Source organism: Drosophila gunungcola, chromosome 3R, assembly GCF_025200985.1.
Source record: "Drosophila gunungcola strain Sukarami chromosome 3R, Dgunungcola_SK_2, whole genome shotgun sequence".
Lineage (NCBI taxonomy): Eukaryota > Metazoa > Arthropoda > Insecta > Diptera > Drosophilidae > Drosophila > Drosophila gunungcola.
In genome coordinates, this window is record NC_069139.1 from 25987616 (window position 1) to 26097914 (window position 110299).

The 110299-nt window shown below is 39.4% G+C and overlaps 12 protein-coding genes and 1 long non-coding RNA gene across 20 annotated transcripts; 7 read left to right on the top strand and 6 right to left on the bottom strand.

Moving 5' to 3' along the window:
• Nucleotides 1-7000: 7000 nt before the first annotated feature.
• Nucleotides 7001-66340, top strand: LOC128251944 (calaxin-like). The gene is made up of 4 exons (XM_052979229.1): nucleotides 7001-7010; nucleotides 65435-65874; nucleotides 65927-66034; nucleotides 66137-66340. Exons 2-4 carry the CDS (start codon nucleotides 65515-65517, stop codon nucleotides 66320-66322), a joined length of 654 nt encoding a protein of 217 aa, XP_052835189.1. The 5' UTR covers nucleotides 7001-7010; nucleotides 65435-65514; the 3' UTR covers nucleotides 66323-66340.
• Nucleotides 7793-26764, top strand: LOC128251939 (homeotic protein labial). Its single transcript, XM_052979221.1, has 3 exons — nucleotides 7793-9296; nucleotides 24827-25251; nucleotides 25861-26764. Exons 1-3 carry the CDS (start codon nucleotides 8051-8053, stop codon nucleotides 26140-26142), a joined length of 1953 nt encoding a protein of 650 aa, XP_052835181.1. The 5' UTR covers nucleotides 7793-8050; the 3' UTR covers nucleotides 26143-26764.
• LOC128251946 (methylated-DNA--protein-cysteine methyltransferase, inducible) lies at nucleotides 28386-29079 on the top strand. Its single transcript, XM_052979232.1, has one exon. The coding sequence runs from the start codon at nucleotides 28470-28472 to the stop codon at nucleotides 29046-29048; it is 579 nt and encodes a 192-aa protein (XP_052835192.1). The 5' UTR covers nucleotides 28386-28469; the 3' UTR covers nucleotides 29049-29079.
• LOC128251949 (signal peptidase complex catalytic subunit SEC11A) lies at nucleotides 29045-30867 on the bottom strand. The gene is made up of 4 exons (XM_052979235.1): nucleotides 30661-30867; nucleotides 30308-30567; nucleotides 29310-29487; nucleotides 29045-29244 (listed from the first exon to the last, which is right to left on the bottom strand). Exons 1-4 carry the CDS (start codon nucleotides 30727-30729, stop codon nucleotides 29194-29196), a joined length of 558 nt encoding a protein of 185 aa, XP_052835195.1. The 5' UTR covers nucleotides 30730-30867; the 3' UTR covers nucleotides 29045-29193.
• Nucleotides 31548-33354, top strand: LOC128251947 (probable peptidyl-tRNA hydrolase 2). The gene is made up of 2 exons (XM_052979233.1): nucleotides 31548-31846; nucleotides 32713-33354. The coding sequence occupies exons 1-2, from the start codon at nucleotides 31649-31651 to the stop codon at nucleotides 33082-33084; spliced, it is 570 nt and encodes a 189-aa protein (XP_052835193.1). The 5' UTR covers nucleotides 31548-31648; the 3' UTR covers nucleotides 33085-33354.
• LOC128251938 (transcription initiation factor TFIID subunit 1) lies at nucleotides 33662-45024 on the bottom strand. Of its 4 annotated transcripts, XM_052979217.1 has the most exons (16): nucleotides 44743-45024; nucleotides 44207-44508; nucleotides 43669-43803; nucleotides 43402-43613; nucleotides 42710-43341; nucleotides 42270-42650; nucleotides 41497-42214; nucleotides 41166-41438; nucleotides 40410-40631; nucleotides 38456-40343; nucleotides 37907-38049; nucleotides 37516-37846; nucleotides 36588-36686; nucleotides 36039-36233; nucleotides 34903-35004; nucleotides 33662-34762 (listed from the first exon to the last, which is right to left on the bottom strand). In XM_052979217.1, exons 1-16 carry the CDS (start codon nucleotides 44928-44930, stop codon nucleotides 34116-34118), a joined length of 6468 nt encoding a protein of 2155 aa, XP_052835177.1. In that variant the 5' UTR covers nucleotides 44931-45024; the 3' UTR covers nucleotides 33662-34115. The 4 variants fall into 4 exon arrangements, with proteins under 4 accessions (XP_052835177.1, XP_052835178.1, XP_052835179.1 ...); XM_052979218.1 differs by lacking the exon at nucleotides 36588-36686; XM_052979219.1 differs by lacking the exon at nucleotides 34903-35004 and having other exon boundaries at nucleotides 33663-34762.
• LOC128251940 (argininosuccinate synthase) lies at nucleotides 45281-48797 on the top strand. Of its 3 annotated transcripts, none has more exons than XM_052979223.1 (3): nucleotides 45281-45357; nucleotides 47116-47361; nucleotides 47847-48793. In XM_052979223.1, the coding sequence occupies exons 2-3, from the start codon at nucleotides 47176-47178 to the stop codon at nucleotides 48687-48689; spliced, it is 1029 nt and encodes a 342-aa protein (XP_052835183.1). In that variant the 5' UTR covers nucleotides 45281-45357; nucleotides 47116-47175; the 3' UTR covers nucleotides 48690-48793. The 3 variants fall into 3 exon arrangements, with proteins under 3 accessions (XP_052835183.1, XP_052835184.1, XP_052835182.1); XM_052979222.1 differs by lacking the exon at nucleotides 45281-45357 and adding an exon at nucleotides 46564-46862 and having other exon boundaries at nucleotides 47847-48792; XM_052979224.1 differs by lacking the exons at nucleotides 45281-45357; nucleotides 47116-47361 and adding an exon at nucleotides 46546-46862 and having other exon boundaries at nucleotides 47847-48797.
• Nucleotides 49715-50791, bottom strand: LOC128251945 (Golgi-associated plant pathogenesis-related protein 1). Its single transcript, XM_052979230.1, has 5 exons — nucleotides 50591-50791; nucleotides 50400-50534; nucleotides 50124-50344; nucleotides 49922-50050; nucleotides 49715-49863 (listed from the first exon to the last, which is right to left on the bottom strand). The coding sequence occupies exons 1-5, from the start codon at nucleotides 50636-50638 to the stop codon at nucleotides 49770-49772; spliced, it is 627 nt and encodes a 208-aa protein (XP_052835190.1). The 5' UTR covers nucleotides 50639-50791; the 3' UTR covers nucleotides 49715-49769.
• Nucleotides 61882-63311, bottom strand: LOC128251943 (uncharacterized). 2 transcript variants are annotated; one of them, XM_052979227.1, is made up of 3 exons: nucleotides 62838-63311; nucleotides 62163-62270; nucleotides 61882-62109 (listed from the first exon to the last, which is right to left on the bottom strand). In XM_052979227.1, the coding sequence occupies exons 1-3, from the start codon at nucleotides 63189-63191 to the stop codon at nucleotides 61909-61911; spliced, it is 663 nt and encodes a 220-aa protein (XP_052835187.1). In that variant the 5' UTR covers nucleotides 63192-63311; the 3' UTR covers nucleotides 61882-61908. The 2 variants fall into 2 exon arrangements, with proteins under 2 accessions (XP_052835187.1, XP_052835188.1); XM_052979228.1 differs by having other exon boundaries at nucleotides 62009-62120.
• LOC128251942 (calaxin-like) lies at nucleotides 64072-65059 on the top strand. Its single transcript, XM_052979225.1, has 3 exons — nucleotides 64072-64590; nucleotides 64649-64759; nucleotides 64841-65059. Exons 1-3 carry the CDS (start codon nucleotides 64231-64233, stop codon nucleotides 65045-65047), a joined length of 678 nt encoding a protein of 225 aa, XP_052835185.1. The 5' UTR covers nucleotides 64072-64230; the 3' UTR covers nucleotides 65048-65059.
• A 10971-nt stretch (nucleotides 66341-77311) lies between the features above and the next one.
• Nucleotides 77312-78066, bottom strand: LOC128266353 (uncharacterized). Of its 2 annotated transcripts, none has more exons than XR_008269052.1 (3): nucleotides 77902-78066; nucleotides 77496-77683; nucleotides 77312-77434 (listed from the first exon to the last, which is right to left on the bottom strand). It is a non-coding gene; the product is annotated as an uncharacterized LOC128266353 (long non-coding RNA). The 2 variants fall into 2 exon arrangements; XR_008269051.1 differs by having other exon boundaries at nucleotides 77496-77841.
• Nucleotides 78067-81924: 3858 nt separating this feature from the next.
• Nucleotides 81925-98107, bottom strand: LOC128252468 (uncharacterized). The gene is made up of 8 exons (XM_052980206.1): nucleotides 97971-98107; nucleotides 97778-97906; nucleotides 97401-97714; nucleotides 97301-97346; nucleotides 96414-96551; nucleotides 95253-95576; nucleotides 82353-82555; nucleotides 81925-82213 (listed from the first exon to the last, which is right to left on the bottom strand). Exons 1-8 carry the CDS (start codon nucleotides 98010-98012, stop codon nucleotides 81925-81927), a joined length of 1485 nt encoding a protein of 494 aa, XP_052836166.1. The 5' UTR covers nucleotides 98013-98107.
• Nucleotides 98108-103669: 5562 nt separating this feature from the next.
• Nucleotides 103670-105061, top strand: LOC128252476 (uncharacterized). Its single transcript, XM_052980220.1, has 3 exons — nucleotides 103670-103747; nucleotides 104102-104209; nucleotides 104281-105061. The coding sequence occupies exons 1-3, from the start codon at nucleotides 103670-103672 to the stop codon at nucleotides 105016-105018; spliced, it is 924 nt and encodes a 307-aa protein (XP_052836180.1). The 3' UTR covers nucleotides 105019-105061.
• Nucleotides 105062-110299: the final 5238 nt, after the last annotated feature.

Sequence of the window (110299 nt, forward strand, 5' to 3'; positions counted from 1 at the left end):
TTTCATTTATTTTTCCGATTGTTCCTATGGGAGCTATATGCTATAGTCGTCCGATTTTGATGAAATTTAAACCGTAAATCGGAAATATTTTACCATTACTATATGTCGAAGAACTAAACAAAAATTAAAAAAAAGCAAAGTTATAATTTTTTTTCATTTATTTTTCCAATTGTTCCTATGGGAGCTATATGCTATAGTCGTCCGATCCGGCTCGTTCCGACTTATATACTACCTGCAATAGAAAGACAACTTTTGGGAAAGTTTCATGCAGATAGCTTTAAAACTGAGAGACTAGTTTGCATATAAACGGACGGACAGACGGACAGACGGACAGACGGACAGACGGACAGACGGACATGGCTAGATCGACTCTCCTAGTGATGCTGATCAAGAATATATATACTTTATAGGGTCGGAAACGTCTCCTTCACTGCGTTGCAAACTTCTGACTGAAATTATAATACCCTCTGCAAGGGTATAAAAAGCTTTACCTGTGCCCCAAAGTCGTAAAAGTTGTTACCGTCGTAAGATTATCCATAAAGTTAAATATTTTTTCTACCAATACTTCGAATTCTAATTCAGTAACTTAGTTTACTTTTTAATTTTTCATTGAGTTTAATAAGTTTAACTTAGATCTGTTTCAGCGTTTTTGAAAATTCTTTAGCTAATTTTTCGCTTTAGTCTTCAACTTCATTCTTTTAACCATATTTTTGTCTGTACGGGATAAAAGAGTTATAAGTAATGTGTCTGACGCATAAAGCTCCTCACATTTTCGCCAAGTCGCCAAGCACAATGTTCTATTTGCCATATGGCAAACTTTTTGACATTTAGAATTGCAACGTTTGAAGGATATAACGCAGTGATATTTTTTGAAATCCCGCCATAAATGCGTTGGTTAAATATTCATGCAACATAAATTGCGATAAAGTGCGCCGAAAAGTATGCAAGTGTTTTTTGTGGCGTGAACTTGAACTATAGGTGGTGCTAGGTGCATAAATTTCATTTTCAGATAAAAAGGCTTTTTATATTTAACTCAGTTTCCAATATTTTGATGGAGTGACACACTTATTTCAATAAGATTAATATATTTCGTATAACTATAGGGGTGAGGAACAATTACTACATGGATTTGGAAATAATACAAAGGTTTAGAATATAAAATCGTCCGAAATTTACACAAGACTCATTAAATTCTCAAATTACGAGAAATTATGTAACTGACACAATTCAGGTGTGTTGGGTATCTAGCATTAACAAATGCTTTATCATACAACTTACCTAAACTGCGAGTCCTCCTTTCCCACAAAGCCTGCCAATCAACAATAAAAACCGATGCCTAACCATTACATCTATTATCCTGTATTTCGCAAAAGGAAACAAGGGTAGACTGTTATTTTAGAAAGAATATTCGAGTAGGGGGCTGTTCCATAGAAGTCTGCTCCGATTGGCCGCCTCACTTGCGAAGCGGATAAAGACAGCGTGCAGACGGTTGTCTCGCTTTAACTTTATCCGATTCAAAAATGAAAGACTCTTGAATTGGATTTGGTTTAATGCCGGGTGGCTTTATTGTCTTTGCCATGCCGTTTTTGCATAAATTTCAATCTTAAACAGTCAAGGTCATTCTCATTCACGAGTCCTTCGGCATGTTTACGTTGTTCAAATAACATGAACGATTAAAGTTAAGTGAACAAAATGGTTATATTGTTTAAGGGCAATGCGCTGTGTAAGAATAGTGTTTTTTTTTAATGCAACCAGACAGTTTTAAAAGTAAATTTTTTAAATGATTTTGTTCCAATATTATTATCGTAAGTCATAGAATCTAACTTGTTAAAGATGTTTTATTAATTTAGTTAAGAAAACTGAATTTTATTAATAAACCTTTTTTATTCTTTGTTGTATTGGTATTTTACTAAACAATCATACATGTTCACAATAAAAGTTTTAAGCAAAGAACATGGCCGTATTTCTTAGAAAATCAAAGTAGTTTCTTGTAACTTTGTAATTTTCATTTTATTTGCAAAATCCATTACAATTATGTCTCCAGGTGGGTTCAGTCTCTGATTGTGAACAAACCTTTTCAAAAGGGCTACATGGGTTTCGGAATTTTAAATATTTTTAATAAATTAATTTAACAAATTATATTGCATAAAGGTTTAATTTTGTTTTTCTCGAAACTAAGTTTGTACTACAATATTATTTTATTAATGTTTGCATATTATATTTAATATTATATAACTCCTATAATAAAGAACAAAAACTAAACGGCAAATATACACATCCATTTTTTTCAAATATATACGCATAAAACTCGAAATATAGTTGTTGTATAGAATATTTTGTTTTTATTTATATAGATGCAAGGGTGCATAACCTACGTCTTGCCAAAGCTTGATTTCTTTTCTGTTAATTTTCATCTACTGGCAAAACGATGAATTTTGAAATCTACTATTTAAAATTAGTTAAATGAATGTTATTTTGATAAGCCCTAGCACACGTTGCGTAAAAATTACATATTTTACAGTAATGTGCATTTATACCCTTGCAGAAGGTCTTTTAGTTTCAGTCAGAAGCTCCGACCCTACAAAGTTTATGTATACTTGATCAGCATCACTATGAGAGTCGATCTAGCCTGTCCGTCTATCTAGTCTGGCTCTCCGTTTTAAAGCTATCTGTATGAAACTTTTCTAAACGATAGTATTTAAGTCGGATGACTTTATCACAATGCGCACATTTGAACAATCGGAAAGTCGAATATAAACTGCCTTCCTATGGCATCTATATGATATAACTTTGTCCTATTTCAATCATATTAAGCCCGTTTTTCTGAAATACTAAATCTTTTAGTATTCATTATAGCTTCACTGTCTTTGAACATATACGCAAAAAAAAAATCGATATATTCTTTATAATATTATTTTTACCCTTGCTTTTTAAGACACTTGCAACGCAGTGCATAAAAGACCAACAAACTTGTAAAATGTACATGACCCTGAACAAGATTTTCACGATTGTCCTTTTGTCTCTCAATATAAATGCTGTGTTGATGAATTTTAAAATTGTCTCCTGTCTTTGGAGGTAGTATAAATATACCTATATCAAACATTTCCCGATGTTTTAAGATGCGTTAAACATTTTGTTAATTAATTGTGAAAACAATTATAAACTGAATAAAAAGAAAAAAAACTGATTTCAAAGACACCGACATATGTAGATTGAGGAATTTTCATAAAATTTTTTTAAATACTGGGCGTTGGCAATTACAGGTATCAATCAAGAAAATGCTGGACGAGATCCCCGTAAGGGTGTTTTGGAATTAGCTGAAAAATAGACATGTGATGAATTCAGCAACTAATTGTGGTAGGAAGCTTAAAATCCTATTCATAAACGTAATGAGCTTGTCTGGGCTGATTTCATATTCAATTAAGTAGGCGACGGACCAGTTAGCACAGCTCTTGGCCACCATGCAACAGGCATCCGTCGCCGTCTTACCAGAGTTTGATAAGTACATTTGATTAATTAATCATTACAGGAGTGAACAAAACGCAAGAGTCAAAAGCTGCACAAAAGCGAAAGCCCAGAAAGAAAAGAATAATAAAAATGGCACAAATATCGATTTACCCAAAAATTACAAAGGGAACCCGAAAAGTACCGCCAAGTTTTGTTCTTGGAGCGGTGACAGTCGGCGCCGGGCAATCCATCAATTTGGTGCAGTTGCCAATTACGCCAGTTACTCGTCACGTCACGTCTCGAACACCGGCGGACAGCAGACGGCGGACAATGGACATCGGACAACGGACACCAAAATACCGGACAGATACGGGCTGCCGTGGGGAGACACCAAAGCTGTTTAACAAAAATCGAATCGAATCAGCGTAAATCGAACGACGGCAGTTCAAGTTTTCGGAATTTTGGAGCTGTAGAAGCGGCGCCCCCATCAACTTGGCGTCAGCTTGTGGTCAGTTTTCGACCATTCCGGTCGATTGTAAAGGTTTGACGCCTTCCAGGGCTGTTCGGGACGTCAACTAGCCCATATATCTTACTTCCGACGCTTTTCATGGCGCTAAACAGACGTTAATGGCGCGACTAACAAATCCCCTGAAAGTCAAAAAGTGCATCAGGCACTTGACTAGACATGCATATGCACTTATAATTGGGTGTGTAAAAAGCCTTTATTGTCGATTATGATTTGATAAATTATGGAAATATTCCGAAAATGTATTGTTAAGCTAGAGAGGGAAATAATCAGTTAATTATACTGCACATATCTCAGATTATGATCGGAAAAACTTCAAAATGTTTAAAAATTAATGGACAAAGGCAAACAAACAAGTATTATTTACAAATTAATAAAACACATATATATTAAAAAAAAAAACAAAGTTAAACCAGAGGTAAAGAAGATATTTCTAACATAGAAAACATTTAAAAAATATATGAAAAACAAAAAAAAACGACATGGTCGAGTAACTATTGCATACCCGTTACTGAGCTAAACAATTTCTGGGAAGAAAACAATAGATTTTTAGGTGTCGCAATCTGGTAAACTGCAAGTTCACTTCTAGAAGCTTAAAGTGAGCAGCACATTGAATGTTTTAAAATTCCAAAAATTTACACTTAAGCGAATAACTTCTTTAAAAAAACTTGTTTAAAAAAAAACAAAGGACGATGCCAAAGGAACTAAACCAAAAATATATTAACAAATCGACATAGCTTAATTGTTTTTAAACTATACGCATAAAAATCAATATAAAGTAGTTTTAGAATTACCTTGTAGTAGTATAAAGAATAACTTGTCGAAGTTTGCTTTCTTTCTTGCTTGGCTAAGTTTAGCTAAGTCTTCAGGTTACTGCGACAATTTTCCACGTAGATGTAACCATTAAACGAGAGCATTTTGCGAACGTGCAATCTCATAAATATTTTCATGCTACCAATCTTATTTATTTTATTATTTAACTCAAGTTTTCCAACTCAATTATAATGGTTTGTTTATAAAACACTTATAACTTGTTATATAACTTATATTCATACATTAAAACTATGGATGCCACATAATTGAGCAAGGGGCATGTCACTAAGAAATGTCTCTTTATTGTAGTTTGGCAATAATTATTAAAGAAAATATGATGCGATCACAAGCCATTCCATTACTTAGATACGACAAACAATAAATAAACAAATTTTGTGGATGCGGAAGAGAGCACGGCTGAAGTAAAGAAATAAGTTGCATGTTCACAAAAGTCATAATAGTATACCATATATTTTAAATTAATATGATTGTTGTAACCTTGATCTTCTAAATTCATGACGAAAATATGTAGACTAAAAGTACTTTTATTAACTCTTTGACCCTTATTTATATTTATTCAGACCATTAGTGTTTTAAGCGTTAAAACTTTTTCACTATTTTAAGCGCAGTATTGACCACTGGCTATGGTTTAAAAAATGCCAAAATGCATTACCATTGTATTAGAAAAGTAAAAAAAAATACCTTAATATTATATGTTTTAAATTAAATATTTTTCGAATAAATAACAACTACTAATGATTTTGTTATATATAATAACATATGAATTCTTGAAACGTCTAAGCCAAAATGTATTTTGTTTCCCACATATCAAATTCTTTAACAACTACATTATGGTAACAAACATTTGCAAAATGTGGAAATATCACTTTACTCCCCAGCAATCCTAGTCCCAACCCCAACCCAATGCTAAAACACGGCTACCTTAGCCCCTTATTCATATAAGTCCTTGCTTCAGCCATGTGGGACAGTTTCAGTTTTGGGATTGGGATTGGGCCGAGTTATGTTGGTTGTGTACATATGTGTGTATATTGAAAGACACTCGCACACATCCTGTTACTATTAATTGCTGCTGTCCGAAAAATATAACAAATCACCTTGGAGCGTTGGGCAGGAAAGACCGAAAGGACGAAACGAATGGCCACTCCAGTATCCCTCCCCCTCCGAATTCGTGCGAGTGCGAGTGTAGAGACAAAAACTTGTGAAAATGTCAATCAAATTGTACAAAAAACGAAAAATTCCCAATCCGAAAGAGGAAGGAGCGGACAACGAAGTTTTCCAGCCAGAGACAGCCAAAGATGATGCATTGTGCGTGAAAGGTGCATGAAGATATCTGACGGTTGTATCTCTATCCCTGCCAAGTGACAGACCCATACACCGGATAACTCTAAGGGGCGCCTACGAATTGCATCCCACTGAGTCAGACCAGGGCCGGAGTCGAGGCCCGGAGATAATGCCTGGAGTCGGGGCAGGGGGAAGTCGTTCGACGACGATTTAAATTCCACAGCGCTGCCATAGATGAGCTGTCATATGTGCAAATGACGATTGACAGCTGCCACAGTCAGCATCCGTATGCAGCTCCTCCTGGACGCTGTCGCAAACCAAGTCCCAAAACCCATTTATAGTTCCCATTTTCAGTACCCGGCCAAGCTCCTCTTCGTTACCTGCCCGTCAAATCATTTGGGAATTTCGTGCGAGGTGCTAAAACGTGCCAAAACCACAAAACAAATACACAACATTGGGTTTCCAGTTAAAACAAGACGTCGACATGAGCATGGACAGGGGCGTAACTTTTAATGCTATCAGCGGGCGGCAGGGGCGGATTAACCGGGAAACGATCTGGGCCCAAAACAGAAGAGCTGCGCGTTGTAATATTTATTTTGTGCAGAACTTGTAGGTGGATCGTTATCCACACTTTCTTTTAATTATTAAGAGGAAATAACTAAATTTGAATTCAATCTCAAAGATTTTAATTTTTTTAAACGCTATGTTGTTTTACATTTTGGTTATAATGGATCGAATTTGTAAGTTAATTAAAATTTAAATGCGTTGATTCCGTGTGTTGATAGAAGGATTAGATTTGAGTACATGTGCTCTGTGTTTCCTCCAAGAGTACATTGCTATAGGTATTGTCCAGTCATTCTAGTTACATAAACCTAAAAAAATAATTTATGCCATTATTTAGGATATTACAAAAACATTTAAAGTATTTTTTAAAAATAAGTCCTGAATGTTACAATTTTATTGCTTAAAATCAAGAATTTTAAAGTCTTTTGACCTAAATTGACGCTTAGGGAATTGGTTACCTTAATTTTAGGTAGTAAAGTTTAAGGCCTAAAATTGCAAACAAAAATATTTTTATGCGACAGAAGTGGCCTTGAAGTTTAGGCAACTTATGACCTAAAATAACACTTTTTTTAAAATGAAAGTAAAAGTCATATCAGACTTTTATTTGTGTAGGTTTTAAAATTTAATTTTAAATTTTAAATTATTACAGAAACACGTAAAGATTCCAGCTCATTAACACATAAACACATAAACACGAGTGAAGTTTATTCAACAATAAGTGATCAACGTGTACAGCATTCTAGGGCTATCTGAACGGCACAAAATTCCAGCCTGATTCACGCCAGCTAATTGCTTAGTTTCGACTCCCTTTCCATAGATCTCCCATCATGAGTCGCCCGAAATGGCAATCCGCTCCTGCCATGGCGACTAGCAAAAAAAAGACAGGGGCAAACGGAGAACGAGAAAATCTAAATGGAAACGGCAACTGCCAAAAACCGGTAGTGGATATTCGCTATATATGACTAACCCCCGAACCACTGCCACTGATAAGGGCAGTCATGCGGCGAATCCGGCAGAGCGAGCGAGACGACAGTCGCACTACTCAAGCAGCAGCCATGAGTGGAGGCGGGACAACAGGCTGTCTGCAGGGGGGCGTGGCCTGGGTCGAGCGGTTGGATGTGGTCTGAAAGAAATCGGTTTCGGGCCAGTAATCAGTCACGACTTGGTAAGCGCGCAGGCAGCACGTCGTCGTCGTCATCGTCATCGTCATAACCATCGGGTCTCGTGTTTGCAGTTCGATAAAGATAATACCAATACCAAACCCTCGTCGAACGTCGCGTAATATTCCCGAGAAGCAGACATATTTCAAGAACTGTGCGAGTGCGGCAAAGTGAAGTGAAGTTAGTGATATACCGGTTACACCGAGGCTGCGAGATAGTGCGGTTCCGGCTGGACAATATGATGGACGTAAGCAGCATGTACGGCAACCACCCGCACCACCACCACCCACATGCCAATGCCTACGACGGCTACAGCACCACTGCCGCGGCCACTGCCAATGCCAGCGGCTACTTTGCCCCGCAGCAGCACCACCTGCAGCAGCAGCAGCAGCAGCAACATCAGCAGCTGCAGCAGCAACACCAGCAGCATCTCAGTTACAATGGTTATGAGAGCAGCTCGCCTGGCAACTACTATCCTCAGCAGCAGGCGCAACTGACACCGCCGCCCACCGGCAGCCACCAGGTGGTGCAGCAGCAGCAGCAGCAACAGCAGCAACAGGCCCAGGCACAGCAGCAACAGCTTTATCCGCACTCGCATCTCTTTAGTCCAAGTGCGGCGGAGTACGGCATTACCACGAGCACGGGGGCCACGGGAAATCCGGGCACCCCACTCCACCCCAGCAGCCACTCGCCGGCGGATTCCTACTACGAGAGCGACTCCGTGCATTCCTACTACGCCACCGCCGCCGTGGCCACAGTGGCTCCACCCAGCAACAGCTCGCCGGTGACCGCCGCCAATGCAAGTGCCAGCGGCAACACCCAGCAGCAGCAGCAGCAACAGGCAGCAATCATCAGTTCCGAGAACGGAATGATGTACACCAACCTGGACTGCATGTATCCGACGACCCAGGCTCAGGCTGCGGTGCACGGGTATGCCGGTCAGATCGAGGAGAAGTACGCTGCCGTGCTGCATGCCAGCTATGCGCCCGGACTGGTACTGGAGGAGCAGGACCCCATGATGCAGCAGGCCACGCAGTCGCAGATGTGGCACCACCAGCAACATCTGGCGGGGGGCTACGCCCTGGACGCCATGGACTCGCTGGGAATGCACGCGCACATGCATCACGGCCTGGCCCACGGACACCTGGCTAACTTGGCCAGCAACTCGCACCAGCAACACTCACAGCTCCAGCAGCAGCAGCAACAGCAGGCCCAGCAGCAGCAGCAGCAGCAGCAACACCCGCAGAACCAATCGCCAGCGGCACAGCAGCAGCAACACCAGATCTCCGTGTCGCCCAACGGCGGATTGGGTCGCCAGCAACGCGGAGGAGTGATCTCCCCCGGCAGCTCCACTTCCTCCTCCACCGCCTCCGCCTCGAATGGCGCGCATCCTGCGAGCACACAATCAAAATCGCCAAATCATTCCAGCAGCATTCCCACCTACAAGTGGATGCAGCTCAAGAGGAATGTACCAAAGCCTCAAGGTAAGTGAAAGCTACGAATTTACGTAATGCAAATGTTTAAGGACACTCAAACACTTTTAACGTCAAGAAGCGAACTAAAGTATTGACTATTCTTGTACTTTGGGGACATTCATCTAAAGAAAATCAGATACCTATTTAAACATAGGTTTAAAATTGTTAAGACTTTGTTTAAAGGAATAGTAACAAAGTACTACTTTTACTTTCAATTATTTAAGGCCTGTTAATCACAAAACTATAATGTTTGGCAAGAATCGTTCTTACGGATTCACGAAAAAAACGTTTTTGAAAAACTTTGAAACTATTTAGAAAACAAACCAATTGTTGTTTTTAATTAAATATGATACATTTTTATTTACTTTTATTACACAAGGCTTAAACACGGTTAAGCCGATTTTCTGTTAGTTGAACTTGAGTTGTAAGCGAGAAGTTGTTTTCAGAAAATTTTAAAGTAACTTTTTTTTACATTTTTTGTAAAACCGTTATTATTTCTAAACACTATAAATAGTAAACTTACGACCGGGACTCATTATGCAAAGAAAATGGCATTTAAAAACCACATATTTCGCTAGTTGCCGCATTTCAGCTTTTCACCTGCCAGACTGTAAAAATAGTGTCAACTCAAATGGTTCGCTCAATAGATCACATAAAGCTTAAGGAATATATTAAGCTAATCAGACAGCAATTATGCAAACAAATAAACATTCTTTCGTATACGTACAAAAGATTTTTTTTTAAGAATGATCTTACAAAAGAAAACTGAGTTAATTTAATAAATTATCAAGCGATGACTTTTAAAACTGATTGACAGGCCAAGATACAAGAATCAGTCAACCAGTGAAACAAAAAGGAGACGAATAAGAACGGAGGAAAAGATTCAACAATAAAATAATAGTTACACAAATAAAATAAAGAATGTGAATTAACATAAAATATCAACAATGTTTATATGAACAATTAGCACTGAAGAAAACTTAGCAAATTTAAAGCAGCTTGATGCGTCAGACGAAATGTCAAGACAGACGTCCAACCGAGGGCATGTCACCTAAAAATAAGAATGTCTCTTCAAATGCCAAAGATTTTGCCCACTTCGCCCCTCCGTTCTACAGCCCCCGGCTACAGAATCTCGATTCTCCCCGATCTCCACGCCCCACCTCACCTCTCATAATTTTCGCCGTTCTCTTGGACCCTCCTTTTGGCATATTTCTGCATATTTCAGATAATTTTGTCAATGCCTGTGCAGTCAGTCAGGTTGTCACTTGTCACTTTGCCGACTGGAGTTTTGTATCTCGGAATTAGCCAGCTAAGAAAATGTATTTGCTTTGATAAAAAAAATATTCAAAAACGTAAAATACATTCGCATGATTAATAAAATGTTGACTATCCAAATGAAGCAGCTGCCACTGAAAAACGAGTATTTTTACTGATATTTCATGAGTTGCAAAATGTACGAGGGTTAGCTTTTAATTGCTCTTTTAAGAGTTTGAGGTCAACCAAACAATAAATGACTACTGATACTGAATGTTTCAGGCTCACCCTGAGTTTAACATAAATGTTAGAGCTGAGTAGAGAAAAGTAAGGCCTAATTGTATGCTCCTAAAACTTTCTCAAGTAGTTTTAAGTAACAACTTTTATTTACGCAAGTTTTTAAAATTCGGGTGACTTATTTTTTTAAGTACTTTGTATCAGTTTATTTGATTGAGGCTTAAAAGCTTGCTTAAGACCACAAAAGAAATTGTTAACATAATATTTATTTATTTGAATTATCATCGCTTGAAAAATTTTATTATTTTCTTCAAAATGAATTGTCAATCCTGCAGGGATTAACTTTACAGGTATAACACAGGATTTTGCTACCCACTTTTCAATATTCCACCGATCCATTCTCAAAACCTGTTGACCAATTTCAGTTAGTTTCTGGGCCTCTTGGTAATGCACTTAACCTGTTCGTGATTCGAGTTGCACAACTGACGCTGATCGCTGATATCGGAGTATCGAGCGTCGGACCACTTACAGTTCAAACGTTAATCCCTTGGCTACACCAATAATCATACAAATATTTGCTTATTAATGCTGAAAAGTGTCATTTACATGCATCGTTTTCAATTAAACGACGCCACAGAGACCCGGGTCGAAGCCACAGCAACCGATCTGAGATCCCAGATCGCCGATCCGAGATCCCCACGCGCCGCGCCCAAAACCCAACCAATTCGAGACCCAAATACGATCCCAAAAGCCCCTCGAATGACGCGTGCAAGTGGAACCAGGCGCTAAGATGGGGAGTTGGGCGGGGCAGAAAGATGTCGATTGCACAGGGAAAAAATTAATTGTTTTATGTTTAATTGTATTTTTTTTTTTTTGTAAATTACTTAATACTGTCATCCCTTCACCCGATTTCCTGACTTACTATTATCCAAAACGGCTCTTTATAATATTGAATGCGTTCGGCAAATGTATTATTGCAATCACATCTCGAAAGATCTTGTCTGAATTTATTTGGGCTTAAAATCTTTGACTAAAAATAAAATTCTAATTCTTATGAAATAAAATTAGATTCAAATCAATGCTACGCTACGTTAAATATATATTTTATAAGAATGACGTATGCCTAAATAAAACCACTTTAAATTACCAATCAGAAAAACTCAAAAAGAACTTTAAATAATTTCTGGAACATTTATTGTACAATATTTAATTTAAACACTCAGAAAAGCGAGTTGGAACATTGTGTTTTCTCGATGTGCTGCAGGGGCGACCGCCAGTCAAACAAACAATTAAAGCGTGCAGCCAGCGGTCGGGAGATGCAGCTCGAATCCAGAATGAAACTGGCTGCCAGGGGCGGGGGGAGGATTTGGGGGCAGGGGCTACTCCTCGGCATGCCGAACTGGAACTGGAAGTCAAGTTGGCTGTCAGAAAAAATGATTATTTAAATAAGAGTCTCTCGTTTGAGCCTCACTGCAACCGAACTGTCACTGAGCAATGATCTGCTGCCTCGTGGCTCCCCTGGAATCCCTGGGTGCTGGATCTTGGATCTGGGATGTTGGATGCTGGATACTGAACACTGAATACTGAACACTGAATACTGGATGCCGGGAGATGCTGCTCGCTGTGAGCTCCGCGCACATGCTTGGGTCCATCTGTCATGTCATCCATTTTCAGGCAGGGAAACAGCATAATCAGCAATCATGGTTATAAATGGTAGCATTCGACATATTGGCATTCACGCACAAACGCAGACGCGAACACAGACTGGATGTACGCTGACCAGTCTTCGATTCAAAGAGTTCTCTAATGTGTTAATCAGCATTTTTCAGTAACCAGACCACATTCGCCAGTTGGAGTAGGAAGGAAAAATGAGCTCGCTCGCATTAAGATTAATGGACATTTTTACAGGGATTTGTCACTGACTAGGATTTGGTTTAAAACACACAAGCACACACATAAAACTTTCTACTTTTTCACTAACCAATATCAATCAATGTGCAAAATCTCGAAAATACTTTTGACAAGATTATGATGACACCTAGATAAAACTAAAATTAGCTAAGGCTGAACAAAATAAGCCAAGCGAGGAAACGAAAAACTTATCCATCATTCAAATGTCAGGGTTAAAGTATTTAGAACTCTTAGGAACTCAACGTTTGCGTACGAATTATGCGAGGTTGGAGTCAAATAAACAGACACTTAGTATGCAAAAGGAAATCACTTAAAATATTCATTCTTTGTTTTTAAAACAGTTTTAATATCTATTGAAAATAATCTGCACCAAATTATTTAAATGAGGGAGAGGCTCTTTCATTTTTTGCTCTTTATCTCTAATAAATCTATCCCTTATTAGCACCCAGCCAAAGTTTTTACGACCTGATATAGTGATAATTTTGTTTACTTTTATTAGCCTTTTGATGGGGCCCTAACTTAATTGAAAAGTTCCCATCGAGGCGGACCAGCCTTGTTGTGGTTGAACAGTTTAATTAATGCCTGGCAACTGGAAGTTCGCTGCTGTTTCTGTTCGTGTTTTATTGTTTTTTAAACGATCTACCACTTTGTTCGGGAATTTCGCCCACTCCCCCGAGAGGCGGGTGGGAATTTCCACACGCAAAGCTAGGGCTCAGAAAATATGAAATATGAAAATAGCTTACAAAAGTGAAGGAAACTCGAATTAACATAAATGTTGGTAGAAAAACGAAACAACAGAAAACTTTTGGCCAATAGGTTGCAAAAGGTGTTAGTTCTATGGGCCACTGCAGGTTCGGTTCAGGGGAGTGGGTCCTTCGCTTGGGTATTCAACATTTATTTGATGTGATGTTTTGATATTTCTTGACACCAACACGCGACGCGACCCGAAGAGCGACGAATGTGCCACAATGAAAACGAAATGAATTAATTACGTGCATTTCAAAACAAAAATTGGTAAGATATATAAGCCAGCGCGCGGCGAGCGAGAACCCCGAAACAAAAACCCTTGGACAAAAAATGAGGCAGACTATTTAAATATTGTGGATAGAAAAGTGACCACCAGGAATGCGAGATAACATCAAACGCTTGTCCAAGTCCAGCCGAACCGAACTGAACCAAACCGAACAGAACTGAGAGCTCAACCGGGAGCCCCGCCCGCCTGTCTGTCACCGACATCGTCATCGTCACTGGCTCTGGCTGTGGATGTGGCTGTGCCTTTGACTGGGGTCCGTCACAGAGGCTAGTTAGCCCGCTGGCCTAGAGATCGCAGCGTGAGCGAGCTGGAATCCAAGAATAAATAGAATAAAATGAAAACACCTCGAGTCGAGGTAATAACTTCGTGACACCCGAAATTTCTACTGTCAAATTTGGTGACGAAAGCGTGAGCAATTACAACATCACTACAATTGACTCGTTTATTACCTATTTATAAACATTAGCAAAATCTGGTATTCGGAGCTCAGTGGACCTTTACAATAATATCTCCCTTAGATGCAATGATATACGCAGAAACTTGTTTATTACTTTTGTGTCGAATCTTTTATTATTATTTTGTTTATTTTCCGATTAACCTTAGTACAAATTGAGCAATAAAAAATTATTAGACTTTGTTATTTAGTAGGGGTTCAATTCCGCGACTATGTCACTTTAAATGTGTGTATATTTTTTTTCAGCAGTTTAAAAAATAAAAAATTAAACCAATTTGTTAAAGTAAAGCTTTAGCTTTAAAAATTAATGCTCTGTTTTAAAAAAAAATAATTTCTCGGTCTCAGCAGTTTTCTTCTTATTTTATAAACAGACCATACTCTTTTCGCTACTTTATCACGTTCCCACCTCTAACTAGGGTATTTCATATACCTCCTTCAACCTCAACCGAAAAAAAACAAACCGGGGCCAAAAAATGTATGGCATGTGTCGTGACAAATTTTGTTCGCTGGCGCGCGCTGAGTTAACATTTTTGAAAGCGTATTATTAAATTTCTTTACCCTCCACACACCTCCATCGGGGTTAAGGGGTCCAATGGAAATACCAGAACCCAAAGTAGCCTAGTCTTGGCCTTTGACTTTTATTCGGCCGATCAACGAATCGATTTGTTAGGTGATAAGCCCTGGGCAGTACTTACAATAATTACCACTTAAGTGGGATAGGAAAGGGTCAGCAATCTTGGAGCCCAATCCCTATCGCACTCCATATTACCTCTGCCGCTAACCGAACGCCGTCTGCACTGCCTCAGTGACATTTACACACCTAAAATGTCAGTTTTCATAAAGTTTGACTCGATTCCACGCGAGTTTCTGGAGACAACATGAGAAGCACATTAGTCCAGTCCGTGTGACAGCCAAAGGGGATTGAAAAGGGAAAAGCCGGGAGAGCTGCTCCCAAATTTAAAGGAAACAGAACGAACTACGAGTTACCCGGTACAAATTAACAGATGAAATGGTGTATCTTTTATATAAACCCCAAAAGTAATTATTTTCATAAGAAACAAAAAAGCAGAATAGGCTTAGGCAACTTTTAAAAACTTAAACAAATCAACGTACTCTTTTTTGATAAGCTAACATATGTAGCTTATAACTTTTCCATATTATTAAAAGTAATTTCTACCACTACCTGTCAGTTTCATCTAACATTACAAAAATTATTAACATTCCTTAGCAAGCAACTTAGAACCTCAAACATACGGAAGCAAAGTTTAAATAGTTTCAACGTGATTAAAAAAGCTTCTTATTTTCCCAAGCTCATCATACCCTTGAGTTCCGCAAGCAAAGAAAAATACCGAGCAAAACCAAATTCACGTTTCGGAAAAGTGTGGCTACCCAACCACCGCTGCATTAAAGGATATCCCTTCAGGGGTGCGCTTTCTCGATGTCCTTCCTTGCGCTGTGTTATGTAATATTAAGCACAAATATACACACTGTGATGTGGGTATCTGCGTGGAGTTGTTTGCCTTGAACGGACATTTGGTGCAAACAGTGCGCCAAAAGCGGAGGATACGGATATCTTATCTGCTGTTTGCATTCGGTTGGCGTTGGCCCAAGGCTCTCTCCATATCCATGGCGCCCCGTATTCCGTTTCCTTCGGCGTCGTTTCGCTGGCCGCCTTAATACTTTTCAAGTGTATAATTTAGTAAATTATATAAGTATCGCGTTACGTGGCCTGACACAAGCCCAAACACACTCAGCCCCCTCCACGTCGATATCAACGATAAATGTGGCTCAATATCATTTGGCTTTGCCTTTTGTTTTCCCTCTTTTTCGCTTGCAAAATTGCACAATGTCATCATAGTCTTTCGACTTTCCAGACAACTTTTGTTTCCCCGGTTTTTGCACTGATAGGGTTATCAGAACCCAGCTAATTGATTGTGATTTATTTGTGGCTTTGGGGAGTTCTGGGGTTCACGTCTGTCCCTTCCAACCTAAACGTTATTTTTAAGTTGATTGTACTAAAAATAAATATCTAATGAAGTGGTTCGTCTAGAATGTATGGTTGGATTAGCGTGTGTTGAATAGTGTGCGAAATAATAATCACTGACCAATAGAATATGTAATAATTTTTATTAATTAAATCTCTGTAATGGCTGAATATCTCAAAAAGATCAGAAATAAGAATTAAGAAATAGAAAAACTTAACAGAAAACGGAAATTCCGCTCAAATTCAAGTACCCTATTATTTTGGGTGGAAAACCCCATTCCACTCAAATGGAGTTTCGTTGTAAGCAGCGGCAGTAAACAAAATACTTTGCGACCTAATGAATCATTTGACGAGACAAACAGTAGTCGGCCAACAATTTAAGCTGTTCCCCAACTGATTTGCGCCCAAAAAAAACGGCCAAAACAATGAGACAAATGGTTCGGGCAATGAAAACTTTTGCTCTGCGGTGCGCTTTGAATGGTTGGTAAAAAAGCTCGAGCATTTAGCAATTGATCTGCGAATCAAAGGGACCGCCCTGAGCCCCTGAGCTCTACAATTGTCTCGATTTCTCAGGTTGCCGGGTTGCGAAGGTGATTTCATTCCCAAAATTCTCTCCGTACCCTCGAACAGTAGATAAAATGGTAAACGAAAGCTGTCAATTTGAAGTCCCATTGTTGATTTCGATTATTGTTTCCAATTTTACTGCTCTCGCTTTGGATTTCGTTCGACGATAGCAGGGCACATTAGGAAAGGTGTCCACCACTACCACTCCCAGCCGATCCAACTGATCCACCCGATCCGTCCCACCTCCCCGGAGATAACAACAATGGACAGCGGCAATGGGCGGCTTTAAAGTGGACATTCTAGTGGCCAGAAGGGTATTAGCCGTGAACGCTTGAACTTCAACTTGGCCGGCGACACGCGCAGCTCTGATTTGATTTATTTAATTTTCATTTCGGCCGCGAGCGAGGCCAACTGATGGATGTATCCTATCTATCTTTAGGCCCGGCCACTAGGGACAGAAGGGTGGTATTATGGCATTAGCTGTACGACCCCATACGGGCTTAGTTTAGATTGAAACGATTTGATTCGATGGTGATTGAGAGTTGATGGGAAGTAAATTAGAGCCGGTAGGGAAGCTAAGTGCGGGTTTTGTTTAAATCGTTGATGGTTTTAGTATGTCATCACTAGATCTGCAAAGAGAAAAATTACATTTTAAAAGAAGTAAAGATTTAACTATAAATGTGTGCACTTCTATGAAACATTCTTAATTAAAGCAATAAGTCGCTCTCTGTCGAATATAAATATTTTTTTTATTAAAATCTAACATTCTTAGAAAAACCACTATTAGCATTTTATAACTTTTCTTTCCTCAGATCAAAAATGATATAAAATAAAGAGCTGCTCGATTAAATAGAGGACATTGAACCACATGATTCATGATTTCATGCCCAAATAATTCCTAAGCCTCGTAACACTTGTGTATGACAGTCCAAATCCAAGGACAAGCAAAAAATGAGCCTCAAATATAAACAACAAAATTAAAATCTCAATTTTGTAAGAACAGCTAAGCAAAAAATACACAGAGTATTGAAAAAATGATTTATTATATAGAAATTATCTCATGTAAACAAGTCAAGTCAGTTGCCAGTTTGGCTAATGCCACTTGTCTCAGGCGAGGCCCCATAAACACCCAGCACCCAACACCCCTTCGCAGCAGTCAGTAGAATTTTGTTAATTTGTCTAATGAAAATTCCATATACTTTTTGTGGGAGCTCGGGAAAACCCAAAGTAAACCTGAGGCCTATGAGCCGACTCGCAGATATAGATATACGGGTAGCATTGAAGGCGACAGTCTGAGGCTCGGCGTCTTGTCTGCACGAATTTCCACGGCAGGCACGAAGATTGATGATGACATTAGCATCATTGTCGAAAAATATTTCTTTTAAAGCCAGCCAAAGGACCAAAAGCAGCAACCTTTTTGCTTGCCATCCACTTGAGAGGCAGAATGTTTTGAAATTTGTTTCGTTGACATTTTAATTTGCAAATACTTGGTGTGTGCGAATATAGACATGGCAGTGTGTGTGTGAACGAATGAAGCATTAATTGAATTAAATCATCAAAAAGTGAAAGACGGGACGGGGGGCCATAGGTTCTGGGATGGGGAAGGGCCATGTCAAGTGGAGCCACTCAAAGTGCTGACTGTCAGCCACACGCACTCCCAACTGGAGTATATATAAATATATATATCTCTGTGCTTCTATGTGCGCCAGCCCACATTTCTTTTTTTTTGGCATTTGGCAGCCATTTTATTTGAGTATTTTTTTCTTCCTTCTTTTTCTTAGACCCTATCGAACACCCTTATTTCAACAGCTCTTCAGCAAATGTCCGTACGCGTATATACTTCGAACTTATGTACGAATACAAAAGGGAAACTATGAACATCCACACATCTGCACATGTGTGCGTGCATTTTCGTTTGGTGATCCGTCATCTTGTCAGAATGTATTATTCGAATTAAGATTTTACTTTTTTTTGCTGCTGCCATTGAATTGAATTAACACAAGACCGAAAGAGCAGCTGTAACTCACACAAATGAAAAACCAACCCCCTTCCATTTTCACCCACCCCCTGGAAACAGTAACTTCACTTACTCACGTTTATTTATAAGTGCAAATCAAAGCACTTTAGCCTAAGTTTAAAAATAAATATCCACTAACCATTTAGCTTTTAGTCGGAAATGTGGAGTTGTGAATGCTTTCGGTTGGAAAATAAGAAAGCCACTTGAGCCAATTATCGCCAAAGCTGGGAGAGATAATCTACCTAATAATTGTCAAACTCAACTAAATTTCCTTAACACACTTCAAAGCATTATCAGTGCAGACCTAATGAGAGCTAAAATTAGTTAAACCACATTCTTTGAATAGCTACCAGAGAATTGGAAGCTTATAAACATAAACGGTCTATGATAAATATGTCTGTTTTTCATATCAATTGTTATTTAACAAAATTAATGTTTGACTACTTTATACCAAACGCCTTAAAATGTTATTAACAGGGCGTTAGAATTACTTTTTTTATAAGTAAATTGCTCTTATATTTCCGCAAACGTTCCTAAACTTGTTATTTAAATGAATTAAGAAGATGTTCATTAACATTGCCAATCTCTTGTAATTTATCAAAAACCTTAAACACCTATTTCAGATACTACATAACTGTGTGTTGGAATTAAATCCCCATTTAAAATAACAACGACCAAGTCACAATAACTTCTGTACAACATGCTTAATTTAATTTTTTCCCCCGAAAACACTTCATGTCGCTATGTTGGGCAATTTCTTATCGCCAAAAAATATGTAGTACAAATAATGTCGACAATTTTGATTTTCGGGCCTATCAGATGGCTACCGGAATTCGTAAAGCGTAATCTATGGAATAGAAAATAAAAGTAAAATAAACAGAAAACAGTAGCCAAAACGTTGCTATTAAGATAACACAAATATGTGCATTCGAGTATCTGTGTAAATATTTAAATCGAGTTTGGCGTTGTGTTGTGTGTGACGGCGACATAATTTTCCGAAAGGTAAACAATCCGATTGGGAGACAGACACACGAACAGCTCAAACACATCGAAGATGTTTGATAAGGAAAACTGAAAACTTCTTCCGAGGAGACAGAAGAGCAGACAGTTAACAAGATTAAGAAACGGGCGCCAGTTGAGACATCTACCAATAACCGATAGAAGGTTAATATCTGACTGAGACAGGCAGCAAGTTCGGTTTCTTTTTTAGGACTTCTTTCAAAACTTTGAGCCCTTTGTCGAACAATTTCCATGTGTGTTAGACATCGTGACTAATAAGCCGCGGGACGTCTGCTATGCCCATACAAAACTTTCAATTAAGCTGGAAAACTTCACCTCACCTTTGTGCCAGAGAGTTGGATACTTTTTGGGGAACGATGATATGTAGATACAATTATGAGAATTCGGTTTTTGTGCATTTCACGATTCGTGTTTGAAATGTAGATACCAAGATACGACTGCATCATCGCATGACATGGGGAAAAAGTCACGGGTTGACAGGCGGCCAATAAAACTGACAGAATGAATGGACATAGCTCGTGGATTTTCGACGGGATTATGCCAGTTTAGTCAAGTCAGAGTCCGAGTCAGAGTCCGAGGGTCCGGACTTGATACTCGGTAATGCCAAAGAGTGTTGACTGTGCCTAATTAGCTGGGTCAACCCTCCCCCGAAAAGGGTTTCCACTGAGATTGCCAAATCAATTAGTGCCGACTGACCTCTGGCCGGTGGACTTGAACATCTGTCCCGTTCAAAGCAAATAACACAGCCTCTGGTGATTGCAAAATATTATGGTCGACGTATATGGGCACTTTGAGCTCCTTCCGATTGGGGGCCATAAATTACGCGCAGGTGATCAATCACATCGTCACCAAAGCCACCGATCGTCAGCATATTTTGGTCAGCTTTCTGTGCACTTTTATGGCCCAAATTAGGGGCACCAGAATCGTTTCTCGAAAGTTTTGCCACATGACGTTGATGTTGATGTTGTGTTTAATCAACAATTAAAACAATTTACTTTTAATTGAAATATAATTTTCTATTTGCACTCGAATTAAATATTATTATCAATTGAGCCGCCGGCCAGACGGCGTTCCAAGCACTCCGGTCTCTGTTTCCCGGTCTCCGGTCTCCGTTCTCCAGTCTACGGCCTCAGGCCCACTTAATCGCCCCAAAACGGACCCAATGTAATGCCACCCGGGCTCACAGAATGTGGTTGTGTGTGTGTGCGTGTGTGCGAGTGGGGATCTCCGTAAAGTGGCAGTGGCGCCTGCATAATAGAAATGATAATATCATTATATCATATCAAAATGGCCGTTGCCAGCGGATGACTCACGGTCTCAGGGAACTTTACTTAAATGGTAGAATTCAAGGACAGCGAGTAGGCTATTACAATTCAAATGTAATTAGTAATGAGTATTTTAGACAAAAGAAGTATTGTTTCGATAAACTAACAATGAAGTTCATTACTCTAAATAGCTTTGGTATAAAATATATATATTATTCAGTTCCAGATTTGTAAACTTTGCATAGCATTTGTAGACTTTAAAATCGTTAAGTTCTTTAAACTCCTTTACAACCCACTTTACCACTTTACATATTCTAATAAAGTTTGCCAACAATTTCTAAAATTTCTTTTATAAAAAAAACAGGGCATCTCTTTTGTTTATGCCAAAACAAAAAACTAAACATATAACAAGTATTAAATATGTATTACAGGAGTCCGAAAAGGTGGAATATACAAGTTGTTAAAGCCTACATATGTTATGTGAAATTTATCTTTCCATCATTAAAACCTTCTTTGACCAGGCTAGGACAATCACAGTCGATTCTTCTACGGATTTTAATCAACTTTTCACGTGAGAATTGTGTGATGAACGGGAAGATATGCAAGAGTCAACAATCGTTTGACTGGGTTAAACCTGCAGTTGTAATTACCCCTAGTCGAGATGTTATCAAATTACGTTGACTCTGTGTGGCGCCCCTAGCTGTTGCACTTAGCCCCCTCCGCCCCCTCCCTGATCAACCACCCCCTCGGAATATTCTGCAGCAGCGACTCTGGTTGTTTACATTGATTGTCAACAGTGTCACTTAAGCGCCATGGTGCCAGCCCACTGTCCCACCCACCCCCTTTGGAATGGCCTTCAGCTGGGAGGGGGTGGCAGCTTCGTTGGCCGCGGAGTTTCCCTACTTTCCACCTCTTCGCTCCGTACCGCCCCGCCCCGTCCCGTCCGCCCCTTTCCTCATCGAACCCGGCATTCGGAGCACTGAAGTGGAAGCGATCCCCCGATAATGCTCTCTAAAACTAATATTACAAAGCAGATATCGTTTGGCGCCGTACAAAAGCGACAGTGCCGCCAACTGGCCGCGACATGTTTGACAACCCGAGCGACACCAAAAGCGACCGATGCAGCCGTGCCACTAACAGAGGCCGCACCGTGCCACAGTGAAGCCAGACACTTAACAATAAACAAATTTTTATATTTTATAAAAACAAAAATGGGCGTCTTTTTACAATTTTAATTGGAATATCTGAAACATTTTTCAGCAAATGTATAACGAATAAATAAAATATAAATTTTTAAATTTCTTACCCAATACTAAATAAACATAGTTGTATTATTCAAACAAGTTTTATAAAATACCTGATTCTATACCATACAAATGTTCTGTACCACACAACAAAATATTACGCTTATTCATATTGTGATCATATATCTGTTAGATCAGTCCAAACATAACTTTAGATTTCTGTATGCTTTAATTTTTACAAAAGAAATGTATAGCTTTTTGGTAATATACCAAAACTATAACAAACTGAAAAATTTAGAACTCGAGCTGAACAACTTTCAAGAGTTTTTTAACGGGCTTCTTTTTCATAATGTAGATTAAAATATGTTACGTTAAAAGTGCTCAACAAATATGAAAATATACACGAATTTAGTTTTTACTAAAAATATAATTATTTGTGATTATCCCACAAGCTTAAAATAAAATATTGATTCAACTTCAAATTAGAGCTATAGAAAAATTAGTGTTGTGTTTTTATTCATTCGCAAGATGTTATCAATAACATTGAATTATGGCCAATTCCGATACCACTGTTCAACGATTGGCGGCAGTGTATTGATAGCCCAACCAGAATGCAGTAAACACTCAACTGCCACAGTTGCTGCTGCTGCTACTGCTACCGTGAATATTAATGTGAAGGTGGTTGTGACTGTGATTGGCGGTGCAACTGCCGCCCCGTTTGCTTAGTTTTGTTTGCCTGTTTGCGGGAAAATTCAAATGTAGCCCAAGCCACTCCGCGCGGTAATCCTGGGGCTTGTTTTCTTAGACATTCCTGTGTGCATTACGATAGGAGCGTTTCCAGCCCGACTTGGCACTTATCGATCGGTCCGCGCAAACAGTTCCCAAATCCCCGAAAGGTGCGCGCCAGCTACCGTGCGGATATTTCGACTGGATGCCAATTTGGGTATCGGTAGCACTTAGAGAGCAGTCATAAATTCATCACTCATTCGGCTCTGTAAAACTTATTTATTGCCCGTGGCTTCTGGTTTGATTTATTGCACCAGCAGCGACCAATTGCCTAAAAACTGTTAAACCAACTCGATAACTAAACGGGATCGGCAGTTCATGTTAATATTGCCACCGGTCGGCACCTTTAAACTTCATCGCCGTCATCATCGAGCAGTCATAAGGAAACTCTTAAGATTCGTTTGTGATGGTCGCATAATGCTTATTAATTGATTTATGCTGTAGAAACGTTTTTTAAGATTTATGATTGTGTTAAAAGGCTTTTTATGAGCTTTCAGGGCCTACTACTGGTGGCTCCATAAATTTAATGTTGATTAAAAGCAAACCAAACTTTATTTTATAAGACAATTTTTTTATATTTCTACTTTAAAATTATTTAATCAATTTCGTGGAACATATACTGTTTGACACCTGTAAATTCTGCAATTATCCGCTTTCCCAACTCAATGCGTCTTAAAGAAATTTCCGCTCTAACAATCAGTCCCAAATCCCAGACAAGCCCACAAATATTATAAATCCTGAACCTCCCACAAAGTGAGAGTTAAAATCGTAACCAGAGGATACGAGTTAGAGATACGAATGTCCGCTGTCAGGATAATCCCAATATTTTCAAACAAACCTATTGAGCACATTAAATCCTTCTATGGAAAGGCAAACGGCCAAAAGGAATTATTTTCATCATCGTCGGCTTTAGCCACGAGGCGCATGTCAAATTATGAATAAAATGCAAAATCACGCAAACAAGCCAAAAGTCAAATGGGAACGAGAGAGTTTGGGGAAGAGGGTAGGACGAGTCGGCGAGGGTCGAAACTCTCACAATGATTAGCTGCGACAGCTAAAGATCAACGTTAAGGGATCGCCGGCCTCACCTGAACCTCACTCCCTTGGCCTGCCACGAAACCACAACAAAGACAGAGATACCAATGTTACACTGAGGAAATTAAAACACTCGAAAACAATCTATTAGTTTTTAATTTTATTACATTTTAAGTTTGAAAAATGTGTATTTATACATATATCACTTTAATTTTATTAAGAAGGCCCTTTTATAAGTAAGTTTCTTTAAATATTAGGATAAAGGTCCGTTAGTTGGGACAGTCAATTTTCTCGACAACGTTATGTAGGCTTATCAAAATTCAATATGTTTAAATCTTTCGTAATTTTCGAAATTTAAAAAGTTTTTCTATGGTTTTTTTGCAGAGAGCTAGAGTATTAAAACCGTTACATAAAGTAAAAAAAAATGTGAAAAAGAATCCATTTGTATTTCATTTAAAACATCAGTAGTGATTGTAGGAGTTAAAAAAAGGAAAATTCAGATTGCACAACTTCCAACACTTTCACAATTCTCAAAATTTGTTAGCTTCATCACATTTTTGGTGAAATATTAATTATATATTGAATTTTAATAATTTTTTAATGCAAAACCTATGCCACTTTCCTCCTAAAATCAACAACTTTAGAGCTCGTTTTTAACAATATTTTAAAAACTGTTATATTTTTTATACAAATTTCGCCCAGTGTTTCTCACAAGCCTCTTTCCTTCTCTTGCAGCATCGAAACTACCTGCCAGCGGGATTACCAGCATACACGACTACCAAATGAACGGGCAGCTGGACATGTGCCGTGGTGGCGGGGGCGCGGGCAGCGGCGTGGTGAGCGGTCCTGTGGGCGTGGGGGGAAACGGATCCGGATCCGCTGGGATCGGAGCCGTCCTGGCCGTGCAGAACTCCCTGATGATGGCCAACAATGCGACGGCGGGCAGTGCCCATCCCAACGGCATGGGCGTGGGCCTGGGCAACGGGTCCGGATCCGGACTGAGCAGCTGCAGTCTCTCCAGCAACACCAATAACTCCGGCCGGACGAACTTCACCAACAAGCAGCTGACCGAACTGGAAAAGGAGTTCCACTTCAATCGCTACTTGACGCGGGCGCGGCGCATCGAAATCGCCAACACGCTACAGCTAAACGAAACTCAGGTGAGAAATCAAGGTTAACCAAGAAATTCTACTTGGGTACTACGAAAAAAAGGATAATTAAGAAGGTTTTTTTCGTACCAGAACTTAAATTGACCTGTCTAGATATTAAATTGAATAATACATACCTCATGCTCATAAATTAAAGAATTTTTTTTAACAGAAAAAAAATCAAAATACAAGAAAGTAACCGCTTTGAACATTTTTTAAAAATTAATAAATACTTAACAAAATGACATAAATAATTTCAGAGAACTTAAATTTTAGGCTAAAAGTATCTACTAATTTTGCCATGTTATATATAACTGATCTTTTCTTATTATACCCTTGTAGAGAGTTTCAAAAGTCTTGATCCTATTGTTCCACGGATTGGACGACTTTATCATATAGATGTATACATGTAGTAAATCCAAAAAATTATTGATTCGTTGTTTTGCAAATAATACTTCGAGATATAGTAATGTAATGTAACAATTAGTTTTTGTAATAGCTGCGAGGAAACATACACTTCGGCTTGCCGAACTTATTAATTTAGGCATATTTAAACATTAATATTTTAACAGCTCAATTGTCCGATTAAGCTAACCTTTTATTCCCTATTTTTTCTTGCAGGTCAAGATCTGGTTTCAGAACCGTCGCATGAAGCAGAAGAAGCGGGTGAAGGAGGGTCTCATTCCGGCGGACATCCTGACGCAGCACTCGGCGCCCGTGATCAGCGAGAAGCCACCGCAGCAGCAGCAGCATCAGCAGCATCAGCAACAACAACAACAACCGCCAGAGTTGCAGATGAAACCGCAGGGCAGCGACCTGGGCGGGAATGATTTGAGCTCGGGAGCAACTGCAGCACAATCAGCAACTTTATCACTAACAGCACCTACAACCAAGCAGAGTTGAACACCTTTCTTCGTTGTAGTTGTAGTGGTAGTTGTTTTTGTTATCCTATTGTTGTTGCCGCCAAAATATTGACGCATTTTGTTGTGATAAATTAATAGAAAATGCACAAAAGATCAGAAAATCAGAAAAAATCAACTAAATAAGGAAATACAATAATTAAAAAAATACTATGTCATACACGTAGCAAATTAAAATTGTAAATCCATACAAAACCGTAATCAAACGCTAGGAACTTGTGGAATCGAGGTGCCATATTCATCTAGGGGCTGTAAATACTTAAACTTACATTTCGCATTGCCGCAGCTGTAGTTTATTGGACTAGCATAAGCAAAACTCAGGGTTATATAACAATTTAAAATACTTAAACGCACGCAGAGCAATTGACAAAATAAGAATATAAACAGAATCAAAATGAAAATCCAAAACTAACATATTTAAATCTATTCCAGAACTACACCATTTGTAAGACCCCTCCCCATCCCTGCCACCACAAACTCGTCTGTAGTATTATTAGCTAAGTTTTAGGATGCCCCCAAGTTCTTCGTTTTGTGCTAGAAAGCAATCGGTAAAACAATTTTGATGTATGTCAGTATATTTAATCTAGTCCTAATTGTAATATAATTATAACTGTACAACACATGTATGAATAAACAATAAACAAACCCCGATTGCAAATTGTTAATAAACCGTGTGGACAACTTATTGCGAGCGTGGGCATTACAATTATATCTCTGACGAATTGTGAACGTTTTTATTTTGAGTAATCGCCGATTTCCAAGTACACCGATAAGCGAAGTAACATTCGACTGGACTGGGGAATTTTGCCTGAAAGGGCAGCCACCAAAAACGACCTTCAAACCATATAGTGTCTAGGATATCTTGATTAATTGGAAAACTAGACCCGTGGTCAAAATACCATATGCAAATCTATCATTGTTGATAGGCCTGACTTGAGGATTACAGTTTCATATGCCAATCACATGTTGTGAAATATTTAGTTTTCTGGGATTTATTGATTTTATACATTTTGCTTTGATAAATTGAATAATTTGAAAATGAACCAGGAAATTCATCAAACCCCTTTGAGCAAAGCAGTTTTGCATATGGCTGATAGATAGGATTTTAAGACCACATTATAGATTGCAAAAAAACAAAAATATGAAACGAAATTCCTTGATTTTTTGGTAGGAAATGATTCATGCTTTGATTAAAATAGTTGCAATCTATAAAGCGGAACTCAGTAGGAGTTGGCTCTTCATTTCTTCTTGAAGTTAAAACCTTAAATCTAGTGCACAAATCAATTTCATACAAACCTATTATTGATTCACAAAAATAACAGCCGTTAAAGCCTAGCTTATTGGACAAAGTCTATTATTATATGGAAGTTGGGTATTGCAGTACACTACATTTTTAGTAAACCTTTAGATAAACGGGAACACACTTTAGTTGTAGTTCTATAGAACTTAGAACTTATATATAATAATAAATCAAAGTTTGGATGTAAATTTGAATTTTAAATAATGAGTACCAATCAGTGAATTTTAATATAAAAGAAATTTAAAAAATGTTTTTTTGTCAAATAAAAAAGATTTCCCAAAAATGTTATTTTTTCTGTATTTGAAAGATGTTTTAAATTGCAAGCTTTTTCCAAATTTTAGAAAAAGCAAAACAGAATTTCCAAAAAAATTTTTTTGAGTTTAGAAAAAAAATACGGACTACAATAAGAAGTCACGTTTTTTATAAATGATGCTTACAATCCACATATATGTTTTTAGAAAATCTCTACAAAATGTAGATAAATATGTATGTAGAATAATGTAGAAACAAAACATGAAGGCGGCAAACGAAGGGTAATTTCTTACCTTTTAATGGTAAGCATTAATAAAAATAATTTGTTAATTCCTTTTTATTTATTATTATTCCTCTTTATTTTACTAAATATTTTTTTAAGGCTTTGCGTGCATATAGTATATAATCAAATTGAAAATGAATACTCAAATTTGTTAAAAATTTTCCACTTTAAGATGGTTTTTTTTCTAAAAACATATTTTTAAAATAGTTGGTACAATTTTGTTAGTTTTAGTTTACATACATTTAATTAATGTATCGTAATAATTTAAATACGATCAGAATCTGAATATTGATATAAATAAAAATATTAGTTTATATGTAAACCGTTTGTTTTATTAACTTTGTCATTGGATCTGGCAACCTTAGTGACCAAGAAATCATTTGTCCTTTTTTTCGCGCTCTAGCTGTGGTCACACTGTCCATCTTCATTCACGAAATTTTGAAATTAAATTCCTTGAAAACAAACGCAAACCACGATGTGGTGTCCTCTAAACCAACAGATCCGATTGATTCAAATCGAGGCTCCTCCGGAAGCCATTCATTATAACTTCCTGGAGACCAAATACGGCCTGATAATGATGGGCGTCATTAATCCATTCAGGGTGGATTCAAAAGACCAAGTCGCACTTTGTTCGCTTCACTTTGTAGATAAGCACGTCGTCAGGACTTATGATGAAGTGCGGAAACGGTGGCCAGATTCTATGCTGGAAAAGAACGACTCTTCCGTCCAGTTGATGGCGGAAAAACTTTTTGGAGGCGACAAAGAGAACTTGGAGGTGATTCCAATCGTCACCAGGGGCACCAAATTCCAGCAGACCGTGTGGTCAGCTCTTTTGGATCTGAAAAGTGGCGAAACATGCACCTATAAGCAACTGGCCGACCGCATTGGACGTCCTACTGCCGTCAGAGCAGTGGCCAATGCCGTGGCTAAAAACGACATTGCCTTCCTCATTCCGTGCCACCGGATTGTGTCCCAAAATGGAGCGTCTAAGTACCACTGGGGTACGGCCCTCAAGCAGCAGCTCCTTGACGCCGAAAAGAACTCGAACTATTAAAAATTGTTACTTGTATTTTTATTGAAACTCAGCTCCGCACAAAGTTGTTTCTGTTCGGGGTGGTAAGGAAATCGAAAATGCAGACAGGCTCGAGATTGTGCACTTCCTACTTATAAATTGAACCTACAAAATAAGAGCGACCCATCTATTCCCGATGCAGTAGCACGAAAATGGCCAGAATGGAGAGGATGGCCCACTGAAAAGACAGGGTAATTTTAGGATAAGTATGCGGAATAACGCTTACAAAGTCGCCCGACTTACCTTGACCTTGGGGTACTCGTTCATGAAGATCGTGATGATGCCCACGTAGGGCAGGAAGCCCCTGGCCCGGCCCACAATATCCTTTTTGGTCAGCCACAGCTGATTGGGCGCATACAGACCCCGATCGTCAACGTTGTTGTTGTCGCCTTTGGTCAGGAACTTGACGGAGCCATCCTCCCTGTAGAATCAAATGGGGATTAGTAAACGATTGGGCTTTAATTCGCATTTACAGCACAAGGTACTACTTTTCTTTTAAAAAAAAGCTTGATGAAGATTTCCAAAACCTAAAGAACCTGTTAAAATCTAATGACAATTTGAACATCTAGCCCATTAAAAGAAAATAATAAACTCGGTAGGCCAACCCAAACTAAAAATATTTTTTCACAAACTATGCAGCTAACTTAAATCGAATTTAAGACAACACAAAAAATGACGTGGTATGACCAGTTTAAAAATAAAAACAAACCATACATCACACAAAATTTTACAGTATTTCACTGACTATAAGGTTGAATTGCTAACAATATTTTCGCAAATTTTCATAACAAATCAAATTTACAAAGCTCAAAAAAACAGTAGCAATCCAACTAAAACCCCACCAAATAGCTTCGCTAAATCAGTATTAAATTCTAGCTTAACTTTATCACGAGATGCACAAGGGATATAACAATAGGAAAGTAGGTTTTTTAATTAAATAGTACTCCGCTTTGTATAAGTTAAGGTTTTTAAAATTAAATACTTTTAAGTTCTTCTTCCCCTCATTTATCTGTGACATCGTTCTAACGTTTCCAATTCTCATTGGGTATGGTCCTGCCTCTACGTTCTCAGCTTTCCTTAGAAAATGAATAAGCCACCTGGAAGGAACACTCCTCTACTATATAGATTTCCCAGTGTCGATTTACTTCCTATGTGAAACATGATGGCTCGCAAACTCACAAACTCCTGTTCTACTAAGTATATCCAGTATCTATCTAGAAACTCATCACTGGCACACTCACTTCTCGTGCAGCTTGATGACGCGGTGCACTATGGGTATGTCCCTGCCCTCCACCTTGAAGACGACGATCTCGCCGACGCGCACCGGCTCCTCCTTGTAGTTGGTGAGGAAGAGGAGGTCGCCGCGGTGGAAAGCCGGCTCCATGCTCCCGCTGAGTACCACGACGATCGGGGACTCGCTGCCGGTGACCACCATCAGGCCCTTCCAGATCATCAGCGCCGAGGAGACGATCATGGCGAAGCTCAGCACCTGGTACAGCGACTGTGGATGCGAATAGTGGACAATATGGATCAGAATGCCGAACATATATGTACAAATGCATTTGCATATGCCCGGAGATTCGGTGCCGCTCACCTGACGCTTGTTCATTCTGTTGAAGTCGCCCAGCATCTCGTCGATCTGCAACATGCTGGCTACGCCCATGGCTGCGGCTGTGTGTTTGGGATCCTTGCGGAGGATATTAAACTAGCTAAATGCAAATAAACGGCCCCTTAACAAAACTCCTCGGCTTCGTCCACGAAGACAGAAAATTACAGACACGTATGTGGCGGTGTGGCCGTTGGCTAGACAGTCCTAATGCCAAACTTTTGTCGAAATAAAATACGTTTTTCTATGGAACTGTTGTTCGGCCACACTGCCTCTGTTTAAGAGTTTCCCGCCTTTAATTTTTAAGAGATCGCGTCAAATATAATTGTAATACCATATCGCTTGAAAATTTGGAGATCCCTACGACCCTCGAAACCTATCTTATAAATGTTACACAATATATTAAGATTTTATATTCTTATGGGTTTGTTAAAAATGTTGAATTTTGAAAGGTTTGAATAGGTTGAATATCTTTAAGGTTTTGAGGGCAATTTTTAAAGAAATTTATAAACAACGTTCGAGCTAATGTACATTTTCAAAATAAAATTAAGATAAAACAAAATGAATATAAGTTAGAAAACGGTTTGTTGACATTTTTTCGTATGCCGCAGAGTTGTGATTAATTTGTATATAATATTCGTGCCATTTTATTATAATTGAACCGTGGCTTTTTAAAAAAATTTCTAAATTGAGTCTTATTCTCCTTTGGTTTAAAACATAATAATTAAAGATGTTTAAGAGTTTTCCGAGAATGTTAAAAAATAAATCAAATTTGGTTTTTAAATGTTTTCCATCAATGAATACCCCATATATCGCCAGTGCTGCCAGACAACGCATATGATAAGCAGGAGTGATGAGACCGTAGCGGTTCGTTGAAATCCGCACTTGGTGTGACCGCATCCGGAAACGTGAAGTGAGCGCCATCGGTTGCGTTTTTTCGCGAAATACTTTTAGGGAATAAAACAGTCGGAGCATCATGGGCGACAAGCTGCTGGACTCCACGCAGATCATCAATGGCCTGGCTGTGATGCTGTCCTTCTTCGTGGGCTACCGTTACGCCCTGAAGCGCGGCGACGCCAAGGATTCGTCCGCGGGCGAGGGAGCGGCGGCCTCGTCTTTGGCCGGATCTTCAGTGTCCATGTCCAGTGCTTCCGAGGCTCCAGTTTCGGACAAGGTGAGCATTGGACCTACTATCTGGGAATAAAATCAGGTATCCAGAAGGTGTTACATCGCTGCACTCCTGGTACTTAGTACTTTTCACAGTTACCCCACAAATGCAATAAAGCGCACCTACACTGATGGTCACAAGAATAGCAGTGCGATTTCAAGCTTTCAGATACATATTTTAGGGCAATACTATTTGAATTGATATTCCGGTGTTTTTGAATGCTTAGCATTATTTGTCCCAATTAACACTGTTGCAAGGATAAGCATCATCAATTTAATTATTAGCTTAAACACAGATAAAACAAGTTTCAATGACTTTTTAAAGATTACAAAATGAAAAGCCTAACCTGTTTTATAGTATTGTTTTTTTTCCGATAATTTATACATTCCAATTTAAAATAATTTCAACAGATTTGAATCAGATATAAGGATAAGATATATATATTTTAACATTTAACTGCTAAATAAAGGGTTATATATTATCATAACATCCAAATCTATTTTTTAGGTAGTGGTCTTATGTTCTGCTGATTTAGTCTAACAAGACACACTAATTAATTCCGTTTAAATAATAGTTACCTAGTAATTAATTTTATCATTACTTTTGAAAAGCGTATAATTACTTTTAATTTTGTTTTGGATATGTTATATTAATAATAACCAATATCTGCGTTTTTGAACCCTTACGAAGTGTCCAGATTTCACATTTACAAAATTATGGCAGCTTCCACAATGATTAGTAACTTGCTTTCGGTTTAAAATTAATAAGTTTTTACTTACATGTGCTGTCAGCTATTTTGGGTATATTTTAACCTATAAAATTTGGCTTGCACTGATATGATTTACTCATATATCATTTACCCATTTTCTTAGGGCTACGGAGGCTTCAACGAAAACTTTAAGATGGTGCTGGTGGTGCGCAACGACCTGAAGATGGGCAAGGGCAAGATTGCCGCCCAGTGTGGCCACGGAGCGGTGGGCGCCTACCAAAGGGCGGTGGCCAGGACGCCCCGCCTGCTGCGAGCGTGGGAAAACTGCGGATGCGCCAAGATCGCCGTGCGCGTGGAGAGTGAGGCGGAGCTGATGGCCATCAAGAAGGCCGCCGAGCGGCAGCAGCTGAACACGTGCCTCATCCGCGACGCTGGTCGCACCCAGATCGAGGCGAACTCCAAGACTGTGCTGGCCCTGGGTCCAGCGGCTGCCGCGGACATCGACCGGGTCACCGGCCACCTGAAGCTGCTATAAGATCCGCACTCCGGGAACTCTCGCAGGCCATGAGGCATCATATACTCACTCGAGTGCAACCCGACAATTCTCAAAGCAATAGGTCGCATGGGTGGAGCGGTGGAGGAGGCTGGAGGTGGCGTCATGCCGCCGAGAAGGAGGCGAAGGGAAGGCGACGACTGTGACACGCAAGTTAAGCTAAGATTTACGTTATCACGTTAACTGTGAACCGAGCTGTTACACATTAAACGATTGGCAGTCCGGCTTGGATCTGCATAGCTCCTAAACAAATTGTTTTTGTGGGAACATTATGCACAATACACTTGGGATTTGCTACTCTAAAAACATGTAATTTGCTAGAATTTTCTACTCAACTATATATTTACTTGCATTCTCAAAAAATTAAAGTAAAGTTGGTTTTGTATCCTGAAATGCTCAGTCTCACAAAAGTATTGTTTAATGGTGGATTGGTTTTACTTTTTTATATACACGGCACAGAATTTTCTCATTTTAAAGCACTTACAATGAAAATAAAAGGTCGCTATTATGTTGGTGCCTCAAATGGCAATATTTATTTCTGTTGAAAGTTTCAATTAATAGAATTTTTTTTGAATGACAAAGAATTGGACATCGAATATGTATAACTCTAAAGAACTTAAGCATTTTGTAATAGACTGTCAAACAAAATGAATAACGTTCTTCGAATAATCCAGAAGATAAACTTTTTTCTTGGTTCGTACAAATATTAAAAATATAGGTTCTACTTAACCACTAGAAAGTCAAATGGATTTCTTTTGTTTAAACTGATAGTTAAAATTGTAAAATCATGATATTTTGGACAACCAAATATTTGTACAAATATATATATTGGCATGAATTTACGTTTGAGAACGATTATAACTCCTTTAAATGGACTTTCAAGTCAAGATTAATGAGAAGTAATAATCGTTCCAGCGGCACAAAAAAATATTACGTATAAAAAGGGCTTTTGCTAAAGGTAATTTTTTTTTTGGTCCTTAAAACTATCAATGATTATAGGTCATACTCAAGCACTAGAATGTCCAGGCGTAATCATTGTCTCCCTGCGGCGTCTGCTGCTGCTGCAGTTGCTCTGGCTGCAGTTGAGGCACTGCCTGTTGCTGCTGCATCACTTGGTGCTGCAACTGCTCCATGCCCTGCACTTGCTGGAAGTCCAGCTGCGGAGGCTGCTGGAAGTCCAGCTGCGGAGGCTGCTGGTAGTCGAGGGTCGTAGGCTCGTTGGACGAGTCCACCATATAGATCTGCGACTGGGAAGGCTGCCCCATCTGCTGGTGGTGCTGCAGGGCGTAGTCTCCGTCGTCGAAGACCTCCTTCTTGATGCGCACCCGGGTGCCATCGTCCTCCTCGTCGCTCTCCGAAATGTCCAGGTCATCGTCAATGCCCATGCCGTTGTTCAGGCTGCTGGCCGGCATTTCCTGCGGCATTTGCATAGCCAAGGAATCATCCTGGTGGGTCGGAAGACCCATTCCCATTGCCGAAGCGGCCGCCGCACTTGTGCTGGCTTCGGGAGCGTTGTACGGCCCGTTGTCATCCTGAACATGGGAGAGGAAGTTGGTGAAGGCGCCCAGCAAGCTGCTGGGCTCGCCGAGATTCTGGCGCGGCTTGTGCATGGCCAGAAAGTCGGACGGGTCGTAGTTGGGGTCCACATCCATGGACTCATCTGAAATGTTAGCAATGTCTGATCAGCCAGAATGTAGAATGTATTTAAAAGGCAAATTAAATAAGGGATTGAGGTTGAGGTGGCTAGGTACTTGGACACAAAAGGGCACATCACAAACACATTGTAGGGTTAATAAAGACCTTGCTGCTGCTGAGCATAGTAGCCAGCGCCCACGCCACTCAACTGCACCATTGCTTCGGCAATTGACACTTGCTGGCTGTCGTCCTCGCCGACCGGCTCCTCTGCTTAAGCGATTTGGTTTAAATCAGAAACAGAAACAAAATCCAAACAAAGTCAGCGATCGAAAGTGGTTTTAAGATTAGTGTTTAACTTCGAAACAGGGACACAGAACCGTATTAAACTATAAGTTTTGTTATAAAACATTTTGTTTGTGTATTACTTAAACTTATACTTTGTAATAGAAATGGGCTATATATTGGGTTTGTAAAATAATTTTGGCTACCAAGTATGTTTATAAAAAATAATTCCCTGGTGTCCTAATAAAAAAACAATTATCTAATCAAGGGAAAGTAATTAAACAATTTTTTTTAATCAAGGAAATGTCCCTTAATAAAAAACTTTGCATTAGATGTCAAGCTACTGAATAAATATTTCATTAGATTTTTTACAAAAGTAACGCTACTACAATAAAGACATTTTTTAACCGAAAAAAATAGGCTTTTGTTTTTATACTAAGCAATTTTGTTTAATTTTTGATATTTTTCAAAAAGATTTTAGGGTTTTGTATTAGAAATACTCAACGTTTTTGCATTTTTTTTCAGCATCAGAATCATGTCAGCAGCTTGGTTATTTGATTCAGTAAAACACACGACACGACGGACAAATGAATACTATTTAGGAATGTTTATACTTCATTGGGTTGAAAATTTCTACGTTTTTGCATTACGAACAATTATTATAAATTAATGGCTTTAAAGCAATTCTTGCTGGTTGTGGGTGAAATTTAAGTATGCGAATATTTGGTATTTGGCCATAATTAAACTACAAACACTTAAAATGATTAATCCTTTTTGCTGCTTCTTGTTAGCAGGGAGGTTTGATAATTTGAGTAAGCTAGTTTTTTAAATTTTATTTTAAAAAACAGATTTCATTACTATCTTGAATTGAGTAAGTAATTTATGTAATAACTAAAATGAGCTAGCTTTCCCGTTTTAAGTATTTCACACTTAAAAAACCAACAATAACTATTATATAAGGTACCTGCCAGAGAGAGATTTTAATAAGTGTAGGGCCACTTTTGGCCGGATGTACCCACCTGCCATCTGCTGGGCCTCGATGTCGATCTCCGTCTTGATGTTCTTGGGATCAAACATGCCATCCATGCCCTCGGCGGGGGCATGAATGCGTTCGCCCTGATCCAAAATGCTGGCCGCATTGTTCTCGTCCTCGGAGACCTCCTGGAAGTCCTCTTCCTCGTCATCATCCTCGTCGTCCGTCGAACATTGCAGGTCTAACGAAGGGCAAAAAAACTTTAATATAAAAGCTACAATATTGGTCGGCGAATTGTGCATTACCAACAACTGAAATAAAATGTCAATTACATTTTAAATTTGTAAAAAGGTAGAGTCAAATTTAAATCTAAACAATCATGCAAAAAATAGCTACTGAGTTAGGTATCTGGGGTTAGCACTACAGTTAGTATTAGCTAGTAAAACCAAACCGAAAATGAGGTGCGTGTGAAAAGCTGTTGGGGTGTCAATCAATCAATTTTGGGTAACCACGTGTATGAACAAATTAATGCAAGTGAGTATTTGTTTGGTGGCCCGCTGGCTTAGTTCCGATTAGTCGGCGTTTAGAGGCTTACCTTCATCCAGGAAGTAAGCTTGCGTCTGACTCATGTTTGAGGCAAGGCTGTCCTTCCTCGGACGCCCCCGACCACGCTTAACCGGATTCTGGGATTTGACTAGAAAAAGGTAAAAGTTTTTGCATTTCGTATGTGACAACAGTATCAAGATTTTCTGTCTTTTTCGTTTGTTCGTGTATATGGCGGCTATACCTAACTGAGATTCTCGCTGAGCGAATTCATATAATTAAAATCGGTCGAATGCAAATTGGTAAATGGATACTTCATTCTTTATATTACAAAAATATTCCCTGACATAGTTTAGGCGTACACGAAAATATATTTGGTTCCCTAATTTCCTATTTTTGGTTTAGTATCTAGGAAATACAAAATATTTATAACATAAAATAATTAAATACGTTTAAAATTTTCACTTGGGCTGACAAATATATCTATTTGTACATCTATATTTACTTAACTTTAACACGATTTAATGCAAATGCTTATCTTCCAAATTTAACAGTTTCTGGGCTTACTGTATATTCAGATACATGCATTTCGATGATGTCTATAGTAATACTTGCTCAATATCTAAACAAAAGTCTATACAAGGAATGAGGTTTTATGTAAACATCGTCCATTCAGACATACAATATTACTACGCTGTAATCAAAGTAATTAACTAGGATTAGTATAAGCTTATGGGTCCGTTTGGACCTGTGTCAACCGTAACCAGAGAGTTTGTCATATGCAAATTTTGTGTAGAATGCTTATAATTTACTGGTTTCGAAATGTAGGAGGAAGCGTGATCAATACCAATAGTTCTTTAGAAGTTTAGAAGAAGGAGTAGATGTAGAAATGTATATGTATGCAATTGTAGAGACAGTGCCGCAGATCCTTGACCGATCAGGCGTATGTAAAATAAGGAAAGAGACCCTGGCCCACTTACCCTCCTCCACGGGATCCCGCTGCTTGCGAGGTCTACCCCTCCCGCGCTTTACCTCACCCGGACCAGGAGGTGCTGGCTTTCGCAAGGACTGTGCGGGATGGGACATACCCATCTCTGCTCCCATGCTGCGATGGATGGAGTTCGACGAGGAGGCATGTCCCACATGACCCTCCACATCGATGTAATCTTCACCGGGGGAGCTGGCCCGACTGCCCCGGTCAAAGTTGTAGTCATCATTGCCCCAGGCCTCGTCGAACTCGGGTGCATTCTCCCTGGCGCGCTCCTGAGTCTTGGCAATGTTATCCTCCAACTGAGAGCAGTGATCCGTAAACTGGCAAAAAATAATATAACATTAGTTTTATTGATAAGAATTAAAATGTACTCAACATACCCCTAGCAACTGGGATTGTGCGTACTCCAGTATCTTCTTGGCGAACTTGGTGTAGCGGGTATCGCTGCCATTGTACTGTTCACAGTTGGTGGCAATCAACTCAATATCTGCCAGATACTCAGCCCGACTGTGATACGAATGAGCTGAATTAAGAAGAACACATAAGAAATTATTACTATATGTTGTCAGCATTTTTAAAGCAGTTTCAGTTAGATAGAAATGACAGTGAAATTAAGAAAACGAAAGCTATGGGCCGTTGGAACAACTATTTGAAATAATATTAATTTTTTACTTAAATTTGCCATTAATTAGTAAATTTTACAGGCCTTTCCAATTGGTTTGTTTGATTAAAATGTTGTATATCATGCTTTTGATTTGTTAAGCATGATCTTCGAATAACTTGTTGTTGTATGTTGTCGATTTTTATTTTAAATCTAATTTTCTTAACGTCAATCTTTCTAAACGTTCTATGATAAGTCGTCGATAAGTCTTCATAAGATTTCGATTACAGATCATAACTAAAGTGAAACCTAAGAAGGGATAACTCACCTTCAATGTTCTTGCCGATAGTTTCCAGGTCCATGGGTCGCTTTATGACCGTGTAGTAGTCTTTAACCTGCTTCTTGTTGACCGGCTTGAGGAACGGCCAGCTCTCGGGCAGCGTTTTTATCTGCGTGTGCAGCTTGTCGAAGATGAAGGAGAGTGCCACCTGGTCGTCGTCGTCCAACAGCGGGTTGATGGCCTTCTCCAGGCGCATCAGCTTATCCTCCCGCTCGGCTAGCAGCTCGAAGCAGCTGGAGAACATGCGCTGGGCGGCCACAGTGTAGGCACTCTGCGATCCGTTGTAGATGAGCGAGTTGTCCACGATCTGCTTGAGGTCCTCGAGGAACATCTCGCGACTTGTGTAGCGCCTCTGGCGAATGTACTCCCTCATCGTCTGCAGATCCATGGGCTTTGTCACCACGCGATAGTAGTCGGGCACCCGTTTCGCATTCACGGGGAAAAGGAACGGCGATACATCCGGCATGGAGCGCAGTTCGTTGAGGATTAGCTCCAGGATGGAGGACAGCACCACCACGGGGTCGGTGCGTCTGCGATTGGCCGTCTTGTTGTGCCGCTGAAGGTAGTCGCAATGTAGGTCGCCGCCCACTCTGCGCTTCTTCTTGCCCATCGCATCCCGGGGCACCTTCAGGGTGAGGCCCGAGCTGGAGCCACTGCGTCGTTTACCGTCATCGCCGCCGTGCCGCTTGAGCACCTTGCTGCTCAGCGTTACCTTGGTGCCGTCGACATTCACCAGATCGTCGTCGTCCATGGTCATCTCCTTCTCGCTCTGCTCGTCCAGGTCGTCGGCCAGCGAGGGATTCGACTGGGACAGACTGCTCTGCATGCCCGTGTACAGCGGACAGGCCTTGTTCGTGCGCATGTGGCCCACCTGGCCACAGGCGCCGCACTTGAGCTTCAGGTCCGGCTTGAGCTTGAACTTCTTGCGTGAAGGACTAACCTCCTTGTAGCCACTGTCACGCTCCTTGTGCGAGTGGCCGCCCGAGCTCTTGGGATCGCCCAGGGAGGTGGGCACTCCACCTGGCTGCAGCTTCTGGTTCTGGGCCAGCTGCGCCAGGCGCTCGCGCTCCTGGTTGCGCTTGATGCGACGCAGCTGCTCCTGGATGCGCCTCTTCTCGCGCTTCATTTCCTCCTTCTGCTGCTCGTCCAGCGTGGCGAACTGCTTGATGAACTGCTCGTCCTTGGTGGTGCGAATCTTGATGTAGGCATCGATCACCGGTTGCCGCCGCACAGTCTCCACGCGGGTGTACTCCTTGCCGTCGTTTCCTCTGAAGGTGCGCGTGATGCGAAGAATCCTGCCCTGGTTGCTGGTCGCCAGCATCTGCTGGCCGGCCTCCTCCTTGCCCTTGGCTCCCTTGGCGCCTCCGCTGCCGCTTGGCCCGCCGTGCTCTTCGTCCAGCTGGCGGAGCAGCTCCTCGCGCTCCAGCTCCTCGCGTTCCCGCGACAACTGCGTCGAGGTCTTCTTGTTGGACAGCATGTTCTCCAGGTTCTTGCCCAGTTCTTCGAGGTCCGACTCCTCGGACGCCGAGGACTCCGCCTCGTCGGTGGACAGCACTTCCGAGCTGGCGAGCACTCGGTTCTGCAGGTCGAAGATGCGCTGGCACTCTTCCTTATAGCGCTCCTGGTGCTCGGCAATGGAGAATCGGTTGCCGCGAGAGAACTTATCCATTCCCTCCTCCCCGGCCTTCGCTTTCTCCGTGGACAGCGTGCGCACCACGTCGATGACCTCCCAGCGGGAAAGTTTCTTGATCTCCTCCTCGGGCACCTTGAACTGGCGCAGCAGCTCCTTTGCACGCTGGAGTGGCAACCGACGCAGATCTGCATCTGTTCCTGTGACCGACCTCTTTGGCTGCGACTCCTGCTCTTCCTTGGTTTGCTGTGCACAGAAAAGGAGAACAAATGTTGATATTTACAGGGGTAAGAGTAATTTTAGAGCCTTTACCGTGGGCTTGTTCGGCACTCGAACATAGGAGAATCCCTCGCCACAGCCCGTGGGATCCGCGGGACCACTCAGCTGGAGCAGACACTTTCCACGCATGGCCTGGATATATGCACGAGTGGTGTTCCAGGGGGCCACCTTGACTTCGTCATCAAGTTTTAGTTGGGCCTCCTCGTCGTCATCCTCCTGGGGTGCGAACAAAAACTTCTCTCCGTAGCCTGCGTCCTAAAAAATTAAAGTATCCCTCAATTCATATCAAATATTTACATTATTAAAAAGTACATAGATCAACATGATTTGTAATAGATTTTATAATACAAATAATAGAATTTATGTTGCGAATTATAGATAAACATAAAATAAGCATTAAACATGATTTTACTAATTTTACGGAAATGCTTATACAGAAATTAGATATTACAAAATTTGCTATTGCTAAGTTTGTTGCTTATAAAAAGTTGACTATGGTAAGGTTAATTATATAGAAAGTTTACTGTATAGTAATTAATTATTAGTGTGTATTTGTCCGAAAGGCCTGGACACTGATATTATTTATACAACTATTAATTTCTTTAAACCTAACTCCTTAAGATTAAAGCTGTCGGAATAAATCTGAGCCCACCGCAAACGGTGTTTAGCTTTGAAGACCAAGATCAAATTTACATAATGTGTAGGACTGCCTTTGTATTCGCATAAAAGCCACAAAAGCTGTACAGTCTACATAGGCAATGCTATAGAGAGTTATTCTACACTACTCACTTTTAGGCGCTGTTCTGCCGCTATCATGCTGAAGTAGGCACAGCACTGCTCGGGCGAGACCATGGCCCGGATCTCCTCCTCGGAGGGCAGGCGAAACTCCGGCTTGATCACCCACCAATTGGAGTCCATGCCCGTGCGCTTGAAATCGGCGCACTGCTTCAGCCGCTTGCGGATGCTGCTCTCGGAATGGGCTGGAAAAGCACGCTTTATGTCGTCCATGCGGATGCGGCGCGGATTGTCGCGACTCTTCCAGAACAAGCGGTATATGAAGACCTGACAACACAAGATTAAATACCAACTAATGAAAGATAGTTTAGATCTCAGCACCCACCTGCAGGAAGTCACGAGTAAAGTTGTTGGCACGCTTGGAGTTCGGACCCGGAACCTCGTACAGCGGACACTCCTGGCCCACCGTGAAGATCGAGTTCACCGACCGGATCCAGTAGCTGTTCCTAGTGCGAATCACGAGGAAATCGTTGTGGGCCATCTTGTGCGGATAGATGGGCGCGCGGTACATGTTGTTCTCAATGGCCTGGATGCACTGACCCGGAGGCAGGATGCCCAGAAAGGGACTGGTGTGCGCGAAGGCCACCTCGCCGTAGACATAGTCCTGTGGCCCGCTGTCCTTTTCCGCCTTGCGCTTGTAGTAGTTCTTGATTTTGGAGCACATGCCCACTTGGTTCATCAGCGGCGGGTGCTCCTCACAGAACTCGGCCAGCACGATGTCTCCATCCCTGCCGCTCAGATCCTCCGGGTTGCGCATAAAGAAGACGTCTCCGCCGCCGGAAGCGATGCGCTCCACCTCCCGCTGCTTGGCCTTCTTCGCAATGGTCTTCAGCAGCGGGAAGACTGGGTGAGGTGTCACCTGAGCCATTGGTCCGTGCGAGTACTTCTTGAGTGGCGGGCGGTGGAAGGAGCGGAGCTTCGTCGGACCCATGTGCGTTGGCACGAACGGAGCCCGCAGCTCTACCACAGGAGTCGAGTGCTGGATGAGATTACCGCCGCCCACCTTCAGGCGCAGCGTCGGTTCCGTCTTGGGTGTGTAGTACCTTCGGGAGGATCAAGGATTACATTCTGCTCATATATGATCTACAAGTGACTCACGTGTCGTTGGATATGTTGAAGGGGTCGCGGTCGGGACTTTTGGGTGGCGGCGGAGGCGTGTCCTCTGCCAGCACATTAATCACGCCCGCCTTGCCAAGCAGGATTTTGGACTTCTTCACGTGCGGATGCGGTATCTTGATTTTGGGAGGAGGACCCGTGCTCTTGTTGATCTTCGAGGGATCGATGTCGTCGGGTATGCCCAGGATTATGTTTTCATCGTTGGGGTCCAGAGTGAGTACCTTCGGCTTCGGCACCTTGCTCATTTGCTGCGCATCCCAGATCACCTCGTCCTCCCACTTGTGGTATATTAGCTCCTCGTTCTCGACCGGGAACAAGCTGTACCAGGTGTCATCTGGTGCCTCCGCTGGCTTCGCTTGAGCACTGAAATCGAAAGGAATGTTAGTCCGATACTTCGGGCAATTGTAAGGACAAAAAATTACTTTTGCTGGCCTTTTTTACTGGACGCAGACGAGCCCTGCTTGGAGCTACCACTGCTGTTACCCACGGGCAGCGAGGTTTTTCCCGGCTGGCTGAAGGCGCCGGCAGTCCGCGATCCACTGGAGGGCAGCCACCCAGCCGCGTTCGTCTTCGAGTTGAGCTTCTGCAGGACCTTGGCCTTGATGTCGTTGCCATCCCAGACCACGTCGTCTTCCCAGTGCAGCTGGGAGACCATCAGAAAGGCATCGTCCGCAATGCTCGGCTCCTCGCCCTCTCCCTCCGGACTGTTCACAAGCCGCTCCTCCTTCACCAGCGGCTGGGACGACGAGGTGGCCGTCTTGGTCTTAAACCCGTAATTGAATCCCTCGCCGGAGTCGGGCACCTCCAACATGTCGTACCAGATCTGTGCCGGGCCATAACGCCAGTCGGCCACCTTTGGTTTCTGGTCGCTGTTCTCCCCATTTTCCGGTCCCTCGGTTCGCACGTCCTCGCTGTTGAAGTCGCCCAGCAGTTTGTCCTCGTCGTCGGACATGCACTCAGCCGGCGTGGGCTCCGAGGCGTAGTGCAGACTGAAGCCCCGCTTCCGAGGCTCCTCCGTGTCGCTCGGCGAATCAGAGCCACCGGTGTTGGTCAGCTGTGAGGCAATGAATGCGTATGAATAGGAGAAAACTTAAAATATGGCTTATCTTCTCACCTTCTGATCCCTGGACTGGTTGCGCTTCCGGCGACGTTTGCGCACATGTCGCCAGATCTGGGGCAGACTCGTGGGTTTGCCCGGTCCGAAGAGACGCGAGAAGCGTAGCACTTTCTGGGGGCGAAAGTCGGGAAAGAGTTCGCGCACATCGACATTCTGGTACTTCGAGGGCAGTATGTCGGCTAGAGGTGTGTCCAGCTTGCGGTCCGCATCTGGAAGCCATTAGTAATATAACACATTTTTAGCTTATTTTAGCTAGAACTTTACCCTTTGCATCGATGGACTTGGAGTCGCCGCTGGGACTGGTGGCCTCATTTGATTTGCCCGGCTCATCAGTACCGCTGCCAGTGCCCGATCGCATGGGAGCACTTGGTGGTGGCATCAGTTCTTTGTCGTCCTTGGCTGCAAAAAGAGTATACAGGATATAATTCCGAAATGGATTGCTTAAAATTCTTTTGGAGAAACTTTTTCTTTCCAGTTGCAACTTCGCCAGATTTCTTAGCTTTGAACTGATTAATTCGTTTTAAGCTCCTTAGTCAAATATTTGAAGTGTCACTTTTGACAGAAAAAATCTAGATTGTGTGACTATTTGACTGTAATTTTGTTAGTCAAGATTGGTTTAGCTTACGATGGATCAGTTAAATTTTTTGTTATTGTTAATAAAAACTGGTGTAAGTTTAAGTTCTATAATAACTGCATTTTATCTCTATAACTATCGTTGTTTGAGTTCATAAGGAAATCGAAAATTGAAGTTATTTAAGCTACTGGGAAGACATGTAACCTATTAGTTTCCGACATTACTTACTCAACTTGGTCTCAACCTTAGAGGCAGGAATGGCGTCCTCAAGGTCGTCGTAGTTGGAAGAATCTTCTGGCGGAGTGCGTGGACAATCCTCGGATAACTCAGTAATATCCGAGTAGTCTATGGCATCGTCCTGAGCCTTAACAGCACCATCCTCCTTTTCGTCACTTTTCACGCCCGCTTTGAGGGCATCGAAAGCACTCAGTCCTCCGCCGGACTCGGACTTCTCCTCGTCTTCATCATCGGACAATGGTTCAGCCTCTTTGCGGTCGATTACCTCAAGCAGCATTGAATCTAAGCCCAGTCTGAAGTTGATTTATGTTAATATAAATAAATATTTAAGCAAAATATTTGATAATTCTACTACAGATTATAATTTAATATCAAAACAAACCAGGTGTTGCAAGTTCATAAACAGGTAAAGAAAGAAGGTGCTTGGTTGGCAGTGACTCCTGGTCAAGATACACCTCGACATGCAGATGTGTACATTTACCAAGATGTTCTCCGCAGGTTTCTTTGCTCTAGATCGCTATACTCACTTGGACAAAGATCCAATGTTTTCCCGGAGCTCCGCATCGAACCCAGTGCCCCCGCGTCCTTCGCCATCGTCATCTTCCAGCAATCTGCCCTCGGAGTCGATGTTGCCAAAGAGAATTCCGGTCAAGTCCAATCCATTGCCAATGGATCCCTCGTCGTCACTGTTGTCGGATTCCATCTCCATTTCCATCGGAGCTCAATGATTACGCCGCTAATCTTGTTTTTTTGTCGGGCCGCAGCGGAATTGCATTTTACCTCGAAAATACAGCTAGAGATGGGAAAACATCGATATAAACATTGATGCCATCGATGTTTTCAACTTAACTTTCATATCGATGTTTGGCAGACATTATCGATGTTTAACCGCCTCTAGCGATATTTTCTTGCCACTGTTTATTTCTCACTCCAGTCCACACTAATGGTCAATTTATTTAATTTAATGCAAAATGATTAGGATGTTTTTATTATTTTAGCCGGATAGTAGCCACATCCAATAATGGTTGGATTTATATTTGTTATGAGCACTCGGAAGATGAAGACGTTGACGGTAGACAGTGGCAGTGTGAATTGGAGTTTGCCTTTGTCACCGTCTTTTTGTAATGTGAATTGGCAATGAGGTTTTGCCCAGCCAATAATTTTCAGGTTATTCCCTGACGTTCCTAACCGCACGGTTCTGATATTTTTCGGTGCAACTTTAAAGTCTTGGCGCGAAAGAATTTGAATTGAACGGTCCTCCAGGCAGCAGCTTAAATACAGAGTAGATATACGCCATTATTTAAAAGTTCAGATAACCATTTTCCAACAAATCATAGCATTAACTTAAAATAATAAGGAATAAGTATTGATAGAGTGAAAGACTCCCTCAAAAAATTCTGCATACCCCACTGACTTTTGATGGACTGACTTTTGATGGACGGTGGATGGTGGAGTGTGGATGGTGGCTCTTTGGAAACACCAGTTCACCAAACGCTTGCAATTCGCTATCTGGATTTACCACAACGATTCCATTGGAGGTAAGGAACCATCGATGAAAATGTTTTCTAAAACAAATTTTTTTTTATTTTGAACATTGCAATATTGCACGAAACACTCTTAAGTGTGACCGCCGCTCCGTTGGGAAAGTAAACACAGCTCTACATATATACAGTCGGGCGCGGACTGTACGGACTGGGTACGATGATTCCGTTGATTAGGTCACAGATTTTCGCCTAGTTTTTAAGTTAATTATCAGACCAAACAAGTATAACCAATTATTTTTCAATAATTTTTTTGGGTCCAAAAAAGGAACTTTTACCTAATTAACTACATAAATTGTTATTTCTGCAATATAAAGTGAATACTGAGTTTAAAATGAATTTAAACAAATTGATTTTAATATCAATAATTATATTTAGTAAAAAAGAATACTTTTACTATTCTAACTTTTTTAAATTTAAACGTTTTATTTTGTGGCTTGCCTTAAATAATATGGTCTATTTTGGTGTGAAATAAATGTATTTGAAGCCTTAAAACTTGTATTTAATTTTAGGCATATACATTCGTTTATTGTTTTTAAAAATAAAGACATACAAAATTAAATACAGTCGCTTTAAAAAATATTTTTTTTTTAACAGCTGCAGGGGTAAATAAGCTTTGGCTTTCCGAAGTTTGTTTTCTTTCCTGTTTTTACTTAATCTTTGATTACAAACGTAGTATTGACTCTAACTACAAAAGTAATATCTGTGCAATGGAAGTAAAACTGTCCTAAACTTGCAGTCCACCAGGAGCACTGTCGTTATTTGCGGCGACAACATCATCCTATCGTCTGAGAGAATTTTATAGAGAACTGCACGTGGGGACTGATAAGCTGCCTTTGATTAGGGAGAGATTAGTTCAAGCACTTCGAGCTAGAAAATCTCCAGTGCTCAGTATTGTTGCACAAGCGTAACGAACGGACGCAGAAAAGTTAAATATGGCTGGGGAGACAGTAATTTTGGCCTACTCGGGTGGCCTTGACACTAGTTGCATTCTCAAATGGTTGTTGGACAAGCAGTACGAAGTCATCTGCGTCCTCGCCGATGTTGGTCAGAAGGAAGATTTTTCCGCTGCCGAGAAGAAAGCCCTCAAAATCGGTGCTAAAAAGGTTTGGTGACCAAAAAAAGGGACAGCTACATATTTTAAAAGGAATTTGCAAAAAAAAAAAAAAAAAAAAAAAAAAAAAAATGTCCCCAGTTTCTGAACTCTTCGTTACAAAATGTGCATTTGGAAGAGTGAGATATGTTCCTGCATTCCATTCCACTCCATTTTTTGGAACTCTTAACTCTATTCATGAATTATTTTAACTGCACATTAAATTAAATGACTTATGGTAGCTTGTTTATCTTGTTGACTCCTAGGTGATCGTGGCCGATGTAAAGCAGTCCTTCGTTGAGGACTACATCTGGCCGGCAATTCAAATGGGCCTCGTCTACGAGGAGCGCTATCTGCTGGGCACTTCTCTGGCCCGGCCCTGCATCAGTGTGGCTCTAATGGAGGCGGCACGCCAGTGTGGAGCCAAGTACCTAGCCCATGGCGCCACCGGAAAGGGAAACGACCAGGTGCGCTTCGAGCTGAGCGCCTACGCCCTCAAACCGGATCTTAAGGTACGTCCGAACATCCCAGCGGTATCTGGCAGATTGATAAGCCCAGTCAGTGCCAGATTGGATGACTTATCAGCTTCTTATCGCGGCACAAGTGCAGCAGTACAGTTGTACTTCCCCAAGGGGTACTTTACCAAACTTGACGTTTTTTAACTCGAATTTTAGAAAAATGTAATTTAAAAACACAACTAAAGAGATTTTAAGTATACATTGTTGTTTTGCAAGCTTAATATACAACTTATTTTTAACAACTTTTCTTTCGGGTGTATGTTCAATTGGAAAGCAAAAACAGTTTTTTTTATCTAATTATTAAATGTTTAATTTTTTAGTTAGAATTCGACTTTTAATGATTTTATTTATCGTAATAAATTAAGCAACATATTTGCTAGGAAATTATAATTAAAACGTTTATAAAAAAATTGAGACCATAGAAGCTTACCCGAATTCAGAAGATGCCTGAAATATATATCTTCATATTTGTCTTTCAGATCATCGCTCCCTGGCGCGATGTGGAGTTCTGCCGCCAGTTTCAGGGTCGTCAAGATCTGATTGCCTACGCCCAGCGACACGACATAGAGGTGAGTGCCAAGCCGGCCACTCCTTGGAGCACCGATGCCAACATCCTACACATAAGCTACGAGTCCGGAATCCTAGAGGATCCCAACACAGTGGCTCCGGATAGTCTCTACGAAATGACTGTCGATCCTTTGACCAAGGCGCCTCAGGATCCTGTTCGCTTGGTCATCCATTTTGAGCGAGGACTGCCCACCAGTGTGGAGGATTTTGCCAGCAGCCGTGTTTATACCAAACCATTGGAGATGCTGGAATTTCTCAACCAGCTGGGCGGCTCCTACGGCATCGGGCGAATCGACATTGTCGAGAATCGCTATGTGGGACTCAAATCCCGTGGGGTGTACGAGACGCCGGGTGGCACCATCCTGTACGCTGCTCACCAGGACCTCGAGGTTTTCGCCTTGGACCGCGAAGTGCTCCGCACTAAGCAAGTGCTGCGCAATCGCATGGCCGACTATGTGTACAACGGATTCTGGTTCAGTCCCGAGGCGGTTTATGCCCGTCGATGCATCGAGTTGGCCGAGCAGCGGGTCTCCGGAAAGGTGACAATGGAATTGGCCCCCGGATATTGCCGCGCCATCGCCCGAAAGTCAGCGGAGGAAGTCGGGGCCCTTTACAACGAGCAGCTCGTGTCCATGGACGTCCATGGGGGCTATGTGCCGCAGGATGCGGGTGGTTTTATCGCCATCAATGCTGTCCGGATAAGGGAACATGTCCGGGCATTCGGTCCCTACGAAGTGCCAAATCCCGACAAATAACTATGTTTGTTTTCACAAATTAATGAATTTGTACATTTTGGCAAACAGATTTTAAATTATAACTTTACAAAGTTTTTTTATTAATGCGATAAATTTTATATACATTGCGTTTAATAATAATTTTTTTTATAAAATATTCATTATTTCTGAGTAAAACCAATAAAAATAAATAATAATAATATTTAATTGTGATTCTTTGAATATCGCTTATAGTGATTACGGTCCCTGTTGTTAACTAATTTTGGTTTTTAGGTATAGTGAGGAATTGCCAATTAAGTAAATGATTGTTAATATTTGAAAAAGGGAACGGAAGCTACGTTCGAGAAGCCGAAGTTTTAATCAAGGAGTGGATCCGAAATGATATAAAACCATATAACGAAAAAAGAGCGGGTAAAATCCTTTTTTTTTGATTCAACCAAATTTGAAACAATTTTCAAATTTTACACCATCGTTCCTATGGCAGCTATATAATATGGCTTTTAAAAATATGATTTGGAAAGTTTTAAGAATCCATATTTTACACTGCGCAAGAAATCGGCATAACACCGTAAGATTAAGTCCACCAATTTTGATACAAAAAAAAAAACCTAGGCACTATAAAAACATCATGTACCACCAATTTGTACTCAAAAGATAAAAAAAAAACAAAATTTAACACTTAGAGCAGATTGTTCCTGTGTCAGCTAAAGGTTATAGACGTCGGATCTGTTCCTTTTTTTAAACTTGATCTACGTGCAGATAAAAAATACGATTGCGAAAGTTTTAAGTCTCTAGCTATAGAAATAGGTAAAGAAACAGACGGATAGACGGACAGACATGGCTTCATTATACTAGTCATACTCATCAAGAATACATATACTTTAAAGTGTCGGAAATGAATCCTCCAACCCATTAGCCTCTAGCCTATAATTGATGCTCATATTTTAAATAATAATCGGAGGTTAAGCATCTGGATGATAAAAATTAAACGCACTCAGAAATTCATAAAAAAATACATTTTTTAATTCATTTATACCTAGATTAAAATTACTAAAATGTATTTTATTATATGGTACAATAATTTTAAGGTTACAACGAGTTTTAGCCCATGTTAAATGATAAAAAGCCTAATCGATATGAAAAAAAAAGAATTATTAAAATGAGACATCGATTATCTTGACAACTCGCACAATTTCTGAAAGTAAATTTTATTTAGAAGAAATGTTCGCGGTTTTTTGTGAAATGTATTATACTTCTTATGCTTATGCTTTTTGTGCTTGTGTTTGTGCTTGTGCTTTTTCTTGGGAGGCACGTTGTCCGTGTACAATCCACGGATATTTCCAGGTGGAGTATATCTGACCACCATTATGCCTTCATAAGCACTGAAAGTAAAATTATAGTCGAAGAGCAATAAGTTTAAATTGGAAATAAGAAACATATTTTGGAGCACGTTACTTTATGGTAGCGTCTCCATATCCCATAAATTTTGAAGACCTCCAAATCATTGCAGTAAACTCCTTTGCTCTGGGATCTAAAAAATCAAGTTTTTGTCCGCGATACCAATCGCTGACACATCTTGAAAGTCCTCCTCTTACAATTTGATATTTGCAGATGTTTTCTGAGTATTTTGAATTGGTGGGATCCGAATAAGTATAGTTATTTCGTTTGGCAAGTTTCTGTGTAGCCAAATCTGTTAAACTGGCAAAGGCGTTAAGTTGATTTTGTACATACCCTAGCATACTTTTCACAGTCTGTGCTAAGAGCAAGATCCAAAAACAATTCCTGACATCCATGGCGATGCCTCTTCTGGTTGGTGTCCCTCAGAACTATCCTGGCATTGTCTCTATTGGCTTTAATCCGTTGCAACTAAAGTTAACACTGAGCTCGTAAACTCTGGCTAAAGCAGTTACTTAATGAATTACCTCGCAAACCGCCAGAAACACCAAGAATACAATTTTTATAAAATACATACTAAATCTTTAAGACTTTTCAAGACTCTTTGCGATAAATTTTGAAATAAAGTAATTTAGTAATTTGAGTAATTCTGAAAGGTTTTTCAATGATCTATTGTGAGAGTGGTTCGAAATAAGACTTAACGAGACAGGAAATTATCATCGCGAATCGGAAGCTGCCCAAAATTGTATTTTCTTAGTATGGTAGTATCTGATAAGTCAAAGCACCAATTAAATTTGAAAATGCCAAATGTGCCTAATATTACTCGATTTTTCTTATGACAACCGATCAGCGGAGTTTTAAACTGAGCGACAAAGTTGCTTTAAATGGTAAATGGCAGTCCATGTGGTGACGAACACGTTTACAGACTTACCAATCTCATTTTCAAAACCGTTCTCCGTTGTGTCCAATGAAATTCACATAAAGTGCATTCCTGATGAATCAAATGTTTCACCCACATGCACTTCCGAATGACAGTTAGGTATGTAATTTCCAGTGCAATCAATTCGAGTGTTTGTTTAATAAATCTGCTGGCCAAGTGTGACGGCGGGGACACTTGTAAGGGCAGTCGAATACACCATTAATGAAATACTGGCATACAAATAAATATACATATATCATTTCCAATATTTGGCAGAGCTGGGACAAAAGTAAACAGAAGAGCCAACACAACTGCTCCATGTTGGATTTCCCAATTGCATTAATCTTATTTCCGGAATAGCTCAGGTCCGGCGAAAGATGAGCAAAACAAAAGATGCTCCTTGTGCATACATATTCGCACATAAATGCAAAAACTAATATTATTACGACAAATAAATAGAGACTGTCGGCCACTCCGGCAGCAGCAGAAACATCAGCTGAGATTGTATTTCAGGCTTGTAGGATATTTATATGTTCGTCTGCATCTGTGCCTTCGTGTGTAGGCAAACATTGTCTGTCCATCGACATGAATTGATGATGGAGCGAGTGTCGAATGCCATCGAAGACATTTCAAAGCCCAGGGAATCGGGACTGAGGACACACATCCAAGTGATGAAAACTTTTCGACAGAACTGTAAGCTCCCGGAGGTTTTAGTAATTCAATATTTGGTTAAGTTTTTATACTTAGTGGTATTTTATTTGTCTTGTGGACAATCTGTGGAATCTAAGCAAAATTTGTACATCTGACCTGTGACATTTTCCAAATATATTTTTTACTTTTGAAAAGATGGGTTTTTGGGGGTTAAGAGTAAGAAGCAAACATTTTTAAAATTGCTGCTTAAAAAGTAAATGTTATATTTTTGTTATTGTAACTTATTATCCTCACAACTCGCATATAATATTAACTTTAGTTATTCCTCTAACAAATTTCAATTTCATCATTAGTTATATCATATTTTCACAAAAATTCATAAACGGTAGGCTCATTTTTTAAGTAATTATTTCTTAAAATAAGGATTTTTTCCAAAAATTAAGGAGTTTTATTTTTCAGGTATAGCATCGTATAACCCAGTAAAATAATCAAAAGGTCGCATTTAAGTCTAAAGTCTAAATAGTTAGACTTCGGTAGGTTCAGTTTCTTTTCGTGTGTATGCTGTTTTGATAATCATGTGGTGGTCCTGACGGAAAATGCTTTTGCCTGTTGGTCAGGCGTCTCGCTGGTAGATAGCGAAACCGCGGCACTGGACCAACTTAACTCAACTCAACTCGACTCCACACGGGTCGGTTCTGGGGCAGGCCATCCATCCATTGGTGCATCCCGGAATATATCCATCCATCAGTGGCAGGGACAATGTTGCTTTAGTTGGTTGCGTCGGTTGCGTCGGTTGCTGGTGGCATACGATCAGAATCAGACAGCGTTGACGTTTCAACTTTGTGCCAAACTAGGCGAATGGCAAAAAGGGCTTTGGCCCAAATATGGGCGAATGCAAACCCCCCATAAATGCTGAAAAAGTTAAGCTCTCGGTTTTTGCGGGATTATTTGCGAGCGTTCAAAGGATGTCGTTAGTCCTTTGCGATTCGCAGGCGCAACTTTTGCGAAACCCAGCTCGCTCTGGTTTTTGTGGCCCCTGTGTCTGTGTCGCATTTTTTGCTGTCCTGCCTATTGAAGTTGATAAATTGAATCAAAGGTTAACTTTGCGAAAAGTGTGAAGTATGATTAACAAGAAAGCGGGCAAAGCAGCTTAAAGCGCGCATTTAAATAGCTGCTAATTTACGCCAGTTACGCGATGAGGCTAAGCAAATTGATTTAGTCAAACAGTAAACAAAACTCGAAAGAGCAGCACCGAATTCCCTACATACAGGGATGGGATGATAAAATAAAAGTCCTTGTAATTGCAAAGAAAAACACGTTCTGTCTCTTTCCAGGGACCTGTCTAAAAGCTGTCGGAGCTGGCAACAACAACCAGCAATTTATGACCAACTGGCACTGGAACCAGGAGCTATGAGCTAGGAGCTGGGAGATGCGAGCTGAGAGCCAGGATCCTGGCACGCCCAATACACTTCAGCAAACATAAATTTATTTATGAGCATGTGTCCGCTGCCCCGCCCACTCCCCGCCCTCCTTGCAAACACCCACACACTCTAACGGGGAGGGAGCCAAAGCTCACAAATTGTTTGAGGGTGAATTTTAATTATTCCTCATTGTTTTGATAGCAACGCATGCAGCCCCCTTCTCTTCTATCCAAACCATTTCAGCCCTGAAACGTGCAGCTACTGGGATCAAAAAGGTCCTGACCTACGGCTATGATACTGGGAACTCAAGTTCATTCTCTATACCAGTTCGTTACTCGTACTTAAATGTGAGCTTAGTTAAATGTCGCACTGAGCAGCCTTTCTCAACAATGGTAAATTAATAGACTTCATTCTTTGGGACGAAAGAAGGATAACTGGAAGGAAGTTCCTGCAAATAAGATTACTTTCAATTTGGCTTAAGATTTTAATTTTAAGGATTGCAGATGTGTGCAAAAAAGAAATGGTCAATAGGGAATCATGAAAGATAATTTTTGTAAAAGTAAGAACAAGATTTCTCATCCGATTTAATAAAATTTCGAACAAAAAGGATTCGGAGTTGCATGCAATTTAAAATGTTTGTGTGATCACGTTACAAACTTAATTTTCGACTTTGTTTACACTTTCGAAAATTGTCCAAAGTGGGCAGTATTTTGCTTGACATAGAAAGACCCTAAGACGTTGTTCTAACATTTTAGTTGTATTCTTTTGAAAATTGAGATTTCAAAAAAGCAAATTCGTTTCATTAAAGTAAATATAAATTCAACATGTTTTTCAGTGATGAAGAAAGAGTCAAAGCCAATTTGTAAATATTTTTTTGTAAAGCCGCTGTTTTTTTAAATTTATTTTGCACAATTACTCCCCCTTCACGGATACCTTTTCCACTGCATTGTATCCGAGCATTCGATTCGATGTCCTCTTCACGTTCCCAGCGAATATCTTGACCTCTTTCGAACGCTTTGATTTTAATTATCACGCAGTTGCATTCGCCCAGCTGCGCTGTCTTCATGACTTCTGGCTCCTGACTCCCGACATCCGACTTCTGCCTTCCGACACCGGACTTTCGTCCTACTTTTTCGCCGCGCCAAAACTATGAGGCAAAAGGAATTTTAATATTGGAATTTGTTTGCGCGGACTTTGTTGTAGTTGCTTGCCTGCCATTGCCCGCTGTCGCTGCCGTTGGATGCATTCTCATTTTGTAATTAAGTGCAGACTGAAGTTGAAATCAGGTCACTCATACGCCCCATTGGCCGACGGTGTGACGCGGCGTTGTCCGTGAGAGAACTTAATTTTTCAAATGAATTTTTCCGCCCCAGCAGCGTCGCAATGGCTTTTCAAATTATTGCACTTGGCAGCCCGTTCTCTGCTCTTCGTTGCCTAGTAGAAGCCAGCGGCAGCAGCTGCAGGAAATGTTGAAGGGCCAAGATCTGAGGACAAGCGAAACTAATTAATCCGTGAAAATCCCAGGTGAACCTAGAAATTCATATCTTTTTTCTGCTGCAGCAGGGATGATATTGTTTTCAGCTCCCTTTTACGTAAATATGCAAATCGCAGCGCGAAACTTTTTCTGTGCAATTGAAATTGAGTTTTAAAGTTTTGAAATCCATTTTAATGCATTTCGCTCTACACCTTTCCGCGCATGCAGTTCGAAAAGCGGGGAAAAGCAGGGAAAAACAGAGAAAAGCCGGGCAGCACAAGGTAACTACAAAATTCCAGATACAATTTTCCAACAGAATGTTGCCCTGCCAGCGCGGCACGTGGAACGTGGCCAGATTATGCTGTATTATCACCTGTAAATCCTTATTGGCAATCAAAACTTTCCCACGGGCTGCCCCCTGTCCACTTAGCCCGCACCCATTCGCCCCGCCCCGCAGACTTCTCTTTTTTTCGTTAGTATTTGTATTTGCTACTTTCAATGGATTCTGTGAAATCTGCGAAATCTGTGCATGCTGGCAAACTTTTAATTTTATTGGAAAACTTGTTGAGTTTTTTGGTTCGGCATATTTTTATATCCTCTGCGAAAAAAATGTATAAGGTACACCTTCAATAGCAAAAACTTTGGTTTATCTAAAGTCAAAAAAGTACTCTACTTTTATAACATTGGTCTTTTAAGTAAAGCAAATATTAAAAACTTCAACGCAAAAGCAATACATAGTGTCACTATGCTAGACGTGTAATGTTTTTTTTTCATAAAATTTATAGCTAATTTATATTAGTCAAATATGTTTTTTGTTCTACTATAAAAAAAAATTAAGCTAAATAATAAGTTTTTTAAAATTGAAGAACAAATTACATTTTTATCGAAAAACGAAATTTTAATCGAAGACAAAGCCAAAGCTTTTGCCATACGACAAAAATATTCTTAAACATATTTTTTGCCATAGTGGCCCGGCTGTTCTGCAGTTGATGTCCCAAAGCAATTACCCACGCATTATGCTGCTGACAGTGTGGATTTGTGAGGCGGTTAAATGCCGCTTCAAATTATTTTGGCAAAGCCTTAGCTGAACATCGCGGAACCGTTTGAAGGCTGCAAAGCCCCTGTTCGATGTGTGGAAAATTCCACCTTGGTTCTCACCTGCCAGCTAATCACGCTGCTTGGGGGCAAATGAAGAGGACAAGGACGAGGACGAAAACTAGGACGAGAACGAGGATGACAGGATGGCAACCGCATCACACGGCACCGCAGCATATTTCCGTCACCGATTGCCTGCCGATTGCAACGATGGGTTGCCGGTTGCCTGGTTGCATTGCCATTAAACTGCAAATCCGCAGTCGAGCAATTCTCGCATGTAATGCTGATGTCGACATTTTACTGCTGTTGCTGTTGCTGCTGCAACTGGCATTGCTGCTGCTGATGCGGGCTCGTGTTTTGCCACAACAGCGCGCCAGTGCCAGTGCAGCGACACCTTCTGTGGCAACAAGGAAGCCGGAGCAGACAATTCGCCCCACGCCAGTCCATTTGCACCCCCATTTCATTGCCTCATCCCCTGAAAACTGCTGCTCTTAAGCATTGCCATTGCTATTGCCCCTGCTGTTGCTGTTGCTCTTGCCGCTGCGATCGGCAGCTGCTGCTGTTGTGGATTTTTGCATCGCACTGCCAAGGGGCCAGCAGCAGGAAGAACAGGACCAACGACGCAGGCGAAGGGTAACTGCAGCAGCAGCAGCCATAAAATCCTTTGCAATCAGTTGCATGCAACAAACACTTTGGTTCATGTTCCCACAGCGCCTCCTTCGGCTTTTGTGCAGTGCAAGAAATAATACTGGCTCGAGTAAAAAAGCCAAGGCAACATGATATTTCCTAACTTGACTTATTCGAAACTTATGGTCAATTTTAAAATAGTAAGGAATGGACAAAAAACATTAAAAATAAATATTAATAACATGTCAGAAGAAGTAAAATATTTATATATATATACATGACTGACAGGTGTTCTGCAAATTCATTAAATTTATTTACAATTTACCGAATAACAAATATTATATTTTACATAATGTTTATAAAAATAATTTTTATATTTCCCACCAAATATATTTTTTAGTTAACATTTTAAATTTAATGACTTGTAATTATCTTCGAAAGCTCTAAATTACCTCTAATTTAGTTCAGTGCATCAAAGGCAAAGCTTCTTTAGTGCCATGGAATCGAACCTGAACTCAACACACAAACGTAGACCCCGTAGAAGAGGCCACATTTACGTTTGTCTATTTGGGATTTCTTATCGTTGTTGCTGTACGGGACACAAACACTCGCACAGAAGTACAAAACAATTTCCTAATGCCGAGAATTGGCTTTTGTGCAATTTACAGTTCTCGGGTAGTTAAAAATAATTTGAAATCTGAAGTGTTGCTGCATTTCCGATAGCTCCGAAATGCGAAATAAATGGCCACACACATGATAGGACGCTTAAAGATATTACCATGTTAAAATTGAACAACAAAATTCTATTTGTTTCTTGAACCAACTCCCTCCTGTGACGTCTTGGGACTTCAGTCACTAAATGGACGGACCTAATTGCCACTAGGAGTTAAGCTCTGAGGTGAAATTTCGAATTAATTCAGGGATTTATTAAGAAGTAACCCAATATTAGAAAGTCGAACTATTAAACAAGACTCATACAGCGTTAAGGCTCATTACAATTAGCTTATGACTTTCTGTGAAGATGGAGCAAAGTAAACTGAGTAAAAATATATAATATAAATGACTATTAAAGGAACAACGACAGATTTAGTTGTCTTTTCTCAAGGGCGATATTTAAGATAAAAAAGTCATTGGATTAAATCGTTTAAATAAACAAAAAATTTTTTTTAATTAGCTTTCAATTTAGAAATGTAAGACATCAGAAATTTAATTTATAAATCTCCGAAATTAAGCTACTTTTGAAAATTATTGAAGAACAATTTCTTAAACGCCTGATATCAACACAATCGTATGGAAACTTTTTATAGAACAGGCTGTTAAATTCAGGATGCTATCCTAACCCACAGCTACTATTAAAAGTTAAGCTGTGCTGCCATTGAACAGATTAAATTCGCATTCAATTTGCTTCCCAGCGTGGATTTGACTGCGTATGCAGTCAAAATCTAACTTCAGGCTAACAACTGTCGGAGTGTCCTGGCGACGTGTGTTGCTGTCGTACCAAACTATCGAACGGAAAACAGAAAGCCATCAGCCTGATTTGTACCCCCAAAAAGAACGGTGTGTTCGACCAACATTCGGATATGACATATAAAAATCCGCTCGACAACAAAAAACAAGTGATACACCAAAGCGGGCAAACTTTTTGAATATTTAGCAAAAAGTCAGCGCACAAAAGCGAAGTAGAACAACTGACCGAATCCGAATTCGGATCAAAAAAAATGAATGCCATGCAATGTGGAGCACTGAGCACTGAAAGTGCCGCAGGGTCATGGTTTGGACTTTATCCCTGCTGAAGTCTGCGGGAAAATGTGGAAATATTTTTGGCACTGTCACAACATCCGGCATGCCACATGCTTTTTACCATCGCCTGCCAACTGAAGTCGGTTAGCGCTAGGCCCCTCGGAGTTCCCCAGAGAAGAACAGGGAACTGCCAACTTCCCCGAGCATAGATCTTATATGAAAACTTTAAAATTGCACAATTAATTAATTGTTTACGGGCAATTATTACTTGACATGCGTTTTGATGATTCCAGCCACTTAGGGGCGCAATTAGAGCCACTTCGGCTGCGGACAACGAACAAGGAAAAAGCGCCTCGAATCAGTGGCAGTTGCAATTATAATTTCAATTTTAGGATTTTTCAAGCACGAATTTCAACAGCCAAAGTCGGTTTGCAGCTTTTCTTGCTCCAATGCACTTTCCTTTTCAGCCCCTGGCACTCCCAATTGTCTGGCTTTTGTTTATGCCAGTTGTGTGCTCCGAAGTGCTTAGTTTTAATTCCGGGCCAAAGACGAAGAAAACGAAACAGTGTACATACAGCTGAGGTCAAATAGATAGCACCCCATATGCATTGCATGGGTTAATCAGAAAACAGCTATAATTCTTGATAATATAAGTTGAGGGAAGGAATAGAAAACTTTGCTGCCTGTATTAAGCGTAAACAATGTGTCATCACTTTCTTAAAAAATGATGTGATAATAACCCAAAATTACAATACCAACTTCAGTGAGTTAAAACAAAAACTATATATTATTTTGAGGGCCACTGTATATTTGCAGACGCAGGTCGAGTTCAGTGCAGTAGAGTCATTTGTGGAAGTTGGCCATACTTAATTGGAGCTTGTGTTGCGCCAAATGAGTTTTTCCCCTTCAGTGCCACGTGAGAGATTATGGAGAATAAGTGTACAATATAGAATTCAGCACAACAATGGAGCACTTTCTTTAAGATTCACAACTCTATCATTAGCACAAAGACCAGGATAATCAAACGACTTCACGTGCCTGAAATGGATTCCGTTTCCGATTTCCTTTCTCGCCCGAAAACCGATTTGATTTGATTTCTCCTTGCCACCGTTTCGAACGTGTTGGGATCCTGCCTCCCCACTGCCCCAAAGAACACATTGGAAAACATTTACATTTGCTCCGATTCGTGCTCGTTAACAAAAGATACATATGTATCTCGTAGATACTTGGCTTTTGTGCTCAGTGCGCGCAATGTGCCCTGAGTTTTTCTTATTCCCTGCTGCTTGGTTGGATTTAAATGCCGAATTTTCAATGCAGCACACATCATCCCGGAGCCAAGGACATGTGCTCACCTGTATTTATATTTGCGCCTGTATCTCCCCAGTGCGAGGGTGTAATCACTTGTACTTAATATGCAGATGATGACAAAGTGACAATCAAACCGATTCCAGGTCGCCTGCCACTTCTGCGTTCCTGGGTATCCCCCCTATGGCCCGATGTTATGCGAATCAGATTATTATTATCATTGTTATCGTTATCGTAAAAAGCAAAGGCACAATGCGCATTTTCCTTTTCCGCTGAAGGCGCAGATTCGCCCGGGGCATAAACGCATTAGACCTCGCCTCTGTCGGCACTTTGAATCCTAAAAAGGCAATTTGTTTGCATTATGATTTTTATCTTTCTGTTCAAATTGTTTGCTTTCATTTCGAATTCCAATGCAAAATAACATATAAAGCCAATTTAAAGATTTGCGCTCGAAAGACGAAATTTTTTGTCTGATTTGGTGTTTCGCGGCAGAAACTAAAGCTTAAAATTTAAGAAAACGGAACTGGGAATTGAGCCAAAAGAAGTCTAGCTATAAGCATAATTTACATAGTGTGATTGCGAGATAGCCGCGCTGCTCTGAAAATGAATCGTAAAATATATGATTTTTACCTTGCACTTAGCTGGACTCTGTAATTCTGTTGCGTATAAAATACAGTATCCGGGGAATCCAAACCGCAAATAAAAAAGTATATTGATGCCTTAATAGCGGAGGTTAATCATATTTGTAACAAAACCATTCCGATGTTAAAAAGTTTCTCATTTTTTTAGCTCCCCCAAATTTCTGCCATCAGCCACACACTCATGGCGATCATTTCATTTGGAAATGCACATTTTCATCTGGCATGTGTTAATGCACTGTGTGGGCTACAGTCGGCATGCAGCTGAGTTTGTGGTATAACTTCATAAAAATGCCAACCGGTTGCACCGCGAGATTTACTGCAGGCAGCGAAAAAATGCGGAGGAAACCAAACCGTTGCCAGTCGAAAGTTTGGCTGCGATAAATGGAGTGACGAGCGCGCAAGGATAACAGCAGGATACATCGTTCAGGAATACAAATGTAGGGAGCATGTTTGTTTTACCCAATTTGTTGCTGCGTTTTTGCTCTGTGTTATTGTTTTTCGGTGAGAACACACTCGAGGCACAAAAGCGAAGAAAAAAAAGGCGCCTTCAGGCTGGGAAGGGTGCGCCGTTTTAACTGAAATGCAACAGGAGGCCGCGTGTTAATGCTGAAAAAAAGGACAACAAGCCGAGGACCCTTTTGCAGAAAAGTGTCAAAGTCGGGGCGAACTCTGAACTCCAGCTAAAAAAAATCAAGAAGGAAGGAGTGGGGTAGCTGCCAGCTGGATGTCGCGGTCACTTTTCATGCTTTCAGCTGAGCCTTTTCAGATCCCTTTTTCATTATCCCGGACCGAGTCAGCGAGGAATTTTCTTGGGCGGGCCAGCAACAAATGTCTGGGGCGAAAGTCACGCGCTGGATTTAATGCCCAGCCAATGCCCCCAAAAACAGGGCGTGTCAATGACTCTGGGTCACCAAATTGTTGTCGCAGGCAATCCGATTTCTGGCATCTCGCTGATTGCCCCACACAAATTGATGGCCAACTTTCAGTTCTCTACTTTCGATTTCGATGTTACCCATACGCCCCGTCGCACGCACAATTGATAGATGGATAAAATTCTGTGGCAGTTCCAATGTCAATAGAAAGCAACCGCAGAGTAGAACTTGCCGAGTGCCTCGTGGTTGTCGCAGACAACCAAATTTCACCAAAGGATAAGAATTTGGAAAACCAGATCCTTAGTGTATTAAAACATTACGGCGATTATTTAGTCCTTAAACTTAAAGAAAAAAAGTTTAATGCAAGAAATTCATGAAATTTATAATCTTTGAATAATAACTTCATTCCCCTTTAACCATTTTATTTAATGATAAAGGGATGTACGCTTTTAAAGAAAATACCATATGTTTAAATTTATAAAATTTGGGAAAGTTGTATTAGAACTAAAAGTATAAAAGAACGTATTCTCATTAGAAAAAATGAGTTTACGTATTAATATTATTATTTATGTTTGTCCATTGTAAAAGCTATTCCTATAAAAACCACATTTTTGCCTAAAAATACTACAATTTAACAAACGAATGTATGAAATTTACTCCTTTTCATCTGGAACCACCATACACATCATTTCTGTTGGAACTTAATTAGAATTTGGCTGGGTCTGTAAAATTCCCTTGTTTTGCCGCCGGAGCCCGCATATGTTGCGCAAATTTAATTGCTCTACAAAGCCGCAAAATAGACAAACAAAAGTTTCCGCACCGCCTACACACCATCGAAAACAGTTCGGAAGGAGTTGAACATGAACACAAGACACAGATTTCGGCACAAAAAACACAACAGAAGGGCCCGCAGTGGCATTCGCAGTCTGCGGAGGCAATTTCAACTTTTCCCAGTGTGTACTTAATGGGAAATGACTTTATTGTAAGCCGGCTTGAAAGCCTCTAAGCGCCAATTTTCAACACTTGCGCTATTTTATGAAATCTCCTCTAAGCAGGTTGCAAAATACAACGAATTTGTTCCACAAAGAAAACCGCTTTATTTAATATCCATCTTCTGGCGGAAGCATTGACTCAATATTATGGCAGTAGGCAACCAATGATCGGTCCTTGTCATCTGGGAATATTTTCCCTAAAAACTCGAGCAGCCCAGGCTGATTTTGGACTATTTCAGCATACTCCTCAAACGCTATAACGCCATCTTTGTCCATGTCGAATTTGGCGAACAAGAACTCGCACATATCCTGCTTGACAACTGTGTTTAAATGCAGCAATATTTAATCACACTTTAACTCACCGCTCGGAGTTCATTAATCTCATCATCATCATCGCCGTAGAAGAATTTCTCGATGGCCACGCCAACCACCTCACGATTCAGAACCACTGAACCAGCGCTTGTGTAAACCTAATGTTCATAAAGGAATTTAATAAATTTTTCGTGAGAATAATAGAGAGCAAAGGTAATAAACGTATTATTTTGCATTTTTACGACTCGAATTACGAAATGAAAATATTGTTAGTCAATAATATACATACTATTCAAATATATGCGTTATAAGCGATTGAAGTATCGACTTTATTCCGAATACCGAAAACAATGAATGCGTTTGTTCTTAAAAACACATATATTATCATAAGTTTTTATACCTTTTAAAAAATCGAATTAAAATTGTTGTGCAGCAGTGCCACGATTAGCAAATACCTGTTATTCAGTGACATTTGGTGTTAAGGATTATTGAATTTAATAACTTTAAAATAAATTATTCAATTTGGAAAATTTGTTGTGTGCCAGAGGCTTGACATAACAAATTGAATTTTTGAAATAAACTTGTGTTCCATAAACGCTTTTATCCTTTTACTCTGTTACCCTTTAAAATTACAATACCATTATTTAATTGAAACCTCAAAACGAATAACTCAACAAGAGCAATGTAATGTAGTTCGAAAATGGAAAATTTGGAAAAATTCCCACCTGAAATGCGAATTTCATTCGCTCCTGCAGCTTTCCGGTGAAGAACACGGAGAACAGTCGCATCCAGGCCTCTGGAGAGACGGAACGACCGTCCTGCGTGATGTTCATCGAAATGCGGTCGATGATGGTTACGTCGAAGATCCCGAAGCTGACGAGAAACAGATTGTAGAGCTGTCGAGTGGACATCATTCGGGATCCGTTGTTGAGCGCGTACTTGTAGAACACGATCAGCAGACTGACCACCTCGGTGGAAGAGAATTCCGTGGAGGCGGTGAAGCTCTTTATCAGACTATTATATAGTGTCAGAAACTTGTTGTTGGCCATGTCATCAAGGGTGAGGTCAATGCGATTCATTGTGGTGTTCCTTGATATTCTTAATTAACAATATTTTTTGTTTTTTTTTGTGAGCTTTGATTTATTGGGTGTGTGTGTGCTGAAAATGATGAACGTGTGAGGCGCTGGCCTACTTAAAAGTGTGTGGGTTGTGCAAGACAAATTGCAAATAGATTGGGTAAGTCGGAGCAGGAGCCCACAGACTCGCAGGGAATGTAAGGAGCGCAATTTAAAAGCAATAAAACAACGCCGCGGCATAAAAAATACATCAGCCACGCTACATGGACTACATCTGTCCCCCATTTCGAATAAATATTTGAAACAAACGCAGCACACAAAAAGGCTGAGGCAAAAGCTGAAAGCTGTGCGCATGAGAAACGCGAATATAATAATCCAAACAAAAGCGCTGAGATGGGTGTAAAGCCTTCCATGTGGAAATTCGGCGGAAGCGGCTGTGTAGCCATTTTGTTTGGGGTAACAAATGTTCGGAATCTTCCCTTCCTTTGTTGTGTAATTGTATGGTCCACACTCACACATGCCACGCCCCCAAAAAATACCAAAGAAATGAGGAGGCGGTTGAACCGCTCTACACGGCGTAATAACAATAAAATAAAAGGGAAGAGCCTAACGGGAAAAAAGAAGGATGAGCGGCAAGGATTCACGCTCCTTAATGTCCCCCAAAGTTGACATCGCCAAGTGTTGGCGGATTTACAGGCGAGTCAGGCTGGATTTAGGTATAGAGTTTTGATTGATATATTTTTCGTACGGTGTTTGGAAGAGACTAACGGCATAAATTTGTTAAGTAAGACAAATTGTGCAGAAACAAAATTGGAAACATTATAATTTAAATAAAAACGTTTTGGCCGGCCGACGATACAGAAAGTTGTGCACATATTTGTGAATCAGTGAAGCATGCCAAGGAAACATCTTTCATTCAACCACAACAAATAGAAGCAAAAAACTTTAATACACTTCAAAGCAACATATACAAACCCTAGACTATCAGATAGCCAAACTTAAAAGTACTTAAAAATTCTGTACATAAAACATTATATAAGCCATGGAAAATCTAGACTCCACGATCGACAGTATGGAAAACAGTCGGTTTTCCGCTCTTTATAGCGGGTTGATCAAGGAGATAGCCGCAACTTCGAAAATGTCTACATTGGACATCACTTGTTTGCTCTGTGTTTACTACAAGTTCGTTAAGTTCAACGGGCCTGCAGCCAAGCAGATGAGAAAGAGTCAGTTCTACCAGATATACCTGGTGCTGTTCAACGTGTCCAATGTCCAGGTCATCGAACGGACACTTCTGGCCATCACGAAGGACACGCGGTTCGTGAGTCCACATGCCTGGATTGAGCTCTTCAGCCTCTACACAACCGATGACCTTAATGTTCGCATGCGCTTCGCTTTCGACGTGGGTTTTTGTTCGGATCAGCAAACATATTTAATAACAAATTAAGTTCCTTTCTCAGGTCTACGACACTAAAGGCACCGGAGTTATCGATCGCGAGCAGGTGGGCGTGGCTTGCGAGAGATTTTTCAGTGAAGGCGAAGACGAGGATGAACTTATTGAACTCAAGCAGGTAAGTAAATAAATAATTTAATAAAACACCAAAGGGCCCTTCAATCATTTAACACTTGGAAATTACAATTTTTGTTTTCAGGACATGACTGAGTTTATAATGAAGAAATTTGATGTGGACAAAGATGGAGTAATATCTTTTGAAGACTACTCAACGGTTGTGTCGCAGCAGCCCATTTTGGTTGAATTCTTAGGCTGGCTATTTCCGTCAAATGAGGAGAAGGATCTAATGGCTCATGTCATAAATCTTGACTCGCTACTCAATTATTCCAGCCCGGAAAAAAAATAAAAATTTATTACTTTAATATTTATTCCCGTTACCCGTAGATTAACAGGTAGAAGGAAGCGTTTCCGACAATATAAAGTATATATATTCTTGATCAGTATCAACAGCCGAGTCGATCTAGCCATGTCCGTCTATCTGTCCGTCTGATCTCGGAAACTATAAAAGATAGAGCTTTGGGACTTGGCATTCAGATTCTAGTAGTTCCTAAGCAGCGCAAATTTATTTTAAAACGCGTATTGAATGCGTAATAATTTCACTTAATTGGTTCACAGTGAAAAGTGACAGTGAATGCAAGCTAATTAAGAATTACTTGTGAAAAATGAGAAGGCTTTGAGAATGGTTGTCATTTAGAACAAAGATACCAAACACAAAACTTCACAACACTATTAGACATAATTAATTATATAAATAATTATAACAAAAAAAGAACAAAAACAAAAACACAAACTAAATAAATAAAGGATTAAGTCATGGAAAATCTAGACGCCACTATCGATAGCATGGAGAACAGTCGCTTTTCCGCCCTTTATGGGGGTTTGATCAAGGAGTTGGCCGCAACTTCGGAAATGTCCCAGACGGATATCACCTGCTTGCTCTGCGTTTACTACAAGTTCTGCAAGGCCAATGGGCCAAACTCCAAGAAGATGACGAAGAAGCAGTTCTACAACATCTTCTTGGTGCTGTTTAACGTGGCCAATGTCCAGGTCATCGAACGCACACTGCTGGCCATCACAAAGGACATCAAGTATGTCAGTCCCCAGGCCTGGATACAGCTCTTTGATCTTTATACAACGAACGACATCAAAGTGCGCATGAAATTTGCCTTCGAGGTTAGTATGACGATCCGTAGCCACATTTGAAGTTTAAGCAACTTTTGTTTAGGTCTATGACACGAAAGGAACTGGCGTTATTGATCGAGAGCAAGTCGGCACGGCTTGTGAGAAATTTTTTTACGGTGAAGACGAAGATGAGCTCAACGAACTTAAGGCGGTAAGCTGTTTACAGAATAAAACATATATTTATTTGTTTTGTATAGCAAGATATTTCTAGTTGCTATATTATTTTCATTAATTTAAATACTTAATATTTTAGGACATGACCGAATTTCTCATGAAAAAGTTCGATCTGGACAAGGATGGTGTTATTTCTTTTGAGGACTATTCTACTGTTGTTGAACAGCAGCCAATTTTAGTCGAGTTCTTGGGTTGGCTTTTTCCGTCAAAGGAAGACAAGAATCTCATGGCCCACTGCATTAATCTGCAACTGAATCTAAATTAAATATTTTTATTCAAGCTATACCTGTAATAGAAATTTTGTGATGGGGTTTTGTACCAGAACCTGTGACCACTTTTTATACCCTTGCAGAGGGTATTATAATTTCAGTCAGAAGTTTGCAACGCAATGAAGAAGACATTTCCGACCCTCTAAAGTATATTGACGCACCAAGAGTGTGTGCATAGGAGACTACTAATATATTTAGGCGCTGAATTAAAAATCTGCTGTGATGGTTTAATGTTTAATTACACTTTTTAAATGTTCCCTTTCGTCACGCCGAAATAAAAAATGCCTGCGTAGGCAAAATATTTTAATGAAACGGTCCGAATGGGAACATTTAAAAAGTGTAATTATTTAGTCGAATGCTTATTCATTTTTCGTCACTAAATATGCCATCAGCTTATTTTTACTTTGAAGGTGCGATCGTCACGACTTTTTAACCTCGTTAATAGGTGTTTTTTTTTGATATCATATAGCTCCCTTAGTAGCGATCGAATAACAGAGCTGAAAATCATCATAAATCAAACTTTAAATGTTTTCAAGAATATTTCATTTTTACAAAGCTGCAAGTGTGTAAATCTTTGATTTATACGTATATATCTGAATTGCTCGAACTAATTGACCCGATGAAATACTTGCAGAGCTCGGGGGAATTTTCAATAAGTGAGAAGGCAAATCGAGCAGAAATCAAACTGTTATACCCAAGGAGTATTAAGGGCTTTTCCACTTTAAAGCTGAATAAAAGCGATAATAAGTCCCCAGAGCTCACCTGCTCTGCGGGCATTTGTGGCCGGCTGGGGTTCTTGACCTAATTCAAGGCATCCCATAATTATATGCTTCGCCACAGCAGCAAATGCCACAGTGGATGGGACTCAGTGGCAGGTCGGAAGTGGAAGTCGGTTAAGTAGCTCATTAACTTCAATGCGTTTGATTACATTACATACGGTTTCTGCGGTGTTCGAGTCAAACAATTTGAGAATTGTGTGTGTCGGCCCCTATTTTCTGCCCTCTTCACCCTCCTCACCTGACAATTTGCCCGATTCAATTGGCATTTGCAAGTATTTGGGACATGGATAAGCCACTGAATGCTCACGTATTTGCCATGATTTGGCATTTATGCTGTGGCATTACATTACATTATGTGAGGCGAATTGATTTACATTAATTGCTGCCAGCAGGCGGCTTAAATCCAATCCAGTTTCCCACCAAAATCCCAAAAACCTGCTCTCGATATCGGTGCTAGGTCACAGCAAGTTAAAGTTTCATTTAAACTACGAGTTAAGGGGTTAGCTTGATCGACTGGCTGCAGTTGACAACTGCCGGACTCGAAGCCCCATATCAACGGTCTAAGCCAGCATGTGGCCCAGCCCAAGGACTTGAGTTGGCCAGAACTCGCAAGCCGAGTTGGCCTTTTGTTGAACCGTCCGCCGTCGCTGGCATCAACATTAATTATCCCTGATAGTAATCATGCAATTTGTACGTGAGCCAGAGCCAAGCCAGCGCTCCTCGGGCCATCGGCATCCATGCTGCGGTCTTTATTGTGGCATTAACAGCAGCATCCGCATGTCCTGCAGCCCCGGCAGCATCATTATGCTCATTATTGTCGTCAAAGGCGTGCATGGCGTTCCGCCGGAGGCACAGCCATTCCGGATTAATGGGAATCGAGGAGCGGGCACGGCTGTCTGGAGATCCGGGGACAATGCGCGTTTGATGAATTGCATTAGGACATGTATGTAATTACAATCAATTAACCCAGGCGGGCATGTGGTGCCCAGCAATTTATTCTGCAATTTAAGGGACAGATGAGCAGGTCTGCGGTGGCCGCAAGGTGGATCTTTTAACTCCACATACGTTGCTATTAAAAAAGTACATAATAGTTCTCATAATCTTTTAAATGTTTCTGAGAAGTTTATGTACTAAATCAACAATTGATTGCTTGCTTTTAGCTTAATTCATACTAACAGTAAAAATTGTATGCTTATGTTTATTAAAAGTTTCTGAAATTTAGCTTTAAGGTTTTTTCATAGGTTTTATTTAAAGGGTTAAAAGTAAAATTAAAATTTGTAGTTGTAATGTTTACCATAGTAATCTGGAGATACATATAGATTCCATAAACAGATATTTTTTAATAAAATATAAAAATAATATTTAAAATCACAAAAGGAAACTCCACATCAACAAAGCGTAATAGTAAGAAGCCTTAAAATAAAGCGTACATCTTTCTTCGACTCAGAAAAAGGGGGCAGGAGTAAACACTTAAATCTAGGTCCACCACCAAAGACGCACTCAGAAAACCCCAAGTCCGTAGTTGTATCTCCTTCGAAATCTAACCACAGTCCATTGACAATCTTCGGTGATGGCGACAAGTGACTTTTGGGCTATCGATGGCCAAGCCGAGTTGGCTAAGCAAACAGACCATTTAGCTCAGTGGACAATGCAAACTTTGAAGCCAAACGGGGCGGAAAAGTCGACCCGCTGCAATTTTCGATTAAAATTCCAGTTTGCAATTCAATTAAACACTAATTAAAAGACATTTTTCCGCCCAGCGTTGCCTTTGACAACTTGCCTCACTCGCTCGCCACCCCGCAACACTCTTACCCGGGAAATTCTCGTCTTTGTCTCGGGTTTTCCCCGGGGATCTCGGGGCTGTCAGAGCGGCAGCGGACGTTAGGCCACCCACTCGGGATAAGGCGGGTCGACAAATGCGCACAAACTGTGATAAATGAAGGCGAATCGAGGGCCCAGTAGGTGCAGCACGGAGTTGGGGTCCTGGCATAATGAATGCCATGGAGGAGCCGGGACGATAAAACACAAGAAAAACGATCCAAAGCAAACGGGACAGAGTCAGAGACAGAGAGACAGGAGGCCAAGGAATCAAAGCCAAGTATTTTTTGCTGCATTTCTGCACCGGCTTTTGGCTTTGACTTTCTGTGGGACAGTGTAAGCGAGTGAGTTAATTTCTGGCCAACTCAAAAGCTTCACGGAATTTGAGTTCGTTAAAGTAAATTTCATCTCCGCCTCCTTTTGGCCCTGTGTCCTTTTCCGGGTGCCAACTACTTTGTGGCAAATGGAGAAGGGAAACACAAACAAAAAACCGGTTAAAAGGCAAAAGCGTTTGTCAATTATATCCCAGGCAGGAGGCACAAACTGTGTGTGTCTTTACCCAAGTTTTTTGGAAAACTTCGTTAAGTTTGGAGCTCACTAGCTTTAAGGTGAGTTGCAGAAGTTGTGGTGTTTTGAGTAACTACGAGACCAATTGTTATTGAATAATATACTTTTTAATTAAATTAAATGAAGTAATAAAAATGGGTAATATTATATTATAGTTTATAAAAAGGCCAAACTAAAATTTGAACAAAAAAATTTAAGAGTGCAGCTATTATTACCGTTTAGAGCTTAGTTCGCTTGTTTAACATTCAGTTATCCAAACGAATTAGATATTTTATTGTAAAACAAAGGTTTCTCAAGGGATACATATGATAATATATGTGTACAGACTTATTCTATTCCTAATATACCAAATCGATTTGTCTGCAATACTTGTCGGAATTGGACAACAATTAGTTAAAAAGGCATAACTATTTTACAGTAAATCAAACTCTTTGTTCATTGTTGTTTCATGCTTACAACTAATCAATCTCCTACTCAATCAATTACCAGAGCTCAGAACTTTGGCTAATTACCCGCAATTTTGTGGCGAATTTCGCAACGCGATACAAAAATGTCAGACCAACTTAGCGCGGCTAAGTAGAGCTAACATCTGAGAGCAGCTCAAAGTCAGGAGCCGTCAAAGGCGGAGGACTTTTGAGCGCTTTCCATTATCCGCTTGGCTGTGCTCGTCAAAGCTCGGAGCGGATGGACTGGCGGATGCATCCTGCCAGGAATAGCGATGGAAAACGGGGGCTCAGAGGGGACCGCCTTTTCCTGGCCAGAAATATTGGATGGCAATTTGTCGGAAACTGCTTAATTGCATCGCAACTTGATTTTGCTACCCGTTGCTCCTTTCCTCCGTTTTTTGTCGACCCAAACTTTTGTGCTCTTGACATCGAACCCCGCTAAATGGCTGTTTGTATCTTTTCGTTCCCGGCTTTGTTGCATATCATTATGATAGAAGTTCAAGTTACTGGCAGTTTTTTCGCTCACAGTATGACCAGCACACTTTTATGGTCATGCCACGACCTTCGGCCCAACGAAAGTTATATTTTCTTTTGTTCCTCTTGCACTTTCTGTTTTTTTTTTTACGCGATGGCTCTCAGCGCTTTGAGTCCAGCTTATGCCATAATCCGATTTGGGATTGGAAATTCATAGAATTTTCATAAAAAAGAAAACAAACAAGGGGAAAATGAAACCAAGAGCAACCCCATACTCAGCAATAATAATTGCCAGGACGTGGTCGGTAACGCGAACATAAAAAATAAAGCTCCGCAAGGACATGATTCTCGATGGGAAAAATGCGGAAGTGGGTCCGCATAAATTTTGAACTAATTACAATTTCAGTGTCCGGCACATTCCCATGCAAAAACACACATATTTAAGCAATCAACGCGAAAACTATAGTAATAACAAAAGCAAATACAATACAATATGCACACAAAAATGGGTAAAGGCAACTAAGAGGGTAAGCAAAGATTTTGAAGAACGAAGGTTTGCTTACACTTTCAGGTAGTATTTTGGTACAGCCTTATATATTTTAGTTGGATAAATCTTCTTTATTAAAACCAAAGCATATTGAATTGTGATATCTTGGAATATTAGATTTTTTAACTATGGCAGTCACTTATCCTGTGTACCCACAGTGTTCCCTAAAATTATTAATATCAAAGTTTTGAATATAGATATGAGGTAGATATGAGATAACGGTCATCCGAATCCGACCGTCTCTATTTAATATCCAAAAAAACATATATTTACTTTGTGGATAAAAAGCATGCAATTAAAAAATTGAACGTTTGATGTTTAATAAGATGATTTTCAATAATATTTTTTTACAAAAATGTCTGTTATTAATATTTATAGAAGTAAAGCAGTACTATTTCGGATAAACTTTTCTTTTTTTCCCTAGTCTGCCCAATATTTCCTTGAGAAAATATCATATCTATTCTTCAGTAAACCAACTTGATTTCATCATTACAAAACCCGTTTTTCTAGGGTATATCAAACACAGGGCAACACGAAACCGATTACAGTTTTTGGGGAGTGCGCTTAATGGCTGGGATTTGGTCCATGAACCCACGTTTTGGAAAGGGAGCTTCAGCCTTTGTGTGTGTGCGTTTGGGCTTTTGGCTTTCTGCAGTTGAACCCGTTTGGTGGGCCGAATGCCGTCTGCTCGACCACAGTGAAAACTCATTAATTTATTCTTCGTTCGTTTGTTGAACTTAAAATAACAGCGTTAATCCGCTTAGCGTTGCCATTCAACTAAAAACAACGCCGAGAACAACAGCTGTAGAAGGCTTCTCGTCTGGCTCATCACTCGCCGCACTGGCAAAAAAAACATCTTAAGTAAAGGCAGGAAAAATGATTTTTGATGATTTGATTATTAAGTTGAATGAAAGTAAGAAAGATTGTTCCTGGTTAGTTGAATGATTGCTGATGGGTTGATTTTTTACAATTAAAGCATATTAAATAAAGATAAAACATATTTAAAGCTTTTGTTACTACTTACCTTATTTTATTTGTGTAATTCAAGTTTAAGGTAACTTTAAACATTTGTAGCCCTCTATTTTTGTAAGTGCATCGTTGTGTTCCCGTCTCTTTCGCTGGCTGTGTCTCTGCACGCGGTGGACTGCGGTTTTTACTGACAATGACGATGGGAATGACGATGACAGTGACAATGTCGCGCCGCCTACAAACAAAATGAATTAAGGCAACCGCAATGACATAGTTACAGTGGCAACACTCACACACACACACACACACCCGGCACTTGTCCATAAATGTGCGATTGTTTGAGCCAACTCTCAAGTTTTAAGCTGACTTCAAGTTGTTGGCAAACTCCGGGACAAGAAGTCAAGTAATGACCCGAAAGCCAATGGAGGAAGCACTTCGCCGTGGATTCAACTTGCAAATGCAAGTAAAACTTTAATCCCTCGAAAATAAATTTCCGGAAATTCGTTACCTTCCTTAATATTGATCCGGTGTACCCTGAACCACAAACTACTGAGCCAAGGGACCCGTGTTTGGGTTTTGTTTTTATGCAAAGCTATAAACAAATCTTGTAGCAACCACACAAGCACACTTAGCAAACATCCCAATTTATATCTATAGAAATATATATAAATATATATATATGGCTGTATATTGAGGCATCATCTTTGTTTTGGCCATACCAACAGCTCAATGCGCATAATTTCATTTTTTCCTTCCTTTTTACTCGGGGTCTTCAAACCCAAACACTTGGGGCCCCCCAAGACAATCGAAATTCGATAATATTCGACCCACAACAACGAAAAAGGAAGTGCTGGGGCTGTAACCAAAGACAGTGCCGCAGGACACACAAATGGGTCAGTAAACGGAGCAGGCCGGGTGCCAGAGCGAAGGCCCATCAAAATAAACTACAGCTTAGCTTTGAAATTTGACGACAGAAAGGGAAAAAACCGGAGCCAGGAGGATGGGAAATAAAGAGTATAAAAAACAATGAAAATGCCCCGAATGCATGCTAAATAGAGAATTTACGTAAATGGATTTCTAGGCATTTTCGCATTTTAGCCAGGGAATTGAATATAAACTTTGTCTGTCTGAGTCCTTTTTCCGTCTATCGCAGGACAAATCTACATGTGTGTGTTAGTGTGTGCGGTGCGTTTGTGTGCATGAGCGTGTGCGTGTGGTGTGCCAACATTAATAGGCCAAGTTTAGGCAAAGATTTCGTTTTATTATGTGCAAATTTATGAAAGCCTTTGGGCCAGGGCCCCAGCATTTTAATCGTTGCTCTTCGTTGAAGGCCCGGGCATTTATGTACTTATGTTATGTTCTCCGGCTCGTAGTCCTCTTCTCTCTGCTCCAGCCACTCTGCAAGCCAGTGGGCTGTGGTGAAGGAATAATTGGATATCCTTGTTACTTATTTACAGTCCTTCTGCACTGCACTGCAACTTTTGCCCCGCTCTGACAGCTCCGACTCGGTCTTGGATACTTGGTCTCTTGGATTTGGCCTCGGACTTGGAGCTCCGAGAGCTGAGACTGACGTTGACGTTTGTTAGCTTTTCAAAATGCTTTAAGTAAGTTTAATGGCTTCCCTAAGCTGCCCCGAAAGTGCTGCAAAGTATCCATGGCAATGGAGAACGCTGGGCCTTGAGAGAGGGAAAAATCGTAAATGTGTTTTATTTCCAGTAATGCAACCATTATATACGCTACTTCACATTCTACTCATGGTTGCTATTCTTAAGCTGCTTCTTATTTTAAGTTATTTCATAAATAAGAAACTTGGGTGATACGGTATTAAAAGTCTCTGCAATATTTTAAACAATAACCAAACAGTATTTATACAAAAATTAATTATATTTATTTGCATGTAAGTTTTTGACATCTCAAAACCTTGCGTTGAGTTTTATAACAAACTTAAAAAAAATATTTAAGCGTTTAAAACAAATAATTAGCCTTTATATCCGGTTTTTATAAAAGAGTAGGGTTTGGAACTTTGCCAGCTCGAGATTAAAGATTAAATGTAGGCAAACTGTAACCCAAAATTACAATAATATTCAATTGGACCAGACAGATTTAGCCTGTTAGGTCAGATTTCAATTATAATTGTAGTATATAGGCTCAAGAAGTTTGTATTTGGTAAAGGGTTAGACCTACAAAATAATGGATTTATTACAAATTAGTGATATTTTGAAAGCGACTTATAAACAATTTCTTTTGTTTTCTTGCAGACTATATTAAGCTTGCTTGATGTCAATATGTTCAGTTCAGTTTTCTTTAATAAATGAGAACAGTTTTGCATTCTCAAAAGATATTACGTAGTCTTCTGCTTTGGTGTTATTTTCCACATGTTCCATTTTAGAGAGTACCATTTTTATGGTTTACCAAATAAAGTTTTCTGTTCATTAAGTAAAAAGTAACTATGCATTTTAAGAACCTATTGCAGTTACAATAAGTTTCAAATTTTTAGATACCCTTGCTATTTTGCTCGTCACCTTTTCCTTTGGCAAACATCTGTTGACTTTATTTATTATCCTGTGCCATGCTCTGGGTCAATGATACGTGCCTCGGGTAGTGTGTTTTCCAATGCACTGTAAAATTCAGTTGATTGCTTCCCATGTTCGTATCCGCCATGCCTCACTCTTTCCACACCCGCTGCTGCCAGTCGGCAGGACGGCAAACAAAGACGGCATTTCCAGCTATTTTTTTACCAACTCACTTTGCTTCCTTGTTTAGCTGTTCTCAGCTTCCGCTGTTGTCTCACTTGCCTCTTGGGGATGGACCTTCCCACACTTTTCCGATGCGCTTTTCCAGTTAGCAGGACGCGGGGACGCGGTGCAGATGAGGTCGCTGAGCAGGGGCGACAATCTCAAATGGGAATTAGCGCGGTCTGTAATAAGGATCGCCGACGCAATCGCCGGGCGCACAATCATTGGCCTGTGTAAACCTGCACTTAGCGTGGTCATCGGTCCGCCAGCACTGCGAGTCCTGCATCCTGCATCCTGCGGATTCGCGACTGTGCATCTCTGCTGGGCGCAAATGGTGGCACGCTTTGTGCGGCTTCCGCCTCGCCGGCTAATACCCAAATGGATGTTTAGTGTAAGTCGACCCGTCCCGCCCACTCCATTAACAGGGTAATGGGAGAGCTAACGGGTATACCAGATTCGTGCAATTCATTTAAAAATTCATTAATTAAAAATGTGTATATATATAATTTTCTGCTGTTTAAATTTGAGTAAACGGATTAGTTGAAATATAAAACGATTTAATACTAATTGGTTGACACTTATGATTAATAACTAAAAGTTTTAATGACATATTGGGATCAAAAACTAAGTATGCAATATTAACTAACGGTTAAAAATGCACTTAATATTTTTTTATGTAAATATTATGTGCTGTTTTGAAAGTGCTCCCCTTCCGAAATAATTAACGTATGTCAGCCAACAAGCCAACTATACAAATATATTTATAAGTTACCGAAAACAACTGCAATAAGGAAATCAAATAAAGAGATTAACGCTGTTTAACTACCCATTTATTGAGGGGTATTCTGGCCTAGAAGCTTGAATCTTAGGCTTTTTTTCAAGTATGATAAAATAAATGAAGAACATTTTTAGACTACAATTTCAAATATTTTAAGTTTTAAGATTAGGAAACGTTTTAATGGCTCAGACTCCACGTCACAAAATTGGATGTACCTCCGAAAATAATTCGAATTTTGAAAAATCCTTTTAGGATCATATTTTTAATCAATTGGTTCCTATTTCAAGACCAGAATACCACCTTAAAGCTTAGCGTTCTTTTTTCCCCAACAAAATTTAAAAAGCACATAGTTCTGATCAAAGTGAAGCGTTTTCTGGCCAAATCAAATACTAGGCACCACATTGTCGGATCACTTTCCATTCACATTCTTACTTGTCCCTTTTCGGGCATCCTAGTCGCCAGTCGCCATTGTTCGAGGCTTTGGCCGCATCCTCTTTATGTTTTGCTTAATTTCTCTTTCCCTCTCTGTGGCGCCTGCTTTTGTTTTTGCTCGGGCTTTGGGTCCGGTCTTGGATCTAGCGTAATTACGTTGCTTGTTATTGTTGACAAAGTCGCCATCGTCATCTCCATCGCCATTGCCATCGCCATCGAGTCCTTCCTTCACAGAGTTTGAGTCCCAACTCGAGTCGCATTGTTGCTTGTTTCTGCTTAAAACTTAATGACACTTTTAGTTAATTATCGCGGTGGATTTGCAAAATTAAGCGATTTGGGCATAATTACAAGGGATTATGTGGCCAGATTTTTTTCCAGACCTCCTTTTATGCCCTTAACCGCAGTGGGTGAAAACCCGGGACAGCAGTTTCCCTTTTTGATGGCGCATAAATTAATTCTGCCTTTTTGGTTAAACACATTTCCCAATTCATTTAAAAGGTTTGTTTTTAAGGTAGCTTGCCTCTAAATATTTTAGCACACCTTGGCCCTTTAAAATTTTATTTTCCTTTGGCCAAAGTGCAGCAAGGCCAACTTGAGCAAATAATTTGTGCGTTAAGCTTAACGCAAGCCCGACAAAAAAACATGAAACCGCATGCAAAACTTTTTAGACAACAATTTCGCAAACTTTTCACAAGTGCTGCAAGTTGCGGCCAAAGCGGAGTAAAAGGAGGTTGGTGGAAAAATGCCGAATGTCGATGTGGATGTGGCTGCAGATGCGGATGAGAATGCGGCAACTTGGTATTGCCCACTTAGACAACGAACGAGTTAAAATTTATAGGTATTTCGGCCAAAATCTCGCCGGGTATAAACCACTTAGGCTGCGGCCCCAGAAACGGGGAGTGGCCAGCCACTTTTGCGAGCATTCTCGTACCTTGAAGCAGGCAGCACTTTTGCCAGCCGCTGCACTCGCAGCGCATAAATCAGCCATGAAGAGCAGCCAAGTGCCAGGAACCGTGCGTGTGGTTATGTGTGTGTCCAAGTCCGTGTTACCAAAAGGCAGGTAGTTCTTAAGACCCCAAAAAATCTTTAAATGCATGTCGGCAAAGTTGGGAATCATCTATACCCAGTTGTTCAAGTTTCAATAATTCAAGAATATTGATAAAGAGTTTCTGTAACGCTTCAAAGAAATATATTGCATTAAAATAAAATACGCCTTTATATTTTTGTAAGCAAAAGCCACCCAGCACTTCATTACATTTTAGTTAAGCAATTTTGACCTATAAAGAATACTTTATTTACATTTTTTAAAATCCTTAAGATTGGAAATATATAATTGAAGATGGTTTCCTTAATATTTGTTCTTGCTCAATAAATATGAATATGTACTTAAGGCGAACGGAAAGCCAAACTTCCCATTAATAAAAACATACCCTTATTAAAGCAGTTTTCTATTCCACCGCTTTTGAAGACGTCGTAAACTTTTTGTTCTGGGTCAAACTTTGCTTATATTTCATTGTATTTTTCGCACCACATTGCCTTTTAAGCGGAAGTATTGAAGGCAAACTATAAATAAAGCAAATAACAATAAATTGTGAGAATCAACAAACAAACAACAGCAACATACAAAGTCCATGAGCCAGGAGAGCACTTATCCGAGGGCTTCAGGCAAAACATAAAGAAGATTTCATTTAATTTCTGTGGTCATCAGGCTGGAGTGGTCTGGCTCGCCTTTTCGAGTACTCGAGTGGCGGGAAAAAATCAGCATAGAACTGCATCGAAATGGGTGGGCAAGGAATGGTGGTGCAAAGGCACCTGTAAGTGGATCCAGATCCAACATGAGTTGCATTTGCATACAAAGAGCTTTTACTGTTCTTCTGCTGTTGTCATTTCTTTATTGCACTCCTGCCCCACTGAAAGGATATCACACACACACACACACACACACACACACACTTTTCCATGTCCAGCCGCTTATGCACACAACTATGTTATGTGTGTGTGTGTGGGATGACAGGCTATTTAATAGTTACCTGTTCACTTGACCAGACTTCTTGTACTGGCCCGGCCCTTGTCTTCCGCAATAAAGTTTACATAACTTTCAAAGAATAGCTTCGAAATGTGCTTGGGAAGAATTTCTGAGTGCGGTCTGTCTCTGTGTGAGTATGTTACGTAAAAAAAAAGAACATAAATCACATTTAGTTGATAACATCGACGAATGTGGCATTTTCGTAGCACACTTTTCTGGGTAAAACAAGTGTGTAGATTACAAATAAAACACAATCTTAAACAAAACATCTACTAACATTCCTTACTTTTATTGGAAAATGGAGACAATTGAAATGAATGTCTCGCATGACAGCTTTTTATTACACTTAGTTTGATTGCTGGGACTTCTTTGTTATCGGAATAGTTAAAATGAAACATCTGAAAATTAAATCATACATTAAACTTTTTATCTCACAGTAACTTGCCACAACATTTTTTTTTTGAAAATAGCTAAATAAACAATATTTTGAACTACAAAAATAAACGAATTTACAAATTATAAGCCCACTGCTTGTATGTCTGTAACAATGTGCAGGTGCCAGCTGCAGACACCATAATCCCAGAGAAATGGCTGTCGGGCTAAGTGTGTGCCCCATCTGTGTTTTCTCAGCGACCGCTGAACTGGGGGATATGGAATATATACACACACGAACGTGTATGCCTGTATCTGCACTGGCATATTTGCTCTGCATATCTGACCCCATACCTGAATTTACGTTTAAGATGCAATATACGCCCAAACAATCTGTTGTCGCTGAAAAGTCGTTGCGGTTTCTTCTTTCTTTTCCCCTCCTCAAACTGTTTGCCCATTTTGCGTATTTATTATTGGCTGGCTATCAATGATGCAGTGGCGTATGAATTATTGAAATGCCAGTATATTTTCAGCCAGAATCGGTTATGCAAATTTACCCTTGAACTGGTAAAAAGGCACATCTACTACTTGAAGTATATACACATGTTTTTCTATTGTGATTGAGCAATGAAAATTTTATTTTTCATCGCCTTGTATGAATTTGTAATAATAAATAAGTAAGGCTTTGCAATTTATTTTATATTTTAAGTAAATCCATTATCAAAATTTGTTATTCAAAGCATATAGATGCCACCGGATCCCTAGTCGATTGTTCGATCCTATTCTTTTTAAGCCGGAAATTAAGCCTGGCTTGCAATTTTCGCTGGCCCCACTTTTTCACCGCTTTTGATGGTGTGTTGGCCACTTGGGCGGCTTTCTCGCCGGACAACTTCGTTAACAGCTGCGACAGATTCCTTTGAGCCTTCTGTTTCTTTACTCAATGGACATCCGGTGATGTTTTAATAATTTAATTCTTCCACCCACTCTTGCTTTTTTCGGTGCACGCAACTCGGCCAGGACTTAATCGGCGTCCATTGGGAGCAGCGGGCAGAAAGGAGGAGCCGGTGGATATATACGTTATAGATGTAGGCAGGCTGCTGCTGCTGCTGCTTCTGACTGTTCCTGGCTCTGACCAAAAGCATTGAGGTTCGGCGAAGCAGAAACTTGGCAAACAAAACCGGATGCGTGGGCGGAGGATCTGGGGGACGTCTTCAAGTTTAAGTTGCCCGGAAATTGTCTGTTGTAGCGATATCCTGCAGCGTTTTTATATTCGCGTTATGAACTTACGTCTGCCCCGGTATTTTTTGCGTGTGTTTGAGGGTGGATGGATTAATAACAGCCACGTCTGCCGCACGCGCTGACCCCAATGGAAAGCTCCTAAACCCCACCCACTTCCTCACCTTTGGCTTCATCATGGTCATCATAATTTTCTCCAGTTTTTCCCCGACTCCGCCTGTGTCTTTTAGCTATCTGTTTGTTTGTTTGTTTCGCTTTTCTCTCTTTTCGACCGTGTGCATGTCTTGCCAAAGTTTTAATTAATTTTCATATTTTGCGCAGAGCAAGTGTCCGGGTAAGGGCGCTGCGGCAAAATTCCCTGGGGCGTTTTCCGAAAGCAAAATTTCCCTTTTGGCCAGCGGGGGCTGGACAGGTTCATAGGAGCTTTGAGCTATTTCAGTTTGTTAGTTTTGCCATTAGTTCTATAAAAATCATGAAGACGAAAAAAGAAGGGTCCAGACACTTACAACTTCATTTGCAGATATTACCAGCTTTGATGCCAGTAATAAATAAGTAATATACTTGAAATTTACTACGTTATTGTGTATGCTTAGTTGAGTATAATCATTCAGCTTCTAAAAATCTATATATTTTTCATGAATGTAAAGCTGCTGTTGGATCCAAGGCGTTGGCCTGACCTGAGAGTCTTCAGACTCGGCCCTGTGTTGATTCCTAAAATTTGCCAAAGCTGCTAAACAAAATGAACGAGACGAATGCGTTTGGTTTCGATGGTATGCAAAATTGAACCATCTATTTTTGATGTTAGCATTGAGAGAGCAATGTTAGCTTTCAGAGCTTAAAAGGGTTAAAAGTAATTAAAATTTGGTCTAGAATGAAATTAAATAAAAAACAAAACAAAAAAAAAATTTTTTTAGTGTGATTTCTTTGTTTATTTATACATTTTTAAATTGGTCCAAAAATGTTTTTGATAAGTATTAATGACTTGTACTTGGCTGTTTATTTTGATTCAAGCTCTCTAATAAAAATGCGGCATCCACAATGGTTACATTTGTTTCGAATTTTGTGCCATTTGGTGTTTACTTTATTTAAAAAGTGACAAACTCCTAGATAAAAAAAGTGATACGGACATTTTTAGGACTTTTAAAGTGAACTGGCATCTTTTTGTTAAATGTCAACATTAAACCAATTTTTATTCCTTCCCGAAAATGTGTATGGGATTAAAATAAACTAAGACGTAAAATACTTAAACGACATTTTTTTTTTGTGGCGGTTGTCCTTACATGTGGTTACTTATTTTTATGCAACTCTGACTTGGTTTGGAATTTGGTTAGCAGCTTTCCTGAAACGTGCTCATCCTCTTAAGGGCTGCTGAAATTATTGCCAACAATGGTGAAATCTAGCAGAGCAAAACGGATGTTCATTTTCCATTTGGCTCCCACACAGACTCTCCGGATGCCAACGGCCAAGGAATGTTTCCGGAATTATTTATCGAAGCGAATGCAGCGGAGGTGCACATTAAATGCGAAATGTATAAGGACAACGCACCGACTCTCCACTCTCGTTGCGTTTGGTTGCTGTGTGGCTGTTGTCGTCGAGGTGCACTTTATGATGCCTTCTTAGCCACATTTTGGGAGTACGCATCTAGGTTAGCCATTCGGTTGGGTGGACAGCTTTATCTTCGGCGAAAGTGGTTGATATTTTTCGTTGGAGACCGCAGTATACACACAGTTTCAGCTTCCGTTCCATTTCTGCACAGTGGGTTTTGACTTACCAAGTGGCGGGAAATCTTGCCTTAAAATATTAAGAAATTATACTTAAGCCAAGAAAAAAATCGTTTCTCCTTTCTCCTGCCCTGATTAAAAGATAAATTCGAATCTCCGTTTTCAGCTTCTAGCTCTCGTGGTTTTTTATTATTACGTTAACTGTGGGGTGTGTTCCGAAAAAATGTAATTTGTTTAACATTTCTTTCAATGACATTTTCAAGAAGATACTCTTTCGAACATAAATTTTAACATTTTTTACTGTTTGTAAATCCATTTTAAAGTGAAGACGATTTACAACAGCAAACTAGTTTTAATTTAACAGTTTTGTTATTAATCTTTTCCGATGATTTTAGCTGTAACTTTTTTTAAGCTTTTGTTTAAATAAGTGCGTGTTGAAAATAAACTACAGGCGGTATTAAAGTATAAATAATAATTCATTACTTAAATATGCAACACCTATACTCTTTAGTTTCATTTCTATGCCGAAGTATACATACGTATTTATTTAATACTCATTTTATTGACAAATTTTGTATACCCATTTGATAAAAACTCATGTAACAACAGTTTAGTTTCTGTTTTAATTGTTTTTGAGTGTAGGTATGAGTTTGTAGCTGGAAATCCTTTTCGCCAAGGGTCCCCGCCATTTCCCTTTTTCATCCCTCACTGTTGTCTTGCGGCGATGATCGCAGCGCTTTTGTCGTCATCAGACGGGCATCCGCGTCCTCATCCCCATTTCCATCGCCGTCGCCGTCGCATCGGCATCGCCATCCCATACTCGTCGTCCTGGCCATTGTCGTTCGTCCTGCGTCCTTATCGTTGAGACGCTTGCAAGCCGCCGCTGACTCTAAATAATCCTTTCCATCCGACACAAAAAAATAAAGGAACACACAGAGAAAAGTGGCAGCCGCAGCAGATGAAACCAGTTCAGTGGCGGAGAGGGCACTGCGAGAGGGGGCTGAAAAATCCAAGTTAGTGCGCATAAATCAAGCCTTTAAAACGTGCCTCGCAACCGAAATGTCCGCCAAGGCTGCATGTGCCCCACCGCCACCCACTCGACCCTCCACCACCCACTCCGCCCTACACCACTCGGCAGCTGCTCCAATCGTCGGCAGCCACATAGTCGTCGCAACCATCGCCATCGACGTTGGCCCAGAAGTTGTGGTGGTTCAGTTTTCCGTATGCAATTTTATGCAACTGTGGCACATCCGCCTCTTTTTCCATGGAAAATCCATCCTTCCACTCGCAGCCTTGCGAAAGATACCCGCCCAGCCTGCGGTCGCATGTCTGAAATTGTTTACAACTGCATAAAATTTATAATCTTCAAGAATTTATATATTTATTTATTCCGAGCTGTTCATTACAGAGCAGCTGAGGAGCGGCCGCAAGCAAATCATAGCTGAAATAGTCGATGGCTGGGGAATGGGAAGGATGCTCCTTTAAGTCTGGAACTTAGGCCATCAACACGCTGTTAATTGGATACGTTATTTGGCCAGAAACCATTAATGCTTGCAAAATTAAACAAGGACTTACCCACTAAAATATGATTTTATTCCCTGATTTGCTCGTAATTGTTATTTAAGCGTTTGAAATTTTCAGACAAAGGTCTGTCCTCTCAGGGCTTACGTTTTAATTAAATTTCATTTGAGCATTGCCATGGGAAGCATCAACAGTGCATTTTGCCTTGATGAATTACAAAAATAATTACAAATATCAATGTAAAGCAAACAAATTCCCAGTAAGACACACAACATCAACACAACTTAGGTGTAAATCCAATTATAATTGAATTTCTTTGAAAAGGTTCAAATGAAATTCACAATTTCCATAAGCACTCGAAAGTCAATTCCTTGAATTCAATTGACAAAAAATTGGTTTAGCTGGCAGTGCGTCTAAATGAATCAAATATGAAACGACAAACCATCAATAGACACTTCAATTTTCCAAACTAACAAACAAACAAAACGTTTCCACTTCAAAGCTGTTGGTTGTGGAAGTACAAGGAAAAAGCACTAAAGTCCAAGAAAAGAAGACAGAAATCCCTTGAAATCATGGCCCAGAGCTCTCTCTACTCTTTTGCTTGCTCCGAGTGGAGCGGGGTATATTTTCCCCCGTTTGGATCATTTCCATGATGGGAACGAAAGTGAAAACAATTGAAAGTCGTGCGAGGGAATACATTAAAATGAGAGTTCCTTTCACCGGGTCTAAAGTGAAGACTCCCTGGTTGCATTATAAATATTCATGCACTGAACACATATATCTGGATCCATATCTTTCTTCAATGGTAAAAGATTATTTTTGTAGTGTGATTTTGAAATGTACGTTGAAGTTATTCGAAACGCTGGGTGCGATAGAAAAAAGATGAATATTGGTTTCCATTTCCTTGTTTAAAACGCCTATCCAAGCCTATCCAAACTTTTTAAAAATATATACATTTTAGTAGATTTTGTGACTTAACCGGTAGGAAAAAAATTATCTTATGTTCAACCTTATTTATGTGTTCTCAAATTTGTCTTCTTCTTATTTTCGTCTGTTTTTTATGTAATTGTTAATTTAAAAAATCAAAAATTGAAAAGCGCAACTTAAGTCCCACCTTAACCCATATATGTTGAATATTTGAATTATGTAAATTTTCTGTATCTCTAAAAAATTCCTTGTGAAGCCCAACAAATGTTGGTAAAATAGTTGGTTAATTTTTATGAAAATTATAGGCTATTTCTTTTTTCGGTCATTCTTTAAGAAAAGAAAATATAAGATTATTTAAAAAAAGCGAAATTTATACCATGTTATCGATTTTACAAGAATGTGTGAACATTTTACCGCTTTTAAATCGATTAATCTTTTAACTTTATATAATAGTTTTAAAAACATTTTTTTTTATAGTTCCCTTTGCTAAAACACTCAAAAGGTTCTTTTTAATATATCGATGCACACTTTCCAAAAAAAATGCGCTTTTAGAAAAGTAGCTTTCGGCAATAATCGAATTGTTCAAGTAGGGTTATCTGAACGAATTTTTAGTGAGTGTATTTCCTGACAGAAGGGCTCGTTTGTATTTTACTAAAATATAGACAGAATTTTGAGTTAAAGCTTGCTTTAGACATGTGTTTTGGAGTTAATTTTCTAAATCTCAAAAATTGAATATTCGTTCAATAATATTAATTTATTTTAATATCCTTGATGTGATATTTTTTCGAACCCCTTTGTGTAATCCATTCATACCTGCTGCACCTGGCTGACTTTTGACTTTGGCGAATTTATCGACCCACAATTCCTGCCGTGGATCGGCCAAATATTTGCATCTGTCATTACGCCGGCTGGGTCAAGTGGGGTGGTCTGGTCTGGGCTGGGTGCTGGCCCGATTCGGTTTTATGGAATCATAAAAGTAATTAATTGATATATGCGTGCTGGCGTAATTGCCCGGCCAGTGGGAGGGTAAAATGCGGAGATAAAGAGCACCGGGATTCGCAGCGAATATGCAATGGGATGCGTAATGAAAGCATTGCAATTTTTCAGCTTTTTGCCGCCACTTTCCCCCATAATCCCCCAAGAGGCCAAGGCTACTGTATGCGTCCGAGTTCCAGTTCGAGTCCGGATCCGTGTCCGGGTCCGGGTCCGGGGGTCGTTACGGATATTACGTAATGAAAGTTAACAATTACGCCCCCGTGCGTGGGCTTCAATTAAATTTTTGAGTTGTGGCCGTTTTTATTGTAACTGATAATTGCATTGTAATGACACTGGGATGGACACCATGGTCAGTCGGCCATCTCCAGGTCGTCATCGTCACATGGGATTAAGCATGCATCTCTGTCGATGCCACAGCCCAGCATTTTAATGATCCCATTGTGCGGCATCTGAATGTCCTCGGTTGCTGGGTCGGTCTGGCCGCATTGAATCGCATGTGGCGTGAAACTGTTGAGAATTCGGGCAAACAAAAATCTCAGAAATGTTAATGGCTGTGAGATCGATTTGGAGCATCGTTTTGCACTTAACCATGTCTGGAATTCATTTTAATTAGTGCTGAAGAGGATGAAGCCCTAGTTTGAGCCACCGCAACCACCAGTTGAGGACTGGCTGGCAAAGGGTTAACGACTGGGGGTTTAGCCTAACCATCGGTGACGCATTTCCGCTGGGCATGAAACTGTTATCAACAATTAATTAAATTAAAGCCCGATCATTAGGCCACGGTTTGTGGGGCGTTTCCGCATCCGCATCAGACCGACCACCCACATACGCACACCCAAACATTTAGCGTTATGTTCCACACAGAACTCCAGCCAGCAGGCAGGATTTCAACAGAGTTCGCAGTTGATAGCTTCAGAGCCTCACACAAAAACATTTAGAAAAAATTTTTACATTTTAAATTATGTTTATTAAACTTTTTCAGTAGTCGAGTTTTTTAATTACATTTATATAAAAGTATTTGTTATTGAATTAAAGAGATAATAACTATTAAAACATAAAAATTGTTTATATTCGGATTGTTAGTAAAAATTTCGTTTTTTTACAAAAAAAATTTATATTAAGGTATACTTTTCAACATTTCGGTAAGCTTGATTGGATTTTGCATCTTAGCGTCACAGACTGATGTTTTGTTTTTGGTGTTTAGCTTCTTTGCATTTAATTATATCTATCTGAACGAGTTAAAGTTTTTATTAGCAGAGTTATTAGAAGAAAAGAGAGATTAACTCATTTCCAATGTTTTCTTAAACTAATCAAGATAAGGATTAAGTTTTTCAACACAGTTTTCTTGAATAAAAATCATTTAAGACCAAAATAAGGACAGTTTAGTTTTCACGGTGTACCAGTGTAGGTGGCAATCAGTAGCCTCACATGCACAGGACCTCCGGTGTGGCATTGTTGCCGTTTGATGGCTGTGGGCCATTTTGGAATGGTTGTTGCTGCTGCTCATGCCACCGCTGCTGCTACTGCGCTTCTTGATGCCCGTGCCATATCATCATTATTGTTGTTACTGCCGGCTGTGATTTGTTGGCATCGTTACTGTTGTCGCTCTCAGCAAACTGTGCATAAATCGTGCACACCTACATTATGTTGCGATAAATCTGTAATGACCAGAACAGACCAACCGACCTACCAACCAAACATCCAACCATTTAAACCCGCAACAACTGAACACACAGCTGGTTATACGAGTATGCGCTCAAGTTAATTTGCGTGTGTTTAAATGTGCGTAATTATTGTTTATCTACAATGCCGTACAATTTAACCGCAGACGGGGTCTTTATATCAATTGCAATCTATCGAAATATTTCAAATGAACATGAGTACAGGCAAATTAAAAGGCAAAATTAAAACTTCTCAGGCAAGGCGCTTATGTGTGTGGCTTAGAATGAGAAATAATGTTCGTTTATCCATGTTAAACATACAGAGAACAAACCAATTTATTCCGAAAATTTAAGGAAGTCTAATCAGTTAGTGATTTAATGTCATTTAATGTGATGTACGATTGTTCAATGAAGCGTTGTGATATGATATCGTTTACCGATTTGAATAATATTAAAAGCGTTAATTTGAACTATCAAATTATAACTATGTCCAAGAGAATTTTAAATTTTTTTTTTTAAATTAGAGGAGTTACATTATTTTTTGTTTGTTTGTAATTTGTTTATAATATTCCGATTGTTTCCATGGGGGTTATATGATAAAGTCGTCGGATTTAAATGAAATATATACTACCTGCAATTGAATGACTACTTCTGGGGATGTTTCATGCAGATAGCTTTCAAACTGAGAGACTAGTTTGTGCAGAAACGGACGGACAGACGGACAGACGGACGAACAGACGGAAGGACAGATGGACAGACGGATATGGCTAGATCGACTCTCTTAGTTATGCTGATCAAGTATATATACACTTTATAGGGTCGAAGACGTCTCCTTGACTGCGTTGCAACCTTCTGACTGAAATTATAATTCCCTATGCAAGGGTATAAAAATATGAAAAAAAGGGCTATATCAAAATGTTTTAAATGAATGAAAATATGATATAACGGATACTAAAATCCGAAAGTTTATAAACGTAGTTACAGTTTACTTAGCCTGGGCACTTTCAAAGGCAAAACTTCATTTCCAAGCATTACCAACTATTTTTTTAAAATACGCATGTACCAAAACAAGTAAAACCATCCAACAAATTTACAGAAATTCTGCTTAAATCATTTGTATAATTTCATTTCCATTTCCCTAACGGCAAGCTCCCATTCCTTGAGTGCCACATGAAACTTTCACCTTTGCGTGGGTGGCTGAGTTCTGAGTTTCGCGGAGGATGAAGCAACATTCGCCAGCCTCGCAGTCAGTTTGGAGTAATTAAGTTAATTTGTCTTGACTGCCGGGGCAGAGATTTCAACTTTTTCCTCATGTTCTCGTTAGCAGGCGAACGTTGATTACGCTGCACATTAATTTAACCATTTCATTTTGTCATTTTATTACGCAAGTGGCTGGCAACGGGTCCAAGTACTTTCCCCCTATCAATTGCAACTTTAATAAACTCTTTTGCTAAAATTTTATTTACGAGGGGTCACAAACTGCGGAAAAATTGACGAGGATGGCGTTGGGTTTGGAAAGTGGGGTAGGCAGCATATTTTGCCAATGTGCCAAAGTAGATACGCGGCCAAGTCTGTCACTGTTGAACTGCACGGAAAAAATCTTAATCAATATAAAATATTATCAAAAATCACTTTTAAAAACACTTTTTAAAAGGGAGGGTTACAGCCATGCAAGTTATATTGTATCTACACAAAATGTTTTAATTTAAAGCACAAATAATTCTTCGCACAAAAATAGGCTTTTGTTTATATAAAATAAATATGAAATACACATCGGCTAGTTTATTAAGCCTTAATCGAAATAATTAGAGGCAAACAACAAATATTACATAAAACTACACTATTTGTTGTGACATTATTTTTATAAGAGAAAGATTACGGTTTCAAAATTTGATTAATCAGAAGATGCTAAAAGGAGTGTTAAAGGAACTAAAAAGACGGAAATGGCAAGAGTGAATTAAAAATATTTATGGTATTTTTTCTATGATATTGGAAATGATTTCATTTTTCACTGTGTGAGTATGGGAGTACCATTAAGCGCTCCATTTTGATACTTAAAACTTTGCGGCTGCTTGTGGCTGCCACACACACTAGCAAAATCAACACCAGCAGCAGCAACATCCGCAACTACTGCAGCAACACCAACGCCGATAGCAACTGCAACTCGCACTCCACGAAAGGCGACGTAATTTTTAATAGTTTCGCAATTAAATCGTAAAATTTAACAACTTTGCGCACTTCTTAACGAAATTGCGCAGCCAGCGAAACTGACACTGATGCATTTCCGGTTAGCCAGCAGTGTTAAAGGGGTGGGGCGGCAAAGGAAGTGGGAGTGGCAGCAAACTGCATTGCGCGTAATGAGAAATTTTGGCCCGAAAAACTTTTTTCACCCCTCTCGCTTTTTATGCTGTTTGCGTTGATTCGTTGTTTGCTTGTTTGTTTGTTGCAGCTCAACTTTTTGCTTTCGCTTTCATATCTTTATTTTCGGATTACTTTTCTGCTTTGCTTACATATTTTTAAGCGAGCCACAAATTAATTATTGCCTTGCTACAACAAGAAGAACAAAAAAACATCAGAAAATAGGGATTCAAGCTGTTTCCCAGCCAAAACAAACTGAAAGTACTTCAAACTGGCAAGAATGGTTAGGTTATTACTAAAATTGCCCATTACTTAAAGAATTTATTCGGTTATCAGCATGAATCAGGTAACAAATAAGAATTTTCTACCATGCTGTAGTAATTTTGTAATCTTGACCATATTTTACTGGTAGGTTTAACTGAAAAGTGTGAAATTATGTATTGAAAAGGTGTACCAAAAATTAATATGTGTTCAAAAAGGGACATGTTTAAGAAAGGAACATTTCTACTGAATCAACTCTTATTTCCCAAATTCTTTCAACCATCACATCTTTAATTTAGTTTGCCCTGCATACCTAGACAAAAGGAAGCTGAATTTCTTTTTGTGAAATCGCCATTTGCCAATGCATCACTGAAGGACCGAAGCGAATTGGCAACTAATCTAAGGCCTCCGCACTCGCATGCATATAAATCCAGGAACCACAGACAGATTTCGCCACAGTTGCAAGCGGTGACCGGGCAGGCACCTCAAATTAAATTAAGCCATAATTTATTTCCCATGGAGACGACCAGCCCACAAAAGCTCAAAATTCAAATGGCCAACAAAAATATGGCACTAAGAGCTGCTGCTGCTTCTGCAGCGGCTAAAACACACACATTCTCGTGCTCGAGAAAAACAGGAGCCAGCTGAGAGGAGGATTTATTGGAATTCCATCAATGACGAGGCTGGAGCTCCGCTGCTCCCAATTCGCATGGCAGGAATATCCCACTGTGACCCGCACGAATTCTAACTGCAGGACATGCTTTGGCCATCAGTGTTGCCAACTGGCGATGGCAAAGGAAAACTATCATAAAATCTGACTGCCTGCCCTAAAATAAATTAAAAGATTTGATTTAAGGTGGGATTTATTACTTTAATCATTACCTTTATTTCTGGCTGGTTTTTAATCGTTAAATGAAAATCAAGAGTCGAACTACATGTTTATGACATATTAAAGCGATAAAAACTACGGAAAGTCTTCTAGATAATATAATTTAAAGAAAATGTATTTGATAATGAATTGCTATGTTATCATTTATCTATAAATTTCGATTTGTCTTAGGAAATGTATTAAATAATAAATAACTAAGCTATAATTTATCTATGGTTTTAATTTGTGAATTTTATTTGCTTGTGGTAGTTTCATGTTTTCAGCTATCTAAATTGAACTGCAACTTGATTTCGACGAAGAATAGCTAGATTTTTATGTAGCAGCACTGATGAGCAGTGCAGCTAGTTTCTGCCGGAGAAACGGGAAGACTCGGACAGGACAGGACTGTGTGACCTGCAGGCGGCACGGGATTGCCACGGCGAGGGACTTTGGCACGGATGGCTCATCATAAATACAAAGCAGGCCGGCGCTTTGTCAGGCAGACTTCGACACTTTTATTGGCCCGGTCTGTCGGGGCAAGCACTCCTCCTTTCTGCAGGGGAATCCTCCACTTCCGGGGAGAGGTGGCGTCATCGATATGCCAGCAGCATCCTACACTTGCCACTGCTCCTTGCTACTTCACCACCGGATCCCCAGACTTCTCCTGCTGCTGGTCGTCTCCTTTGTGCAGGGCAAATGAAATTGAAAATTTTTATGATGCCAACACCAGTGCAGCAAATAGAATGCTGAAAATTTAAGCAGCTGTATAAAGTTGGTTAATCTGCCAGCTGATTAAGATGAGATTGAGCAGTGCCGGTCACCGGGTCGGACACCTCTCGACATTAATGGCGGAGTCAAAGCCAAAGTCTGTATAATTTTTATGACCACCGATGGGCTACACGTGCTGCTAGAAAATGTTTATGGCTCGCCTCCTTGCTGGCTGCAGCTCGAATATTTTGTGGGGCAAAACTCTTGAGCTAAACGAGTTAGCATTTCGGGGCGGAGGGCGTTCGCAAAAGTAGCTGGCAAGTAACAAGCTTAACCGCAAAAGTTTTAAATAAACTTTTGTTGCTGTTGTGCCTGGCAAAGATATATTTGCAGAATGCGTCCGCGCAAGCGGCATAACTATAACTTCCGATTCCGTTGGCTGGCTTTGGATGAAAATGGGGATGGGCTATGGGAGCAGTTGCCTGGTAATACAGTAAAATATAAATTCAAAATATATACGAGTGTTCGGGGGAGAGCAACTTTGTTTGCCACTATTTTCCTTGTCGGTTTTTACTTTTTACTTTCTGCTTTTTCGCCTTGCACATCTTTTTCTGCACTTCTCGCCAGGCTTTTTCCCACACTTTCGTTACTTATGCAATTTGCATGAGCGCGGCAAACACCCACGAACAACTAACAAGTCTGCTAGGCAACAACAGCAAAATCGCTTGCAACAACAATGGACGAATGCAAGCAAACTTCCGCCTGATGAATAAGTGTCTGCCGCCCACCAGTGGGTGTGGCCATGTTTGCTCCACCCCATATTTAGTTTGTTTAACGCAGCGCACAACAATAATAAAAACAGCTTCCTAATTGAGAAAATAAAAATCAACAGCTAGGATAAATGCCCGAGCGGCGACAATGGGCAGGACTCCATTAAACTAGAGCCTTAATATTTAATATTAAACATTCACAACAATTAGTAAATTTAAATTTATTTTTCGAGATTACTTAATCGAAGGGAATAAGACTTTGAAGTATGTATAATCTTGATAAATAATTTAAATGTTCTCCTTTTATTTGCAAGCGGAAAAACTTTGAAGCTTAAATATTACCTTGAGAGAAGAACACTTGAATGCCCACTGAATCCTCCGGCTTCCTTCCCAGCTCGTTTAACCCACTGTAACAATATGGGGAAACAGCAGCTTCAGAACACTGTGAAGCCGCATTCTGGCATAAATTAAACGCCGCACAAGTCGGACTTCCGGTCAGAGCGACTGCCATGTTGTTATGCATGCGGATGCAGTGTGCGGCTGTGTGTGCAAGAATGCAGTTGAACCCAAAGAACAGCAAACCACTGGACCAGCCCGGGTCCAAATGAAGTCATACCAACGCTGATAGCCAAACGAGGGGCGCGGACTCATATTATTTTCTGCTATCTGGACGACGCTATACACGCGTACTGCAAATGCTGCTGAGAGCGCAGCTCTGGCAATAAATTTGATTTGTTTAGCAATTTGTTGCATATCGCATTGCGCATACGCCCCGTACATTCATCTCGTCGTCCGTTGCTGTCGTCATTGCTCCAGCCGGCAGTTACTTTAACGATGAATAACGCGTTTGAATGTTTCTTTCCTTTTGTTTTTAGTTTTTCTGTCGGCCTCTCTATTTGATGTTCGGTGTTTTCATGTTCCAGCTACATGCGACATTTTGTGCACTCCCATTGACAATAATTTATATTGAAATGTGTCACTGCAACTGCTGGAGGCTCTCTATCTGAATGAGCACAGGATTGCATTAGTTGCAACTGGCTGCTGCATTTAGTTCTTGGGCGCAACTATTAGTCTGGCAGTATTTATTTTAATAAAGTAATTAAATAAAGGAAACAAATGTCGAGCAATTAATATTAAAGTCTAACCAAACCATATGTTTTGTAATTTTAAAGTTGAATAATGATGGACTTTACTTTTTTTTATGTTACAGTTTTTGGTGTCCAGGTAACACAGATATATTTTTCTTTCGGTAAAAATATTTTAAAAATTCCCAGAAAAGTATTCTGTGAAATAAGAATAAAGTTTGAATGAAATCACTATGGACGGCAGTACATGTAGTGACGATGCGCACCAAGGGCGTGTGCATAGGAAACTAATATATATAGCCGCAGAATTGAAAATCTGCTGTGATGGTATCGCCAAATGAATAAGGATTGGTTCAGGAAAACGGGCGGTCAAAGTGACAAAATAAAAATTTTTTTAAGTGTAGTTCTTGACCGCGGGTTAATAAAATATTCCATTTTTTAGCACAGTTTAAATTTTGTTGAAAATATGCGTCGAATGACCGATGCTTCGATCAAAAGTTATTCAAAGCTATTATGGTATACGATATCTCAAAATGAAAATTTGTTCATTTCTGTTTGTCAGTTTCAAAAAATTTTAAGGACTACAACTTTTCTCAGTTTAGTGTGCACCATCAACCAGTGTTATAACAAAATGGTTTCAGGTTAAATGAAGAAACATTTTCATGGGAACATTTAAAAAGTGTATTTTTTTAGACGAACGCTTTGTAAGTAAGTAAGTTTTTACCTCGTTAAGAGGTTTTTTTCTTTGATAAATTTTACAATGTAAAACCACGCTTTACAGTTTTCCAAGCAAACAGATGTTGCCAAGTTCTTTCCTAAATAAAAACTGCAGCTCTAACTTATCGGGTTGGAACGTAACTTTTGCAGTTTGCCAATTGGTGACACTTGCTGCAAACTATCTCGCCACTTTTAAGTATCCCTCTGCACGCAATTGATGAAAGTTGGTGGCATCTTCGCGTGCAACTTATAATTAATAACAATTTAGCATGCACTTAATTTTAATTATTACTCAATTAGGTCAGCGCCATTATAATTTAAGCACCCGGCACGCTGCAGATAATTAAGCGAGAGCAAAATTAAACAATTTCCAGTCCCGCGGAATGATGTCCTGCCAACAAGACATAACGTCCTGCGTCTTGACTTCGTCTTTTTCAGGAACGGCGCCTCCGCGTTTCCGTTCTGTTTGTGGACAAAGTCATTAGGGAAGGTTTGTGCTTAATTTTGGTTTCAGTGCGTTGCCAAAACATTTGGACTTTACGATGGATATAAATTTAACGATTAAGAATGAAGTGACGCTGGAAATAAATGTATAACTGCATGAAATAATGGTGCTGAAAACAACATTGCTATTAGACATCTAGATACAAATATATATACAAAAGTAGAAAATTCTACATTTATTTCATTCTGCCTTTTTTTGTTTAGTTTCTTAAAATAATTTGGCATGGTGAAATGCCATAAAATACATGCAACGAACATCTTTTTTTCTTTTTCTTGGCTTAAGAAGAAATGGATTTTAATTTGTAAGTTGCTCGCTGATGAATTTAAACGTTTTACCATTTTCAGCTAACATTAAATCAAATAACAAGTCAAAATATAACAAATATTTAGACTTTCAAACTTACATGTCGTCCAGACATGCCTTTTGTATCTTATAAAAAACTAAGAATGAGAAGCTATCCTACTCATCCTCTTGTCAAAAAATATCTGGGGAGAGCGGTGGTTCCCTTGGCGGCTTGATCTATAATTCCATTAATTTTTGTTGAAGGTGTTCCAATAGAAACCGACCGGAGTTGGAAGCAATTTGAATGTCATTAGGTGAGCCCACGCACGACAAAGCCAGTCGAAAACCGAGGCTTAGTGAGAGCCAAACAAAAAGGCATTCGACTACATATCTGATTGAATAATAATGAGTGCTTAAGGATTTAATGCGCTCCCGGCAGCTGCTGGGCTTCAGACATCGACTTCCACTTGGGAACAGACATGTTGGGAAACAATCGTTGAAGTCGATTGCTCCGACTATGAAATACCCCTTAACTCAGCCCTGTTTTTTTGCATATTAAAAACGGCTTTTAGTTTTATTACTCGTATTGGAAAATCGGTGTAGATATTGCCAAATCTGAAATATTCTGCTCAATAAAATTACTCATATAAAAGCGTAGGGGTTGTAGAGTTTTTCGGAGTTCTGTTTTGAAGATGGCTTGGTAATAATTTGAAAGACAATATATGGTTAGTACATTATACTGTCGGACATATTTATCTTAATACTAAAAAAGTTGCTGGTATAAACAGCCAAATGTTAAATGGCAGTCCCACGCATGTGCATATCTGAATCTTACCCGCCACTTGGTTGACACTGGCATGGCCAATGGGGAATACAGTTGGCCTGAAGCTGATTGCCAAAAAAAGATTAAAATGGATACGAAAGGAAATTGTGCAGAACAAAGCGTAGCGAGCCCACACCCATTGAAAAAATTGAATTTCTCTATCGCAAAAATTAAAATTAACCCAACATTCTCACGAGCACATCAGAGAAGCATCGCTTAAGAGCAGAATCACAGCATTTACCAAACAATTAAAATTAAATTAAAAAAAAATAATCTAGACTAGTTTTTGACTTTTTTTTGATGGGTGAACTTTAAGTTTTTGGTTGGTGCAGGCCCAAGGAAGAAAAAATGGGTTGACCTTAATTAATTAGGTGGAGACACAAAGCAAACAAGATTGGAATGACGTTAGCTTGTACCATATAACCTTTGTCTTCAAATATTGCAGCAGCATATGGACCAACGTTACCATTCCCACCGTCATTTCCACCGCCATTCTCACCCTCTCTGAAATTCATAAAATTAAAAATGATTTCCAATATGACACTTCAATGATATGCTCGATCGGCTTCGAAACATTTTCTTTGAATTGCCCAAGATCGTTTACTGGTGGATAATACCTTGCCACCACGAAGTAGACACCTTTTTCACTTTTGGCCTGGCCGTGACCGATTTGTTTTGCACCCTTCCAAACCATTGCTGTAAAATGGCCGGTACCCAGGCTGAACTCTGCTTTATCAAAATCGTACTCTCTGCTTTCGTCGTACCAGTTCTGAACACATTTAAGAGGTTCTTTAGACCTAAGGCATAAGTTTTCACCATATTTTCGGCCATCACCTGAATGCGTCAGTGATCCTTTTTCGGCTAGAACCTGATTGATTGGGAGGGTATCGGAAGAATGAAATTCGATCGTTTCTATTGCAGCTATTAAATATCTGATCTACAAAACAGTACAATTTGGAAATTTTCAAGAACTCATATTATACTTTACATATTACATATTATTTACATTGGGCGAATTATCAGTATGGATCAGTATGGTCGGTGTGACGGATACATGTCAGATAAAGAATACAGTTATGATTTTTCTCAAAACTAAAGTGATAAATAGGTTTCAAATCCAGCAATAAGTCAAGCCCCAGCGATTTATTATATTTTAAAAATGAGCTTGCAAACAGTATAGACGGTAATTTTGGTCAAGAATATTGTTAAGGATAGTAAATAAATACAACCTTTTTGTTTGAGTTCTGTATTGAAACTGTTTCATTTTATTTAAAACTTCTTGACAAGAAACTTATGTAAAAATCTTATTCTAATCTTAGCTATGGTCTACGCAGAGACCTAATCTTTTTAGTCTGGGCGAGGGAGTTATTTATTTTGCCCCCCGCACAAGAACTCTCTGTGAAGGCACATCTGGGAGCGATAATATTAGATAGCTCAAGTGGCCTGCTGTTACAGATTACAAGTGTATTTGAAAAACTGAACCCTTGTCGGGTCCCAGATCGTAAATTATGGCTCTTGATCGAATTACACAGTTCTACATGACATGTGCAGAGCTCATTAAATTTTAGACATAATATTTATCAGTGTTCGTCTGAACAAATATACAAATAAATGAAAGGGTTGGAAATGTCTTCTCTATTGTGATCCAATATTCTGACCAAATTTGTAATACTCTCTGCAAGTGTATGAAAAGGATTGTACATACTTGCGCATACTCTTCGCATCCCTTGGATAGAGTGTCGTCCAACGTTAGCGCGGGAACGCCGTGCTTTTTTCTCAACCGATTGTGTTCGTTTAGGTTGTCTTCTTCAGGTGTAGCTGCGGCCGCGACCAACTGTAATTTCTGTAGTTGATTAATGCATAAAGCTGAAAATTATTAATATGTATACCACAGCCATGTTTGCTTTTTTTGTTTAAAAAACATACGAATACCTTTATAAACTCTGTAAGTTTAACATTACTGAAAAGATTTTCAGTCCCAGGTAACTTGATATGGAAATGGATTGCATTGAAGTTAGATAATTGAACAATGTTCAATGAACATAATCAAACTGCAATAAAAAATGTTTGGTTTTTACTGTTTCTCTATGAGCATGGGAATATTTAAGAATACTTATCGATTTATTCAATTTTCTGTAAAATGTTAGCCATGTATGTGGTGCTCGAGCTTGAACGTTTATTTTAGCAAATCATTCCTAATGACATGTAAGGGACAGATAGTAAATAGGCTATTAATGATCCAAATTAGTTAAGCAAATCTGGAGGCGCCACCTGTCGAACTGCAGAGCCAGCACACAGTTATTTCGTTCAGTCTCTGTACATCAGCGATAACCGGCAGATCAGTGGCAGAGCGGCAGCCGAGCGCGGCAGAGCGGCGGCAGAGGACTTAATAACCCTATAACTTCGAAAAAAGTAACTCGATTTAATTTATATATCTCCGTTTTAAATAAACAAAGCTTATTAACAACAAAAAAAAATATATTTTAAATTGATAAACTAAAAATTTTCAGTACGTCATGCACGTTAAAAAGTTATCTTATTTTGTAAAGTGCAGACACAAGCAAACAAAATGAGAACGGCGTTAGCTTGTACCATATTAGTGTTGCCATCAGTAGTACTACCTCCACCTTCAATCCCGCTGCAATAAAATACAATTAAAAATTATTTCCAATATAACACTTGAACGAAATACTCAATCGGCTCCGGGACATTTTCTTTGAACTGTCCGAGAACGTTTACTGGTGGATAATATCTTGCTACCACGAAGTAGATCCCTTTCTTACTTTTGGCTTGGCCATGACCCATTTTTTTTGCACTTTTCCAAATCAGTGCAGTAAAATGGCCAGTATTCATTGTAAACTGTGCTTTAGCAAAGTCGTACTCTTTGATTTCGTCGTACCAGTCTTGAACACATCTAAGAGGTGCTTCAGACCTAAGGCATAAGTTTTCACCATATTTCTGGCCTCCATCAGGCGAATGCACCAACGATCCTTTTTCGGCTAGCACCTATTAAAATGTGAGGCCATCCAAATTAAAAAAATAAATAATTAAAACAAGGCCGGGACATACTTGCGCATACTCTGCGCAGTCCTTAGAAAGACTTTCGTCCAACGTCAGCGCAGGAACGCCGTGCTTCTCCCTAAACCGATTGTGTTCGCTTAGGTTGTCTTCTTCAGGGCTAGCTTTGACCGCCAACAACTGAAAATAGTGTCGCAGGTGAATGCATAAATTTGGATTACAAAAATAAAAATGTTCTACTTACCCAACTAAGAGCTAAAACTTTTAATACGTTAGCCAAAGTCATTTTTCCATTTTGAGTAATAACCAAATACGAATACGTTGACAAGATTTCCAAATTTTTATGTTGCTAACATGATTTTCAATTAAATGTAACTTGACCTGGAAATGGGTTGCATTAAATTTCAAGGACTGACCACTTTGAAAGGATTGCATTCTAATGTAATTATTTTTAAGACATATGGATAATCTTGTGTGTAAATATAAATCTGTCTTATAATATGTTTGGATAATCAAAGTTATTTTAACTCTTGTTTTAAAGATCACAATATATACTGTTACTGTTTAGGATTTTTTCGAATTGATTTTTTCAATTTGCATTCAAATAATTATAAACACTATATCTTACAGACTAATCATTTTTAATCATTGTTCTTAGATATTAACCCTTAAATTAAGATTATTTTTAAATAAAAATTTAAAACAATAATTAATATTTTACAGCTATTTAATGAAAATGTTTCTTCCTTTAAACTGAAACCATTTTATACCCTTGCAGAATGTATTATAATTTCAGTCAGAAGTTTGCAACGCAGTGAAGGAGACATCTCCGGCCCTATAAAGTATATATATTCTTGATCAGCATTACTAGGAGAGTCGATCTAGCCATGTCCGTCTGTCCGTCCGTCTGCCCGTCCGTCTGTCCGTATGTCCGTCCGTTTCTACGCAAACTAGTCTCTCAGTTTAAAAGTTATATTCATGAAACTTTTCCAAAAGTTGTCTTTCTATTGCAGGTAGTACATAAGTCGGAAGGAGCCGGATCAGACGACTATAGCATATCATATCTTTGGTGTTATTTAATTTTTTATAGTTCTTTGAGATATAGTATTGGTTAAATATTTCAGAATAAGGGTTTAAATTTCATCAAATCGGACGACTATAACATAAAGCTCCCATGGGAACAATAAAAAAAAAAATAATAATTTTTTAAATTTACCTTTTTAAATTTTTTTTTTTTTTAGAAATTGTTTTTGATTAACTAATAATTTGACGGTTCAGAATTACGCTTTTAATTTTATTAAAATCGGAAATCGATATCATATTGCTGTCATAGGAACTATCAAATAATTGAGCTGGAAATATACACGCAAGTCATAATTTTAATGTTTCCAAGAATATTTAATTTTACCAATAGCTGCAAGGGTATAAGATCTACGAATTGCCGAAGTGTGCTTCCTTTCTTGTTTATAATGCATTTTCCTCACTAAATTGGTGGTGGATACTTTTAGGAGGAAATTCTTTCCATAGCAGCGTTAACTTCTCCAAACCGAGAAAAGTATCCGGTTTTGGTGCTAAATAACTTTCCAAAACATTCGTGCAGAAAATTTTATATAACAAAAGTTGGGGAATCTCAAGGGCAAAATTCTCAAAAAGTTAAAAAGAAGTTGTATAGTATAAAAATACATTTTTTAACTATTTTAACTACATATATCCATTATCCGTGGCTTAACTTGCTTAGAAACATTTTTCAGCCAAATTCCCTCTAAACTATCTAGTTTTTTTAAATTTTTGTTTAAAAACAAGGAAACAATTTGTATTATAGGTAAAAAAATAAATTATAATTTATAATATTAAAAAGCTAGAGCCAAGAGATCAAATTAGTGACTGCTTTAAGGAGATGCAATCTTTTGAAATATGTTTTTTTATTACCTTTTGAAAAATATAAAAATCGTTGAATTCCTTTTGTGTAAAATATTAACTTTCTTCTGTTTGATATAAACTGTAAAAAGACCTGTCTCAGTGTCAGCAAAAGCGCTAGGTATATTGAATCGATTTAGTTTCCGCAAAATCTGATGCTTGCTTTGGCAATTTGTGTGATGTGTTGACAGCTGGCCGGAGGTTTGATGCTTTTGGCAATAGGGCACTGACTGACAGATTACTGCCAAAAAACACTGAGAAAAATAGAATAAATAGTTATAGTGGCGGAGAAAAATACCTTTTATTCTATAGCACTCTGATCGGCAGGAAGAATTTGAAAAGCTTATTTGTAAAGTTTTTTTATTAATTCGTGATGTTGCCTAGCTCCACGACTTAATAATGTTTTATTTAAATATTATATATATCACTTTGTGAATATGATGATAACTGATAATTTTTTTTAACAATAGTGTCTTTTTAATTTTTTTGCTTCTTCGAGGAAGCTGGCTTATTGGCGGCGCAGTGTGCAATTATTTTAAGCGAGCAACCGCCAGCAGGACAAAGGATAATGCGATGAGTTCAGATCGTCAGCGGCAGCGGACCAACTCTATTAGAGCCACGCCCCAATCCGCAAGCCCTCTGCCAGATATTAAATTTTCACTGTTGCTCCTGTTGCCCCATGGAGATGTGGCAATAAAGGTCTGGCTTTGGCAGGCATGTGTTAGGGCACTTTTGCCCAGGGATGAGCTCCGACCGACACGCATGTGGCTGATGATTTGGGCCATCATTGTTGACAACAATATCAGTGGCTTTGAAACAGCGGCAGCCACAGCTACAAAAAAGCAGCTGCAGCACGGGCTTGTGGAACTTAGTTTGTCCTACACATGGCTTTGGTCTCTGGTTTTTGGCTGTAAAATGTCAATTTGGGCCGTGACGATGATTTATTGTGTTCGTGTTTGATAGGCGCGCTTAAATATCCCATTCAGCGTACATATTTCCACTATCAATTTCGACGAAATCGTTATCATAAGCATAATCTGGTTCGCCCAGTTGGAACTCTCTCTTTAAAACTGGTTTATTTAATGTAATTTAAGTTTTAGTAACTATATATATTTTTAAAATCCATTTTATTATACCCTTACAGAGGGTATAATAATTTCAGTCAGAAGTTTGCAATGCAGTGAAGGAGACATTTCCGACCCTATAAAGTTCATATATTCTTGTTCAGAATCACTAGGAGAGTCGATCTAGCCATTTCCGTCTGTCCGTCCGTCTGTCCGTCCGTTTCTACGCAAACTAGTCTCTCAGTTTTAAAGCTATCTGCATGAAACTTTCCCAAAAGTTGTCTTTCTATTGCAGGTAGTATATAAGTCGGAACGAGACGGATCGGACGACTATAGCATATAGCTCCCATAGGAACGATCGGAAAAATAAATGAAAAAAATTATAACTTTGCCGTTTTTTAATTTTTTTTTTAGTTTTTCGACATATAATATTGGTAATATATTTCAAAATTACGATTTAAATTTCATCAAAATCGGACGACTATAACATAAAGCTCCCATGGAAACAATGAAAATATTAAAAGCTGGCATAGAAACTACTGAATACTTGAGCTGCAAATCATCATAGCTTCACTGTTTTTAAACATATACGCAAGTCAAACGTAATTTTTATGCTTTCAAGTAATTTAATTTTTGCAATAGCTTTAAGGGTATATGAACTTTGGCCTGCCGAAGTTTGTTTCCATTCTTGTTTTATATAAATTTATTATAAAATAGGTTATAAGTTTGTTCTGCTTGTCTTTAGTAGGGAGCTAAATTGTGATTGTTAAAATTGCGTATTCTCAATTCCAAACCAGTTTGAAAACTGTATAATATGAGCGACTACAATGTATTCAGAATTCAACAATATTCTAAGCAGCCTGTTAAAGCTGTATGTATAGTACTTTATTTTATGTATTTACGTGTTTTTCAGACTACAATCCAATCACGATTTCAGAACATTTCGCACGAACTTTACTTTGCTGGGAATATGTGCAAAATAGTCGCCAAAGAGCCAACGATTTGAACCGTTGCCAAGACCGGCATTAAAATGGGAATGGCATATTCATGCCACATAATGGTTAACCGACATCAGAAGAGCAACACGCAAATGTTTGCATATTTGTGAAAAAAATACCGCTCTGGCAAGGACGCACCCAAACTGGAAGGAAAAACTTGCATAATAAATGCAATTTATCCATCCGAAATGTCTCCTGCCGACAGCACCAAGCTGTCCCATTCGCACATGGCCGATAACTCAATAGAGCATCCTGGGGGGCCCTGGTATAACTAAACTAATTTCTTTTAATTCAAACAGAGCAAACACAGGTCCCACTGGCCCCTCGAACAATGCTGGCCAAATGCCTGGGTGCGAAACTTTGATGGCGCCCCTGGCCAGGTGGTCTGACCCTCCTCCGGGCTAAAAGGGAAGCCTTTTTCCACTGCCCACTTCCCACACCCAATCCACTTTCTCCCCGGTGGCAGCCCTGACCGACATTCGATGAATTGACCAACGCAGCTTGTTATTTTTCGTGTGCAACAGCGCGTTTCATTCGCTCCTGGAGGTTATCTGGCCCATCGCACCCCATGGCATTATACTATCAGTGATGCCAGTGTGCTTCTGCAAAACTTTTTGAAAATAAAGTCAACACTGTGATTTGATATTTCTATGCCAAATTTTGATTTCAATTGCTTAAAATCTAAGATATTACAATTATATTTCAAAATATTTTGTATGTAATTAGAACTAATAGAAAAATAATAGAGAGTTTGAAAACAGATATATAAATCGGCAAACAAATATTTTTTCTCCGTTAGTTAATTAAGTTAGGCTTGACATCTATAACTGTGATTTTTTATAAAAAACGAATTTATGTTAATTAATACCAAGAATACGGAAGACTTTATTTTATATATATGATGTAACTCAGGCGGTCAACGCAAAGGAAAATGTTCTTCTATTTTAAGCTGATTCGATTTAGATTCGGCATTACTACTTATTGGATGCTATGTGACCCGAGAATAGTTCTCCTTGCCTTTGTGTCTGGCCAAAACTTTTGCTCTGTTTTCGCTAGCTTCCGAATTCGGGGAGTTGGACAGCCGACGTCTGCTTTTCACCTGCCAGTTTTCCGCTCCACTCGGGTTCGCAATCCCCAATTTGTTTGCGTATGGGAAATCGCCCCTGGTTGTCCATCTGTCTGTACTCGTGGGCTCTGTTAGCAGGTGTGCGTGTATTTTACGCTGACAATTGTGATTTTCGCATGGTTCAGCATCGGGCAAAGGTTTTTAATTAGATTTTACTTCATTTTCCGCTGTCATTCAACGCAATGGGAAGCGGTTGCTTTGTACCAAGTCTATCCAACAAAGCTGATAGTCGAGTTCCATAATTTAATCAAGAGTTGTTTTTCACTAGGCAGAGAGTATATTTCTCAGGGTGGTTACATTTTACATTTTTATAAGGCTTACCATCCATTTATTTTTTTTTAATTGATCGCTCTGAAAGCAGGCCTAAGAACTAGACCATTTAAAGGACTTGTTGCAATTTCATTATTATTTTTCCAGCTTCATCTTAGTAATTTAAAGTTCACATCCAGCGTGTTTGTTGATCGGATTTAGTTATCTCTTGGAAACGAATTGTGCGGAATTTTCAAGTGCTCTCTACTATTCGTAGTTACACTGAAAGACACTTTTTTGGTTTGGAAAAGTTTTTTATTCCATGGTAATACAATTAATTCAAAATCAAAATACCATAACTATGTGTTGAAATTTTTTATCCCGCAAATTGGTATAGCACTTGTATTTCAATTGCTATTCAACAACTTTTTTATGTATAATATTATTTAAATGACTTGACACTGGTAAATTAAATTAATAATTTCAGAATGTTAAGGCCATATTTTTCTGTGTGCGTATGTTTGCTCAGCGTCTGTTTGTTTGGTTTAGCTGAGGGTTAAGTGACGCTGCTGGTTGAAAGCGTTTGCTAATGTCGTTCTTTGAGAACCACAGATTGCCTGCATCTACTGTGGGCTTGTCCCAACTGCGTTGGAAAATACTTCATTCTGTGAGTAATCAACTCCAAGACTTCCACAAAAACGAAAAAATTTGTCTGAAAACCCGACCTAAGCAGTACTTTAATTTTAAAACTATGATGTTTACTTTTCCTATTAAATCAAACTTACATGAAAAAAATTGTTTCTGTACAAGTCCCAAAAATTTAAATTTAGGAAAAATAAACTTTTGTATATCATTGCTATAAACACATTTAAAATAATTGTCAACTTTTCCTCAGATTTTGGCTTTAGTGTGAACGTGTCACAAAGTGCTTACCAAAAAGCATTATTATGTTAAAATATTTGTTAATCGAATTGGTTAAAAAGTAGGAATGTTTAATATTAGCTTAATAGTTTTAAACTAGGAACTAGTTTACATTGAGATATCTGTTGAAATACCAAAAACAGATTTTAACTACTACTGGCTGGGACACAAAATTTGGTTTTTGTTAATTGGTTTAAATGGATCGAAAGTATGCTGAGCCGTGCAAGGCTCCAGGAATTTCTTACCCTGATAAGTTTTAAAACTGAAGTCCCCTTGCAGAAAAAAGAAACGAAATTAGCACAATCACAGCCGCCGGAAAAAGTTTTCCGCTGTGAAAAGCATGAAGCTTCCTCATCCCAAGGCTCGTTGGTCTGTGAAGAAGTGGTGGAAGAATCATTCGAGGAAAGTCAACTTGAAATAAATGATATTTACGAGGAGGTGAATCGCTTGAGACGGCGTGTGAGTCGACTGAACCACATGCTTGGCACCAATATACCAGAATGTCCAAATATCGATCTCTGCGAGCATGAACATATGTTATTGACGATGCCTGACCAAATCCACCCCGAGATTCTTCAAATCGAGATTGATAGTAAGAAACTAAACACTCAACTGACACAGTTACAACTTCTTGAAAAATCAGCCGTTCAGGCCACAGAATCAGTGCGTGATGTTCAAGTCAAGAACAAAACACTAGTTGACCAGTTGCAGAGCGGAATTAAGGAGTTGGATTCCTTTAAACTTATATTCGAAAAACATCAAGTGCTGTGCCAGGAACGATATTGGTTTTTGGAAAGGGATAAAGCAAGTGGCACGGAAATCCAAGATTGTGGGGACAGAAGAGCCAATTTCATACAAAATCATCTAAAAAAACAGGTAGTCAAGGATGACTATGAGCCCCGTAGAAAAGAAGCCCTTAAAGTGGTGCTGCATTTAAGAAGAGCCTCAGAGAACCTACAGAAACATCTGTCAAACGAAATAAACAACAAAAAACTTGAACTCTTCCAAAACTTGTAACAAGTAAATTAAAATGGCCAAATTAAATTGATCACATATAACAGCAATGTGTTAAATTATATATATATTTAGTTACATAATCTAAAATAAGCAATCTCACTAAATGAAATCTATGCATGTGTTGAACCCGAAAGAATTGAGCAACAAAAAAAGGTCATATTTTATAAACTTAAAAAACCAATACTATAGAAAGACAACTTTTTAAAAGTTTTATGATAGAAAAAGATTTTCTTAATAGCTATGTAAGAAGTTAATTTAAATAGATAAATCAGTTTGAATTTAAATATGTTTTTTCTGATTCGTCTTTATATAAATATTCAGCATCTTTTTAAAATGTGAGATTCTTTTCTGTGTAAAAATTAGTGTTTTTATTCCATAACCGCCTTTATGATTTTTTGCTGCTGCTATGAAATATGGTTTAAAACTTGATGATAAGGAAAAGTGGGACTTAAAAATTATTATACATATATGGAGGTTTTGTTTGGTAAAGCCGATCACCACCTCTACCAGTACTTTCGGGATATATTTCAAAAAAAATAATACGCGGTCTACCTCCAAAGAAGCGCTTATCAACTCTTATATCACCGGTTGTCTGCCTCGAGATTTCAAGTCGAATTCAGAATTTGAATTCGTTCTTGGAATACAACGATACCTAGTTTGGCTCAGCCCACAACAAACCCACAAATCCCTCTTTAAATTGTTCAATTTGTCAGACCCACAGGCCCGCCCCCACTTGCGAGCTTGAGTTCCCTTGATTATGTTGGCCACCGGACAAGTGGCAACCACGTGGCGGCAGCTGCCACAAATGGGGAACTCTAATGTGCTTTTTTTTCTTAAAAGGGCATACCTTCTATTTTACAGGCTTTGTCTCTGGCTACTTGAGCTTAAAATAACAGCAGGCTTTCGAAGAAATATTTTCCAGCATACTTATTTGATACATTATTTAAAAATACTTTCTCAATTAAGAGGGCTTAAGCCAAAAAAAAATCATTAAACTAAGCTGTTTTTTATATTATCTGATTTTTGCATTAATTGACTTTAAAATGGTTCCGTCTAACTACATTAACTTAATTAAAATGCTTTTGATATCCTGGTATAGAGTGTTACAATTTCATTGTGCATGGCTAGGAGCCTATTGGATTTCTTTTGTCGCTTTCGGTGTTTGTATTTTTGGGTCCGACAACGAAATGTATTTAGCATAAAAATTTACGATAATGAGAGCCAGAGAAGCAGGGACACTACACGAGCTCGACCACCAAAAAACAAACAGGCTGACAGACAGACAGCGCATCAAATTTCGCATAGGCAAATAGACAACGAACTGAGGCTTAACCCCTGGGAGGACGGGCTCTTTAGGGTGGCGGTTTGTGGAGTTTTCCCCCAACATTTGTGGCCAGCCTCTAACACGATGTGGTGCCACAGGTTCTCTTCAGTCGAGTGTCGTTGGTCGGCTAATGCGCAAAGTTAAATTAATATTTACCACGAGACAGTTGTTTCGCCTTGATTTCTTTGGTGGCATTTCAAAAATTGACGAATTTCAGTGAGGTCTAACCAGCATCAAAGTCAACCGTGCTGCTTTTTGACCGAATTTCCATGCCGACATTTTCGTTCTCCCTGGTTTTCCGTCAGATTAGCAAAGTTTTGTGCAGCCATTTATTTAAACTTTTCGTTTGACGTGGCTGAAAATACGAGATGAATGTCGAGTGGGAAACAGCCAATTTTATAACGCGATAATCGCATTTGGAATGCTGGCTGAACGATAATCGGCACAGAAAACTGACTTTGCCCATAGATATGTACGATATACGGCAAGTGCATTACAGACACATGGATGCCTTCTGTTGGAAATAAATTTTTCTTTTGCCGGAATTATGCTGCATACTTATTTGCGAAAGGGGGTGCGCAAAATGAAAATAAATGCAAAGGTATCCTAAGCACTTCAGGTTGCCATTTGCATTCTGCATTGGCATTGCCATTTTATTTTGTCAGTCGCATTGAAATCCTTGAATGGAATGTGTGTGTCAACTAATGCGTGGATACCTGAGAGGTGTGCATGGGTGCAGGAGCGCATTCCGGATAATTTAAAAGGGGGGTGAGAATTTACAATTTACCTACTAAAAATTTCTTTAAAATTTATAGTAAATGAAATTATTTGTTCTTCTCGGGCTCTACTCAGAGTTAAACGGTATAGTAAAATAAAACAAGAAAGGAAGCAAACTTCGGCTAGCCGAAGTTCATATACCCTTGCAGCTATTGCAAGAATTAAATATTTTTGAAAACATTAAAATTATGATTTACTTGCGTATATGTTTAAAAACATTGAAGCTATGATGATTTGCAGCTCAATTATTAGATAGTTATTTTATATATTTTTATTATTTCTATGGGAGCTGTATGATATAGTCGTCCGATTTTGTTGTAATCTAAACCGTAATTCTAAAATATTTAACCATTTTTATTTGTCGCAGAACTAAAACAAAAATTAAAAAACAGCAAAGCTATAATTTTTTTGTATTGTTTAACCGATTGTTCCTATGGGAGCTATATGATATAGTCGTCCGATTTTTATGAAATTTAAACCGTAACTCTATATTATTTAACCATTACTATATGTCGAAGAACTAAATAAAAAAATTAAAAAACAGCAAAGTTTTAATTTTTTTTATATATTTTTTCGATTGTTCCTATGGGAGCTATATGCTATAGTCGTTCGATCTTGATATTCTTGATCAGTAACACTAGGCGAGTCGATCTAGCCATTTCCGTCTGTCCGTCTGTCAGTCTGTCCGTCTGTCCGTCCGTTTCCACGCAAACTAGTCTCTCAGTTTTAAAGCTATCTGCATGAAACTTTCCCAAAAGTTGTCTTTCTATTGCAGGTAGTATATAAGTCGGAACGAGCCGGATCGGACGACTATAGCATATAGCTCCCATAGGAACAATCGGAAAAATAAATGAAAAAAAATTATAACTTTGCTGTTTTTTAATTTTTTGTTTAGTTCTTCGACATATAGTAATGGTAAAATATTTCCGATTTACTGTTTAAATTTCATCAAAATCGGACGACTATAGCATATAGCTCCCATAGGAACAATCGGAAAAATAAATGAAAAAAAATTATAACTTTGCTGTTTTTTAATTTTTTGTTTAGTTCTTCGACATATAGTAATGGTAAAATATTTCCGATTTACGTTTTAAATTTCATCAAAATCGGACGACTATAGCATATAGCTCCCATAGGAACAATCGGAAAAATAAATGAAAAAAAATTATAACTTTTCTGTTTTTTAATTTTTTGTTTAGTTCTTCGACATATAGCAATGTTTAATTATTTCAGAATTATGGTATAAATTTTATCAAAATCGGACGTCTATAGCATATAGCTCCCATAGAAATAATAAAAATATATAAAAATAACTATCTAATAATTGAGCTGCAAATTATCATAGTTTCAATGTTTTTTTTAGCACATACTCAAATAAATCATAATTTAAATGTTTTCAAAAGTATTTAATTAATGCAATAGCTGCAAGGGTATATGAACTTCGGCTTGCCGAAGTTTGCTTTCCTTCTTGTTTAGAGTAGTTTTTAGCTTTCCGATTTGTTTCTGCTAATTTTTGGCTTTGCTTGGAAAATTAGCAATTTGTTATATCACTCTTTTTGCACACAATGGTTATTGTTCATTATTTTTTAGTTCCATTCAAGCTAAAAGTTGCATTGAAGACATTTTCAGTATATCGATAGAAGTAAACATAAAGTTGACATTTTTATATTTTAAAAGTAACTTGTAAATAAATCGAGAGGGTGACTTTTCCCCCAAAAACCCCGTTGCTCACGGCCCTGCGTGTGTGAAAGGAACACGCTGCAGTTGGCTTTCGCGACTGGGTCTCCCTTCTTTCGTTTGTGTCCATAAATTATTCATTCCGTTTGAGATGTTTGATGTGCCTCCAAGTAGCATGATGTCCTCACACAAGCACACTCGCACATTGCCAATCGTTTTGTTGCAATTTTTTGCACTCTTTTTTTATGTCTGTGGTGCAACTTTCCTTTTCCCACATCCCTTACCCACATTTCATTGAATTCATTCATTTTTTAGCTGCCTCTGCCGCACATCCTGGCTTGTTATTGTTGGTTTGTTGTTTGCCACAGCTTTGCATAAATAAGATAAACACAAGGATGAGCTTCGTGGGTAGCAGGGATCCCGAACCCCTCTTTTCCAGGACCTAGAATCCAGTATCTTGGGCAGAAGCATCCACCATCGTCTCGAGTCGATGCTGTGATTTATTTTGCACTCAATGTTTGCCAAAGTAAAATTGATTGAAGCGTTTGTTGGCGCTTCAATTGATTTTCAGTACAGTACGTATACGTTTGGTGCAACCACTGCTCCCGATTTTCATCCGCCCCCAACCCCGGTCTGATTTTTTTACACCTTATTCTCTCCTCGTGGGCAGCGAAGCTTTTCAAGTGCCCGAGTACTTGAGTCCCGGCTTGTTTACAGTGGTTAAATTAACTTTGGTCAATTTGGTTTTTGTCGAGTGGTCGGACATTGCATTGAGATAAGTTACTGCCGGACTTTACATTCTCCGACCCTTTTCATAACAATGGCTTGTAGGCACAACTTCTCTCAGGCCATTGGGAAGAACCTTTGCAGAACTTTTAAAACCCGTTTTTTGATTGGCATAGGTGTATAAGTTAAAAAACATTTACCTTATCACTAATTAATACGCAATTTAAGACATTTATACGCAGTGAGCACTCCAACGTTCTGTAATTAATGGTATTCAATGTTAAAAATGGGAAAAACATCACTTTTATCTTTCTTTTTCAATTTTGAATGCAGTCTAAAACTCACATTGATTTTATTCTACTATTTTTAAAAAATGTACATTAATTAATTACAAGAAAGTCATATGTTAAAATATGTATATAAATATTGAACCTTAAATTTGTTTTTATAATAAGAACGTTACATCCGAAAAGGTCTTTTATTTAGCGGTTTAAGACGTACAGACCTCGATGTTTTGATATCTGTTTTTGTTTTTGCTTGCTTTCAAATGTATTTAAGATATTTAAGAGTTTTGCTCAACCTCGAATGCTGGGCGTTGTTTTGGGCAACTAGCTTTTAAAATAAATATTAAACTTTAAAAATAAGAATATATAATAAAAGAAAACTGCTAGAATTATCAGAATAATCCCAACATATTTTAGGCCTTACTTTCAAAAGTACTTAAAAAATATTGTTTTTTCTGCTTCCCGAACAAAAGGCTATTAAAAAAAGGGTGGC

Coding starts and splice junctions, on each gene's coding strand:
- LOC128251939 (XM_052979221.1), top strand. CDS start 8,051: ATGATGGACGTAAGCAGCATGTACGGCAACCACCCGCACCACCACCAC. Junction 9,297..24,826: donor GAATGTACCAAAGCCTCAAG/GTAAGTGAAAGC, acceptor CTTCTCTTGCAG/CATCGAAACTACCTGCCAGC. Junction 25,252..25,860: donor TACAGCTAAACGAAACTCAG/GTGAGAAATCAA, acceptor TTTTTCTTGCAG/GTCAAGATCTGGTTTCAGAA.
- LOC128251946 (XM_052979232.1), top strand. CDS start 28,470: ATGTGGTGTCCTCTAAACCAACAGATCCGATTGATTCAAATCGAGGCT.
- LOC128251949 (XM_052979235.1), bottom strand. CDS start 30,729: ATGGGCGTAGCCAGCATGTTGCAGATCGACGAGATGCTGGGCGACTTC. Junction 30,568..30,660: donor ACAGAATGAACAAGCGTCAG/GTGAGCGGCACC, acceptor TCGCATCCACAG/TCGCTGTACCAGGTGCTGAG. Junction 29,245..29,309: donor ACGAGTACCCCAAGGTCAAG/GTAAGTCGGGCG, acceptor CTGTCTTTTCAG/TGGGCCATCCTCTCCATTCT.
- LOC128251947 (XM_052979233.1), top strand. CDS start 31,649: ATGGGCGACAAGCTGCTGGACTCCACGCAGATCATCAATGGCCTGGCT. Junction 31,847..32,712: donor AGGCTCCAGTTTCGGACAAG/GTGAGCATTGGA, acceptor CCATTTTCTTAG/GGCTACGGAGGCTTCAACGA.
- LOC128251938 (XM_052979217.1), bottom strand. CDS start 44,930: ATGGAAATGGAGATGGAATCCGACAACAGTGACGACGAGGGATCCATT. Junction 36,687..37,515: donor GCGGGATCCCGTGGAGGAGG/GTAAGTGGGCCA, acceptor ACCTTTTTCTAG/TCAAATCCCAGAATCCGGTT. Junction 35,005..36,038: donor CGAGGCCCAGCAGATGGCAG/GTGGGTACATCC, acceptor TCGCTTAAGCAG/AGGAGCCGGTCGGCGAGGAC.
- LOC128251940 (XM_052979222.1), top strand. CDS start 46,692: ATGGCTGGGGAGACAGTAATTTTGGCCTACTCGGGTGGCCTTGACACT. Junction 46,863..47,115: donor TCAAAATCGGTGCTAAAAAG/GTTTGGTGACCA, acceptor GTTGACTCCTAG/GTGATCGTGGCCGATGTAAA. Junction 47,362..47,846: donor CCCTCAAACCGGATCTTAAG/GTACGTCCGAAC, acceptor TTTGTCTTTCAG/ATCATCGCTCCCTGGCGCGA.
- LOC128251945 (XM_052979230.1), bottom strand. CDS start 50,638: ATGTATTTTATAAAAATTGTATTCTTGGTGTTTCTGGCGGTTTGCGAG. Junction 50,535..50,590: donor TGTTTCTGGCGGTTTGCGAG/GTAATTCATTAA, acceptor TGTTAACTTTAG/TTGCAACGGATTAAAGCCAA. Junction 50,345..50,399: donor ACTGTGAAAAGTATGCTAGG/GTATGTACAAAA, acceptor TTGGCTACACAG/AAACTTGCCAAACGAAATAA.
- LOC128251943 (XM_052979227.1), bottom strand. CDS start 63,191: ATGAATCGCATTGACCTCACCCTTGATGACATGGCCAACAACAAGTTT. Junction 62,271..62,837: donor GAATGAAATTCGCATTTCAG/GTGGGAATTTTT, acceptor TATGAACATTAG/GTTTACACAAGCGCTGGTTC. Junction 62,110..62,162: donor AGATTAATGAACTCCGAGCG/GTGAGTTAAAGT, acceptor GTTGTCAAGCAG/GATATGTGCGAGTTCTTGTT.
- LOC128251942 (XM_052979225.1), top strand. CDS start 64,231: ATGGAAAATCTAGACTCCACGATCGACAGTATGGAAAACAGTCGGTTT. Junction 64,591..64,648: donor GCATGCGCTTCGCTTTCGAC/GTGGGTTTTTGT, acceptor TTCCTTTCTCAG/GTCTACGACACTAAAGGCAC. Junction 64,760..64,840: donor AACTTATTGAACTCAAGCAG/GTAAGTAAATAA, acceptor TTTTGTTTTCAG/GACATGACTGAGTTTATAAT.
- LOC128251944 (XM_052979229.1), top strand. CDS start 65,515: ATGGAAAATCTAGACGCCACTATCGATAGCATGGAGAACAGTCGCTTT. Junction 65,875..65,926: donor GCATGAAATTTGCCTTCGAG/GTTAGTATGACG, acceptor ACTTTTGTTTAG/GTCTATGACACGAAAGGAAC. Junction 66,035..66,136: donor AGCTCAACGAACTTAAGGCG/GTAAGCTGTTTA, acceptor TTAATATTTTAG/GACATGACCGAATTTCTCAT.
- LOC128252468 (XM_052980206.1), bottom strand. CDS start 98,012: ATGACTTTGGCTAACGTATTAAAAGTTTTAGCTCTTAGTTGG. Junction 82,556..95,252: donor CGATCGAGCATATCATTGAA/GTGTCATATTGG, acceptor AAACAATTTCAG/ACATGCGACCGCAGGCTGGG. Junction 82,214..82,352: donor TGGAGCAGCTGCCGAGTGGT/GTAGGGCGGAGT, acceptor CCCCTCTCGCAG/TGCCCTCTCCGCCACTGAAC.
- LOC128252476 (XM_052980220.1), top strand. CDS start 103,670: ATGTCGTTCTTTGAGAACCACAGATTGCCTGCATCTACTGTGGGCTTG. Junction 103,748..104,101: donor GTTGGAAAATACTTCATTCT/GTGAGTAATCAA, acceptor GTTTTAAACTAG/GAACTAGTTTACATTGAGAT. Junction 104,210..104,280: donor TTGGTTTAAATGGATCGAAA/GTATGCTGAGCC, acceptor GTCCCCTTGCAG/AAAAAAGAAACGAAATTAGC.